Genomic DNA, 144,179 nt, shown 5'->3' with positions numbered 1-144,179 from the left:
ATATGTTGTGCGCCTATTTATATATATGGATGCCGTACGTTTGCTATATTAGATAGTTTGCCGCCTTTTGCGGGGGAGGTCGGGGTGTCCATTGATACACCTAGACATCGTAGAGGACCACATGCCCGAGCGCGTCTCATGACAATTTGGGCATACAGAGTATACCCCCTGACGTCCGCCATGGGCTCCGACACTACCAGCGGGACGATCGAGCTGCCGTTAATGATGATTTTCTGGCTTTCATGGTTGTCCTGCTCCACCGTTGGGAGAACAGGTTGGGCACTTTAGCGGTGGTTGGCCAATTTCATCGACTCCCACTGGATTACATGTGCCGGTATCATCGATCACACGCCGATCGATCGGAACCCGCCTTTACGTTTCGCAAGTGACGTAGGATGCTCGCACTCGCGGGCACGATGAGGCATTGGTAAGTTTATCGTATTTAGATTTATTTAATTGCATTAATTGTTACGTTTTAAAAAATAACTTTTTTTTTTTTTTTACTGTTGAACACAAATGTAGCTGGTGGACGTACAACGATTACGCATATTGGGTTTAGAGTATATGCCTTACCCCCGGCTTGCGGCGTTTGTGGCGGAGATGGTACGGATATCCGAGGATGGTATCTGGCAGGCAGGAGAGATTAGGCGCATGCGGGAGCCCCGTTCCGCAGGGCCGAGGGGAAACGCCCGAGCGCCGCTGGAGGAGGACCTGCGCTCGCCGGCAGCGGAGGTCGTGCGCGCTGTGGGAAGCCGTGCCGCGCAGAGAACGCGCGCGCGCGTGAGACGCGGTGTGCCGCACAGAGGACACGGTGGTGGAGGACACCATCTAGTAGATGAGGCGGATGGCCGATCCCATTCCGTAGGACGTTCCCGTTCTATCCGTTGGTTCCGGGCAGTGGCGGCTGCCTCACCCACGTTTACGCCGCGCTACTCTACTTGCTGAGATACCTGGGTCTTCATCACAGCCGAGCCAGAATGCATATATGGAGGAGCGTGATAACGTCGATTGGGCGGTGTTGCACGCTTCATTAGCTAATGAGCGGCCTGTGAAGAATTTAGAGGGAGCCGTAGACTTCGGAGTTTTGATCCCGGTTTGTATTTAAAATACTTATTTGTTCATTTAAATTACTTATTTTAAATATATATAAGTTACTCATTATTTAGTAATATTTTATAATTTAGGATTCGGCGTTAGGGAGTCCGCCAGAGCCACCCACTCAGGCGTTTTCTCATGGGCCTGCCGAGCCAGCGGTGTCTTCCCATGTGACTGTCGAGCCACAGATAAGCTTTTTATTAAAATTAGTTTTATTCAATATAAGGTTAATATTTAAAATACATATTTGATTAGTTAAAGTACTTATTTTAAATATGTATGTTACTTATTATTTCGTTCTTTTTCATAATTTAGGATTCGGCGCCAGTGGGTCCACAGCAGCGACCCATTCAAGAGCCTTCTTATCAGCCTGCCGAGGTAGAGGTGTCTTCTCATAAGACTATCGAGGCGCAGGTAAAATTTTTACTTAAAATCAATTTTATTCAATATAAGGTAAATATTTATTTAATTTTTATAACCTTTATTTAGACTTCGAACAGCATCTCGTCTATGAGACTACATCATATTTCGCACTAGCCCCATCTCAGATGCCTACAGACCCACCTCAGGAGCATACTCAGGCACCTGTCGATACACAGGTTTGATTATTCAACAAACGCAGAGGACTTCAATTGAATAAATAAGAAATGGTACTAATTATTATATATTTTTCAGGTTCATCCTTCTAAGCGCCGCGTGGCGACTCCGTACGATTTAAAGAGATCGATTTTCCAGACCCGGCTTAGCTCGAGGTTCCTCGATTGTGCTAGCGGGACTAGATCCCAGAAGTTAAGCACATTCTAGTCAAGGGCGCGGCGCAGCCGTGGGAAGAGATGATCATGACTTGAAACGCCGGTTATTAAGAGGAAAAGGGGCGATGGAGACGATGACGAGGGAAGTGGGGATGGTATGATCCTTAGGCCTAGGATAGTCTCAGGCATACCACATGTGGGACCCATCCACAATAGTGTATATACAATAGTGTTGTACAGTTTAAGTAAATATTATATATTTTTTGCGTTTCTATTTATATTTATAAATATTATCTTAGTCTTTATTATTGTTTGTAGTGTCACGTCCTAAATTTATAATTAAAAAAACGTGACACATTCGAAATAGAGTTAAGCATTAATTTAAAAATAACACGAAACCCTAAAACATAAATAACGTAAAGCTAATGACTACAAGTCTTCAAACAAAAAAGGACTTCGAGCACTTTTCAACCACTAACACGATAATCCAAACTTTTGCGTATCCTTGATGTATTGAGCCTACCTTATTAATCGTACAAATATAAGTAGGGTTCTATATAAAATATTAAAATTCCGGAGTCTCAAAGCATGATTAATATACGGCTAAACTTATAAGTAAAAAAGTGTGAAAATGTAATAAGAGGCTGTTTTGGGAAAATGGTGGAGTCCTATAGCGCAGTATTTTACTGCGCTATAGGAGAGAGAGAGTTTGGTTTAGCGCAGTATTTTACTGCACTAAAGCACTTAACGGCTCCGTCAAGATTAAGTGCTTTAGCGTAAAGATAGGTACTTTTGTACCAATTTTTTTTTTTTTTTGGGTATTTTGGTTCACTTTGATTTTTAATGGGTCATTTTGGTTCCTGGACTCAAAAGTTTTACACATTACCAATGTATTTCACATGCATTATACAAAACTAGCAAGTATGTTGCCTTATTTTCTCGGTTATTAATTGTTTTATGATAATAAATCACCTGTTATTATTTTTTAGGTGCCTTGATAGTATAATTGTAATGTCAATACATAGAAGTTTAACTCATGCAGAAATATTAAGCTTCAACTTGATTTTAATTTCGGAGGGGGTTGGTGAACATGAAAATTGAAACTACTGAAGTATATAACCTTACAACTTTAAAAGTTGTGATAAAATAATAAGGACCCCTCTATCTGTAATCAAAGGTCGAACTCTGGAAATTGATTCACCTTTGATAGAAAGCTTTATTCTCATAATGAGATTTTTCTTCGCAAATCCAAATTAACCTGATACAAAGGCAAGTACACTTCTCTTTTCTTTTGTGTGCCTTTTTCTTGTATATTGGTTAGAACGAGAAATTTCATCATGGTGACACATGGATTGTTTGTTTGTAGTTTACTACAATAAAAAGATCCCACTCGTTATGGTTTATTAACTAGTGTCATTCGTGCACATATGCTATGACTATCTTCTGTCATTATTGAAAAGCAGATCTTATTTCTTTTTAAAAATGGTTGAAAAAGAGGAAGGAGAAGACGAAAATTTTGACAAACATTGAAGAATTGTTCTTCAGAATAAGCAAAAGCTAGTCCAAAAACAATTGTTTTTGTTTGTTTTAAAATAAACATTTTTAATTCATTGTCTTCTCATTCCTCCCATAAAGCATTGAGTTTTAAATATTTTTTCAGGTATCTTACAATTATTTTTTTGGTCCAATCGAACTCCTAATCTATAGCAATGCAATGATAGGGTATTGAAGTTGAAACTTACTAGTACTAATATATTTAATTTAATGGAAATGGACTTATTCTTTCATGAGAAGAGTGTCTTGGTCAAAAGTGATCATATTCCTATTGGAATCTTTGTTATGTTGGAGGTGTTTGTTGATCAATTTAAATATGATTTCTTTCGCATTTTGCTCATTCCATTAACTATAGTTGGTTCTCACTTTGGACTATTTTCCTCTCAAGAATTCATCAAAGTACTCAAATATTACCATAAGAGGAATAGAGCGCTTGCAATTAGAAATGGAAAGAGCAAAATTAGACCAAGATAGTACGACAAAATGATTAAAAATGCTATCTTTTTATAAGGTGCAAACTTTGTAACATGGAAAGGAAAATGCTGCAAATTAAGTCTTTCTTTTGTATTTTTAATCAAAGGTCTTGCGTTCGAGTCTTAAAAACTAATAAAAGTTGGTATAGAAAAAAAATTTCCCCTTTAGTAAGGCTTACGCGGCGCGAATCCAAATTAATTTGTGTACCAAAACATATATCGAACATTAGGTTAAAAAAAAAAAAAGTCTCTATTTTGCTCTAAATTCATTACTATAATATTTCACTTGAAAATTCTGTTCAATTACATACATGGTTCTCGAGTTTAAAACTACTCTAGGTTCAGTATAAAAGTTCAAAGACTTATATAATCATGTCTTTTATTGATTCAATTTCTTTCCTTTTTGTAGGTTTCTACGTATCAATTTACGATGCTTCATCTGAAAGAAAAGAATCAAAATTATGTCAGACATTAAAAGAAGAATCGGCATAAAAAGATTCCTAGTGTATCATAAGGTCAAATATCTAAATGATTTAAGGACCAATTAATTGGATATAGTACACTAGCCAATATGATTGCTTTGGAACATTTGAACTTTATATTATACTAAATTATAATCTTGGAGTTCATCTATTCTGACGATAAATTTTTCATACAAAGAAAAATTAATTTGGTAGGAAAAAAGAAGATATTCTATCACACAAATGGAAACCGTAAAAATGAACTGTTAATTCCTAACTAAAATAATAAATAAAGACCAATAATGACAAACACAAAGAGCTATGAAAAAAAAATACTTATCAGATTCGGTCTTTGCAATATCCCATCCTTTTTTCTGATTCTTTGGAGATGCTTCTTGCTTCTTTTTTAGGGTTCACAACTAAATTTTATCTTAATTTCATCCTTGATAGGTGTCAGATCATTTATAAGAATAATTGAGTCACAACTTCTCTTAGACTGATAAGAAATTGAATTAAAGATGGCATCGAACTGTTAGCTAGTCAAAGAAAAGGAGTTTTTGGGCATATTTCTGAATAAAACTCTCATAAACTTTCTAGTAAAGGAGGTAGCTTGTCATTTCATTAATAAAAGATGGTGGCAACTATTAATTAAATAAATAAAGTTGCTTCTAAAAAAGATGCTAATCAAGCTTTGGAAAGTGGTTTTTTCATCTGTGCCTACTTCCTAGAAAAGCATGTCTTTGGCTTAATTATGGAATATATACACACACACACAAATGAATACATTCTTGTTAAAACATAAAACTATTGAGGAATATAGTGAAATATACGAGATCCTTTCTCCATTATTTAGAGGTTTTAGTTTTTGAACTCTAATATAAAAAAATTCTTGGCAAAAAATGTTTCTTCTAATTAGGCGTGGTTTTTTAACTCTTAATAGAGAAATTCTTGCAAAGATGCTTCTTCTAATTAGGCCATCTGCGACACCAATCTGAATTAATTAAATCAGTGAGTTCCAAATATAAGATAATATAACAAATAAAGAATAAATGCTTGTTTCCTTTACTAGTTTTTTTTATTTTTTTTTATTTTTTATTTTTTACTCGCATTTGAGCTGTACATTAAAAAGCATGTCTTTGTCTTGTCAAATACTTCTGAGCAAAGAAAATGTAGTTTACCAAACATATACGTGGATATTGGGGAAACACGCACATTTTTATTTTTGTTTACACATATACTAACAATTTTAAGATATATGGAAGCAGCCTAAAATTATTTTTTTATTATGAGAGAGCAAACTCATAATTATGAGGTGACAACAAATTGTCGATTAAAAGACATTCTGCTGACCACATTTTTATCAAGGGCTCAAATAGTTTAGCAAAAATATATATATATATATATATATATATATAACTCTTGATTTGACAGCACAGAAAGGGGTTGATCAAATATAATTTTATGGGGTTCTTTTTATCTTTTATTAGTACTAATAAATTACATCTCCTAGGCTCTAGGGTTTGAAATTCCTTGACTGAACTTTCTGATAAACTATAAAATAAAAAGGTCCCATGTTCTTCTATAACTTTTTCCTTAAAGAATTTTAAAAAATTGTGCTCTAGTAGTTAAATATTATTATTTGTCGCTAGTACTTTTCTTGTTCAACGCAGAGAATTTATTCAACAAATGGTAAATTAATATTACACTAGTAGTTCATAACTTAATTATAACGGTGAAGAAGCTAATTACAATTGTTTATGCCTAACATGCATCTCTTTTGTTAGGGCAGCATATATAGTACATTTGTGGCATATAGTCAAAAATTAATCAGACCTAAGAGCTATTAGATTGGCTGATTGCTATTTTGTAAATCATTTATTAGCTTGGCTGATTACCATTTTGTAAATCATTAAATTTTGCTTTCTAGATTTAATCCTAGAAAATCTAATTAAGAAAAAAAGCACGTTTTTTACAGTGTTATTTCAAAATATATAGTGCAAAGTTTGCATTTCATTAATTTCATATGTAATTTATTCTAATTAGGTTTGCAGATACGAGCTCTAGGAACAAACAAATTAAAAAAGACAAAAGGAATAAGAAAAAGAAGACAACAAATTAAAATGAGCAATGAAAATTAAAATGTAGACATTTCATTAATGCGATATGGCAAGTTGCCAAGATTTTGAGTACATTGAATATGGACAAGCAGTACAAAGTTACTGCTGGATTTTACAAGTGGTAGTTAGTGTTAACAATTTGACTTGGAGAATTTACAACCAAGCCTGCACATGTAAAAAGGTTCTCCCAAAATTGACGAAATAACAAATATCTTAAAAAATTTAATAAAGATTGACGCTAATTAAGTTCTCGCCTGGTGCCACAAATGAGTAGCGACTAGCGAGTGATGTAGATCGCAGCAGAGCTAGCTTTTCGGTTACGGGTTCAGTTGAATCTAATAGCTTTATGTCAAATCCAGCAATTTTTCTTATAAAATTTATTGAATATGTACAAATTATAATTTAGAACTCAATAACTTAAAAGGATTAAAATCCGAACCTATATAGTTCAAATCCTGACTCCACTTTTGCCGTAGAACTCCACTAACCTAAAATCTTAGATGCACTTTTGCAAGTATAACTCCTTTAGAAAAAGAAAATCAAAAGGTCTTCTAAGTATACGGTTGCTTACTTAATTAATTGGTTTAGGGAAGTTTAATTAGCAAGATTCGCACAACTTGACAGAGATTCCACCTAAATGTATCACTATTTGATTTAATAGAAGCATAGAGCCCACACTAAAAATCTTTAGGGTAGATTGTAATAATGGAACTCAATTCAGTGAACCATAAGTCAATTCTCTCCTGGTTTGATTACATTCAAAAAGTAATCAACGTGTCTCATCAGTTCCTTTAATAGCATTAAGAATCAGAACTGGTAAACTAGTTGTTAGTCATCAGGGGTGGAGCCAAGAGTTTAGGACATGAATCCGGCAAAATCCAATAATTTTAGGTCAAATTATATATTTATGTTAAAAAATTCATTTAATATGTATAAACTATATTTTAAAATCCAGTAACTCAAAGAATTAAAATTTTGAACTCATAAATCTCAAATTCTGACTTCACGTATGATAAGAGCTTCTCTGTGAGAGAGTAATAATTGAGCTTGACAACAACCTTTGAAGTTACAAGAAGACATGACTTATTAAAACACTAGGTAGATATTATTTCCATAGGTTAAAACTTGGGTGAATTCGTTTTTTTTTAATGATCAAGAAATTTATATGGGCCTATCTTGACTTCCAAAATCTATTATTGGGTCATTTGCACGATTATCCTTCAAAGGCACTGGTCTTTAATTTTTATTTTTCGCCTAATATCATGGTTTGGGTTGAGCTCGAATCCCGCCAAAAAACGGAAGACAGTTTTGTGTAGAAGAAAGTTAGAGCTATTCGGCCCAAAGTTAGGCCTCAGGCAGAGTTTTGAATCCAAACATCTGCCTTGCGAAATTCCTTTTTTTTTTTTTTCTTTTTTTTTACTGAGCTGGGGTTCGAACCCAAAACTTTGGGATATTAGGCAAAGGACAAAATTAAAGACCACCAATTTGGGGGGCAAAATTAAAGACCAGTGTTTTTGAAGGGCAATCCGCACAAAAAAATGTTATGTTTTTCCATTTAAATATCAAACTTAATTTGTATGGTCCATAGCTCGAACCGGCATTTACAAACATGGATCGAAAACCTACAAAATTTAGTAATCTGTTACGATAGTAAAAACAACAATACTAGGGCAATTCGCACGATTGCCCCCATCTTAGGGTGGTCTTTAATTTTTGTCCCTTAAATCGATGGTCTTTAATTTTTGCTCTTCGGCATTTCAAGTAATAAAAAAGTGGCCGAAAATACTCTTGACATTCTGGGTTCGACCCCAGCAAAGTAAAAAAAAAAAAAAAAAAAAAAAATCACAAGGCAAGGTTTCATAGAAACTATGCCTATAGGGGTAAAGTTACATGGAAACTATTAGATAACTTAATTTCTACGGAACTATGCTGGAAGACATAGTTTCACCAGCATAGTTCTGTAGAAATTAAGTTATCCTACAAATACATAGAAACTATGTCTTCCAGCATAGTTCTGTGAAATGCCGGACAAGACATAGTTTCTATGTAACGTTTAGGCATAGTTTCTATGAAAGCTTGCAATTTTTTTTTTTTTACGTTGCTGGGGTTTGAACCCATAATCTCTGATTTCGTAGTACCCATTGTGAATAAGGATACTTTAAATTTCATAAATTTTCATTAAACGGTAAGAGTGACAAAATTAAAGACCAACGATTTTGAGGGGGAAAAATCAAAGACCAGTCCATATGAAGGACAATCCGCGCAAAAACTTGACAATACTAGTTTGAAATTTTTTACACTGTCCATCAAAGGAAATAGTATTAAATTCCACCAACTCCTTATAAGCAGTATCGTAACTGTGTCTAGCTAATTCAAGTTGGGTGGCACTTCAAGCTAAACAATAAGCATTCGCCACATCAAATTATTCTTGAAAAAGCAAAGCACAAGGAATATGTGTTAATTGCACAAAAAATTCAAATAATCAGAAGGTTAAATATGCTAGTCGAACAATCTTGTTCATTTAAATTTATAATTTATTTTGTTTTATAAAATAAGTAGATAGTCAAAATCTGTTCATAATGATTATCTTAAAAAAAAATCATTTTTGTTCCATAAGGGGGAAAATTGACCTTTTGCTCAATTGTATTTTCCAAGCAATTGATATACACACACACAAATCGCTGAGTTACTTTAATATAACAAAAATTAATTTTGTAACTTTATATAGTAGACAGCAATCAATTATTCGAATGAGGCAAAAAAATTAATTTTATAACTTTATTATAATGAGTAAAATTAAGTGATCACAGATAACTTATCATATCTTAGTTTTTCTTACGAGAATTCTCTTTGTTTTTTTTTTTTTTTTTTTTTTTTTTGAATAAAGAGAGAAATGAAGTCGAATAGTACATCCCGAAGATCCAAAAAAGATTAGCAACATCAGAAATAAACTTGCTAAGGAAACCGTATGGGTCTGATGGTACAAGTGTAATTATACGTCTAAACTTTTTGATGCAATGATAGAGAGGGAATATTTACGATGTAAATATTTTTTCTTTTGCATCCTTTTCTTTTTTTTAACGGGGTTTCACCCGATGTCTGGTATTCGGGTTGAGTTCCAACTAATTCGGATCGAATTGGAAAGTTCCACTTTGGGGGTAAATTATTTCCTATCAAAGACGACTCCGCTCAATTTCCTGAGTTCGAATCCGAGATATCTAATTAAAAATGGAGGGATACTTACTCCCACCACGACCTTGGCAAACGTCCTTTTCAGGCTGTAACATTTTCTGCTTTTCAATATTCGACCTCAAGTGATGAGAACTTTTTCAGTTTTGAAGATCATGAGATGCTTTAGAAACTTTCTTGTACCAAATGAAGTACAAATATGTCCATTTCTTATCACTTTTCAAACCCTATATAGTCTATTGTCACCTACAAAATTCTTCTTTCAGATAATCCATCAGTTGCCCCTTTTTTCCTAACTTAAAAATGCCTTTCCATGATGTCTAGTTGCAAAGTTTGTGGGTCTTGCTATACTAGTCTTCGCTCTTAATTAAGCTGATAGTTTCCATGAATAGGACTTGTGAAACCAGTTTAAATTCTATGCATCGAAGGTATCATAAAACATATTTATCTGATCAGTAATTTTTATAAGGTAATTATATATAAATATTTAATGCAAAGTGGTACTGTATTAATCATCTTCTAAGCCACCATCACTTTCTTTTGGAAAGAGAATAATGTTGTTTTTATATGACAGGAACCTTATATATATCCATTTGAGTTTGTAACTAGCTAGCAATATTCTCATTTTCGGTAATGCCTAGGAAAGTTTGTCAGCTTATAGGTATGGTTACAACTAAACTTGCCTTTTCAATTCTGGGATTAGACATCATACTTTTGACCTTTCCTTTTTGTTCAGGTTGTTAAGTACCTATTTTTTTAGTCGAGATGCGTGTAAATTGGTCTGATATAATTATTTTCTCTGGTAACTTTCTTTTATTGAGGAAAAAATTCCGTTGGTCGAAATAAAATCCTCTATTGAACTATCATTTCCTCTTTCTTTTTGGTAATGTAATAAAGAAAAACTCTGTTGGTCGAAATAAAATCCTCTATTGAACTATCATTTCCTCTTTCCTTTTGGTAATGTAATTAAAAGAAGGGATATCTACAAGGTATAAAGTGAGATCTTTTCTAACAAGAGTTCTGAAATTTCTTCATTTTCTTTATATTTTGTTAGTAGGAAGTGTTTGAAATGATTACAATTTGAATGTAAACATATTCTTCCATTTAGTGCAAATTTAGGCCTTTGAAAATGAAATAGTAGTAATAAGGACCACCCATTCTTGGAAGTTCCTATAAAAAGAGAACCTTAAATGCTTCATTTTTTCTAGTAAAACCTAGGTCCCTATACAACTAATGAGAACCAGTTTAACATAAATAGTATCTATTATATTATATGTACAAGTCATAATCTGTCCCTATTTCCTTTCTTATTCAAACCCTATGGTCTATGGTCACAAAGTCCCTCTAGCTATTTCCAACTTGTAGAGAAGCCATCAACCACCACCTTTCTATTTTCTTTAAGAAACTTTAATTCCAATGTGCTAGCTAGTTGTGTGCTTGTGGGGTCATTCTTCACGAGGCACAAAAAATCTCAAGTTCTGAGTTTTGAGAACAAAGAACAACTTGGTCAAACGGGCTTTATCTAAGGGTGGATCTAGTACTATAGTTGTGAGTTCATTTGAACCTACAATTTTTAGTTTAGACCTGGCTTTATCTTTGTTAATCCTACTGAAATTGCTAAAAATATTAAACTATGAGCCCGAAAACTCAAACAAGGTGATGCGTCAATAGTTGTAACTAAGTCCTAAACCCATAAAATTGAAATTCCAGATTTGCCTCCGGACGGAGCTAGAGAGCGGGAAGTGATTCATCCGAATCCCTTTGTTGAAAAATCACATAATATATATACAAGGTCAACTTTTATATATAGAGAATAGATAATGAATCCCTTGATGAAAATCCTGCCATTAATTACCCCTTCACTGGTCTATCCGGCACTTATCTGAATTAGTCGCGTCAGTAAGTTTTTAATACAGGCTTCCTGAAGAAAAAAGAGTCTGCTCTTGCTTTAAGCTTTGATTAGAGCTGATATTTTCATTCCCTAACACAAATAAAGGACAATTTTGAACTAACTTCAAGTTGTTGAAAGGAAAATAGGTCTGTCAACAGGCATCAATCACTTTAAGAAATGTATTATTTTGGAGTAATAGCGACCTTTACAAGTACATATTCGGATAACAAGTAATGCAAAGGAGACAGTGACTACTTGGACTGCGTATAGTTTTTACAACCAAACTATCATTTTCAAATAATACTTCGGAATAGAAACTCTATAGCTTTGAACTTGCGTTCCTTTTTTAGTCGCTCCCAATATGCATTATTCATCATTTTTTTGTGCGGATTCCCTCGTCTTTAATTTTTGGCCCCAATTGGTGTTCTTTAAATTTTTGTCCTTTCGCTCTAATACCCTGCTGCTTCCGGCTCGAACTCACCTCGCTTAAAAAAAAAAATCGCAAGGCAAAAAATCCTACCTCAGCAAAGAAGAGTTTGCAAAACTCTACCTCACATGCAAAACTTTGCCTGCAGGGAGAGTTTTGCATTCAGGTATAAGGCAAAACTCTGCCTTAAGGTAGAGTTTTGGCATGCCTGAAGGCAAAACTCTGCCTGAAGGTTTGCATGCAAATCTCTATCTTCAGGCAGAGTTTTGCATGTAAATCTCTGTCTTGTGAATCTAAACTCTACCTTGCAAATTTTTTTTAATTTTTGACTGAGCGGGAGTTCGAACCCGAAACCAAGGGGTTTTAATGAAAGGCAAAAATTAAAGACCAACAATTTAATCGGAAAAAATTAAAGACCACCCAAAATAAGGGCATTCCTGCGAATTGCCCATTATTCATTGACACAAGAACCTAATCATTTTTTTGCGCGATTGTCCTTTCGGGGTGGTCATTAATTTTTGCCCCTCAAATCGGTGGTCACAATATTTGCCCTTCGCTAACACCCACCCGCAGGTCTTGCTCTACCAAAAAAAAAAAAAAAAAAATGCTAGCATGTCGGGATTCTCGTACAAAAATTGTGGATTCGAAAGGCATAAGACTACCCAACTTATGCCTTAAGTCAGAAGTTTGCCTTAATGCAAACTTTTACCCAAAATTAGGTTCAAACCTGCTTTCACGCAGAGGTTTGCAAAATTCTAGCAATATATCTATATTTATTTTATTTTTGCCTTAAGCTGCGTAGTTTGAAACCCAACTTATGCCTTGCGAATATTTTTTAAATTTTTGACTGAGCGGGGGTTCGAACTCGAAAGCAAGGGGCTTTAGCGAAGGGCAAAAATTAAAGAACACTGATTTGAGGAGCAAAAATTAAAGACCACCCCCAGCGAAGGACAATCTTGCAAATTGTACTAGTAGCAACTCTCCTTTTTTCCAATCAATGTCTACCTGCTTTAGGGCCCAATTAATCTACTTCGCACTAGAAAGTCCTATTTTGGAGGGTAAAGCGCTTCATACAAAAGAACCTTATTCTCGGTCGAACTGAACCTTTAAACGACGGGGAGGAATTTATCATCCCACCACAACCTTTGGTGAAAATTTTAATTAATTTAACGGTACAAGTGTCTGTAGGTTTGTGATTTATTTTCTTTCCGTGATCACGATCCTGCTATTAATTTTGATATTCTAATATTGAAGCCTTGCAGTTGTCCTATTCTTTCACGTTTTAGAAACCATACCGTGATTTCACTACATTAAATGAAGTATAAAAAACAAGGCATATGGAGATGCTCGCAAGTCAGTCCGAACACTACCGTTGCGAGGAATGGGGATGTTCTCTCTAAGCACATGACCTTTATGGAACTGATATAGAGAATTCAAATGACCAACCCCAACTAGCTTTGAAAATTTAGAGCAGAATCGAATCCATTTGCTCTAAAATTGAAAACGAGATTTAATCATCACGTCTACCGAAAGCAGAATACAAGAAAAAACCAATAAGTCACTTCTGAATATATTTTTATAAACATTCCCGTTTGCAGGCTTGTTACATTTCTTTTGATATAAGTAAAGGCTTGTTACATTTCTTTTGATAAGTAAAGGCTTTGTTAAATTCATATCCATGTCTCATGTACCTACAATTCTTCCTAAAGTACAACTAAACAAGCAGTTGCATAGCTATTTAGGTGAAGTGGTACACAAATAGATGACAGGTAAATGGAGACATGTATCAACGGATGAATCAACCAAAACGTTTCTTGAATAATGTATGTCTCTTGGTTGGATCTTTAGGCTTGCTTTTAATAAGGCCCTTCTTCCCAGTGCTGCATTACACACAGTTATTTGTTAGTGTCAAATAATTTCACTTTCTAAATGGAAAATTTGCATTTAATAATCTGCATTCATTCAAATGAAAAAAGCTAAAGAGGGATTCAAAGAGTAGTAATCATACTTGTACTCCATATAAACCATTCCTTTAGCTCCTGACATGGCACTCATATTACCCATGTAGCGACGAGCTTTTTGAAGAGCTACGTCATCTGCATCTTCATCTAGCTGCTCCAAACCGACTGCATCATCGCCAGCACTCAGTACCTATAGGTGGAAGTAAAGATCATATGAGTTGGAGAAACATCTTAAAGTAAAGTGCGAAAAAAAAAATCCTTGCCTGATGTATAGAGAGAGGGGAAAAAAAAAAAAAGAGGAAGCAGAAGTACCTTTCCAAGAAGTTGAAGCTGTTCCTCAAGACGATGGTAAGATAACTCAGGCCCAGAATCAGAAGGCGGCAAGCTTGTGATCACCTAATACAAGAACAGGTCAGAAGGGCAATTAGAAGAAAAGGTAGAACTTTAACATATGGGCAGGTTAATGACCCGCCCAAAAGTTACTTGGGCTACAATGGACTAATAATTGGGTCATAACCCAACCCGCCTAATTTTTACTAAGTTTTAGTATCTTTATTTTATCTTTATTTGTTCTTCTTATAATTTGTATAAGTACCTAATTGAACTTTTTCCTTTATTATGGCTATATATAACAAATCAAACAAAGGAAAGGTCTTTTCAAAAATATTTTGACAAGGTTTCTCATGGGTCAATTTGGACTACATATTGGCCCAAATTTTAAATGGATTGAATTGGGCGGGTCAAAGATTGGCAGAGCTATGACCCGCCCAAACTTGAACGAGTTGGGTGGGTCTTGTTTTCATTGGCTAATTTTTCCACCCCTAGGTAGAACAGTATGTATGCTATCAATGGCTTTGCCAAGATGCAGTACCTTAAAGCTATAACCTTGATCGATCAAGAACTGCTGTCTTTTGGTTGAGTAGTACATTTCCTGCATTTGAAAATTGCTAGTAAGGTCATATATTAAAATGTTATTTCTAAATAGCATATAAGAAGATATCAGACATCAAAAGAAACTAGCAAAGAGAAAAGGATTCTGCACCTGGGTATCTGTTGACACAAGGGAGTAAAAGAATGCATTGTACTCCTCTTTACCTCCTGCCATCCTATCTTGATGCCGCCCCTGTCAACCCAACAACGAGTTAAAGACAGCTAGATCAGAAACATACACTAAATATTTGAAGTTATCTCAACTTTTATGTTTAAAACCACGGGAGAAGGTTTTTTCCTTATTCTTTTTTCCTCTTGCATAGAGATGCTTATAGAATAGTCTGTTAGCCAAGTAATTGTTTCAAAATATTCAGCATATTCCTATTTCCTACTTATCAGGAGGAATTCCACCTGAAATAGCTAGTATTACCAAAAGGTTCACTCAATTTTCCACCACTATAGTAGCAGTTCAAAGACTAAGAAGACTTAACATCTTTTCGTCATATATTTAACCTTAGAGAATGCAATGACAACCTTATTTAACCTTAGAGAATGCAATGACAACCTTGTTATTGGTATAAAGGATTTAACCTGGGGTATCACTCGCCAGAGAGATTTATTCAATTATCATGATTTTATTCATTTGAAATACGAATCAAGGGAGGCAATTATGAACGAGAAAACAAACACACCTTGGCCCTGAGAATACGCCCTAGACGTTGAGCTTCTTGTCGTCTTGAACCAGCATGTGACGAAATTTGTATTATAACATTCGCCTCAGGAATATCAATGGAGTTATCACCCACCTGAAAGCAAAAGCAGAGATCACATCATCCACAAAAAGAAAAACTTTGAATGTAACACTTATGAATAGGTAGCTAAAAAACTACTATGTTTTAACTGGAAAGACGCATAAACAAATGAAAATGGCATGACAAATTAGAGAATCATGGTTCAGCACAAGCATAGATGCACACTTTCAAAGATCTTGAAGAAAACACACACATTAAACATGACTCTGTGTGTAAAGAGAAAGATAGTGAGCAATATTTGGCGGCACACAATGGGTCCATAATCAACACATTATCACCAATGCAAGGTACTCAAAAGAACACACTGTGGCACACAACTTTCTACATCCATCCAAATCACCCAGCTAGTGATATTAAGGATCTACTTGAACACAATACCTTGGAAAGGAATATGGTGTTAACTTCCTTGCTAGTTTTAAATGCATCAAGAATTTTTGTTCTCTCAACATGGCTGCATAACAAGAAAAAATTCCCATTAAGACATTTAAATGGAGAAGCAAACAAGAAGGCATCAAATATCTATCTTGCTCGGACTCTTCAAAAATGTTGTCGGTTGGATGTCGGATCGTCCAAAAGCAATGCACTTTGGAGAGCCCGACCAACATAGTCTAAAATAGCAAAGTGACATAAATTATTGAGATAGCATCTTGTGTATACCTGGTAGCACCATAGATCATAGGTTTCCGAAGCTTCATTGCATACTCGGTAAGAGCAAATAGATTGTCGGCGAAGACAATGATCTTGTCCCCACGCTGCTGTTCATGAAAGCGGATAAGAAACTCACAAGCCCTGAACTTATTTGGGTTCATCACATAAAGTGCCTGGAACATCAGATGGATATGAGAGTTAACAAAATATAATAACAATATGCCAAAAGGAAGGGGTGAACACAAAATAATATTACAGAAATGTTGCCTTGCAGAATCAAACAAACATGATTTTAAGAAAGAGAATTTCAAAATCCACATATATCCACATATATGGAACATATTGATAGCCAGAAATTCTAGGTGCCATTCCACAGGCCAAGGACACACTTCGCTCCTCATAGAGATGAACTAATAGATGAAATTGAGCAATTGTGAAGTCATCAAACATTGCATTCTAAGCATTAAGAATGAAACAGTTACAAAAGACAACGTACTTGTCGCTTCTTTGAATTCTCTTTTTTCAAATATTCAGCAAAGAATTCCTTCGTCATAGGACACCACACCTCAGCACACTGTACATTTGCAATAAATCCTCCTTTCACTAAATCCAACCAATTTGCTTCATACAACTTGGGACCAATAAGAAAGTTCAGATCTGTGATCCTCTCGTCTTCTCTGACAAGCGTAGCTGTTAAGAAAGCCAAATAATCCATTAAATTCTGTGAATAAGAAACAAAATTAACATTGCAATTTGCAATAGCTCTTTTTGAAATACGTACCAGTAAGCCCAAGTTTGCAATGTGATTTCGTGATACTAATGACCTTTCGAAACATATGTGCAGGAACCACGTGCACCTACATAAATGCCAAGAAAGAGACCCTGATATTATGCCAGTATAAATTTCACCTTTAATATCTATCTCTAAAGTTGAAATTAACCTTTGGAAATAAATTCTGTGACATGCATTTCCCAAAAGATACTTGTACTGAACCAGAAATTTTAAAAGAAAAATCATCCAATTGCACATAGCACTAGCAGCAACAACATACCCAGTGTAAACCCACAAGTGGGGTCCGGGGAGGTAGAGTGCACGCAGACCTTACCCCTACCTTGGGAGGTAGCACATAGGACTAGCGGAGGGGAAAAAATATATTATAAGCATTCAATACATTAGATGCATCATTTTAAGAATAAATCAATGTTCTCATATGAACAATTACTATTAATTTCCACATTAAAGGAAATGAGTGAGACGAAATTGACCACTACTTATTGGCAACATAGAGTACAAGAATTACACGGAAACGGGAATCAACCAAGAAATACTAAATCGCTAATGCTTTCAAACCTCTGTAAGTAACATACATCATACATCACATAATATATACTCCCTCCGTTTCATTGTGTCTTAGCTTGACTGTGCACGAAACTTAAAAATGTCGAGAAGACTTTTGAATCTTACCGTCTTAAATTAAGGTGCATATAACATATCAATAATACCCCGTGAATCCCGAGTTCTTAACATGCCATGTCATTTCTATAACAGAGTGTCATTAAAGTTAAATGGGGGATATTGGAATTAAAAGCTTACTAAATATAGGAAGGTGGCATTCTTTTTTAAAGAGACTAAAAAGAAAATTAAAACACATAAATTAAAAAAGTAAGAGTTTATGTGTTTGTGTGTGCACGCATCTATCTCTGTGCATATCTGTCTTTATGTATGTATGATTGTATGTTCTTCCATAAACAGCAACATAAATGGATATGAAAGGCACAATTTGAAACATTGCAAGACCAAGCATTTACCTCATCCATGAGGAGTAAACCCCATTCTCTATTTCTTATTTCTTCAATGATCTTCTCAGATTCTTCAGAACGTTTGCCACCAAAAGCAACCATGTTATATGTTGTCACCACCACACCAACATTTCCACGGAATCTTTCTTTGCTGTCAGATGTGAAACGACATATCTGCTCTTCTCGGATAGTAGACCACAACTTAAACTGGAAAGCCCATTGATCCACAGACACAGCATTTGTTGCTAAACAAAGGCAGCTCTTTTTTATTCTGCTTGCCGCAGAAACGCCTACTAAAGACTTCCCGGCACCACAAGGTAGCACAATAATTCCAGATCTTGCTCTTCCTGAAGCATTCATCAAACAATTTAACCACATGCAAGAGCATTATATCTATCAATCAACTACGACTCTGACTAAAGCATTCAACATACAATTTAACCACAACATACAATCTAACTACAACCAGTCAGCTTGTGAATCCCCACACCTGAGTTCAGCATTAATTGGATTCATCATAATTTAACAATTTTAATGTTGGCAGTCCATCTACTACAACCCTCCTCAGTTATGCGAACGTGAGACCATCTATGTTTAGTGAAACTCACATAGACGACGTCTAAACCAAGAATATATACACCTGTCAAAATAAAATAACAATGTTTTCCCTTCTCTTTTACAACTTTTTGTAAACTAGAGTTCTAATGTAAACTAACAGAAACAGGCTAAATAAACAACGACACCTCTATCATCCCTATTTTCGAAATGCGCGCACTGGAACAGAACCAAGATATCCTCTTTGCAAGCGCAAGGATGCACCTTTCTCACATCTTCATATCTTTCCCATTGAGCAATCTTCTATCAATCTCTGTGGTATGACTGTGTTCCTCACTGTTTGAGGGTTAAAGACTTCAATATACTGTGACAATAATCAATGATCCCCCAGAATCCTTTATTTACCTTTTTTTTTTTTACCCTTTTAACAAAAGATACTCACTATATCTCCATATGTCTATGTGAGAGAGAATAGCAGATATCAGCAAACTTGTGTATGTTCTTTTGTCAACTTAAAAAGTCACTTATATAAACTTTTTTTTGGCAATCAGCAAAAGTTAATTATTATTGAAAAGGACAAATTCCAAAAATGTAACAAGTGAAGAGAAACTTAATCATTATATTAAGTTAATACAGAGAAGAATAAGGGAATAGAAAAACACATAAAAAGTTCAGGAAAATTTTTGACCAGGACACCCGACTTTCAAATAGAGAACAAGACAAAAAACAAAGCACCAATCAGAAAAATTAAAGTCGTTTGCTTGGTAAAATTTGGCTTTGTATCCGTACCATTTCCAAACATCTTACTAAGACTCTTCTCTTGATAAGGACGTGGTTGTGCTTGAGGCTTCAACTCCATGTCAAGATCAGGATTAACCTGCAATATTCAGTGGGCATTAAGCAGAAATACTTAGCCATTTGTAGAGCTCATAAATCACATGGTGCAATACTCGTCCCACACCATTTTAGTTACTAGCTCAAGCAACTTATTCATGTCATCCGTACCCACCCAACAACCCAAAAGCCTAGTTGCAAGTATTCCCTCCGTTTCATTTTATTGCAAGTATTCCCTCCGTTTCATTTTATGTAAGGTGGAATAAAATACTAAACTTGCGGTTGAAAAGAGCGAAACATCACATCGAAGTTCAACCATGAATGGTTTAATGAACTTAAACTCTTAAAAGTTGTATCAAACTAGAATTATGTCAAAACATTTTGGAGCATGCCAAAACGGAAAAAGCATAATATAAGTTGGAACTGAGGGAGTAATTGCTTTCTTGAAACATTATAAACCATGTCAACAGTATATACATATTGAATACCAAAGGTGCCCCCCCCCCCCCCCCCAAAAAACACACACACACACACTACGGGAACCCCTACCACCAGTTTCAATTTAGCCAAAATACCAAGTGCTTTTAGCAACTATGAACCTTCCACCACTGCAGGTTCCTCTGTCTAGCATCTCGATTGAAAAACAGAAGTTTATTTAGATATTTTAATTAGTGAATTTTTGTTCTTCTAGGTAAACTAGTTCTCAACTAAGGGAATCTCATTCCTATTTTAACAGTAAGAAAGATTCTCCATCAGCTAAATTATTCACTGTCCACTTGTCCACCCTGATGCAAAATAGAAAAAAGGAAAAAGGAGCAACTCACTGTATCATTCCTGAAGTCATACTCCTCCATCATGGGATAATTCAAAGCATTTGGTAGACACCGCTGCTTCACATTTTCAACCTGTCCATATGCAAATTGGAAAACTGTCATCTTTGAGGTAAAGCCAAAGAAAGTTGTGTATCTGTGTTCACCCCACAAAGATATTCCAACACCAGGAGAAATAGTCTCCATCTAGAGCAAGCATACATATTTTCTCAGCATGACTTTTCTCAAACCACAAGATACAGCAGATAAATGGGCAATTGCAGCTCCCTAAGAAGATATTTGTAGGATACTTAAGTGCAAATATCAAAGTGAAAAATGGCACAGATAAGCAAATTTGATTATCATCTATTAGGTCTACTCTTCAATTAACTGTAATAAGTAGTGGAAATGAGCTGTTGCATTAGATTCTGATCCTAGAAATACAGCTAACCAATTGATTAGTCAAACCACCACTTATTCATATTGCTGGAGAATCAATATCTAACAGCGTCATAATTGGTGTGATCAAGTCATATCCAACAGTGTCAAAATCCCCGCACATCAAATTTTAGTGTAAATCTTAGCTCCAAAATGAGACAGCCACATACTAGGGAAACAGCAAAAGTACGGAGACAAACAACCAAACATCCTTAGCAGGTGAAACAACAAGTCGACAACCATGCTTACATTTGAATTGGTTTATTTGACATAATGAAGATGTTTTTATCAGCAATGAGTAACTTACACATGACCACAAGAAAAGTGGAGACCAAAGAATTAAAAGAACAAGAATAATTTTGGAGAACTGGATATGAAATAATATAATCAGCAATTAGTTTATTTCATGCAAATACTGCAACTTATTACAATAGTATCTGACACCACAGACTCCCAACTCGACATGTAAACGAGGCCTTCTTATTGCAAAGCATTAGATTATTACCTGAGCAGGGTCTATTTCAAATGAATGGGTTTCTTTTTCTTCAGCCGCTGCTGCCAGATCTACTCCGTTTATCAACTCATCATGTCCGCGTTCAATTTCATTCACGGGTTTGCTTACAGTAAACCCATCCTTAACCAAAAAGGACAATAAAATTGCACTTGATAGTTATTGACTAGTAACAGAAATACAAAGCATCAAAACAAAGATATGGGGTCTGATTTTCTTTTTTCATGATTCTGCCTCCCAATTCTAAAACAATGCAGCCAAATTTCTTGATAACCATTACAGACTACAAAACAAAAAACTCAATCACATTGAACACAAACCTCAGACGAAATCCTAGCCTTCCCTATGGCTTCATCCGCGAGCAATTTTTTCAACACCTAGAGATAATCACATCAAATGAATCAATTAAGATAGTCAAGAAAACATCTGAAATTAAAGCATTGTTACTATATAGCTCATTATCTTGCCTCTGGAAATGGAGATTCTATAAAATACCGATTCTTCTTAAGAACAAGCTTCACTTTTCCATAGTTAGCAGTAGAAGCATGAATAAAATCAATCATCTCTTTGGGAAGTTTGGTCTTTGACAATTTGTTCAAAACAGCGATTATAGTTTCAGTCTCAAGACCAACTGACACAGCGGCATACAACGAGTGAGGCGTCAAGTTGTACTCATGCATCGACTCCGGCCTACAAAATAGAAGTAATTCCATTAACCCACTCCAAAACAAACAAAAATATAGATTACAGATTGTCAGACACACAAAAAGGTACCTGCAAACAGGCTCGGCAATGGCAATGAGAAAATCATAGGCTTGCTTATACAATGGAGAGAAGGTCTCAAGGAAAATTCTTCCATCCGCACAAGCCCACAATGGACGATTGGCGTGATCGAGTTTGAGTTCCAGCTTAGTGAAATCCATCTTCTTCCCTTCTCTCTCGCCTAAATATAACATTCATTCAAACTTTTCTACATCAAACGAGTTTAATATCATATAAAAGCATCACCGAACTGTAATTATAAAGTATGGCAATGGTACATACTCCCTCCATTCAATTTGTTTGTCTTAGTTTGACTTGACACGGAGATTAAGAAAGTATGGAAGCTTTTTTTCTTTTTGACAATGGTAAATAGGGTAAGGAAGTAAAGATATGTATAACGTACCAAACTACCCTATAATCTTGCCGTCTTAAAAATGTCATGTGTAGGAAATAGGCATTCTTTTTGAAACAACTAAAAAGGAAAGTAAGACAAAGAAATTGAAACGGAGTGAGTAATACAAACAACTACCAACTACCCTAACCAGTAACCTCCGTAACTTCCTATCTAAGGTCATGTTCTCAGTAAACTGGATCATATAAAAGCATCATGGAGTGTAATTATAAAGTGTGGTTATAGTACATAATAGTTTCTAAATGATCCTTTATATTTTCTTTACACAGAAGTAGAGTAATACCATCATGAAAATCATCACCGCCTTCTTCAGGATAATACTGATCATCATCAGCAGTTGAAGCCCGATACTCCTCCTTCAATCACCACAAAAACAAATAAAAATACAATCTTTATCAATTTCTATTTCAAGAAAACACTAAATAACATATCAAAACTAGCTGGAAAATCAAAGAACCTTTGAATTGAACTTGATCTTCTTGCTTGGTCGACTTTTATCACCTGAATTCAAACACTTATTATTAACAAACTACAAATACAAAGCTATACATATAGTATAAATCAATCAAGAAACCAAGTAACTACCCCTCAAGTTGCTATATAGCAATATAATATTCTACATGGTTAAAATCAAGAAACCAAGTAACCCCATTAAATTTTTCCTAAAAAAAAAAAAAATACTAAACTATTGGGATTTTTTGTTCTTTTTTTTTTTTTTTTTTTTTTGGATGTAAATGATTAAAGTTTAAATCTTTGAATGATAATCAAATTACCGTGCCCGTGATGACCCATTTTATGAGATGAAGCAATCTGTTTATTCGAATCACAAATATGAGTTATGAGTTTCTCTTCTCTTTTCTCTCTTTTGTTGTATTTTATCAGTCTATTATTGGAATGGCGGTTTTTAGGAAAATAGGCAAATACTTTATTATTGTTGCTCAGAAGAAATATTTATTTTCTGGAAATGAGAATTTTAGGGTATTTGTATTTGTAACCTTTTTTATCTCTGATCTGCCTCGTTCTAAAAAGTAAAAAAAAAGAAAAGTTGCATCCCACTGCGGATACTAAGATGTTGTTGGTGTTATTGGAGGTCCCGAACTAAATAACCCAAAAAAAAAGCTGTATTTAACTAAAATATCCAAGAAAAAAAGAGATATAAAAAGCCTTTAACGTCGAAAACCTACTTAACGGAGATGGAATGTCTTCTTCTATTCTTTTTTTCTTTCTTTTCTTTCTTTCTTTCACACTTTTTTACATACTTTTGCATTAATCACGCTTTCAAATCCTTTATTTTATATAGAACTCTATTTATTTTTGTGCGATTAATAAGCTAACACATCAAGATACACAAAACTTCGATTGTCGTTTTAATGGTTGAAAAGTGCCAAGTCATTTTTGTTTGAAGACTTGTTGTCATTAGCTTTAAGTTATTTATGTTTTAGGGTTTCATGTTATTTTTATAAAAATGCGTAACTTTATTTTGACAATTTCACAAATAAATAAATTAACAATAAATAAAAAATTAACAAATTAATAATCCATAATCAATTAACAAAATATTAATTCATAATCAATTATTTCGTGTAATTTTTTTTTTCCGTTATACCCTTCAACACCCAACTAATTGAGTCCGCAACTTAAATAACTTCAAAAGTGGGTTTGGGTACCAAAATAATCCATTAACGAATAACGAACAATAAGCTAAATCCCGAATAACGAATAATAAACTAAATCCCGAATAACGAACGATAAACTAAATCCCTAATAACAAACGATAGTCCCAGTTAGTAAACCTTAGTTTTGGATTGAACATCATTAGGATTAGTTAGTTGACGAAGGATTAGTTAGTTAATATAAAATTTTGTTGTTATTACTTTAACTACATGAGTTAAGAAATTCTACAATATTTTACAAAATAACTAATTAAATCCTCCATAACTTATCCTAGTTAAGTAAGTTCTAATTAGAGAAATATTAATTAAGAATAATGAGGATTTTTTAACTATTTTTACCATTGTTAATATTTGTTAATTATGTCTTCATTGTTTTTCCCATGTTATTTGAATAATCATAACTATCAACCTCCCGCCGAGGTTTGAATTGAGATGTAGACACTTTTAATATTCAAGAACAATAACTACTAATGGTGAAGTGATTTAAAAAAGAAATAAATGAAAATTGCGAAAAAAATAATTAATTTTGTCGAACTTCTAAAGATCGACAAATAAAAAAAAAAAAAAAATTTGGACATCCGAGCGCAACCAACTTATTTTTTTTTTAAAAAATTTACGACATGTAATTTGAGATGGTGGAGTAATAAAGTATTGTTGATTGCGGCAACAAAATAATTAAACCTACCTTATTAATCGACATATTTCTATATAAAATATTTAAGTTTTGGAATCCATGATTAATCGGATTAAAAAAAAAAAAAAAGATCAATAAGAGCATTTTTTTACCATTTTTTTGGGGTTATTTTGGTTCCCTTTTCACCTTTACGGAGAGATTTTTTTAACTATTTTATTTCCACCCCTTAATTGAGATGTTTTTAATATTCAAGAACAATAACTATCTCCCACTTTCTAAAACGACAAATTAATATTTTTAAAACACGATTAATAAGGGTATTTTTTGGAAGAAAAAAAATTCTTAAGAACACATATTCCTCTAATTTCCAAAAAATAATTTCCTTGAAATAGCAAAGATGTCATTTTCCACAAATATTCAAATGAGCAATTTTTTATAGTGAGAAATGAATTAGAGTGAGAAGGGTGATAAATGATGAAACTAACCTTTTGGGTGTAGTCTCCATTTGCTTTGTAAAATGCTCTTCCACGTGAATTAAGCTTTTATTAATTTGATATCTGGTTAGTCAGCTTTGAAAAATGATCCTTCCAAGTTCTACACGAATATTTTTCATATTTGCTCTTGAAAATGTTCAGGGAAATGGATTATTCATCTGTTGTGTACGTTGTATATTTCATTGGGTGTGACTCCTCAACAATCTGATAATCGTACAGTTCCTTTTATTGTGGACGATATGTTTTTTGATATATTGTAAATATAATTGAACTCTCTTGAATATTGAGTTGATCTTTAGGAACCATATGATCACTTCATCTCAAAAAGGAATGGTTAGGGAATGTTTTTCCTCCTCACGCACCAAACATTCGAAAATACTCTAAAAATACTTTCGAAAATGTATTCTAAATATTACTATTTATTCACCTTACCAAACATCAAAAAATATGTAGGAATCACTTATTTTCCATGAAAATATGTTCTATAGAAAACATTTCCCTTCATATCAAACACGCCCTAATGTCAAAACACACTTGCAAATTGTTAAGAATAGAAAGGAAATTCAGTTGATCAAAGTCATTATCCATAAAGAATTATCACCAAACACAAATCCAGATGACCTAACTCTTTAACCACATAATAATGAGAACATCAGATCAGATGCAACGACTGGAGAAATTGTCGCATTTACACAGTAAAATCATTTTTCTGTCCCTTACTTTTTGGTTTAGCACTTTGATCAGTCCTATACAGAGTTTGTTTTTTCTTAAAGAGACACCATGTACAGTCTCAAAATGAAAAGCCAGTAACTTCTTCATCTTCATCCTCATCTATGGCACCTTCATCGTCACTAAAAACCTGGATGTCGTCTTCATCTTCTTCCTCTTCATCCTCGTCATCCATCATATCCTTGTTCTTCCCTTTTCCATCCTTCAAACCAGTGCTCAATACTACAGTCTCTCCTCCAGTTTTCTCGATATCTTTCCTCAGCTTTTCCATATTCTCCCTTCTGCGTTTTTCCTCTAACAATTGCTTCTCCTCCCGTCTCTTGTCCAAGTCAGCCCTGACAGGAAAATTTTGCAACAATAGTTATTAAGCATGTCCAACTATCAGTGATATTTCAAGAGGTATAAATAAACATTAAGTTTCAGTTAGTGTAATACTTGTAAGTTTCCATATACTCTTCAGTGCTGGCATCAATTGTCTTGAAAAAGGCGTCCATCCCAGCACCTGAAACTGCAGAGACCCCGACGGATCTGAGATTCTTGTAGAACTCCTCAAGTGCAAGAGAAAGGCTTCGAGTCAGAGTTGATGTGTAAGTGTTGTCCGCATCTAGTGCCGCGTGAAACACCTCGAAATCTTTCATCCACTGCATTTAAAGTAGTGACATGATAAATCACAGTCCCAGAAGAGCAGCCAATGAAAGTAAAAGCACAAAGAACTGAAGAATCAATCCAATAGTAAGAATTTACTCTACACTCAACCACAAACGCCCCTCCCTCTCTCTTCTGCCCTTCCCCCTTTACATTCACACATGCACATAAACAAACACTGGTATTTTAATTGGTAAAAGACATTATATGAATGTGCAGCAAAATTGCTGCAAGTAGAATATGTGCCTCAAAAGATCAATAACACAATTGCAAAGCAACCATCATAACCAAAGTTTTATACGATGACTCCTTGGTTTAAACTGCTTAGCGAGCAGATACAGCACATAACAGGAATACTATTAAACTGTCACTATAATAGCCTCATGGTTCCAGTACCAATTATTAGAGGTAAAGGGTAATAGCTTCTGATCCACCTTTAAGTTTTTTCTTGAACGTCTTCACTGGTTTATATTAGGTGCACAAATGGAATAATTTCCATAGCAAACTTAACATGACTAATAGTGGAGACAGCCAGTCCTTTCTCTTCCTCACAACTCCCTGCCCTTTTCAAGAAAAAAATTAGAGTAATGTGAGAATTTATTCGGGTACCTCCAAAGCAAATTCATGATTAGCCACATCTGTCTTGTTGAATGCCAATACCAACGGCAACCTTGTTTTGTAGAGGATGCTACAAGCATAGAGCATATTGCTCATAAAGGTAGCTGGACTTGCGGACCGTGGTGTATCAACTACATATGTCACCACAGTGGGAAAAGTAGATGCAAAAGCTTCAGTGATTATTGCACCAGAGGCAGACCAAGTGAATATCTCAATCTGTCCAGGAGTGTCCACAAGAACATAGTCCAACTGGTCTGCTCGTTTTTCAATAACTGATATCACCTGCAAATAGGTAGAAGAGGTTGTTGTCTCAAAAGAGCTAGAGAAAAATAATACATGTAAAGCTTTTCTTCCCTCAAATCCTTGCAAGCTACTCCTCTAATAAATAATGACAACAGAATTGGTGAAAAGAACAAATACTACAAAGCAAAAAGAGAGCAAACATCAGATATAGATATATTGCTTTGACAACTTTTCCACCTCACATTTTCAAAACCAAATTTACTGATTCTTGCAACAGAAAATTTGAAACTTGTGCACTACTTTAAGAAATCGAATTTGATAAATAATACATCCAGACATCATCCAAGTAACAACCACAAGAATTTACAGAGGGCTTAGATGCATAAATGCTGCTTGAGAGATCTAATAGCAGGGAAGACTATGATGCAATGTTTCAGTGAACTTTAGAGAAGCATCTCAATTTCAGAGGTTAAGAGGCAAAACACATCATTCTAATTAGCCAGTACTTATGGACCTTGCACTCGCCATGTATCCACAAGTTTTGAATCAAGGGAGGGAGGGAGAGGGAGAGAAGGGGGGGGGGGGGGATGATGATAACATAACGAATATAAGGAAAAAAAGAAAACCAAAGCCAATTTCAAATTCCATATGAGTAAACAAGAACCTAAAGAAGTATATGACTGAACGTAATGAGATATGATAAGATCTAAATTTGGATTAGACTTCTTAATCCAACAGGTCTAATAATAACTTTTGAAGACTTAAATCCGGATAAGATAAACAATGAAAACCTAAAGAAGTATATGACTGAACGTAATGAGATATGATAAGATCTAAATTTGGATTAGACTTCTTAATCCAACAGGTCTAATAATAACTTTTGAAGACTTAAATCCGGATAAGATAAGTGGATTGGATGAAATTACTTAACCTATTCAATTCACTGCCGTGTTGGAGGAACAATTTTAATGTTGAATTCATATAGTCCCATAAAATAATTGTTGACCGAAATGCAAATCTACTAGAATTTTACGCACTAATATCCTATAGACATTAATTCAGTCTATTTTTCTACCACAGTAAGTGATCAATCCAAAGAGAACACTTTTATACCACAAAAGATGCAAGCGGGAGGAAACTTCAAAACAAGGTTTCTCTAGACCACATAAGTTTAAGAAAAAAACAGAAGGCCAAATAGAATAGATAGCCCCTCAAACTTGGCACATTTTCTCTGTTAGACACCTCGACTTTTATAGTGATCATTTGAACACCTCTTTGGCAGAGGTGTGTCTCGTGCGTGTTTGTAAGACCGTGTGCTTGAGACGCACTCCTGATGAGGTGTCAAATGAACAAATTAACTACTGACATACCTGTGTAACTTATTTTTAAAAATTCAACATGTAATTATATTTAATAAAAAGAAATACAATAAGAAAGGAAATAAAATTCACCTCTTCCCCCCTCCCCCGGTATTTGCTCCGTCTCCTTCCCTATGTTCTGCTTAACCTCTTCCCCTTCCAGAACTCATTTAATTGCAGTGAACTTCTCAAAAGGTTTTGGGTTGTGGCAGTGATTTACTACTTTCTAAATACAGTTTTGAAATTCAAAACGCTAGAAGAACGCTTACCTTCTTCTCCATTTCACTTACAGTAACAAATCTGAGGTTGTTCTCCGAACAAATTGGAAGTTAACAGAATAAAAGTCTTTTTTAATATGAATCGAAGTCATATAATTTGTACCACCATTTACAACTACCTCTGCAACCAAGATGGAATTCACAACCTTAGTACGTGGTTCTTGCTTATTGAAGGCATTCTCAATCTCACACTTATCTACATTTTTAACTGGATTACATTCTTCCATCATATGAGCTAAGGTTTTTTTTTCCTTTCCTTAAATAAGATGGATTCAATTCAGCAACTACAAGTATATGCAGAAAGAAATCTCACAATGATTATATACAACTAGTGTCAGAAACAAAACAAAAGCAGAAAGAATTTGAACTTACAGCTATCAGAACCAAAAGTTTTGAAGAAAAAAAAAAGGGAAAAGGGCCTAGAAGTGAAGTCTCAAATTATTATTTTGGAAACAAAATTTAATTGAATGACGAGACGATGTACTTTTGAATCAGGTAACTCGGATAAAACGATAGAGGATTCGGATCTGGAGAGATGTATTGAATTTGTGTTAACACAGAAATCAACGAAAGTAAGAAGAAAAAAAAAATGTGGGAAGAAAATCCATGTCAGCTCATTTTAAGCCATTACTTAAAATTGAGGAATGAATAAGTTGTATGCCATGTCAGACTTCGCGACATATTCCTGCCTAGTTGAAGTGTCTATATGGTCACTAGCAAAACCAAAGTGTCTGACTTACAATTCGTGCAGCCAAAACAGAAAGAAAAAGTCTCCTCACAGCCTATTCAATAAAACAAATATTCCTGCCTAGTTGAAGTGTCTATATGGTCACTAGCCATGTCACGATCACATCAAACCTTACCTCATCAAACTTTGTGGCAAACAAGTTCAGTGAAGTAAGAATTCCTCCATTTGGCCCAAGATTGAATTGCTTCATGACTTCCTTGTATCGAACAGTGTCTCTAATATCAATATTTGCACCATATGGAAGGGTCAAGACAGCAGGATCAAGGTTCAAAACATAACCCCGCATATTGGACGCCATTGTGTGGCAAACAAGTCGATGCATAAACGTAGTTTTTCCACTACCTGGTCGTCAATCAAAACAAGCACTATATCACGTTTCAAGTAAAAATTAAATAACAACAAACAGCTTGGGACAATGCTAGTATCTTAAAATGATAAACATATGAATCCTTAACGCAAAGAAATGGGTCTTTACCAGCCATCCCAACCACTATGATAATGACAGGCTTTTTCTTGAAAGTGAAGGATGATGATCCCTCAATATTAAGGTTTTGCATCGAGTTAGAGATATCATCCTTCTCCGGAACCTATAACCAGACAATCGAGGAGAAAAAGAAGGAGAATATTAGTTAAGGCTTAGAGTTGTAAAAGTAAACCAAATTGAGAATATTTAAACCAAATTGAGAATATTTACCTTACTGTCAACTTGCATCGAACCCTCAGCCTCTTCCGGTACCTTTGAATCAATCTCCATTCAAGATAACTGCTAAGTCAGTAAAGAAATGTCTCTATCAGCCTTAATGTAAATTAATTACGACCATATCAAGAGTAAAAAGCAAAAAAGGAAGCTAGAAAAAGTAGGAAACAACGCAGAGATGGTGATAATCTATGTTGCTCGGACTCTTCACTTTCGGTGCCGCACCCATGTCGTGTCGACATGGGTGTGGCTGTGGGATCCGTACCCAATTTGGTCAACCAATTTTGGGTACTTTGACCAAAATCGAAGGAGAAATTCCAGACAAATTCAATGATTTATGTAATCAAAACAAAAGCTATGGTGAAATTGAAGAAAATGGAATAACTTGTATATAGAAATTTCTATGTCACTCCTTTTCCTTTTATCTCCTTCCGATTTTCTCCTCAAGTTTTCCACATAATATGTCATAAATTAGGTTTTCTAACTCTATTTTTAGAATTTTGAATTATTTTTTGTTGAATCCCCGCACTAGTATCCGTACCCACGAATCTTAAAATTTAGATCATGACGAATCCGACCTCTAGATCCGTACCCGTATCCGACACCCGCATCCGCACTAGAGTCCGAGCAACATTGGTGATAATAAATGTAGGAGCATCGCAAAGGCCTGCATCAAATTCCATAAGGATTTTGCCAACGGCTAATTATTTTCCAACTACTGCGGATAATACTTTCTCTCTTTTTTTTTTTTTTTTTTTTGCTTAACGAAAAATCTCGAACTAATGATGACTTCAACTTCCACACGGAACATCCTTATATGATCCAAATAGGGTATACATTAGGTCTGTTTGATCTATTTTCGGCTATTATTCGGGGTATTCCTCTTTTCCATTTCTGTACACAAATCAATCTAAAAGAGTTAATACTGCTAATTTTGACACCCTAAAGCAAAATATAAACTCCAATAATGTTTAACACAACAATACTATTCCTTTAATCATTCTAAATAGCTAGATCACTTCCTATAGGTCATAGGTTCGAGCCGTGAAAGCAGCCACTAATGCTTGCATTAGGGTAGTCTATCTACATGTTCACTGGGCTGCCGCCATTTACTTCCTGTGCTGTGTCAAATATACACACATTCTTGTGGCAGTTGAAGCTACAAAGATAACCAGAACAAGATAAAAATTACAGCATTGAAAGTTTAAAAATAGGTAAACATAACCCATGAATGGAAGCTCAGATAATCAGTAGAACACCCATTAATACCCTATTTAAGAGCAAAAATTTCGCCCAAAACCCTTTAAGCCACTACTGAAATTTAAAAGCCAAAAGTGTGTCTTCTCTTTTTTTTTTTTTTTTTTTTTTTTTCTATGTTTACTCAGTACACTAGTGACATTAACTCTGTAGTCCACAAGTTTTAGAAAAATATTCATTACAAAATAGATTTTGTAAGGAAGAATTAAGCAGCAGTAGTTACACTTTTCGAGAAAATCAAGTAGACACGTCGCAGAACCGGAACCGCAAGCAAGCGCGCGCACGGCGGAATGGAAGCAAAGGGAGGAGGGTTTTGCTCTTAAGGGAGAATGACTTTGGAAAGACAAACACGAGACAATACTTATACTTACTTTTAAAGCGAAAAAAAAATGAGAATATAAGTTTGAGCCCAATAAACATTAGGTCATGTTTGGAAACTAAGGTATAATTTTAAAATTGTATAAAGAGAAAAAGTGCAAATATATCCCTCAACTTTGCGAAAGCAATGCTATATATCTCCATCGTTACACAAACAGCACAAATATACATTTTCACCGACAGTAATTTTTAATTAAAATAAAAGTCACTACAGGGATATATTTGGACCTAATTATTTATAATGAGGTGATGACAAGTTGCATGAACAGATTAAATGATCCGGTGATGAGGCGGCATGACTTAAACTAAAAATTAAATAATTTTCTCAAAAATTCTTATTATTCCAAATAACCATAAGTGATCAAATTGTAATTTATTACTTGAGTTTGTATAAAAATAATTATGGGCATCTATGGCAGATTTAATAAGAAGATGAGCGCAAAAAGAAATTTGATCATCCAAGCAATAAATTCAAATTAATAGTTAAATTAAAAAATGCAACAACAAAAAAAATGTGTGAGAAGGTGCAATATACCCCTGAACTTTGTGAAAGGTCCAAATAACCACTGCAGTGGCTTTTATTTTAATTTTAAAAAAATCAACAAAAAGCGTATACTTGCGTCATTTGTGAAACGACGGATATAAATGCACCACTTTTTTAACGAGCATATATTAGCTGTAGAACTTAACCCATTTTTTCATTGAACGAAAGGTACAAAATAAATCAGATTGATAAAAGTACCATGTGAACTCTTCGGTTTTTTCCCTTCCTCGATCCCTATCCCATCTAAATCGCGAAGTTGAAGGGTATATGTGCACCTTTGCCCTTATATAAATTAATACGGCCTATTATTATTTGGTTAAACTGAATATTGTATTAACCAAGTGAGCAGTATTTATAACTAACTCATTGGACTCTAGAGTTAGATCCTAAAAAAATTAACTAAAAGCAACAGTATAAGCTATGGCCTATTAACTATCAGCTAATTCATATGGTACTGCACTTTATAACTAGTGTGATATCCATGTATAAGAAATAAGACCACTATTTAGCTGCGGTCGTTGTTAAGTTAGGCCAAGGCATTGGCTCATTTTGCCTGCTTCTGCCCCCTGATGTCCACTTGTAAAACTATCTCCTTGAATCAGTCCTTGCAGTCCCTTTGCTCTTTGCTTGAATCTTCTATCGTTCCTTTCGATCCACACATGATAGCTGACAGCTGCAGATAAGAAACCAAGCACTAAAGACTTTGATCTAGTAGCATGTATCACTGGTTGATACCCATCGAACCTCAGTTTCTCAGTCCTTAACATGTCGATGAATGCCAAGCCAGGCCAGTAGTGTTTTCCACAGATAGCCAGAGTGCTCACGTTACAAAAAAAAAAAAAAAAGGTGTTCTTCCGATTCTTCTGTCTAAGATGAACATAAGATACATTTTATATCAACCTGAATGCCCCATTTGCATGACCTGTCCACTGTCGACAACCTTTTGTGCAATGCGGCCACATCACAAATTGATGCTTTTGTAGTAATCCAATGGTCAGTGCTAGCTTCTTCCATAGTGCTTTTGGGTATTGAGGAACCATTAATTGCAAGCTAAGCTTTCTTAATACTAAATTTCCCCACCAAAATGAACTTATCAAGCAATGCAGTAATATTTGTCACATCCTCCAGCCACGATCTAGCATAAAAAATCTTCCGTACTAGCCAACCAACCTGTTTTGGAGTACCCATTGTGTTGATGCCCCTAGCCTTTATATAGAAATGGTGAATTAATATGGCCTATTTATTTGCACAAAAATAATTAAAGAGATTGATATTGTTTTATTTTAAATAAAAAATAGATGAATATAAGTAATAAGTTTTAACATGTGATAATTTTTTCTTTTGGCAATTAAACTAAATTATGACGGACTCACAAATCTTTAGTGTTTAGAACTTCATATATACATGTCTAAAGTTAAGATGAACTACTAACTTTCGATATATGCATTTGAAGTTGCCATAAATTTGAACTTCAGACATAAAGTTAAATTTGGTGATTCCTAACCTCGTACATGTATATCTAGGGTTGTTAGTTTTCTCATATGGATGTGCCCATCTTACTTGACCAATAAATCTCACACAAAATTTTTATTTTTTCTTTTCTCTCAAAAAGACCCTAACTTCATGCATGTATATCTAAAGTTGTTAGTTTCCTAATATGAATGTTTTCATCTCACTTGATCGATCAATCAGATACCAATCTTTTATTTTTTTCTCTTAAAAAGAACCATAAATAATATCAAAAATCTTTAAAATATATACGACTAAAGAAACAATAAAATGTTATGACAACATGCTCACAATCAAAACTAGTTTGCAGAAAAGTTAGCAATGAAATATAATTGAACATAGAAATATGACAACATCGTTATGGACGCCACTTACTATACATAAGTGGTTCATTACAGTAGAAATTCTCATAATAAATTCGAAAGGTTGAAGGAAATGGAGAGAGAAGTAGAAGGATAATGAGAAAAATAAGAAAAGAAATTAAGGATGCGATGATAAAGACCAAAAAAAAAAAAAATGGTGAAAAGCTAGTAGCAACATTTTGTTTGAAGTTTGATAATATTAGCTATAAGTTCAAAAGAAAAAAGAGGAGAAAAGTCATCATTTGATCCCCGAACTCGACACGAAAACTTGCTTTAAGAAAAACTTAAGTTCGTATTTATTTACATCCCTTAACAACTTTCAAGTTAATTAAATACCCTCCTTAATTGCCTAGACCGGATGAGATCTAGGTGTTGTTCACCACTCGCCTGATGATTGGTCCACGTCATTAAATATTTTTTTAATTATTTTTATTTAGTTAGTTTTTCTCTTTCTTCTTCATTCTTTCCCTATTTTATTATTTTATTAAAAAAAACCCCATGACCCCTAAACCCCTCTTCTCCTTCTAACCCCCAACCCCCTCTCTCCTCTCCTTCTTCCCCCAAATCGCTGTTGCTATCTTCTTCTTATAACAACTTCTTTCTTCTTCTTTTTTTAATTTTTCTCCTTGAATTTGAAACCCGAATTCTTCAACAACTCTATTGACTCTTTTTATTAGTTTTCTTCATAATTCATAAAACATTTAGAATCAAATTTATGTTTTGTCAGTGGGTCAATTCGTTGTTATGGTGGTTCAAAGGAGAACAACGATGGTGGTGGTTAGGAAGTCGTTCTCCTCCTCCTAAACCCCCCACCTCCTCATGCTCCTATCCCTCTCCTTCTTCCCCAATCCCCATTTGGGGAATCCATAAATCAACAACATCAAACTATACCCAACATCATATACTTCTCTCCAAAACGTCATCTTTTTTCACCCATTATTATTATTATTAGCAACTCCATTTCTTCCATAACCATTTTAGAGGCTCTTCCTCAAAATTAAAGACCATCCCATTTGAAGGACAAACTGTGCAATTTCTTCATTTTTGTCATTCGCCCCCATCCCTCCGCCCCCACTCACCCCTCCTCTCCCTCTCCTTCTTCCCCATCGTTTCAAGCATACCAAAATTCAAGTGAGTTTTTTGCTTTGTGTGCTTTGTATCTTCAAAGGACGAAATTGTAACAAAAAGTGGAGAAATAAGTGATTTAGATAAGTGGGTATTGTTTAAATTAAAAATTTTCGTAAATTGCTTTGAACAACAACAACAACATACCCAAGAGGTATTCTTTCTTAGTGGTAATAAAGTAAAGGTGAAGGAATTGCAAATGACATTAAAATCAATTCTTCAATTAGTTCATTAGTTTCCCCTCTTATATTTGTTCTTCAATGGCATTAACGTTAACTTATTTTGTTCTTCAATGGCATTAATGTTAACTTATTGTATCTGCTCTCTTCAATTTATCTAGAAAAAGAAAGGAAAAAAATTAAAAAACGAAGAAGAAAGAAGATGAGGATAGAGATGTTTTCAAACTTGAGAGATGGGAAGAAGAAATGGATGGCGGCTTTTCATACGGGGGGGGTGGTTGGAAAAAAGAGAAAGGGAAAAGAATAAGAAAGAAAAGGAAAAATTAATTTAAAATGGAAAATAAAATATTAAGAAAATCTTAATATATCATCCAATTAGAAGATGACATATCCACATCGTTATGATCACTTTTAGTGTTATTTTTTTCCTTCCACGCGCTTTTAAGAAATTGCGTACACTTTCTTGCCACGTTATCCGCTAAGGGGGTATTTAATTAACTTGAAAGTTGTTAAGGAGGGTGAATAAATACAACTTAAGTTTAAAATGCTAAACGATTTTAACTTTTTTCTCAAAAAAGATACAGTTGCTTAAATAGCATAGAGAGAAAATCGGTCATTTCATGAATGTTTTATTTAAAGAGAATTAAGATCTATATAATAGGAAAAAACACTATTACAAATGAAGATAATGCTCAAAAGTAGTTAGTGAGAGCTATTTCATCCATATTATAAAGATAGTAGACAAGTTAACGATAATTCATTGATAAAACAAGTAAATTATATCACATTATATGTTTTTTCTCTGGCACATCTTCTTATTAAATAAATCAACAATTATTGGTGTTTGGAGTAGCAAAATGGCGTCATGTAGCCACTTTCAATGGTGCTATTTAAGAAATAGTTATAATTTACAACATATTTAATACTTAACCACTTTATTGTTACGTCTTTTTCATTCTTCGATAACTTAAGAGCAAGAAAATTTCTCGATCTAACTTTACCTGACAATGTGAATGAATTTTACAAAATATATGATTGAGATTAAATTTCACTATCATCATGCTAATAGATCCCAAGGTAGAAGTACAGTCTGCGTACACTCTATCCTTCTCATACCCCCTTGCGAGATTATATTGGGTATGTTCTTGTTGTTGTTATCATCATACTAAAAGAAGAAATAAATAAAATTTAATATCGTGGAGAATGAAAAATAAAACACAAAAAAGAGAGTCTATTATATAATCACCAAAAGTTTTCGATTACTATAACAAAACAAATTTACCAATTGATCCCAAGTGCCACAAGCAAACTTCATGCAAATTGTTGTGTAGTTTAAAATTTAAACCGCGAGTTTGAAGTTTTGAGTCTTTTGACTATTTAAATATGAGATTTCAAGTCTTTTATCCAACACGATAAGGGGTGTTTCGTAGCTAGTTAGAAGACAATTTATTCATGTATTAAATTTTACATAAGTAATAGTATCACGTTTGTTAGCTGGTTAGGAGGTGATTTATTCATGTATAAATTAATACGGTGTTTGGTTAGCAATTTAGAATATACATAATAAATACATGTATAAATTATGCGAAAATCTATATAATATTTTATGCAGGATAAAAGATGAAATAACTAGAATAACTAATCATGTATAAAATAATACATAAATTACTTATAAAATAATATATAAATTTCCTTTATAACTAATCTTTATATTACTAAAAATTGCGTTTATAAAATAATATATAAATTTCCTTTATAACTAATCTTTGTCTTACTAAAAATTGCGTAACTCTAACCAGCTACTACCAAAATAACCCCTTAGGGCTCGTTTGGTATGATGGATAGAGAAAAATAATCACGAGATAAAAATTAAGACTACTTTATCCACGGTTGGAAAAAAAAAAAAAAAACTCGGGATAACTAAAGTTTTTTTTTTTTAAATACACGGTAATATTGATTGTGTTTTAAAGAGCAGTCCTAAAAGTCGCTATTTGTGCATTCCACCTGTGACTCGGGCGTAGAAAATTAACCGGTTTAATTTCGACGACAACCATTCCGTTTCAGTTTTCTCTCTCTCTATAAGCTCTGTTGTCTCCACCGGCACCGTCGGATATCCGATCAAAAGAGAGATGAGCGGTCACGATTCAAAGTACTTCTCCACTACGAAGAAAGGAGAAATCCCTGAACTCAAAGAAGAACTCAATTCTCAGTACAAGGTCACAATAAAAAACAACACTCTCCTCTTTTTAAATTATTAATCGAATTTTCGGTGTTTGTTAGCTTTGCATTGATCTGATTTAATTAAATCTATGATTTTACTTTGTCATTTTAGGTCAGATCTGGTTAAGTTTCGCATTTGATTTGTTGTAGAAGTGTTAATATTCCTTGTTTGTTTTGGTTTGATCTCAGTATTTAAATATATTTGATTTATTGGATGTGAATTTATGCTTATTCAGGGTTTCTGTGTTTAGTTTTGAGGTTCTATTGAAATTTACTGCATTTTCTGCCGGGATGTTTATGAAATTATGGAAGTTATTCGATTTTCATCGAATAGAATAGTTACTGTAATCGAGGAGTCTTGCTTAATGAGAATTTATGTTTACTTTTGAGTTTCTATTGAAATTTACTGCATTTTCCGCGGGATGTTTAGGAAATTGGGGAAGTTACTGGACTAACATCGAATGGAATAGTTACTGAGATCGGGGAGTCATGCTTAATCAGGATTTATGTTTAGTTTCATGAGTTGCTTTGTTGAAGGAGTCTCAATTTGCTTGGTTTGATCTCGATATTCTACTTTGATTTTCCGGATGTGAATTTATGCTTATTAAGGGTTTTTATGTTTAGTTTTGAGGTTCTATTGAAATTTATTGCGTTTTCCGAGTGATGTTTAGGAAATTGGGGAAGTAACTGGACTTTCATTGTATAGAATAGTTACTGAAACCGGGGAGGCATGCTTAATTAGGATATATGTTTAGTTTCACCATTTGATTTGTTGAAGGAGTCTCACAAGTCTCAATTTGCTTGGTTGATCTCGATAAAATTTAGATTTTTGATTTCTGCATTCTCCGTGTGATGCTTATGGAATTGGGGAAGTTGCTGAAATGGTTATTGAATAGAATAGTTAGTGAAATTGGAGAATCATACTTAATCACGGATTTATATTTAGTTTGCAAAATACTTTTACCTGATCAAAAAAAATATCTAGTTTGCCAAATTTCTCGAAGGAGTCTCGCAAGTCTTCATTAGCTTGATTGATCTCATTTGTCAATTATGCTTATGGGTTAGTTTGAAAACACAGTTTCTCGGTGGTGAAATGTTTTTAGAAACTAGATGGTCCGTTTATTTTTGGTGGAATGTTACTTGTCTCTCTATATGAATACCTGTCATTTCTAGAACTGGTTGCTTTTGATCATCATAGACATATGTAGTTGCACATTGTTGCTATTACAATGAACTCAACATTTCAGTCTTAATGTTTACTCAGCCGAATAGTGACATCAATCAATTGAGGCTTTTCATTGTAGCTTTGCCATTCCTTCTTCTTTTTGGAAATTTGGTAGTTGTTTATATATCTGTATGGAATGCAGGACAAGAGAAAAGATGCTGTCAAAAAGGTGATTGCTGCTATGACTGTTGGGAAAGATGTTTCTTCACTCTTCACAGATGTTGTTAATTGCATGCAAACAGAGAACTTGGAGTTAAAGAAGCTTGTATACTTGTATCTTATCAATTATGCTAAAAGCCAACCTGATCTTGCTATTCTTGCCGTAAATACATTTGTGAAGGTATTTCCGTGATGAAACTCATCCTTAATCATTTGTCTTCTATAAATGTTGCGGTTTTATTTTTCTCATTACCTGGTGATTTGTTCTTTGTATGTCTATCTTCACCTTCCCCGGACCCCACTGTGTGGGATTTCACGGGGCATGTTGTTGTTGTTGTATGTCAATCTTCACTTTGTCTACTACAGTAAAAGCTTTAGCTTTCATCATTGATCTAGACTTCTCCACTTGTCTGTCTCATATACCTATGATTGAGAATAGGGAAGCATTAATAAAGCTTTCGATCTATCGTTTGAGTTGTGTAAGGCAATGAGTCTAGAAAGTTCATGATACTCCTTTAGCCGGTCTTCAATGAGAATTGAGATCGGAGGGGCTTCTCAATCTGATTCAATCCTTCTGTATACCCTTTTTGCTTTTCCATAGACCATAAAGTTTTTCGCTCTTCAATTGAGTAGCTCCTCTTCTTTATCGGGAAAAGAATTTTAGTTAGTCCCTCTTCTTTTGTTTGTTTTATTGAGGGTAGTGATGCCTAGTAACTGGACATAGTACACTAACATAGGCATAGACCCAAAGACACGAATGATCTAAAAAAAGAATCAGCAAGATCACCGAGTATTTATGTGATCTGGCTGTACGGACTATGGGATGCATTCGTGTTGACAATATCACCGAGTATTTATGTGATCCCCTCCAATTTAAGATAGATTGAAATAAGGCAGTAAATAAAAAGATATGCTGAATAAGGAATGTGAGCTTCTGTCTTATAATATTTTTTTCCCGTCTTTTTTGATAACAGTAGTGTTCATACCAGTTTGCGCAAAGATAAGCTAATCTACCTGTTAGATAACTCTGACAAGGAAAGTTTAGATGGACCGAAGAATTCACCTAATGCCACATTTGCAAAGATCAGAACTCTGGTCCCCATGTTGTCCCACCAGCTCTTCACACGCTGCGCCACCCCCGGGCTATAACAATTTCTTTTCCTTACTGGAAGGACCTTGTTTTTCCTCCCTCTTTCCAAAAGAATAGTTTTTCTAAAGGGAGTATGACGAATAATGTCTGCAATTGTCTGAATATTAAGGAAGTAATAAAAAAGTATATTACTTTTTTGGCTGGAGCTCTCCAACACGGTGTCCAGTCTGAATTTGACTGCACCGCACAACCTAGTGTCCGCTCTTCCTAGCATATGAGAGGTTAAAAAAATGTGTCTAGTTTAATTAACTTGTTCTTTTGAGTTGTATTTATCCCAGGTGGATTTTGTAAGGATTCAAAAGGCGTTTACAAAGGTCTTCAGCTATTTCTGGTTATCTAAAAAAGGCTTCAGCTACTTCACCCTTGTCTTATGGTTTTGAGTTGAATGTTCAAATTATGTTGCATTTATGTATATATTTAGGGTACAATTTAAATTTTTACCTTTGGTCATCTCCCTCTAGTGGATGGAGCATTGCATGGTAACATTTTGGATTGCAGAAACATAATACGATTTAATCATGCAGATGTTTCTTCTAAATAATTTGAATTGTTATCCTTGCTGGCCTAGCATGTTGCTCTGGATATCTTACTAATGGCGTGATATAATTTTGAACTTTTTGCAGGATTCGCAGGACCCAAATCCTTTAATTCGTGCTTTGGCTGTACGGACTATGGGATGCATTCGTGTTGACAAGATCACCGAGTATTTATGTGATCCCCTCCAACGTTGCCTGAAGGTGAATTCACAAACTTTCTCTTCCTCTGTCTGCTCCTACTTTTGAAGTCGGATCTTCTTGATTGATTGAAGTTGGTCTGGAGCATAACAGTGTTTTTTTTTTTTTTTGAGACTGGTAACATGAAAAGTTTATCAATGTGTTTGGTGTTTTCTAACTAAGCAATGGATATTGCCTGCTCTCTTTCCATCAGGATGATGATCCTTATGTTCGTAAGACAGCAGCTATCTGTGTTGCTAAGCTCTATGACATAAATGCCGAGCTTGTGGAAGATAGGGGTTTTCTGGATGCTCTCAAGGACTTAATATCTGACAACAATCCTATGGTTGTTGCAAATGCTGTTGCGGCTCTTGCAGAAATTCAAGAAAGCAGTAGCAGACCTATCTTTGAGATCACCAGCCACACACTTTCAAAGCTTCTAACTGCTCTGAATGAATGCACTGAGTAAGCCTGTGCAAAACTAATGCTGCTACCTTTTTAAACATAAAATGTTCTAGGGTATGGCATATAATCTAAATTGTGAACATTGTTGTAAATGTTAGTCGGCGTGTCACAGGACATTACATCACTTCATGTTATTGTTTGATTTGCTTTGTTGTCTACTAGATGCTACTTTATGGGTATTACCTCCTCCTATTGCGTTCTTAAATCTTTTTGTTAGAACTTGTTTATGTTTGCTCCTTTGTTTATTAACGAGATAATGATCTCTGGATGTAGGTGGGGTCAAGTTTTTATATTGGATGCTCTTTCCAAGTACAAAGCAGCTGATGCTCGTGAAGCTGAAAACATAGTGGAGCGAGTTACTCCACGATTACAGCATGCAAATTGCGCTGTTGTTCTTTCAGCTGTAAAGGTGGGATTGCTTTCCTTCTTTCTCAGAAGCTTACTTTTTTTCTTTTTAAAAAAAAAACAAATATGCTTCAGCATGATTAGCAATGCCAGAATAAGACATTCCGCTAATAGTCATTTTCCGGTGTTGCAGATGATACTCCAACAGATGGAACTCATCACCAGCACTGATGTAGTTCGGAACCTTTGTAAGAAGATGGCTCCTCCTCTTGTAACGTTGCTTTCAGCAGAGCCTGAAATTCAGTATGTTGCCTTAAGGAACATAAATCTCATCGTACAAAAGCGTCCGACAATCCTTGCACATGAAATCAAGGTACTTTTTCTGGTGTTGCCTAGGCACCTGCAAGATTAGCGGCAAAACTTCAATTTCCTTATCAATTTTGGACCTATCTGTAACTAAAACTGGACTACGAAACTTTGCTTCTAATCTTATCCGTTGTTAGGTATTCTTTTGCAAGTATAATGATCCTATATATGTGAAAATGGAGAAGTTAGAAATCATGATAAAGCTTGCTTCAGACAGAAACATAGACCAGGTAAGTCCTTTCTGCTTTGATCCAGTTTAGTTCCTCTGATGTAGGTTCATGTTTGTTGCCTCATTAAGTGTGTTTTATATGTTTGCAGGTGCTACTGGAATTCAAAGAATATGCTACTGAAGTGGATGTTGACTTTGTCAGAAAAGCTGTCCGTGCTATTGGGCGCTGCGCCATCAAATTAGAGAGGGCTGCTGAGCGCTGTATCAGCGTCTTGCTTGAATTGATTAAGATAAAAGTAAATTATGTTGTTCAAGAAGCTATTATAGTAATCAAGGACATCTTCAGAAGATATCCTAACACGTAAGTTTCTTCGAAGTCTCAAATGCTAAAGTTGAGTTTTTATTTTTTATTTAATTCTTTCATTCTGCCTTTCTTTTTCAGCTACGAGTCCATAATTGCTACTCTCTGTGAGAGTTTAGACACACTGGATGAGCCAGAGGCAAAGGTAACAGAAGATCTTTCCAGAAGTTGGCTCTGGGAAATTATTGGGTCTACAATCTGTTTACAGATTTTGTAACTGCTTCCATCTCTTTGTTGACAGGCATCAATGATCTGGATTATCGGTGAGTATGCTGAAAGAATTGATAATGCAGATGAGCTCCTTGAAAGCTTTTTAGAGAGTTTCCCTGAGGAACCTCCCCAAGTGCAATTGCAGTTGCTGACAGCAACAGTCAAACTCTTCCTCAAGAAGCCAACTGAAGGACCACAACAAATGATCCAGGTATTTCTTGTTGCCATATCATCAAGTTATCTATTCTCTTGTTATATTATGCAATATGTTAATTTGCATTCTGCTTATATCAATAATAGAAAAGAATCCAATCTAGCTTTCTAATCAATTAGTTCTCCAATTTTTACTTCCATTTCACTCATCATTCTTGTTAGACAAAAAACTTCATAAATCATCCTCTGCATGTAGGAACTTTGATATGCTCCCTCAATATAGACAATAATTAAGAGGAATCAATTTCCTTAAAAAAGGATGACATGTTGAGTTTTTTTGAATGTAACGTAATGAGTGAAAAGGGTTATGCATCTTGAAGCAATGTTTTTAAACGTGAAAAGCCCAAAATGTGACAAGATCCATGGGGCTTGAAGAAAAAAAGCGACAAGTGAAGCGCACACTTCTTTTGAAGTAAAGCGCACAAGTTATGGAGAATAAAAAGGTGCCAAACATAAATGGAAATAGCATTATAATAATCAAATTGCTGTTAAAGTAACTAATTTCAACATGCAGTTCCATATTGTCAATATTAATCCAATTTGTGACAGTTGACATTCAAAATTGACTACTGCTTTTCTTTCCGATCACTTTGTGTGTCGTTGTTTGAAGTGCATACTTTTCTGAAGCACATGACTTCACATGATGCAAGAAGCCAAGAATCCCTTGCTTTGCCTCGCTTCATCTCGTCATAGCTTTTTGTAAAACTGCCTTGAAGCTGATATTGATAGTCGTGAAGTACTAAATAGTTAGATTATTTTAATTCAAAAATTTGAGGTTGTGAAGAAAAAGGACTCAACCCCAAAAGCTAGCATGATGTGAGTATTGATGAAGACATGTAAGGCGACAACTCATTCCTTAACCAATGTGGGATACTTAAACAGTCCCTCGCCTTGCACAACCAGGATTAGACACATCTGGACAGTGAACAATATAACATGTGGGCCCAACACTGGGTAAACCAAGAAAAGGGATGTGTCTGGTTATGATACCATAGGAAGAAAATGGACCTTAAGCCTAATTCAACCCAAAAAGCTAGCTCATGAGGCGTTGTCGAGGACATTTGAGGTGCAATAACCTATTCTCGCAACCAATGTGGAACGCTTAATGGAGATCATTGCAATTTAACCAGGATATCGATTTATATTCATTTCTTTTGTTAACTTCATGTTTAAGTTACTTTTACCTAGTCCAAACAGTAACTTGGAAGTTAAACTGGTTTGTTTCTTGCAGCAATCATGGTCATTTCTCTATCTTATAAACAACTGATGCTAAGTATTTATTTATTTTTTATAAAGTTGATACTTAGTACATATGACCTTGCTCAATACTCATAGGTGGTCTTAAATAATGCCACTGTGGAGACTGACAATCCAGACTTGCGAGATCGTGCATACATCTATTGGCGTCTTCTCTCAACTGATCCTGAGGTACGAGCAAGCAGATGCTTAATTCAACTTTTGGCACTTCTCTTTGGGCTGTTTCAAGGACTTTTTTTATGACTTCAGTATGAAAAAGTTCTATCTTCCATTAATAGAAAGACTTGCTGTCGTCGGGGTATAGTTAATATAATTCATAACTATTTCTCCCTTGACTGTTTTTTCACTTTGGTCCTAGATATGTTTCAGTTTGAATAAACGAGCATGTATGTAGTTCTGGGATTACGTTGATCTCTGGATGTCTAGTTATAGCGAACTACTTTGTATATTGCAGGCAGCTAAAGATGTTGTGTTAGCTGAAAAGCCTGTGATTAGTGATGATTCAAACCAACTTGATCCTTCTCTCCTCGACGAACTTCTTTCCAATATTGCTACTTTATCCTCGGTTTATCATAAGCCTCCAGAAGCATTTGTCACTCGTGTGAAGACCGCTCAAAAAACTGAGGAGGAAGAATATTCCGATGCAGGTGAACCGGGCTATTCAGATTCTCCTGCTCGTGTTGCAGAAAGTGGTGCCTCACCGCCAGCTAGTGCAGCTAATGCTCAGCATCCTGCAGCAAGGCAACCAGCTGCACCTGCAGCCCTGCCTGATTTACTCGACCTTGGCATGGATAACAGCAATAGTGCTATTGTGTCAGTTGATGAGCCTGCAACCCCTTCCGGGTATGTATATTTTGCATTAGTACTATAAAGAATGTCCTTGCGATCTCTTTTAAGGTCACAGACATAATGGTTAAAGGCTTCCATTTCTTGCAATACTGAATCTAAAGTTATCTATGCAAAAGGAATTTTGATTTTTTGTCGTTAAAAAGATCTGCTCTCTTTTTTGTTTGACCATTATGTTTTAAATCTTTTGAGATATCTTCGTAAAAACACTTACAGAGCGTTAACTTTTATTGCAGCCCTCCTTTGCCTGTTGTATTGCCAGCCTCTAGTGGTCAAGGTTTACAAATCAGTGCCCAGCTGGTACGGAGAGACGGGCAGGTATTCTACAGCATGATGTTCGAGAACAACTCACAGGTTCCTCTTGATGGCTTCATGATTCAGTTCAATAAAAATACATTTGGTCTTGCTGCCGGTGGACAACTCCAAGTGAGTATTATATTGCCACTTTTGTCTGCAGTCCTTTCACAAAGTATTTATGTTACTATCCAGTGTAAGAGGATTATCTGATTATAGACCCTTCTCTGACTTCTACTTCTCTTTGATTGTTTACTTTGGCGTCTTGTGCTCAATAGGTTCCTCAATTGCTACCTGGGACATCTGCAAGCACTCTCTTACCGATGGTTTTGTTCCAGAATATTGCCCCAGGTCCTCCAAATACCCTTTTACAGGTTGCGGTTAAAAATAATCAGCAGCCAGTATGGTATTTCAATGATAAGATCTATTTCCACGTACTTTTCACGGAGGATGGGAGGATGGAGCGATCCACTTTTCTTGAGGTAACTTATATTGTTGAATTTCTATCTGGATCTATGTTTCCACCGTAGTTTGGGATTCAGGTGTAGAATGATGTATGGATTACCCTCTTACTCAAGTTAATGGACATAATATGTGTGAGCCTCCGCTATGTTTTTTCTGACCTCAGAGGGGTGGATTTTTCATCTCTCACAGGTCCCATCAATTGAAATTGCTTAGGCATTTACTCATTCTTTAGAGCTCCACGTCCATAAATGACTGGGCTCCTCTCAAGTCTACTCCTTTATAAAAATATTTACTGCCTCTTTTCTTTATATTTCATTCTATCTGCATTACTTCATTGAATTGCCGATTGTCTTGGCCACCACTTAAGCTAGTTGAATGCTTAACACCATAATCTGTGCTTCTTTGCTAGACTTGGAAGTCGCTACCTGATTCAAATGAAGTATCGAGGGACTTCCCAGCATCTGTTATAAACAGTGTTGAAACAACCCTTGATCGGCTAGCTGCATCGAACATGTTTTTTATCGCTAAGCGCAAGCATGCTAACCAGGAGGTGTTGTATCTTTCTGCCAAGATTCCTCGAGGAATTCCTTTCTTGATCGAACTAACAGCAGTTATTGGAACCCCTGGTGTCAAGTGTGCCATCAAGACTCCAAGCCCTGAAATGGCTCCTCTCTTCTTTGAAGCCGTCGAGACTTTGCTCAAGAGTTGATAGCTTTGCTTTGCCCTCTCCCTTCTATTTATTTCCCTCTGTGATTTTCATTTGGTTCTCTTTTATTCGGATACACGTCTTATTTTTGTTCTGATTAATTAGCTTGAGTTTCCAGGTCGAACTGTTAATTCATGCGTCATCTTATGGCTCTTGTTATTATAGGGTTTTTGTTGTACGAATCTTTAATTTTTTTCAGCTGTATGGAATGTATCTTAGAAATTTTCTTTTTGTAGCCTCTTTATATTTGTTGACATTGAGGATTGGATTGCTCCCATTTGCCAAATTTATCTGTAGGCCAATTTGAGCAGTATTGTCTTGCTACAACTACCTGGAAGGTTTATGTGGGAACTAATACAACTTGAAAGTTGTAAGTCTTTTTTTTTTGAAAAAATGTTAAACAGAATGATAGAATTCAGATATGTAACAATAACTTCTCTATAAATATTCTGTTTATTTCTCGAGTTATGTTAAGCAGAATAATAGATTTCAGATATGCGACAATAACACTAAAATTTTCTGTTTATTTCTTGACTTAAATTTCGGACGTTCATCTTTTGACAAATACAAATACCAACTACCATAAAAGCAACTATATGGTACATGACATCTTTAACTATCGAAGCATATATTTTGAAGGTCATTCACTGATTCACTCTCGTTTCAATAATGATCACTGGATATGATTCATAAGCATTATTTCATTTTTTTGTCGACTTTGTTTACTCAACTTAATGTGTTTATGGAGATACTCAAAATGCTGCTTGTGTTTTTTGTTTACACATTCCTTAAGAAAATATTAATTAGGAGGGGTGTTTTGACTATTTTATCCTTAACTAGTTTCTCTGCACGTGCACTGCACATGTATGTCAAGTCATGTTGTACACTACTTTGTAAAATAGTATCAATATTATCAAAACAAAACATTGAGTAAATAATATATAAACAAATAAAACACAAATTTCTGTAAATGATCAATATGAATCTTCATATGGTGATTTATTTGTCGAGATTAAAATGATTGGATATCGTTTAAACCTATCAAGATGAACAATTAAATTTTAATAACAATTAAATTTTAATAGAAACTATGTGGAATTTTACTTATTTTAATTTTATAAGACACTGACATATAATGAAGTGTGTCTCACCTAACATATACTTTCTTATAGCTGATATGGGTGTTCAAAGTCGCTCGAATTAAATAAACTTATGTATTGAAAAAGAAAACTATGTATTTTTTATTTTTTTTACTTGTTTGATTTTAAATTTCAAATCATCGACTATATAATATTTATTTGGTTTTACTAAAGAAAGTTGAAATCAACCAAATCAAAAAATTATATGAACATTTTGTTTATCATTTATATAGAATATGTCAATTTTTAATGAAATTTTCTTAATATTTTATTTACAACATCATAATTTCATCACTATAATATAATGGCAATTGCTCCCTTTATCATGCTTCTCTCTTTAAAAAAAATTTTTGAGTGATTTTTGTTTGCTTTGGTAGTTTCTTAGTTTTGATATTTTACGTGACATGTTTAAGATTATAAGATTCAATAATTATTTTGGTTCATTATGTATGTCCGCAGTTTAAGAATAAAACATTGAAAACTCTCCCTTATTTTCTTAATCTCCTTGTCTAGCCAAACTATGACACTTAATTAAGATGGAAGGAGTATTTAGTAATAATATGTTAACTCAAAAACCATCCTAGAACAGTTGTTTTATAATACATAACTAAAGTTAACTAATCATATATTTGAACATTATAATAACATGAATGTAAAATACACGTTAGTATTTTATATGATTTCTTGTTCTGCAATGACGACATCATTGAGGATTGGCCTTGCGCTCTAACCTACTTCAGTGGGTAAAATGCCTCACTTTTGTACTTGGATAGGCAGAATATAAAGAATATTAAAAGATCTTTTGATATTTTTTTTAAAAATAGCTAAAGATCTGAAAAACTATCTTTTCAAAAGACATAATTTTCAGGGGTTTGGCTATGTGACTATTACAATTTGAGCACTTTGAAAATGTACATCTTTGCAAATAATTATGACACACATGCCTATTATCACTTTCTATGTTGACATGATGATCTTGCTGATATAGTCCACTTCTTATGCTAATATCAGCTAGAGGATCCTGAAATATAGGCTCCTTTTTATCCTTCATAAGTGAAAAAGGAAAGATGTTTTCTTTAAAGATTACATCTCTACTTATAAACACTGATTTCAGGTTTAAATCATAAAAGATATATCCTTTTTGAGTTTTTTGAATATCCATGTAACACAGACATCTTAGATCTTGGTTTTAACTTGTCAGTTTCTGTCAATTTTTTTGCAAAGCACAAGCAGCCTATCACTCTTAAATGTGTTAGCAAAGGCTTTCTTTTGTACAATCTCTCATATGGTGTCTGATCATTAAGCACAGAACTAGGAATTCTGTTGATCATATATACAGTAGCTAATGCACAAAATCCCCAAAATTTGATAGGAATTTGAGCTTGAAATCTATAGATCTAGTAACTTTTAAATATGTCTGTGTTTTCTTTCTGCAACCTCATTTTGCTGGGGTGTGTAAGGGCAGGTTTTTTGATGTAAAATGCCCATTTCTTTGAACATAGAGTCACATATTGAGTTGAAAAACTCTGTGCCATTGTTTGATATGATAATTCTCACAGTTTTATCAAACTACATTTTCACAAACATGAAAAATTGTTTTAGTGCAACACACATATTTGATTTTTGTTTTAATAGAAAAATCCAACACATTCTACTGAAATCATTTACTACAGTAAGAAAGTATTTAATGCCATCAAGAGTAGGTGTTTTGTATGGACCCCATAGGTCCACATGAATCAAATCAAAGCAATCAATACTTCTAAGTTCTAATACTGCTAGTAGGTAACTGTAATCTAGTCTGTTTAGCATGTGGATAGACTATACATTGATCTAGATGAGTAGTAATTTGTTGTAAACTAGTTGAACGTAACTTCTTCAATTTTGAGAGGACACATGTCCTAATCTTTGATGCCACAATTCTATGTTTGTGATTTTATATTTTCTTCTTGTCTTGATACATTCTGCACACTTAATGAGGTATTTTACTCAAGCTTCTCAGTTAGCTTGTTTAGAAGCATATACAACCTCCTTGTTCTTTACCAATCTCCTTCACCTTTCTAGTGTAAAGCTCCTGGAAGACACAAAAATGTGGGAAAAAAGTAGCTGAGCATCCCAATTATTTGGTTATCTTGCTCACTGATATTAACTTGTATTTAAACTGAGGAATATGAAAAACATTTGTAATCAGACTTCTAGATGAAATAGCACTAAAGCCTGTATGAGTAACCATTGAAATATTTCCATTTGCAGATAAACTTGTTTAGGATTATCTAGTTTAATGATTGAACCTGCTTTTAGCATAGCAATATTTGACACCATATGATTTGTGGCACCAGTGTCAATTATCCATATCTCATCATTATCAAACACAAAGAGAGCCTTACCTTCAATGTTGACTGCATTGGCTAATCCTGCATCATTTTCAGTTGAATTATGTGCCAGTAATGACAAGATTTGCTTATATGAATCCTTTGTGAAAGTGCAATTTCTCAGTTGTGCAGCCATTAGTTCATTATTCTGCCCCTATGATCCTTCATTAGTACTGGTACTAGGAACATTAGTAGTCAATCCAAAGTTGAAGTTCTGGTCCTGAGAGTTGTTAGAATTCACATCTGATACATTGTAAGCAGCACCTCTGGTGTTATTGTTGTTTCTTGTGCCATGATGCACATAAGGCTTCTTCTTGGACTTGAAGTCTGGTGGATAACCTACCAGCTTGTATCAATTTTCTTTGGTATGACCCTTGCATTTACAGAACTCATAAATGACACCATAGTTAGGATTAAAAGGACTTTTGTTGCTAAATCTTGAACCACTACCAGAAACCTAATTTCCTACAGTCTTTAAGTATATAGCAATAGACTCAAGACTGTAGTCAGAATGACTGATATTCATGCTCAAGCCTCCAGTATTAGCACTAGAAGCCTTTTGTCCTTCATCTCTTATTATCATGGTATAAGCCTGATTGACAGTAGGAAGAGGAGTCATGAGAAGAATCTGACTTCTTGCTTACAAAAATGAGTCATTGAGTCCCATAAAGAACTGAAATAGTTTCAATCTTTGTAGGAAAGCTACAAAACCTCTTGATTGTTCACAGTTACACCCTGATGAAGGAACTAACAACTCAAACTCATCCCACAAATTCTTGAGTCTGGTATAGTAGGTTGATACACTAGCAGTTCCTTGATTAAGCAATGCTATTTCTTTGTGTAGATTAAAGGTCCTAGCCCCATAAACTCTATTGAATCTTTCCTTAAGATCAGACTACACATTAGCAGCTTCTGAAGCACATAGAATACCACCTAACAGATTCTTGTCTACAGAATTCAATAACCAAGAAAATACAATAGCATTTACTCTTTCCCATTGGTACCACATTGATTCAGGATATTTTTCTCTTTTACATTTACCATCTACCAATCCCATCTTATTTCTTCCTAATAAGGCCAATCTCATAGAACTACTCCACACAGTATAATTCTCAGAACCAACCAATTGAAAAATATCTGTTGAACTTAAGAAAAGTGGGTGATTGTAATCAATACCTTGTCCTTGTCCAAGATTTCCATCAATGGAGCTGGTGTTTGAATTCTGTTATATATAAGTTGAATTCTGGTGTATGCCACTGCTATTGACATTAGGAACTTATTGATTTCCTCCCAGATTTCCATTTTGATTTAGATTCCCACTATTGTTAAGATTCTAACTCAGATCAACAACTGCATTTTCTCCATTTGTCCCCATTTTCTATCTTGAGGTGAAGTTAAACCAAGAACTGTCAATCTCACTTTTCTTGTTGCGGAATTACACAAACTGTGTATCTAATCTATTGAATTTGATCGAAGCACTGATACCATGAAACTAATGGTGCAAGAATAAAAAATGAAGTTAAACACAATGTAAACACGAGGAGTTACTGGTTTAGAACCAGTCGAGCAAAGTGAAGGAAAGAAGAAGATGAACAATGTAGAGAGAACATTTCTTGTATATTGTATTGATTTCATTGAGTTACAATGTGATAGAATACACTTTATATAATCTACTAATCTCTCTAAACTAATTAACTAATCGTAACAACTTTTGGAGGGAAACTGTGCATAACTAACTTTTGGAAAGTTAGTTATGCTCTTAACAGCTTTTGTATACCACTTGTATATGAGCTGTACATTTTGTATATTCCTCTATTATTCTACAATTAGTTTTTTTTCTTATTGAACAGCTACTGGTTGTTAGTAGATGGTTTTGCCAATTTGTCTAGTCATGTAATAAGTTACTAAAGAGAAAATTATACCGCTCGTCACAGTTTTTTGAGCACGTAATTAGCATATCTTAAAAAAGTATAGGTTTTTATTACATTTATGACAAATACTCAAAATGTACTTTACCAAATAAGATAGTCATAAAATAAAGTGTATTGGTTGAAGAAGAGAGAGACGTGACGAAAATAGGGTGTGTTAGTTAAAGAAGAGAGAAAAATAAGGAGTGGGGGACTCCCTAATTTAGGGTATAAAAAACGGAAGAATGTCATCTTAATAGTCTTGTTTTGTTTCACGCATTATTTTTCCCTTTCGTTTTGCGAACTGATCTCTCTCCTTCAATGGCCTGCCAATCTCAAAAACCTTAAATTAATATGTAGTATATCATTTCTTTGGATTCATTACACATGACCTCCAATTCAGACGAAGAAGAAAGAGTTCTTGCTCGACTCTTTTCAAAAGAGTATGTTATGATCACAGTAGCCTTTGCATCTGTACTTCTTCTTGCATCATTTTGGGCAGTATGCTATTCTATTAGGCGTACTGCCACTATCAAACGTCTTGTAGTTAGATTTCCTTCTGTACAGTTTATGTCTTTACAAGATGACATTAGGGGCGACTCAATAAAATTGGTGGCCTAAAGCCAAATTTTAACAAGAGATCTCAGGTATATACAATAAAACTAGCTCATGCACGTGCACCTCGTGCGACGCATGTGCATCTCGTGCACCGCACGTGCATTCCATGAGATAAACTTAGTTGGAATATGGCCAATACGATTATCGTGCGTGAAATGTACACATTGTTGTTTTTACCAACCGGTTTCCGGATAGCACTAATTATAATTTTTCATATGCTTCGAACTGTTCAAATCTATTTTAAAGTTTTCTTTTATTTTTGAACTAAAAAATTATTCGTTTTACTTTAAAATACTCATTTTTTTCAAAAACTAACTTATAAACCTATAATAGTGAAAAATGGGGCCCCTAAAATTTTGGAGCCTAAGGCCTTTGCGTTATCAGCTTCACCCTAAAGCGGGCACCGGATGACATACACTTTAGGGACAATACATGCAGTATCTGTTTGAGTGAATTTGAACAGACTGAGCGTGTATGCGTCCTCCTATGTAATCACGCATTTCATCACGATAGTATTCTCACATGGATGAATAGGCAGATGACATGTCTAGATTGTAATTAGGCCAAACACGTATACAACCCCCTAAAGTTGCCACAATTTTCCATCTAGACACTTAAACCAAGACTATAACCTATTAAGCACTCAAACTTGTTAGGGTTTGCCCTGAATTTCCTATTTTATTTGAATTTTGCCATAATTGTGTTTTACTTCAAAAAGGTTTTCTTTGTGAAAAAGGATTCTACCATATCTAACATTTTCTTGTAGGAGAAGTTTTGGACTTCTATAAATAGATCATTTCTTCTCATAAATAATACAATAGCATACACAATGTAGTGTTTAGAGAGTCTTGTTTATGGGGAGATTATTCTCTCCATAATTTTTAATGTTTTCTTTTAAATTAGGTTTTAATACGTAGGTCGCTTGAATTTTCATATCAAATATTATGTTTCTTTTAGTATAGTTTCTTAATCGTCATCAAGGTTTGCAATTGATAGCTTCCCCATGACGCCCTGTTATTTTGATCACAACAAAACTACAATAAAATTGTACCAATTGAACACATAAAATTTAGTCCCAAATAAACATAGGTGTGTGAATCTCACTTGCAGCTTACATGGCAACTCAATGAATAAAAAACATGTGCATCAGAAAAAACAAATACACGTAGCATTTAATACTAATCCTATACAACCATATCTATCTAGCCTTTTACAACTTCTGCCTTCCTCGTTTCTCAGCGTGCTCGGAATCCACCGCTCTCTCTATTTTTTGCTAAGGAAGATACACATTCCTCTTCTTATTTATTATTTGTACTTATCTTTCCTCTTTATTTTATCCTACTGTTTGCTAATTCTTTTAGCTTTTTGAAACACTGCTTTGATTGTTGTTCGCAAATTTGTTATATTACCAAATGCAGTCAAAGTTTGGGATATCAGTTTTTGAGGTCTAATTCTCTCTTGGCACTTTTATCTACTGTTCCATATTTTACATAATAGTGGCGCTAAGCCGTGCTTAGCCCAGGCCCAACACAAAGTTAAAATTTCCTTAATCGTATCGTATTAGTACTGGCATAATTATCGGAAAAGGTAAAAAATGCTCTTAATGTATTAGAAATGGATAAAAAATGCGCTCTTTCCACCTATTTGGATAAAAAATACCCTTAACGTGTTAGAAATTGCTCAAAAATGTCCTCCTTCCACCTATTGTATCAAATTTGCCCCTAACGTTATTTTCAGGCTTAAAGTTGTCCTTTCATTAACAACATTACACAGTTATATGACATTTAATTAAATTTTAATTAAACAAGTCTTTATTTACCGGTCCACGTAAGATTATGACCCAACGTAAAAGGATCCGACCCATCTATGACCTAACTGAACACAAACCCCCTTTTAAATTAACACAATGAAGCAATAAAATTATGTTTTTCCCCTCCCATTTTCAATGAATTTCTGAGACAACAATATATTTAACTTTGAAGCATTCATTATTCATTATTATTTAATTATATTTAGAATATTTCACCTATTTAATTTTTTGGAAAAATAAATAAATACGCCGTTATTTTTCGAGTCCTTTTTTACTTTGGCAAATATTTTTTGGAAAAGTAGAAAACCCAGCGTCATCATTATTTTAGGAGTCCTTTTTAATTTTGACAAATATTTTTTGGAAACTTAAAAAAACAACACCCACCGTTATTTTTGGCAAACTAATAATTGTCATAGGAGTTCTTTTTGGCTTTGGCAAAATAAAACTGCCGACATAATTATATTAAATCTTTCCTTATTTGAAGGAAGTAAGAGTCCCAATATTTGGATTTTAAAATCGACTAAAAATTCCTAACAGTAACTTAATTATATAGCTCAAACACATGACTTATTCTCGCTAGTTGATTCAATTGTTAGAAAACTATAAGAAGAAAACGAAAACAAAGAGGGCTTGAGCCGTGAAAACTGACTTTCCTTAAAGAAGATATTGCCCGCATACAGATTTAGAGAACATACTGACAATCTTCTTCAGAATACAATAAGCCACAAATATAATACTTGCATATTTTTTCTGATTCTTATTTTGTAGAAAACTCGCATTAATTTATAGGGCAAAGTCGGGCCTTTGACATTGAAATACCACATTCATCACTAGATGACATTGAAATACAATCAGACCTCTCTATAATAACGTACGTATAGATATACAAATATCTATAATTAGAATTTTTCGGAACCAATTCTTTATGTTATATTTTACTCCTTCTCTATAACAGCATTTTACCTATAACGGCAACAACCAACTTTATAACAGTACACTCTTTGTAAAATTACCCCTAATATAATAGTAATCTTCTTTTTTTGGTAATATAATAATTAACCATCTTTATAAAAATAGAATATCTATGATTACCAATAATAAGTGTAAAGATATTGAACAAATATTTGATCCTTTAATACACTATTTATGAAAAAGAATATATATATATATATATTCGTCATTAAAATAGTTTCCTTCGTTATGCAATGTATGATTAAGCGTAGAACTGACAATTAAAAATAAAAAATTAGATTTTATGCACCTTTTTTGCATATAACAATGAAATATTATTGAAATGTCAATGTTGTTAAAGGTGTATAACAACCATTCTCTATAACAATCAAAAAAATTTGAACCCAATAATGTTGTTATAGAGAGGTTTGACTGTACCATATTCATAAGGTTAGCAATCCTTGTATATGTACTCCACTCTGTTTGCCGATCAGCTTTATACAATTAAATAAAATATAGCACGCACTCTTCATTTATCAATTCATAACATACACCCTTCTGAATAGCTTATATTGTTGATTTAGTTTTATTTTTCTTTCTAGAAGTTAATTAATTACTTCATATCAATCATCATGGACTGTAAAACAAGTAGATTACGTTTTTCACTTTTTTCCGAAAAATTATTTCACTTTATTTGAAAATTAACATTTGGCCATGAAAATTTCAAATACAATTTGAATCCTACTAAATGCATTATTGCATCTTTTGGTAGGGATCTAGTAGCTCGATTGGTTGAGTTTCACCAACTTTCATGCTTGTTGGTGAAGGTTCGAATCCGTTATGAATGTCCCCCATTTCCCTTTTCCCTACCCCATATGTAATAAAAACAATTTAAAAAAAAAAAAAAAAAGTTGAAAGACACGTGAAACCTTGTTTTCACTTTTTTCATTTTCAATACATTCAAACAATCAAATATTCTTTGCAAAAATTATAACCAAACACAATTCCATCTTCAACTCCAACTTCAGAATTCCAAAATAAATGTGAAAAATATTTGATTTTCATGGCCAAACACCTACTTAATAACAATAACAATTATTCAATGGAGAAGCATGCCATAGATTGTTGCTTTTAGTTTTACATCGTACACTTTTTTCTATTTATTATATATATATATATATATATATATATATATATATAAATAAGAGATCTTCTTTTTGCTTGATATTGGTGCATTCTATACTTGAATGGTGAATTGATTTGTTTTAATGTTTTGGACTCGAGAGGCTTCCATATCGTCTAACTTATTTTTACCAACTTTTTTTGTTGGTAGACTTCTTATTAAAATTAAAGTTTTAACGCTAAATCCATTTAGGAGAAGAAGAAGTTGAACGCTTCCATAGAAAAAGTCATTATTCCATAATTTTCATTATAAACTCTTTAAGAATAGCAATTTGGTAGTATGATCGAAGCAAACAAAAAATTAGTTTGAAGTGTGGTGTTGCAGAAAAAAGGTATTGTTATTTTTGCGATATATTAGGTGAGAATCAAGTACATTCAAATAAATGTGACGAGTAAAAATATACTTTATATTTTTTGACATAGAAAGTAACTATCATCAACTATTAAGTAACCAGTTTAGACTTTTCGGCTCTCTCCAGGTCCCCCATAAAGTACAAAGTGTTGGTCAGGTTGTGGGTAATCTCTTACACGATACAAATTAGGATCGTCAGCATATATAGTCGTCTTATCCACATCTATTGTCTCACCTTTTTCATTTACTACGATAAGTCTCCTACAGTAAGCATCATAATTGGTTCTTCCTATGGGAAAAAAACTTGAGCCCATTGGAGGTTCAGGCACACCTGGTGGGTTGTACGTGACTCCTCCCCACTTGACGTTATCAGCAAAGCTTCTCAAGCTAGTGAAAATGTTTTGAGGCCAAAACCCAACTTGTATATTGCTTTTTCCAAGTATAAGCCACCAATTTCCTTTGACTAGTTCCTTTATTATTCAGAAGGAAATGACTATATTAGTATTTTGAAACCTTTGGAAACATGACAAAAAGTTCTACATAAAGAAATAAAACGTACCCGATCTATGTTCATTCTGAACTCCCATGATATCTTATCTCCACGGCGTGAAACCCCATTGAACGCCATATCAATAGGTATTTTATTGTTTACTTGTACAAATCCCGGACATAATGTGTTGAAACAATGTGTATTACCAGCCTAAGAAACGTAAAGTATGCACAAACTTTTATGCAAGTGACTAACTGGAGGGAATATATATATATGTCATAAAAGCAAAACGGAAGTCACAAGAGTACAGAAGGCAACTAACCTGAAAATGCACAAAAAGTCTAGTTTTAGTATCTTTATATAGAGTCGGATCCACCTGAAATAAGAAATAGGTCTATGATGCTGATTGAATGGGAGCTAACCGGGAGACATTAAAAAATTAAAATTAAAAATAAATAATTAAATTATCAATGAACAAGTTGTTAAACTTACTCTCCAACCAACTTGTAAAATGTCTAATCCTTTTTGAACTTTCATTCGACATCCACTGTGTTGTTGACCATTGACATGAGGATTATATAAACTATGGACATTCCAGCTCCCGCAACTTTCTTATTTGAATTTTTTAGAATTTTAACTATTGCAAGCTGAATATAGGAATGAATTTTTTTGTTAAACTATGATAGGATACATCAAAATTAACCTATTTACATTCTCTTAAAGTAATTTTTGTCCCTTTTTTCCATTTTGAGAACAATGAGTAGAGAAAATGGGAAAAGTAGAGCCCAAGTTATCAGAATTTAATCCTTGCATACGGTAAGAAAAGTGAAACAAACATTCAAAAAGAAACTTTCATTCCAATACCTATTTACTTAACTAATTCTAAATAATATAACCTAAGCTCAAAGAAGCAAAAGAAAATTCGACCATTTGTTATTTAAAAAACATATAAAAATGAAAAACTACTCTTTTTTGAACAATGGTCCTTAATTTGATTGGTCACTGAATTGTGATAAACAAAAAATGATACAAAACTAGAAAATGAAATGATGATAGTCATATCTATATATGTACCTTGTATCTTCCCTTTGACTCACTTTTGTTGTTAGTCTGTGTAGAAGCAATAAAATGTATGAGATTCAATGCCATTGTAGACAAATATTAATTTGTTTACTTGACTAATTTTTTGTTGTTATACATCTAGTGATGCTTAACATACTAGATTTTATATATGAAATCATATCTATATTCAAGGCAGAGCAGTAAACTGGTGTAAGTTATCTTACAGTAGTCAACTCAGACTTATACGTGACACCTTCCGGTGGTGGTATATTTTTTTGTCTAACAAGATCTTTTTTGGTGATTTCTTTAATTGGAACTGTTCTAAAAGGACAACCGTCATCGTTTGACCATATCCTTGATGACCAATTAGTTGTAGTGGTACTTGAATTCTGATATGATCTGACTAAAGTAGGTTTCATCTGTCCATCAAAAACTTAAATTGTATGTCAATAATATAATATATTTGGTACAAAATTAAAAAGTTAAGTGGATAGAGAGTAGACACATGCCTCGGGATGGAAATTGTGATTCTTTAGAGATGAATGATCAAATGCTAGTTGTTTGTAGAAATCCATACAATTATATATATCTCCCAATTTACTCTGTGAACCAAAACTCCATGAGATAAGTAATTTTGGTTGCACCATTGTTAACTAATATGTTAAGTACTTTTTTTATACATAAAAAGTTTTCGAAAAAGGAAAGGAAATGAAATGCCTATAGGTTGCATACCCCAATCTTTCACATAGTTTATCAGTATTTTAATTCAAAGGTCAAGACAGACTTTTACCAACGTTATTGTTATGCCTTTTTTTTTTACTATAAAGGTGAAAATCAGTGACTACATTGGAAGTACTAGCACTAGATGTAGAAGGTTCATTATTAACTTTTTACTACAACACCTATGTTAAAAAATATGGAATTATAAGTTCTCTCTTGCCTTATCTATAGATTGATCTGTCAAGAACGAGCTGACGACTACAAGGGAAGCAGCTGACTGCAGTCCAAGTCAATTAATTAACCAAAAGTTAGTTTAATTATTTTAAAATATTTCACGGACAAAAACTATAGGGTGGAAGGATAATTATTTTGTTACAAGTGATATTAATGCATGAATATAATGATTTCTTGCTCAAATATATACCTTAATTGTTTTTATTGATGGCTTGTTGAGAAGTTTAAGTTGCTCCTCCAACGCTAACTCCTCTAGTTTAGAAAATTTTGTTCTTCCTTGAACTCCATTGTAACTCAGAAGAAAATATAGTACCAATGAAGTTTGTCGAAGAATCCTTAGATACGTAAACATTGCCTGAAAAACATTAGTTTATTTTTAGATACATATACACACACGCGCAACATTATTTGAGCAACAAAATTTATTAACACAACATGAAGGAACCAAACATATTACTAACTTTAAGTGAGTTAACAAAACATGAAAGCACTAAGCAATGGACTTACTTGAGGGTATGAAAGTTAAAGTTTTTGAGCACCTATATAGTATATATCACTATTGCTAGTATGATCAGTAGCAAGTTATATAGAGGATTAGTAGAGGCTTAAACCGACTATCACTCATGCTATTAAATCAATCTTCTGAAGTATGATTAGCATAATCTAAAGAAGATTTTTCTTATGCTAATAAATGTTGATTACTCTATTTCAGGTAAAATCCAAAAGGAAAATTTGACCATATATTACCAATAAAATAAATATAATACTGTGGTTTTTGTGTTAGAGAATTTTTCTTATGCTAATAGATGTCGATTGCTCTATCTCAGGTAAAATCCAAAAGAAAATTTTGACCATATAAACCAATAAAATAAATATAATACTGAGGTTTCTATTAATAATGATTAAATGATCACTTCCCAATAATGTCCAAAAAGAAAATGTCACCGTAGATTACTACCCCCCTGTGTCAAAAACTTTGATAAATTTTATTTGCTCCTTTAACTTTGCTAAGTGAACTTTAGTCAAGATTCATATTCTTAGAACAATGACTCATTTACTTTTAATATTAAGTTTTTTTCTGGGGCAAAAATCACTTTGATTACTTTTTCAAGCTCATAGCTGACAGACAACTTGAAAATTATCGTTTTGAATTTTTTTTTTTTAATAAAATATATTAAGGTTGAGAAGACCATTGAACAATTAAATAAATCTTTAAGCTTTTTTAGTTTTTAGACATTTATAACTATTCAACTACTTAAAGTCGAAGGGGTTTAATTTGTCTTGGTCAGATGATAGTTGTACTCCATCCATTCTAAAATAAATGAATTTTTGAAAGAAAAAAAAATTTAGATTCAAAATAAATGAATTGTTCAAAGCCTAAAGAGATATTATTATTTTTTTCCAAATTACCCTTATCTTAGGTGGGTTTTCCAACTATTTTACATTTTCTGGGAGTACAATATTAAAAAGGGAGTATTTTTTAAGGGATAAATTGCACTAATTGCAAAAGGATAATAAAGACAAATGACTTTTTGATTGATGTAAGAATTAACTTTCTTAAGGGCGTAACACTCCCAAAAATTCATTTATTCTGAACTAGAGTACTTAATTACAAGGATTTAATGGGCCCTTAAAACAAGTACCAAGGAGTTTTAGAAAAGAAATTGAGACTTTCTTTAGCGAATGGAGTAGCCAGTAATCATGCATAGAGATGTGGGTGGGGGGAGTTTAAAGTGTAAGATCATTAAAATGTCAATCAGAATTGTAATTGAATATTGTAGGGAGATTAAGGTGAATGTTTATTGAACTCAAAAGACATTAAATTTGTATAAATAGGCTAGAAAAGTAACAAAAAGAGAGCTTGTACCACGGCACAGGATACCATTCCACCACTAGATCACTGGTGCTTCTTGTTTTAGCACCTTAAAAGAAAAATATTATCATGAATGATGCCGGTGAATGCTTGGTTATATCTTATTTGAGTGCTTATGTTTATCCAAGTGTATGAGCAATTTATCTCTAATAAATAAGACTTGTATAATTTTTTGTATTTTAGTTCAAGAAAAAAAAATCTGTATTAAAAAAAGAATAGTCTCACTGGAAAATATTGCATGAGTAGGTTACCATTTTCATTCGACATGTCGAGGGAATATTGTTTCCCATTCAAATGTTGTTGGGTTGGGTTTTGGGTGGGGGGGGGGGTAGGGAGGGAGGAGCAAAAGTGGACGTTAATCAGGGGAGGATCTACAGTAGCAGGTGTGGGTTCCCGATAGTCCAGTAACTTTTTCCTAGTCCCTATAGTTGTTTTGAAAATTTTTATTAACGTATAACAAGTTTTAAACGGGAACCTAGTGACAAATTGGATGATTAGTTCAACGGCAAAGAAGAAATTAGCTTTGGCGCTTCAACCTAGTCGACTCAAGATCGAGTACACCTAGAGTCAATTTTACTTATTAAACTTATTTTTTTTGTATTCTAATTTACTTTTGTTGGGAACGCACAAATTTAAAATCCAGATCTGCCCTTACTTTGACTCCTCCCACCCCCCATTCATGGGTCTAAATTTAAACAGTAGTATGCAACATCAAATCTTTGAGATGGACTGAAAATGACTTGCTACTTAATCATATTGGATATTTATTTATCGTATTAAAAGGTCTGATAATATATCTTAATGTTACTCCTTTATTTGGTTTTTTAATTTGAAGTTTGGCTGAGCAATCAACTGACACCGTGTTAAATAGGATGTTGGTTTGGTTATGTACTTATGTTTATTAAATATTCATGCCATTACAAAAATCCAAGTGTCTCTTCTCTAACTCCTTTTGGACCATTTTGTAGGTAGTATTTCTACCAATATCTACTTTACTACTTTTTTTACTCTCAAAAAGTAAATGGGGGCAAAGATTTAATGTATTTTTTAAAGGCTGCCAATCATTCAAAGTTTTTTCCCTCTTTAAGTCGAACTTTTGTAAAGAGATGCATAGCAAAAGCCAATTGAAATTTCCCTCTTCACATGAATTGAAATGTATTTGAACATGTAGAATGAGGAAGTAAAAATTCCTCAATATATTAATACTTACTTCTTAATATTATAATGGTGAATTTTATATACATTTTTGGGGAAAATATTGGATTGTACTTTCTGTATATATGTATACAGTCAGATCTTTCTATAATAATCATAATCTATAACAGTATCTTACTATAGCAGTTAAAATTTCTTTGGAATCAACTTTTCATGTTGTATTATGCCTCTCTATAACAATATTCTCCTATAATAATAGTGATCATCATTGTAAGAGTATGTTATTAATGATAACAAACAAAGAAACAAACAACAATAATAATGCCTCAGTCTCAATTGGGATCGCCTATATTATATATATTTAAACATCTTCATTTAAGCTTAACTCGTGTCATCTATGTGGATCCTTTTCTTCCATCGTGTCTTGTTTTTAGCTAAGTCTGCATCGAGTTCAATGATTTTGTAGGTCTTTTGAGACGATTTTCTTCCACATTGATTTTAGACCACTCGATCCCCTTTTAACCCATTTTAGAGGCCGATCCAGGATTCTAATTATACTCTCAAGGTAATATAAAAAATAATCGAACCAATAAAATGAATTTCGAGCTAAATATTCTTGTACATTTAATGTAATTTTTAATATAAACTATGTTCACATGAACTTGTAACTATTACACTAGATTCACCTTTGACATCTTTACTCACCATAATTTCATTTTTACAAACCGATGCATAATCAAATCATCTCAAGCGACCTCTTCAATGCATACTACTCCCCAACTTCTGACGAACACAACTTTTTATTTTATTTGAATTTATATGATGGTACATCCATCTTACAATTCATATTTGTAAAATGCCCATCCTTTAAAATACAACATAATAATATTGAGAAAAAAAAAAAACATAATAGGAACAGAGGGATTAAGCTAATTCCTTTTATGGATTGTGAAACCAAAAAAGTACATTTTTCACCAATTCACGAATGTAGCTCCAATTAGACCCGTACCATATTAAAAACATCATTTAAAAAATCTCACCCATTATAAATTATATATTGTTCCCGTGTAAGTGTCAGAACTTAGAAGTCAAACATCATACAATAATTCATAGACCACAAATTAAACTAGTATACAAAAGTACTACTACACAAAATAAAATCACAAAACGGACATAAAAAAGTCATTGCAGAGCATGTGGGATGTGGTCCCCACTTTTTTCTCCTATGGGTCCCACTTCTCTATAGTGACGTGGGTCCTTATGGGCCCCACCTGAAGTGCGTTATGCTCTCTTCTTTTTAAATTTTATAGTTTCTAAAAATAATCATTTTTGCGCGGATTGTCCTTCAAACGGACTGGTCAATAATTTTTACTCCACGGTCTCTGATTTTTATCCCTACTACTTATTTAATAAAAATATTCAGACATGCGTCGCAGGACATAATTTATATAACATTTTAATCTCCAAAAATTAAATTTTTGCCTCGCTAGATATAAATTCTGTAAGAATTAAGTTATGTGTTATAAGTTTTATAATAGTATTTTCCAGATTATGTTGAGAGTTAAAAATTCTGCCTTGTCTAACATAATTTGTGTTTATGTTATGATACATATGCTGAAGTTAAATGTAAATTATGTAGAGCGAAATTTAAAATTATGCCGTTTTTCAGAGCATGTTGAGTGCTAAAAATTTTATCTTATCGGATATAATTTGTGTGTATGTTAGATACATATGCCTAAATTAAACGTAAATTCTTCCTTGCTAAATCTAAATTATGCCGTGTCAAAAAAGTTGAAAGACAAAAAATTTGAGGGACAAAAATTAAAAATCACTCAGAAATATGGCATTGGTGCCAGTTGCCTAAAAATAATTCGTTGCGCTCCAGCTGCCTCGTAAAAAGAGCGGATTCCAAATCTATATTCAAATTTAATTAATAAAAAGTTTCAAAAATATACATAAGAGTACAAACAGTTATGAATTAAGGTACAAACGATATTTACTTTTCGTTTTGTTAGGATAAGATCCGACAGCTGTATTTTAACTGACACGTGTTCGTTGATCTATGACTCCATTATTTTCCCTCTCTTTTAGTTTTTTGTTTATTTTTGAACCGGCTCAGCTCGGCTTATGAGCTTGCACTATGAAATTACCCTTATGCACTTGAATAATGCGACGTTATTAGGGACTAAATGGGAAAAAAGAGATGATTTGAGGGGTGAATCTTGATCATTGATGTAGTTGTTGGGGATGTACCAGACAAGGTAGTACCAAAGTTGAAAAATAAATAGTGTATTTGGTAGGGAAGTCGTTTGTCTTTGACAAGGTGTTTTTTACTTCTTATTTGACTGGTACTTGCTTTAGATACCGACTAATTTAGATTGATATCGAGATTATTATTTTTTCCGTCTCAATTTATGTGATATTTTTTATTTTTTGAGAGTCAATTCGATTAAACTTTGAAGCTAAATTGAATTAGATTAACTCAATATTTTAACATTAAAATTTATATATTTGAAAACTACATGAAAAATACTATAAGTGTAATTTTTCTCATATCAATTTGGTGAAATATACTATTTTAAAATGTTGGTCAAAGTTCATGCAATTTGAATCTCAAAAAATGAAAAATGCCACATAAATTGAGATAGAGGGAGTATTAACTATGAAGAAGTACTTACCGATCCATTACAACATTTGATGAATTTGCAGCGGTGGAATTGATTATTTGCTGGTAATATGTCCTCTCGTTTAATGAATGTAATACTATTATTTTGATATTATCAATTCTTTAAACTCCACATTATACTACTATAAGTTATGTATGGATGTACATACTATTTAATACAAAATATAGTACTCCATGCAGGGGCGGAGGGAGGAAGGGCCAATGGGGTTCATCCGACCTCTTCGGCAGAAAATTACACTGTACATCCATACAACGTAGAACCCGGATCTATGGTCGCGAGAAAAATTAGATAGTATACCCATAACCACATTCCCGTATATATAGTAGATATTGAATTCCTTTGACTTCTTCGTGTGTTTCTTTTCGTATTTTGATGAACCGATTCTTGATCTGCGGTAAAAAATTATGGTTCGCGGCCACGGCTAACTCCGACGACACCGACCGTATAAGAATAGGCTTATTATTCACGTATAATCGTCACGGACTAACTCGACCCCCGTCTTCAATGTTAGCGACATATAAATAGTTCATTTAGTACTCGTAGTCTCGGTAGATGCGGTCGACCGTCTATTGATATCGCGCTCGGGTTCGGGCATGGGCTTTCGGAAATGTCCATCCCCTCGATGCCTACGATCTAAACAAATGTGGCTTGCCTCGAAGCTAATTAGCTTTATCTATGCCACCCGTTGGATTCTGGCTTTAACCTTGGCTATACTCCCGGCACTCGTATTTTCTTACTTCAAATTTAAGTGATGAATTTAAATAGTTGGGATCTTAGTTACACACGCTTTTTCTTGAAGATATCCATTTCTATACCAAAGAACCACCACGTCCGAATCTATAAGATGTCAACTCTGATTCGATTTCGAGAGGCATGAATAATTTTCAATGTTCTCGCATCTTATCGATCGTTGCTTCGTATGACGACCCGAAAAACTGCGGAGGGTTTAAACTCGTTGAAATCCCGAGGCTCGAGTGCTAGTCGCCTGTCACCGAACCTACACCTTGTGTGCACAGGCGGTGAGTGATTCTGAATAGCATGCGGTCATTTGTTGACCGAGAAGTAACGTTTTAAACCAGAACCTCTTCGTGCTCTTTGCCGTCAATCTTTCGAGGAGAATGTCGAGCCTCGCTATGTCCTAGCTCGGGCGGGGTTCTCGGATGGTACCTTCTCCAGCAGCGCCCAGTATTGTACTGACTCTCTTCTTCTTTCTCGGAGGAATCGCTAAAGTTAAACAAGAAAAGATTAGATAGTTGCATTCTTGACTTGACTCTATCGCACGATCTAAGATGAGAAGGAAGGTCAATAGTTCCTAAATGCCCCGCAACCTCCTGTTTATAAGTGTGGCGCGCTTCGCACTCATAAACAGACTCTACTTGGACACGGCTCGTGAGACACACTAGCCGATCCTGCGATACCACTTTTGTCACAACCGGTAGGGCCACGACGGGTACCGGAGCTAAATACCGAGCACCGCTTCTACTAATCATCATACTTATCCCAATTCATTTATTATTCTCACACTTCTAGTCATAGGGAAAATCATCATCACTTTCACCAACCTATCTAATTTCATATATATATGAGCCTCTCGGGCTATCAAAATAATATGCAAATATACAACGTAGTCATCATGGGACACTTACTACCTACACGTACGTATCTACGAGCCTCTACTAGAGTATTAGACATAAAGACGGGACAGACCCCGTTATGCCCAAAACATATGTACACAAATAATATATCAAATAACGCACTCCCGAATAATGGAGTGCTCACCGTGGTCTGGCCGATCAACACCTATGAATGCGGGCCACCTCCCGCATACGCGCGGGCGTGAACACGGATCGAAAAGGAAAAAAGACGTCAGTACCAGCGTTGTACTGAGTATGTAAGGCATGAATAAAATGAACATAATAGAGAAATCATAAGACCTAAGATGAATATATAACCGGCTTAACTTTTAGGAGTAAACACATCATATGTATATATAACATATCTTATGTACCATCGTCATTTACCCGCGTCCGGGTAACCACCATACGCCGCCCACTAGTGGTGTCATGCCCGGCCCTCTAGGCTAAGCGTAATCATATGCAGCCCGCCTTAGCAGAGACATACCCGACCATCTAGGCTCGATGTAATCGTATGCAGCCCGCCTTAGCGGTGACATGCCCGGCCATCTAGGCACGGTGTAATCGTATCATCTTGAACTCACCATAACTCATCATCATCATACATTTGTCATAGAACATATTTTAGAGCTTAAAGACAATCTTTAACTATATCGGGGTGACATAAAGTCGAGAACCCCCCGATCACATTATGGAGTGATCATATTCATCATATCTCACCTTGAAGGAACTAACATTGTAAGGTGGGTCTAGCAACAATAAATAACATCAAAGAAGCGTATAAGGATCATTAACTTCGCAAGGATATCATATCACAAGCTTTGGAATCTCTAGACTAGACTCATCGTCATCGTTGTCATTTTCATAGCATATCTCTTATCTTTATCTCATGAGCAGTTCTAATAGTCATAGGCTCATAGTTTCCAGAATGTAAGAAAGTCATGGAAAAATAGAGTAAGTCATGTCATAAGAATCATGCCTTAGAAAAAGAAGGGACTAGCCTCACATACCTTTACATCTCTCCAACTTTATCAATTAAACGCTTTTCTCCAAGGTTCACGATTCTTACCTTCAAGAGAATTCGTACTAAGATTAGATAATTGGAACATACTTAGGCTTAAGCTAAAGTTAACGAAAATTGGGCAGCATCTCCTTTGTTTCTACAACTTCCTCCACATGCAATAACAACTCCCAACATCAATAACAACATTCATAATATCATAATCAATAACTTAACTTTGTCGAGTTCGACATTATTCAATTCCCACATTCTACTCACCAAAATGATTCATGACCGTATTTATGGTATAACATCGTATTTGTTCTCATATAATACCTCATTAACGTCATTTGTATCATTTACAACAAGATTTCACTCATAATACCTCAAGAATCATGATCCATATCAACTACTATTCAAGAATACCACTATTCTTATATTTGTAACCCATTTTCTACCCTTTCCATAATCCGAGTCTTTCAAACCTTTAATATTCTTAATAACATGAAATGATCATAAAACTACTTTGATTGTGTAGAAACGGGTTTTAGATGGAAATGCTTCACTTGAAAAAAAACCTAGCTCCACTTCCAAAGAAATTCTTGACTTCTAGCAATCCTAAAGAGCTTCCTTGCACTTGATTTCATTGGATTAATGATGTTGATCTTGGATTTATGTAAATGGAGTGTGGAGAAGGCTCTAAAGGTGTGGAGAGGGTTTTTGGGAGTGTTTGGGGTCTGTTATTGAAGAAAAATGGGAAAAAAACGCAGTGGGCCAAATATATATAACTTGGAACTTTTTCCACCGCGACGACTTACGGTGGACATACGGTCGTATGTCATTTTTTACGGTTCGTATGTCGACCGTATGTTGACGAAAATTTTGCACAACTCTGCGATGTCGACTTACGCCTCTCGGACATGACATACGATCCGTAAGTCACTTTTACGGTCCGTATGTTGGCGTATCTCTCTCACCCGATTAACAAACTTTCATGAAAAGTAATTTCTTCGATTATCTTATCCTCGAAACCTTTTGGGTACATGCTTAATGATTGTCAAAAGTCTTTCTTTAACCTGATAGGGGCATCATAGCCTCTCTGGACTTACATTAGTCTGCTTACGACGTAATCAATGCGGAAATTCTCAAAGTGTAATAGTATCGCTTCATCGAAATCTCTAACTGAACATGTGTATTAAAACTGTGCATCAAGTGATATATTGAGAGAAATGACACCTCTTAACATCGAATTGTTGTATTTCTAACATATATACAGAGCTAACACAGAGGAAAACTAAATAGGAACCTACTTTCAGCCATAACTGTTCAAGTGTCGTGGAGAATCGCCTTTGATCTAGCGCCGACTTCTAACCCTGAAAAGAATGGTAAAAACCCTAGAGCCTTCTAGCGAAAGCCTATCACAATTTTAGAATACTGGACTGATGGAGTCACACACGTATTTATAGGTAGGTTAGGAACTCTTAGGTAAAAACTTTAACCCTAGGGACTTTTTCATAAAATATAGTTGCCCTAGGGACTTTTCCATAAAATATAGTTGCCCTAGAGACTCCTAATAAAACGTTTCCTCCCATCAAGGAAACTTTCGAATATGCATAACTAAAAAAAATTATTTGCCATGTATTATTTAATAATTTGTTACCATAATATGTAGCCACATTAAATGTATCCAAAAGAGACGTTATTCTTACACGAATGCCTCTTGACGCATTAGTTTAGCACTTGGTTTTGCTCTTAGAGGTTGGAGGGTTCGAAACGTAATCTCAATATTTTCTTGAAAATTATAATCTTTATTGTTTAAAATTGTGGTTAAATAGTATTGAACTCAAACCTCGTCTAGTCTTAGCTTAATACTAAGCTAAACCAATGTGAGTAATTTATATTTTTGTCCTTTCTTCTATGAATACCAACACCGCTCGCTACAAACCGCATACTCCATTGGCCCTTATAACATACTTCTATCCTACATAGTGCATCGTCAGCCCATGATTGCACGCAGGGGCGGATCCACCCTTTGCGATAGGGGTGGCATGGCACCCCCTCAATTAATAATTTTTTTATATACTTATGTTGTAATTTGCTTAAATTAGGTTAAATATTTGATCTTGCCACCCTAGTCGTAAATTAGACAAAGGTGTCACGACTGATAGACACAAGTTTGAATCTATCTTGAACATTTTCAAGCTCCCGTTTTCCTTTGCACTTTTTACTTTCTTTGTACCAGTAATTCCCTTTTCGGCCGTCCCAATTTTCTATTTATTTTTTTATTATTTATATTGATTTTCCTCTTTTCTATTATTTTATCTGTGATCTCTAGCGAAAACACACAAATAGAAACTTCAAAATCCCTTAAATTAAATATTTCTCTTAATCTCAAATCTGTGAGTATTTAAATAAAAAAACTTGGGTCTCAATGGGAGGAGTTTTGGATTGAGATCAAAATTCATTTTTTTTTAATGATTTCTTTTGTTTATTATTCCCTCTGTCCATGTTTACTTGTCTATATTTGACCTAGACACTCTTAATAAGCAATAAATAAAATGAGAAATGAATTGGAGTACTTAATAATAAGGATAAAATAGGTATAAAATGATAAATTATGTCTTGGTTTTTCAAACTATACAACTTACAAGTAAAAGTGGACATATATTTATAGTATAATGGACAAATAAAAATGGACGGAGGGAGTGCATTATAAAAATTTATGCTATTCTATAATTGTTAAATTCAATTTAAATCACTTTACTACTTAAATTGTGATGGAAATTTCATAAGCACTGCTTAGAAAAAACATGAAATTTATGATTTATTTTTGAGAACTTTGTAGTTTATCTAATTCTACATTTACTTATGGGGAGTATTTACCTATTGAAGAATTTTTTTTATTATTTTTCTTATTTTGATCGGTGTAATTCCCTTATTGAAGATGTTATTTTACTTGTGCAAATTCATTTTTTAATATACACAAGAGATGCAAGTCCCTTGGTGAAAATGTTGATTTTACTTTTATTGTTAATGGGTGTTTATGAGTGTGATTCATTGTTTAAAATGTTAATTATGTTCATTTCATGATTTTTGAGATGTAATTTTCATATTTACAAATTAAAAAAAAATCCATTAAATTGACCCGAATAAACTAAAAAAAGATGAACCCGATCTAAATATACGTTCCTAACAAGATGTATATTGAAGAAAATTATAACACTCGTCACCTTCAAATCCTAGATCCGCCTCTGATTGCACGTCTAGACCAATATTGCTTGAAAGGCTAAACTCAAAACCATGCTCAAAAGTTAACACAGGAGACTCTTTAGACTGATGCCTCGAGTGCTCAATTAGCACGAAAGTTTTTGTCCTTCCCAAATTTAGCCCTTTAAATACACAACTAATTCGAATGCACACCTACCTATAATTAAAATCTGCTACACAGAAAAGTGACCACCCTGAGGAAGCAGAAGGTATATCACTTAATGTTTACATAGACACCTGTTGGACAGAAAAATTATTGGAGAGAATCATAGAATGTGTAGTTTAGTCGCTTTCAAACAGCCTCGGATTCTCGTTTGTACGTCGCCGGTTCATTGATCAGCAACGCAAGCAGAAAAACTCGGCTCAACACGCAACTGACGCGGCTCTACTAAGCCGCTAACTATTCAAATCGAGTTTTACAATATAAAACAAAACAAAGAGCAATACAATACAATACATTAATACAGTAACATGATAACGAAAAGAAGAAAAGGGATTTAAGGATTAATAGCACTTTTGGTCCTTCAATAATAGTTAAATTTAATTTTAATTCTTGTGATATCTGACTAAACACATATATTCTTTAATTAATTGAATGTACGTTTTTTTAATCTATTTGCTTGTGAATATTCACAAATTTATCCTAATATTAGTTGTTTCACTATTTAATTACATATGTGTTCCGTTAAGCTTGTACCGTACTACCATTACTCCATATTTAACAGCGATATAGTCCTAAAAGTAAATCAAATACAACATACTTCGTATACTCTCTTCGTTTCAATTTATGTGAACCTATTTAATTTGACATGGAGTTTAAGAAAAAAAGAAAGAGTTTTGAAATGTGTAATTCAAAATAAACATTAAATATTCATATGGTTGTAAACTATATCATAAAGTTAATTTTTTTTAAATATATAAAGATGACAATCTTTTTAGTATATAGATTAAAAAGAAAAGTATGCTACATAAATTGGGACAAATAGATTATAGAAAAGGACTAAAAAATTTCATTTCAATTAATTAAAAATTAAATATGCTTCGTCAGATATCGCAAAAATCAAAACTAAAATTATATTTAAAATATAGGGAGTAAAAATGCAAAGTATGGGGAAGAAAGAAGATAAGGAAGAAAAAGGCAAGTGACCGTACAAGAGGGTCTCTTTTTTAGCAGCAGGTTAGTAGTTTCCACTCCAATGGCAGTTGTGAAGCATTTACTCTATCGTACTTTCTCTCTCTACATAACTAATCACTTTCTCTCTCTAGATTACTGCAAAATTCTGTGTTCTATCTGATTGCATTTCACTCCAATCTGACTAACTCGGAATCCATTGTTTTGCTTTTGAGTGACTGCTCTAATTCAACTGAGGTAACGTAAACTGTTAACGGATTTGACGTGTTTGCTTGATTTTTTCTACAGTTTTATTTATGCATTGTGAAAAATACATCTTTTTTTTTTTTTCACTTTGAAATTAACAATTCTGAGCAGTTTTTTGTTCGAATTTAATTTGTTGAATTGATTAAGCATGATTGCTTGTTTAAGTGTCACTTTTTTTGAAGTTTTTACATTGAGAAATTGATTTTTTTCCGTTGTCACATCAAAAATTTTGATTTTCAGTAGTTTCTACTGTTCGGTGTGTTTTACTATTTATGCATTGTGAAAAATACATTTTTTTTTTAAATTGCAATTTGAAATTAGCAATTGGGAGCTCTTCTCTGATTTGCATTTTTTTTTTTCAGTTTGAAATTAACAATTCTGAGCTCTTCTCTAATTTCTATTTTTTCTTATTCGAATCTAATTTGTTAAATAGATTCAGTATGATTGCTTGCTTGAGTGCCTTTTTGATGTTTTTTACATTTAGAAATTGCTCCTTTTTTTTTTTTTTCATTTCGTTTTTGGTTTAACGTGATTGTTTGCTGGAATTCGGTGTTTGATGTTTTATACATTGCGATTTATTTTGTTAAATCAATGATTCTGAGATATTTTTGAGTAGCAATTTTTCTCTTTTCCTTATTTTTTTTCCAATGTTTTTGGTTAAAGTTAATAATTAACTTGATTCATTGCTTGATTTTCACTTTTTGATGTTTTATGCGTTGAGAAAATACAATTTTCGCTCTCAAATAAATAATTCTGAGCTCTTCTCGGCTTTACAGTTTTCTTAATTTGAAATTTCTTTTTTTAAGGATTTTTATTGGTTAAAGTTATTGTTTTTTAATTATTCAAGTGTAAAAAAAAATAAAATCCGAGTTAATTAAAAACTGCAAAATTGCGATTAGCGAGTATTTATTGGTTTAAAGTGCACATTTATAGTCTCATTTATATTCGTTTGCCTTATTTTTGCATTTTAAAAAAAAATATTTTGTGATATATTTAGGCCTTGTTTGGCCATGAAAATTGTGAGTGTTTGAGAAATATAGTTTTTGTTTTCGAAGTGAAAAATGATATTTGGAAATCGGAGTTGTGTTTGGTCATGAATACAAATTGGAGTTGTTTTTGAAATTTTTTGCGAGTGATTTCTAGTGAAAACAACTTTTTGGTGTTTTTCAAATTTCGGAAAATTCCGGGATTTCCCCGAATTTTATGACCAAACATGATTTCCGAAATTCAACAACGAAAAAAAGTAAAGAAATATTTATGGCCAAACAGCTACTTAGTTTATCTAATTTTCATCTTAAGCTAACTATTAAGAGTGTTGTTACTGAAGAATGAATTTGAAGTCTTTAGTTAATAATTTTGATTGAATTGGAGATTTCAAGGTTACTTAATTGCCTTAATTTTAAAATTGGATATGCTTTAGAAATTACATATTTACAACACTTTTTTATTTTTATTTTTTATTGCAGTAGATTTTAGTGGATCATGCATTATTGCATTTATTACTACTCATGCTATATCCGTGACTTGCAGATTTTTAAATTGCTTGTTGGCTCATAGCATTCAACATTCCATTAGAAATTTCGTGTCAGTCTTATCAGATCTTAAAGATCACTCTCTTTTTGTGTCTCTCCCTTTGAGTATATATATGACTGTGTGAAAATGCCTTATTTGGATACTATATAGTCATACTTTGTGGGGATTATTTGGCTACATTTTTGACATTCTTGATAGTTTCTTTTTCAGGATTTTCATTTGAGACTGAGGGTTGTGCTTTTTAGCTTGATTGATTCTGGTTCTTGAAAGTTCAAAGATTCCAGTTTGTCAGTTCCATTTTGAGGTGAATCTTGTTATTAATCCTAGAGATTCTTTAGAAAGGTATCTGAATTGAGATGCTTGGGAGTTAGTTCTGTACTGGAAGTTGGTATACGTGACATAGAAGGTGAATCACGTTATTGGTGCTTTGTTATTTCATCATCTGATTGGAATGAGGAGCAAAGGAGAAAGGATTTGCCGCTATGTAGAATTCCGTAGTTTGGTTACAGAGTATCAGTAGCTAATTTAGTCTGATCTCCATTGCTATCTTCGTTGGGGTCACTGATTAGTTAGTTGTTGAGACGTGCAAAATGCTGGAGACTCAACTATGTCCTGCTCGGGTGTTATCACCTTTCCGTGAAGAGAGTGGTGATGAGGAACTGTCTGTACTTCCAAGGCATACCAAAGTTATTGTGACCGGAAACAACAGAACCAAGAGCGTTTTGCTGGGACTTCAGGGAGTTGTCAAGAAGGCTGTTGGGCTTGGTGGTTGGCATTGGTTGGTGAGTCCTTCATTCTACTTAGATTGTATATTTATATTTTCCTTTTACCCTAAAACAGTCCAAAATGACTCTTCTTCTCTTTTGACTGTTTGACTTGAATTACATAACTGCTGAACTAGCTTCCTGATTAAATTTCTGATTGTAAAGTGAATTTAACTTTACATGATTTATATTTGTTAAGTAGTTAAGCTTTAGACCTTGCTGTCGTGAAATCTTCCACTTATAACATTCTTGTTTTCTTTATCTGTTTTTTGATTCTGTTGTTGTTTGATTATGGAGTCAGTTATTAAACTTCTTTATCTCCAAATTGAAGGTTTTGAAAAATGGGGTTGAAGTCAAACTACAAAGAAATGCATTGAGTGTGCTAGAACCTCCCACGGGAGATGAAGAAGACGATGATTATGACTTTGACAACTCAAGCAGTGGTTCAGACATTGTTGAAAAAGAAACCCATCACTTTGGTTAGTCTCCATTATCTAAACTTTGTTATATTAATTCTTCTAATTTCTAAAGAGGTTTCTTATTTGATTGTAATCCTTGTATTTGGTAGCCACTGGTGTCGAATACAGAAAAGTGAGCAAGCCTAGAGTTCGTTATACAAGGCCATGGGCCTTATCTGGACCACCAAAGACAATGAGCCGTGGCAATTGCAGAGAAGTTGAACCTAACTATTTGCAACCGGTAAGCACATAAAATATATATGTAGTCTCTGTGTTTTTGATCTGGTTTTGTTGATGTGGATGGTTTTGTGAAAGTCACATTATGTGCTTTCTTTCCATGTGATAAAAATCTTTTCGTTGGTATTACAGAAACTCCAATGAAACATTACACAGCCATTCTGTGTCTGGTAGTTTATTCTTTGTAAATTGTGATGGTCTTGCTTGACGGGGGTTTAAAGTGTAATCATGGTGCTTGATGTGATGCCTTTATATTAATCCTGCAAGTGTCTCCAGATAATGTGACATGCTTGTTTTATTAAACTGTTCCATTTTGTACTATCAGAGGTTGAACTTGGCAAAACTAGGAACTGGTTCATTATGGAGGTACTGGCGAAACTTCAACCTTGTGAGTGTCTGTCAGCACGAATCTTTTTTAATGATCAATCTAGCAATATGTCGATTCAAGTTAGTAACACGTTTCGCGTATATGCAGGCACATATTAGCCCTAACCCAACGAAGGAACAACTGCTTAGTACAGTGCAGCAGCACTTCTCGTCACAGGTCTCGTTCTTTCTGTTGCTATGCTTAACTGCATAATCTTTACTTAGCCCCAAGTTTTCCTAACGATTGCTCCGTATCTTAATCCTTGCAGCGTGTCGATGAGGTACAAGTGGTGGTGGAATTTATCCGTGCGGCCAAGCGATTAAGATCAACTGACACACATTGACATTTGTTGATGATGATAGGGGAAAGTGGTGAAGAAGGTCGGATTATTATCTGTAATATAATGCATATATAGAGTAAATATTTATGAACCTCTAACTTAGTTCAGCTAATTATAGACTCTACTAATGGAGACTTGACTGTGGTGGGAGCTTCTTTGTTAGCTACTCCCCCAAATTGTCTCCCGGATCCCTAACCTGGTATTATGCGGCTGTGAGCCGGTTGATATTTATAACCTTCAATTCTGGTGTGATTCTACTTTAGTACTTTTGCATGAGTATGTGTATATTTTTTTTTTTCTTCTTTAGATCACAATATTCTTCTTGACTAGTTAAAGATGTATGATAACATTTCCATTTGTCCAAGCTTTGGTGGATGGACTTATCCAATATATGTGTTGGTGGAGGTAGCAGGTACCTCGTAAAATAATTGAGGTGTACGAAAGTTGACTCAAATACCAAAGTTATAAAAATAAAGATGTACAAATTACAATCTCACCATCCATGTACAAAATGAAGGTTGGGATTCATGGAGGTATATTTTACCGAGTCAAATACGGGAAGTTTCATGCATTTTTAACCCTTGAGATACTTGTCTTTTGACTAAGGTGCGTTTCAATGCAACGACGTCCACAACGTGGATTCATGTATAGTCAATATATTTGAAATTGAAATGTACGTTCTATTTCTATTTAAATTTAACATAAAAAATTAAGTCTTTTTCAAGGCTACTTTCGCGCCTTGATTTTTAGAAAGCTGGTCTTAACGCCCTTACATCATTCAATTTATATTGTAATTATTTTTCTGGCCTATAAGCTATGAGGGGTCATTTGGTATGCAGATTAAATTATCTTGAAATTATAATTTTGAGGCTAATTTATCTTTATCTGAGAGATGGAATAAAATAATCTTAAGGTTAGTGAAATAAGGAGGAGATTCCATCTTTAAGATTGTGCTTAATTTATAACTTCTACAAAATATGATACAAAATTAATATCAAAATTAGTATTGAAATATTTCAGCTTTTATCATGTATCAGACGACCCCTAAGTACGTTGCAAACTTAAAGTAATTTTTTAACATAATCGTTTGTACAGTACGAGAACAACTAATTTATTATGCTACATGTCTTAATCTGGCTAATTTGGTTTAATTAATTCCTTTTCTTTTTTGCTGTAACTGTTGACAGTCTAGAGTAGGAAAAATATCTCAAAGTATAATAGTATTAAATTCATTATTATAATACAAAATTTATGGATATGGAAGCCAGGCTGTAAATAGGTGTCACGAGTCAACTATAAGTTGGCAGATGTAGACCCATTGTGTGGTGCATATTGTTATTAAATATCTACCAACCGAAGAAGTGCTATATGCAACCAAACCTAACATTGGCTTTCAAATTAATATTGATAAAAATTACTCCTATAAGAGATCGAGAAGAGTCCCTTTCTCTTCACGTTATTAAAAGTTGGTACCAAAACAATTCTATTATTGGCCCCTACAAAAGATTTTGTGCAAAAGACTAGGGGTGCTTCTTTGGATTTGCTCTATTATTTCAGTTTTTGTGGACCCACTTTGTTCCCTCCACCCACATAATAGAGGAATTTGAAATGTTAAAAATTCACAAACTAGTTACTTTTACAATTTTTATTTGTAAGTAAGTGACAATCTCAAAATTAATCGGTACCTAAGTTTATGATCAAGTGGTTAATAAATGTTAGAAATTATGAGGTTCTTAAGTTCAAATTCTAGCGAAAAAAAAATATTAGGTAATTGATTTCACTTATTTTAGCCTTGGTGGTTAGAGTCACTTAGTATCTTGCTGGTAGAAAGTAGCAAGTATCTCATGAAATTAGTCAATGTGTGTGCAAGTTAGCCCAGACATTATGGTTATGAAAACAAAATTGCAAAAGTGATTGAAATCTAACCACTTCTTCATCTGAAAATAAAATTTGAATAAAAAAAATACTCCTGCCAAAGGTGGTAGAGGTATGTTTCTTCATTTTTTTTCGTTTTTTTCTCCAGGCCACTCCAAGATGGTGTCTTCGAGTTCTAGTCTTATATGTGGAACTCTGAGAGAAGGGGGTGAACCGCTCCAAACGGAAAACAATAGTGAAGTTCGAACTTGCCCACGCTCATTTAAACTGGCCGAAAAAGTGATCGGAAAGCAAAGTCCTTCCTTCCAATCTAAGCCTGCTGCAGTATCTAACCACCGCTCACCTCGATCAACACAATGTGCTGTATATTTATTTTTCAAGAATTTTACAATTACTGCCTACTTTTTCGATCAACACAATGTGCTGTATATTTATTTTTCAACAATTTTACAATTACTGGCTACTTTTTAATTATAGCTCCGGAAAGTGGACAAACCGCACTATGTTTGCATTGAAAATTTGTGAGGTGGGGGATGTCTTTGCGTTAAATTCTTTCTTTTTGTTGATGACCTTATTTCCTATGTAAGGTCAAACAGCAAGTGAGAGTGTAGATTCGTATTTATTCGTCACTTTCTCCTATTATAGTCTCTGAGTTTCTTACAGAAATTTAGATAGTGAAAGTGCAAAATGCATATTTATTTGTCACTTTCTCTTATAATGGAATCTGAGTCATGATTAATTCGAATGGTAATGTCACGAGTTTAAATTCTGCTTAACTAAAAATATGCCAACTGCCTTTCATTCTCAAATTACTTGAGGCCATTTATTTTACTTCTATAGTAGATAAAATGCTTCCGAGGCAAATTATGAAGTTCGAGTTCATTAGTGTTAGTACAAGTTTTCTATATTTCACACTTATTCTTACACAAATAATAGCGTATTCTTACACAAATAATAGCGTGAAAGGCTCACCCCAAAGAAGAAAATGATGTTTGTTTTGCCAAGTGGATTAATCTCAATTATTCTTTCAAGAATATGAGGCAATAATAGAACAAATGCGTAAGAAGATACTCCATTAATAAGCAATCTCTCCAGCTAATTGTATCCTACCTAATCACCCCAGTCTATTTATACTCATCTATAATTCTCTTGGTTAATTGTCAGTCATCTAATCTTGCTTTGAACAAAATCGAACACTAATAAGATTTGAATTAGCATAAAAAATTCTTGTCAAACTTTGATGTAATGACAACATCAATTAAGCCTTAATCTTTGTTAGTTAGTGTCTTCTTAAAAAGAGCAAAAAATTGACAAATCTAAAGAAAGAACATTGACTGACACCTCGATCAACCTCCACTTTCATTGCATTCTTTTTCTTAGGTAAGTTAGAATCCCAAATTTGTGTTTTACTTATTCTTCATGTAATCCCAAATTTGTGTTTTTACTTATTCTTCATGTCACTTGAGCCTTCAACCTACTAGTCGATAATAGAGTCTAGGAAAATTTTTAGAAACCTCCCCTCATGTTTTGCTTCGTTTCGCTGACCTCCCATCACGTTTGCAATATTACAGCTACCTCCCCTATTTTAACTCTTTTTTGTAACAGTTATTTTATTCTATTTATTTCTAATGAAAAAAAACATATGTGGATTGATTTGCCCTCCTTAAGATTGTGCTCTTTGGATTAATTATTATTTTATCAATTCTCCTTAAAATGTTGTTTCTTAGGAATATTAAAATGGATACTTGGGATGTTCACCCGTTCCCAACGCTTGAGCTTTTCTGTTTCTTAATCAACCATGTTTTAACTTTTTGGGAGAAAATATCTTGCTAAATAATCTGTGATTAACTAAAGAAATATCGAAAAACTCTGAAATTAAATTTTATATATTAAAATATAAATATCTTTGTGCAAGTAAAATCCAACAACACGTGTTGGTAAATTTATGATAAAAAGACGTCTTCAAAATGATGAAGCAGTATAAAGACCTTAACCTCTTAATCACAATTCGTCAAATACCAGTCAATCAGAATATTACTTAATTCCTTGAAGCAAGAACCACTACAGAAAATAAGGTTTACAGTGACGATCCTCTGTGGGGGCTACTTTCCAAAGATAAGTGTTTATGTAGCAGTTGTGAGAAGCGACCTACCTTAAATCAATTTTGTTAACTTTTGTGACGAGCATAGTTGCCACAAATGCTAATTCACCTTTGATGAAGTTGTCACTGAAAATATTATTTCTTGTGGTGAACATGAGGAGCACTTGACATACTAACTTACATTATAAAAGATGTTACCTTTATTTCTTGAAGACAAGCAGTGGAAAAAGAATTATTTTTTTGCAGAAAATATGATGGGAACATTGGAGAGCGTTGAAGAGGAATAGGAAAGAGTGAAGAGCACTTTGTTGTATTTTGTTTTCAGTTTACCGAAAAGGAGATATTAATAAATAGTATCCAAAGGGCATGATCTTAGGGAGGGAAAATCAGTCCACATATGTATTTTTTCATTAGTAATAAATAGAATAAAATAACTGTTACAAAAAAGTTATAATCGGGGAGGTAGCTGCAATATTGCAAACATGAAGGGAGGTCAGTGAAACGAAGCAAAACGTGAGGGGAGGTCTCTGAAATTTTCCTCAGAGTCTATGACTCTTCTTTCTAATATTCCTTGCTTATTAGGGAAAAAAAGTAATACATTTGACTCTATATATCTCCAAAAAAAAACATAACAGAATAACTCCATGGCAATGGATCCTTCATGGGGAACCAAGCATAGCTCAAAATGGGTCTTAGCTTTGAATCATAACAAATATTTGGGCTTATGTAGAATGCTTTATTGGGCTTTATCTAGTTCAACTGTTGGACACACCACGGCTTTGATACCGGTCTTGAAATAAACCAACCCAATTAAACTAAGCCCACCTACTATGTGAAGAAAAAAGAGGTTGATTTACACAAATATCCCTTTTAGTCCTATTTAGATTTGGTTTCTATTTTTAAAAAGTTGTGCAAATATAGCCCTTAGAAAATTATCCTTTTGGAAAAGATTAGACTCGGGTTTAAAGTTTTCTCAACATTACAGACAGAACATTAGGCTGTCGTTTAACATTTACGATACCTACAAAATTTAGATTCTAATCTAACGTTTTTTCACAAGATTTTTAGTTTGCTCAGAAGAGATCTTTAGATCATAGTATAAGAAGGCCACAATATCAAAAAAAAAAAAAAAAAAAAGGTATAAGAGGGCCACAAGTTGCAAGAAAGAAAAAGGTCATTCACTTAACAACTATCGGGAAATGGGTGAAAATTTGTGGAAAAAGAAAATAAAAACTGGTAATACAACTCCATTAGATACATTATTAGTTTGAATAATAACTCATTGACATAATAATTTATTCTAATCATGAAAAAGTAAGGTACGTCATCGGCTTAAAATAATTGTTCTCCACTCTAATACCACAATTCTGTTGGCTGCATTAATTGATTTTATAATTTGTTGATAGGCAAGTTGGTCCAATATACATTATCCTACCTAATTTGGAACTAATATATCTTGATTTCTTTATTAAATGGGTTACATTAAGACTTTTTATGAGCTCAAGTAGGATGTCTTGTTCTGCAAGAACAGAATTTACTTCGAATACGAGATCATCCTTAATTTTGTTGCATAACTTGCTTCAACAATCAATTTATGCTTTACTTAGTCTTAATCTGATAAACACGTGTCGCGTTCAAATATCGAAATACTTTACAAATTTTATACGTAACAAATATACCTAATAGTGCAACTTGAAAAAAAAAATCATTTCATGATTGCACAAATATATTAAAATCTCGTAGCAAGAGTTTAATATGATTAACTTTTAAGCTTTAAGGAAGCAATAGGAAACCACCCTTTTTTCGTTTAAAAAATTATAAAGATCGTAAGACGTTTGTATTTGGCTTTCTATTTAATTATTGTAATGAAGGTCTGAAAAGTTTTTTAGCATATAAATTTGAAAAAGTTATAAGTTCTGACCTGTTACAAAATATCTTATGGTAGTGTTTATATTAATTTTTGTGAGGTCTTACCATTCAATCCGTAGAGGTGGAGCTATAATTTGAACTTATGGTTCTAAATTCTAGGATAGCAATATCAGGTTTTAGTAACTGTATTCTAAAATTAATTTTTGTACATAGCTAATTTTAATACAATATAAAATTTAAACTAAAGTTATTAAGTCCAGTCAAACCCCTACATCGACTTCTGAATTTCATTTTCCTTGAGAAGTAATTTGTTTTGATTCTACGAAAAAAACAAAGTCTCAGTAACAGAAATATAATTGTGTTCTTTCCGAACGAATAAGGTTTTAACTTCTTTGAAAATTCTTTTGTTTTTTTTCCCACGAACTTTCCCTTGATAAGTCAATTATGTAATAGTAATATGTAAACACAAGAAATAAGAATACCACCAATATTATGTTTGGTAAACAAAGCAAGAAACGTGGCTTATCTTAGTGATAAGCTACAATTTAGAAACTTCCACAAAATGTACATTGACAGTGACACACTCAGCCAAGGCATTACGACTTATCTCGTCAAACGCCGCCCACAGCACCAACCCACTACAAGTCATCGGCAAATACAGTAAAAATTACTGTATTTGATGTTTATATTAAATTAATATATATAAGTTTTATATTTTATATATAGGGGCAGAGTCAGGAGTTTCATTAAGCAACATTAAAGTTAACGATGTATAAAGCGAAATAGACTAAGGCTACGATGCATCGATTACAAAGTCATTTGAGGTCCAACTGCGTAAAGTTTGATCATTTATATCATTTTATTTAAGCTCTTTTTAATAGCATACTTGATCCTTCTATTATTGATAAGTTGGAATTCTAGTGATATTTAACTTTGAATTACTTGAAATGTGTACTTTGAGCCCTTTGATCATGAATATAGAAATTGTCATAGTTATTGATCAATTTTATAATTTAATTACTTATGTATTTTGTTAAGCTTATACAGCTAGTCAATACTTGTGGGTAATACACTTCTAAAAATAATCTATACATACAACAATCTCCCACATAAAGAGATAAAATTACACATTTTAATTAATAAAAAGTGAAATAGCTTAATCAAATATCATAAAGAGAAAAGGTAAAATTTATCAATAATTAAGGATAACAAATGCTATTAATAGCATATAGTTACATTTATTGTTTTTAGTCGTGAGTCCAAGGAGTTTCATACCTTCACGCATTAGTCGTTAACCCGTACAATTCCAAAAGAAAGAACAAATCAAAGGCCTTTTCCGATTCCCACATTAATATTAATAATGAATATGTACGACTCCGATCATATTATAATAAATAGCAATAATAAACAAATAACTATACTTCCTCCCTCTCAAATTATTTATCGTGATTATTAAAAATAATTATCTTAAATTATTTATCATTTTAAAAGTTCAAAACACAATTAATTATTTTTTCATTTTACCCTTGTAAGAGTTTTGTTATTAAAGGAGATGACACATAAATATAGTACTCATTTAATAGAGAAAGATTACAACATAGACATAAATAAGAGTAAAGTAGGTCAAATACCCACCCAGTTAATATTCTCTCTGTCTCAATTTATGTGATTTATTTTCATTTTTAGTTTGTCCCAAAAAGAATGATACATTTCTATATTTAGAAATAATTTAGCTTAAAACTTAACCTTTTACCCTTAGGGCTCGTTTGGTTAGAAAACAAGTTATCCCTAGATAAATTGTTATCCCACCCTCAATGTGAGATAAAATAACACTATAATCTTGGGATAAGTTGTCCCGGAATTTTATTCCAATCAAAGTGGGATAAGGCGGCACCAAACTTTTATCTCAGGACTATTTTTGCTTATTCATCATACCAAACGAGCCCTTAATGAAATGATTTATAGTCACACAAATATCTATAACTTATATTAGATCACAAATTTCAAAAGTTCATGAATATTTAAACCACATCACATAAATTTAAACCGGAAGAATAACTCTTAAGATATATATAAAACATAAAAGCGATAAATAATTTGAGACGGATAGAGTAATAAATATACCAATATAGAATATAACATGAATATAGCATGTATATATAGTATAGTAGTGCCTGATATAATTCCAAAATTCAAAGTGGTGGGTGATGTTTTTGTGAATGGAAGTAGTCATCTAACACGCTCTTGCACAAACGAAGCACAAGTGCCTAAACGCCTTTGCCACCCCATCCCCCCCACCCCCAAATACCCCCCACCCCCTAAAACCTTTTTCACCGTTTTTCGACACTTTCTGACTCATCATCACCAATTCTTCAATCACACCCAGGTAACAATTATCTATCTATACGTACACAAATTCCTGTATCTATAGGTTCAGCTTCTGTGATTTTTGCATATAGAACCTGTTTGATGCATAGGAATTGATTTACGGTGAGCTTCTGTAAGTGTTTATTTGTTTGTTTTCAGCTTGAAATTCGACTTGGATTAAATTCAATTAGGGAAGTTGGATTAATTGTTTCATTTCATGTGTTAGGACTGGAAAATAGGGCTTGTTGTGTTAGTTTAATGGCGCGATTAGTAGCTTTACTTTACTGTGTTATAAGGATTAAGGACTTGTAAGTTCAAATTCAATTCATTATCATACTTTGAGTATTCTGTTTATTTTAGACTGAATTTTAGCTGTGTGATCGATCCGCGAGACAGTAGATTTTACTGATGAGCTTTTGACTTGCTGGTTAAGTGAGATTCGTTTCTCATCGTATAGGTAATAAAATGCACCTTTGTTTAATTGTTCTTCTATTGTTGTGAAGAGCTTACGACGGATGTTAAGCTACTGAGTTTCCCTCACAAAAAAAAAATTAATGTCGTCTAGGGTCGAAGGCACCTCAATGGATTAGTATGAACTTGATGAGTAGTGTTCCAGATTGTGGTTTCACTTGATTAATTTTATTTCAGCTATATAGGAAACAGGTGTCGAGGGTCTACTGGAAACAGCCTCTCTACCTCCCAAGGTAGGGGTAAGGTCTGCGTACACTCTAAGATTTCATTGGGTATGTTGTTGTTGTTGTATATGGGAACAAAGTCCAAATTTCTTGGTTTTGGATGCTTAATATCAGTAAGATTGTAACTTATCTTGGAACCTTTCTTTGACCTTGAATCTTGAGGAATTGCTTTCCAGGATCAGTGAACTCTTGTGGAACTAGCTCACGGTAATAAATACACTATTGAACTTGGTCTACAGAAAAAGATTGTTGATGAGATAAACTTAAAATTACATGAAGGGAAGTTGTCTCAAAAATGCTACAACTTCCCACAATCACGCGGACTTAGCTAAGAATCGAACGCAGTATAAGCAATGTAACCATATAGGCGTTTCCAACTTGTTGAGAGTAAGGTTTTATTGCTGTTGTTACACTTGTATTAGATCTGGGTACAGATAAGTGTGGGATTTTGACCCTCTAGTTTTAGAAAACCTCTGATTTGCCTTAAATGACAAGTTGTTTAACAATATTTATGACATGGACTCAAATACAGTGGAAGGGATTTAGCGGATTCTTAATCCTGACTAGTTTGGGATTGAGGCATGGTGGTTGACGGAGAGAGATGTCATTGTTAGGATAATATTGTATCTAGTTTGTAATTATCTGTATTTAGTTTGTATTTACCTCTTAGCTACAGTACTATATAAGTCTATGCAATGTAACTTATATAGTACTGTAGCTAAGAGGTAAATACAAACTAAATACAGATAATTAAAAACTAGATACAATATTATCCTAACAGTCATGACTAACTTGGCACAATCTGTTGTAACTTTTGCTTCTGAATCGAAAGTTAACCTCCTATTTTGAACTGTTTTTCCTTTCATTAGACTGTTCTTTTTTTTCTTTTTTAAATGGTGAGATTTCATTTATAATAGCACTAAGATGGTGCTGGTAATTCTGTACAGCGGAGTAAAAGTATGAAGACAAAAGTATATATCCCTTTCTAACCTTAAGGATTCTAACAGCTCTAGAAGTGATTCTGCTTCATTTACAAGTTCCGTTCTAAACCAAAAATAAAACAAAGAAGAATTGTTGGCCTTTATTCTGGATGGAATTTAATTTATCCTCCAATTACCTCATGTTCCTTTCTGTCCAAACTGGCCACCAGATCCAAGTTGGTACTGTGTTCCACCACTTCGCCCTTCTTCTATGAGCTCCTACTCTGTCCAGCTTCTAAAAGAAGTATTGTGTGGCATGGTCCATTTGATGCCCCAAAAATTCAAAAAAGCTTCCATCGACGTGTTGAGGGCCTTGGTCCATTTATAGTTAGTTAGTTAGGGTTACAACTCCACACTGGCATCTCCATTCTGATCCAATCGGTTACCTGAAAGTGCAGAACACGTGGAAGATGCTTTCATTTTGCTAGGTCACTACAAATGTTATTCAACCATGTGACTTTGATTGTCTTTCACCATCACATAAGAAAAAAAGTTGAGATATAATTTCGTATAATTTTGGTGGTTGTGCTTAGTGATACATATTTCTTTGTCATGATTTGCTGTATGTTCCATAAGTTTCCAAACTGGTCTCGCCTATAAATAGAATGAACTGGTCTCTGCTAGTGAGTAATTTGCGCAAACAATCAGAATTGCAGATTCTAGCTCTCATAGCAGTGCTTTCTCCTGATCATTCTGTTAATGTGCACTGTTAGTGTATGATGCAGTATCCTTCTGCAAGCTATATATCGGTACTTTTATGGTCAATCTAGAGGCCAGGCCTGCTTCTTTTGGTTCTTAAATCTCCTAATAATGATAGTATTATGTTGTAATGGTGCACAGAAAAAAAATGAGCAAGGAGTCAACCCCTTCAGGCGGTTGACCTAGATAAATTATCAGAAATGGGTAATTGTTGCTGTTGCTGTTGTGCTTCAAAAGGAGTGGAATTGAACGGTTCACCCTCATTCTACCGTGTAAGTGATTTGTCCTCATTCCAGGTGCCATTTACCTTCTTTTAATTTCTGATATTCTGATTACAGCATTCTGGTTCAAAGTTCCTTTGAAGATTGAAATTTATTGTTAAGAGGAAAATTTGAGTTCTAGCCCCTTTCTTTCTCTTGTTGTTTTTGCATAAAACCATGCCAACTCATCTTATCAGAACTTTAGTATGCTCCAGAAAATTTTTGATCAGGGAAGAACTAGTAAATGTGTGTACTTAGAGACTCAGTGTCTGAAAGTTGAAAGAATTAGGACACCAACAGATAGTGGCGGATTTCTGTCCAGTGACTGTTTGCTGTCTGGGAAACATTACTCAGCGTTGTATATGTTAATGCTTCATAGGTTGATAAACCTGGCTCCTGAACTCTTTCCTGTGTATGTTGCATGCTGTGACATAATAAAACAACCTTGGGTATAGTTATCCTTATCTTTTTCTTATTTTCAACCTACCATTCTATGCTTTCTATGAGCACTTTCCAGAAAGCATCTTTCGTTTTATATTGCTGTTTTCTTCTTAGTATGTGTGGTTATCAGTTCACTCCGTTAGAAAAACCTTCTCTTTTTTCTCTTTTTGTTTTTATGATTTTGTATAGGGATCAATATGATTTGTTTTGAATAAAATCCGCTATATGGTCCCAAATCCATGCAAATGCTTCATTGCCTTGGATATAGGGTACTTTACAGAGGAGCTGGTCATTATCATAGTGCTTTTTGCAGTCTTTGAAGTCAGGAAAATAAAGGATAAGGTAAAGAGAATTAGACCAGCTTAGTAACCAGGAAAGTAGGAGGATAAAGGGATGATAAATTACACTTTTCAGCATTAGGAACCGAAGTTCGTTGTTATGTTCTGAATGCACTCTAATAATGTAGACCTTTCTTTTGATGGCATTATCTGATCCTTCTGTATTTTGCTGTGACAAATTGGATTTATTTAACTTTTAAAATTTTCTTCAGTATCCTACAGTGCCGGAAGAGCGCGAACCCTTGTCATCTCATCATGTCACAGCTGCAGCATTCTCCTCTGCGGCGCTTTTGGTTGATACAAATCTGGACACCTCAAGTCCTGACACTTACAGACCACCTCCAATGCCGATGCCTTATGAAACATATGCGGGAAGGCCCAGGACTCCACCAGGTAATCCAGATGGCATCAAGAACGAGGCAGCAGTTCAGGAAATAAACATTGAAACTGGTGGAGCACTGAACGTAGCAGATGCTGCTGAAGCTGTGGACAAGGATAAGGAGGAGTCTGAAGGCAACGTGCAAACAGATATCCAGCTTGATACAATAAAGGAAGTGGAAGATGAACTTGAGAAGTCCGAGGAACTCAAAAAACCCAAACTACCTGTATCCTTACCACCGCAAGAAGAATGTCCCATCTGTCTTGAAGGTGAGAAATAGCTTTTAGCGCTGTGGCTCCCAACTCCCCGCTTCTAGCTTCAATTAGAAACTGTACAATGACTGTACTCTTCATTGCAGAATATGATGCTGAGAATCCAAAAATGAGCACAAAATGCGAGCATCATTTTCATCTTTCATGCATTCTTGAATGGATGGAGAGAAGTGACACGTGCCCCGTCTGTGATCAGGTTTGTTTTAAACCATAATAACCTCAACTAGATTGTTGACTGGTAATATGAGCTACTGCTATAATGGCATCATAATTATTGTCCTCTTCTCCTTGGTTGTAGGAAACGGTTTTTAATCCTGCAATTGATGAATAGCAACGAGAATTCTGCCTATAGGCGGGTGGTTGCAGTAGTGACTTTGTTGTATGCCAAGAAGTGTTGTTCAATACTTTTTGTGTCCATGGCAGTTTACAGCTTTAGCCGTTGTTTCTTCACATGTTTCCTTGTGTTTGCTTCAAATCGTTAAGCTTGGATGTGGGAATAATTAGGATAATGATTGAAAAGGTTAACAAAAAAAGAGGATAAAGAGAACATTGGTTTCAATACATCGCATAGGTTCGTTTCCATTGTGAATATCGTTTTTTAATCCACGAAATATAGGTTATTCATCACTTGTATTGCATTTCTGCAGATTTGTTTGTGCTTTTCAATTTCTGTATCTCCTATCCTAGAGACAAGTGTCTTTTCTTTTATCTTTTTCCTTTTTCGGGTCATTTGACTATGAATTGGTAGCTCTATTTTCTATATTTGTAAATATGCAGTATAGGAACAACTCCATTCTTGTGTACAAGACCACACTTAAACATTGAAACTTTGTGCAATTCTGCTGTTTGTTTTACGTAGGTGTATATAAAGCATTCCCAGGGGGTTAGTTTTGTCCTCTTTGTTTCTTCTTCTTTTTCCTGATAATCGAGAATTCGCTGTTTACAGCTTGAGACTCGATGAATAATAATAGTTCCTTCTCTACCCGTTTCCACTTAAATACTAGACTTGGTCTGCATATGTTGTCGAGTTTGAATTGTTCATTGCTGCAAGCCGGTTTAAGACTCTTGCAGTTATAGGACAATACATTAATTGATGCAATTGTTTTATTTTTTCATGTGCAGTATCATTATTTAAGAAAATGGTAATTGGCACTAAACCAGTAATTCGCGACTTTAACTTTTTAAAAATATTGTTGTTACTTTGTAGTTAAGCAAAATATCTGAACATCAAAACGTATTCATCGTTGCTAGAGAATGGATCATAGCTACCTAAACGAATCGTGTAAAAAATACTGAGCACAAGAAAAGGAAGACAATCATATGATGTTTGCATTGAAATTTTACGGAGAAACTAAAATGGAGACTTCTTTTTGAAAGGGAATTGTTGCAAAAGATCTTTAATCATGGCAAACATTACCAGCCAAGTCATAACTATAATGAAAGACGAATTAGACAAAAATCTAATGATGGCTCAACATGTGACATGTCGTGTAATTTGTCATTTAAGAATAGTTCTCAGATAATAATATCGAAATAGGAAAAGTATTCTGAAAGGCTCTTAAAATAAAGAACCACAAAATAAACATGCTAACCAATAGTCTTAGTTGATTGTGCAATTCTTTTGTGAAACATTTGTAAGATTTGGCTAGGGGTTTATTGTGAATGATAAAATTTATCCTACTTTTATTTTGACTTATGAATCCTTTAGAGTACCAAATATGAGATATAAATTTAATTCTGATCTAATTTCCATTATTTCTAAATACGATGTACAATCAAATTTCTAATTTAGGATAAGCATTTTCCTTTTTTGATGATTAAGTGTTTATTACAAGTGTAAATACATACTAAATATCCTAATTTTCACGAAATTGGAATTTCAAATTTTCCATATCATGTTGATAGTTAGGTTAAATATGAAAATTACACAATTCAAGTGTAAATATATATTGGATACTTTAGTTTTGCGGCATTTAGATTTCTAACTTCGTACATCATATGGTAGTTTAGCTTAAATATGAATGTGTAATTACGTAAATATTGTTAAAATTCTTATCGATAGTATAACATACTTTGTTTATTCTAATTTATTTTGCATTTTTCACTTAATGGATAGTGATTTTCAAATCTAAGTACAACAACGTATCCAATGTAATCCACAAGTGGGGTCTGGGGAGGTAGGATGTACCGTGTACGTAGACCTTACCTCTACTTTTATGAGATAGAGAGGCTGTTTCTGATATACTCTCGCAAATAGTCCATATATTATCGCAAATACTAGTCCATATATTACTACTACATGTTTTTCATATGAAAAATGAAGAAAATTTCAACGTTATATAATTAATCAGGGTAAAAATGTGTCAAGCATTTCTCGGAAATAGAATAAAGTTTTTATTTCTTTTAACGACTTTCAAAGTAATATCTTGATCGGTTCCAGTTGTATATTAAATCAACGGAAACGGTTCAAAATGCCCTCTTTCCACTATTAGATCAAAAATGCCCTCAACATTTTTTAATGTATAAAAATGCTCTTTTTTAACAGCTGAATGACTTGGCAATTGATGAGTCATTTAATAAGACAAATGGCTTCATCTTATTAGTCCACATGGATGCTCCATCTACTTACAAATCTCAACACCTTCTACGTATGTTCTCATGTTACTTACGCTTAAATTGGTAAATACATGCCATGTGGGTATATGCAAATTGGATTGATCACTAATATCCATGCCAATGAGTTAAAAAGAGTACGAGTAGTTTATCAGAATTGTTGATTGATTTTGTTACTAAAGGGCCAGGGGTGGCAAATGGGTGGGTTTGATTGGATTTGATTTTGTTAAAAATGGTTTGAACAAAAACGGGTTGGGTTTCAAACCGCTCATATTTCATGTGGGTAAATATGGGTTGGGTGATAAATGGGTGGGTTGGTTATGGGTTAGCCCATATTATACAAGTGTAATATTATTTTAGTAAAATTTACTTGGCATAGCTTCCATTATTACCTATTGACGTAACATAACTAAACTTTTCAATAATTATATTTAGTAGCTAAAGTATAACATATTTAACATATTATTTTACCACTCATCCGATAACTTTCCACACCCCTAAATTTAAGCCAACAAAAACGTCTCTCTCTCCTATCCCACTAACTTCACGCCATTATTCACAATATCCCTAAATTTTCTCCAATTTCAAATCGTTCTACAACTTCCTTTTGTTATCTCTAATTAACTACTCATTAATTTCACTCATGATTCAAATCTAATTCCCAAAAAAGGTAAGATTCTATACTGATTTTTTAATTTTCACCGTGTATTTAACCTATATTTTCGGAGTATTTTTTTTTTTTCGTTTGAATCAGTAATGCAACTCTAAATAATTAATTATCGTGTTTGTTCTTGTTTTTTTTGCTTAGATTCAAATGAAATGGCTAAGAAAGCTTCTACTTTTTAGAACCCGAATTTGATATTCCTAATTTTTCTTTAATTTCTCAACACGAAAATATATGAAAATCGTTAAAAAAGAATTAACGATCCTAGGCGTTTTTGTTGATTCGAAGAGTAAACAACAACAAAAAGTGAAAAAGGTTTCTCAAATGGAGAGAACAAAAAAAAAAAAAAAAGAGGGGTTGCTAATGTTAAAGGAAAAAAATTGCTAAAGCCAAACATAATGGAGGATGATGATGCGAAGAGGTATATTTATCTTATATTTTCATATTTAGTTCATTTTTTTTTCATTACGGATAAATTAACCGGATCTATTTTTATGTGCATTTTAAGTATATTTTCTACGTTATTTTTTTTCACATGTTTCTTCGGTAAGTCGTGTTTATTGTTCTTCACCATAACAAATTTTTAAGATTTTTAAGTATATTCGTGTGTATTTTGTTGACGATTATTACGGATCGTAAGTAAAATTTTTGATCATTTTTTTTCGGGGTGTGTGTATGTGGCGGCCTTTGCTGAATACTTGAGCTCGAGTGAAGTCATCCCAACCGGGATGCAAATTGGCATATGAGATTTTTTTATGCGACTATGCATGGGATAAGTCAAACAACAATGCATCTATAACGAGCAAAGACCAATGTTGATGAAATAGATCTTGAAATCTTTTGTGTTTTTGATTTTCATGTTGAACAATAGCGTAGTTGGTTGCGACTTTTGGACGGACATATCGTTTCATGTGGGGTTAGGGTCAATGTTTTTTAGGATGATTAATGTTGAACACCACCTTATGGTTTTTATATTGTTGTTTCTTTCAAGTATGTTATTTTTTCAATGTATACATTCCATTTTTCATTTTAGCAGAAATGTATTCATTTAACAAAGCAAGATATCTAACGATTAAATACAAATATACATAAAATATATACGAGATATATTTCATAAGTCCATTTTTTAATGTACAAGTGTTATAAAAGTTAAAATTTCATCTAAATACACTTCAAATATATGTAAAAAATATATTAAATATAGATAAAGCATATGAAACTAAAAAAAACAAATATTAAAAAAAAACAAAAAATTAAAGGCGAGTTTAAATGTTACCAAAGGATTATTTGTGGGCGGGGGGGGGGGGGGGGATAATTCCTTCACAAGTTTATGGGGGTGTTTGTCCATTAAAAGTATGCCCCCAAAAGTAAAGGAATCAAAGTTTTTATATCTTTTTATGCCTTGTAAAGATGGCATAAGTATCAATTTTGATAATTCCTTCACAAAGTTATCGCCGGTCCAAGATAAAAATTTGCCCATTAAAAGTATGCCCCCATAAGCATAACTTTGTGAAATGAATTATCAAAGTTATTGGGGGCCAAGAGGCATGAGTATGCAGGTCCCGCATAAAATTTATAATTCCTTAACTAATCATTGAATCTTTTATTTTGGTTAAAAATATGAATGTACTTTTTTGAATTCAAATTTTTTTGAATTTGTGTATAATGAGATATGGGATCAGATATGGAATGGGATGATATTTGCGTGAATGGAACAATAAAAACCGATTTTAATTTAAATTGGAACGATTTTGTTTCCATAAATATAGCAATTTCGGTTAGCGAAACATAAGGCATGGTATGCCGGTCCGAAAAAATTTGTAATTCCTTAACTAATCATTGAATCTTTTATTTTTGGTTAAAAATATGAATGTACTTTTTTGAATTCAAATTTTTTTGAATTTGTGTAAGATATTCGGATATGGAATGAGATGATATTTGCGTGAATCGGGAACAATAAACCCATTTTAATTTAAATTGGAAGTATTTTGTTTCTATAAATATAGCAATTTCGGTTAGCCCAAATCTATATTTCCGCTATATTTGCACTATATTTTAGTATCCACAGTCGAAATACTAAATATAGAGACATCTAGCTACGAATTGTAAATATATAACATGTAGTTATAGGTTGTTAGAATGAGCTAAAAAGTAGCTGTTTATGAAAATTTTACATTATTTTAAGTGTAATGTCTACAAATTTTTTTCTTTTGTCAAGTTAAATTAATTTTTTCATATATTCATAATTGATTTTATGAAATTGAAGTTTCAGGGGGGTGGGGGGTAAATTTTTTTTTTCCCCAATTTTTATAAAAGTAAAATATATGAAATTGATTCTTTTTTTTTTTTTTTTTTTGGGGGGGAGGGGGTGGGGAAGGGGGTTAAACACATTTTTTTTTTCATATAAAAGTAAAATATATGAAATTGAAATTTGAGGGGGAGGGGTGGGGTGGGCGAAGAAGAATTTTTTTTCACTTTTTATAAAAGAAATGTATGAAATAGAAAATGTGGTTGTTGGGGGGGGCAGGACGATGGTGGGGTTAGGGGTCAAAGTGAGATGAAGCAAAAAAAAAATTCTCATTTTTCAAATTTTTATAAAAGTAAAATAAAGCATATGAAATTAAAAAAAAAAAATGTGTTTGTGGGGGGGGGGGGTGTTAAGAAAAAAGTTCTCGTTTTTATATTTTTTAAAGAAGTAAAATAAATCAATAGAAAATATTGGGGGGAGGGGGGAGGGTGGGGCATGGCGGTGTGGGTGGTGGGGTAAGGGTTGAGTGGGAGGTAAGAAAGAAATTTCTCATTTTCAAAATGAGTTGTTATTAGGTGTAGTATATTCTTATATGGATATCTATATTTTACCCATATTTGCCCATATTTTTATGGGTTAAAAGGAGTTATTTAAATATTATATCCACGTTCGAATGTGATGATCTGCTCATTAAAATATGGGTTAAATGGGCTAATTTTCTAAATATGAGCTCAAATTGCCACCCCTATTAAAGGCATTTGCATTTGCACTAGTACTTATGCTAGGCTTTTTGTATACATTTTTTGGTTTCATGGCATGTGGGGTCTATTTATGAGGAAAGAATTATTGTACATGATATTGTCTTCTACAACTTTAATTTCACAATAACATGAGATCCCTGAACCAATTCCATTAGCAAAGGGTCACACTATCCTAAAAACTACATACTTCAAAGCAATCTCCAAAGGCATCTACACGTCAAGCAGGATAATAACTGGAAGAAAGAAGATGAACCATTGAAGTAGGACGAAGAGATGCAAAAATAATCGGCAGTGTATTTTTTAGCATACTCAGTTAGTTATGGGTGTTGGGTTTTTAGAATAGTTGGGTCGGATTCTTTAAAATGGGTCAGAAATCCATGTCATCAATTCCAAGTCATTGCCAAGTCATTTAGTTGTTAGAAAGGACATTTTTAGACCTAAAAAGAACGTTGAGGGTAGTTTTGATCTAATAGGTGGAAGGAGAGCAATTTTGAACCATTTATGATACATTAAGGGCATTTGACATTTTTCGTTAAATCAATTAGCAAATTTTCTTTCACTATATTTTCTTAATGTTTCGCTCCTGAAAAAAATGATAATCAAAACAAGAAAAATAGCGATCAGTAATAATATTTAATTTCAGTAACTTGTGAGGGTACAATTCTTAGAAAATCTTAAATCAAAAGATGTAATCCTCGGATTCTTCTCCCCACGACCGTCAACTCAAGGGCTTTGCCTATTCTTGAATTGATGGATTACTTGTTGTTGGAATTTCACCACGAATGCAAAGCCAAGCTTTGATCACAAACATGGAGGTATGAAAACTTGCGACTCACCACTTGAAAATGAAGACTTCCGGGTATGCGAAGACTTGCGGATCACCACTGGAGAGGAGAGCTTCTCTATATATTTTTCTTGATCTTCGGAAGATTTATGGATCACAACAAGAGATGGAGACTTCGATATGAGGAAGACTTGCGGATTACCACCGGAGTGATGATGTACGCATTTCTCTTATCTTCTGGTTGAGAATCTCTTCTCTCTGATTCTGAATGATCTTAGAGAGTTATGTAACCCCTCAATTTATAGTTGTACAATCTAGATGATCCAATTACATATGGACTCTCTTGCTTGATTTTGATTGGTTTGTGTGAGTCATTAAGTCTACACAACGACTAAGTGATAAAATTGCATTTGATTGGTGGAACCATATCATTCGGACACTTCACAATATTTGATTGGTCCTCTTTGGTCAACTTGACATGCTACATCACTTAAGCACGTGGCATAATTTTATTGGTTCTAGATTTGATTTGGCGTGACATGTTATTTGACACATGGCATGCACCTTGAACTAATGAACTTGGCTCATCATCTGAAGCTCAACTCAATGGGACTAACCCGATAAAATTGGACTCTACTAAGATATTGAACTTAAATAATTTAATCTTGATTTAGGCTTGAAATTTCTTAAATTTAAAAATTTATACAAATTTATCATAATTTTAATTCCAAAAATGCATATGCTACATTCACTATTACTTTTATCCTTTTCTTCTAATTTTACCTTTTTACTATTCCGAAATCATATAATCACAAATTACTTATTTAAGACAAAAAAAAAAAAAAAAAAAAGAGAGAAGTAAATGTAAGGGTAATTTATTGAGATATCCCTTAAAATTGATATTATTAAATAAAATTCTTAACGGGTGGGTTAAAATCTTAAATGACAATAAAGAGATCGAAGAAAGTAATTTATAATAAAATTTTAACTACATAGAAATTATGTCAATTTTATCTTAAAATAATTTAAAACTAATATCCGAATCATGACGAGAATCGCGAGGTTTAACTCTACCCGTTTAACAATTACAAAATCATCCCGATATTTTAATAATCTTATCCCGCATTCAATATGAGATAGTAAATAATAACAAGATTTTCGATCTAAAATTTTATCGATGTTAGCAAATATTCATAATCAAACACTGTATAAATGTAATTCCAAATTTTATATCAGAAGTGTAATCTCGGTAACCAAACAAGCCCAAAAAGTTAATATATTTAGACATCTCTTAAAGCTAATGTTATTAGAATAAATTTGTTAACGAGTGGGTTGAAACTTTAAATGACAATAAAAAGATCGAAGAAAGTAATTTATTGTAATAGTTTATCTACTTAGTAATTAAGAAATCGCTGCCCGAACTATAAGACGAGAATCACGAGGTTTAACTCCTCTTCTTTTAATCTTATCAAAACGAACTACAAAATTATCTCGAGATTGTAATAATAATCTGAGGGTTATCATCCCACGTTCAATATGAGATAGTAAATAATAATTAAATTTTGATCTAAAAGTTTGTCGGTATTCACTAATATTGGAATTATAAGACGAGAGTCACAAGATTTAACTCTCCCTTTTTAACCGATTCGAAATCAAATTACAAAATTATTTAGAGACTATAATAATCCTAAGATTATTTTCCAGCATTCAATATGAGGTAGTCATTAATTTTTTATCGATATTTAAATATTATCAACATCATACTATTAATTCCGGTAACCAAATTGATTAATCCAATGGTAATAATGAAATCTCATATATCACTCTCATTATTAAAATTTTATACCCTATATTCTTCTACCATTTTCTACAATATTTAAATATTATCATTTTCCAACAAAATTAATCCCTTTTAGTTCTACTTTAATTTGTTTTCCATTAATGTTTTAATGCAAATTCACAAAATCTCAGACATCAAAAAAATCCTTTATAAACAACAAGAACTTGACCAAGCAGGCTCTTTAACCTGTTCTTACAACCATAAAAAAGAGTTCTTCTATGAGGATGCAAGCTGCTCCTTTTCTTCATTGTTGTTCAAGCAAAGGAAAAAGGAGAAACATTCAAAAAATAAAAAGGTGGTGGTGGGCTTGAAGGAATTTTATCAAACATCACTTGAAAAGGTAATTCCAATAAACATCCTTTTTCTGTTTTTGTTTTTCTGTTGGTTATTTTTTTTTTTTTTTATATGGAATTAGTCATTTTGATTAATCTAGGTTGTGATTGACAAAATGATCCCATGTGTTTGAGGTAAGATTCAGAATGGTCCTTTAGAAGTTTTTTTTGAGCAATTTTGGTCCTCTAAGTTCTTTAAAATTGAGAATTTTTTCAGACCACTAATTATTTAACAAACTCTAGTTATGAGCCGAGAGTCTATCAGAAACAACCTTTATACCTCCCAAGATAGGGATAAGTCTGCGTACACTCTACCCTCTTCAGATTCCACTTGTTGAGACTACAATAGGTATGTTGTTGTTGTAAAAACGATGAATATTTTTTAATTGTTCTAATTTATATTAAATCACAATATAATTTCCTTTTTAAGTCACTATTACAGGTATGAAGAATATATTCTTTTTCTAATTTTATTTTTACTGCTCCAACAAAAAAATCTACTCATTTAAGGAAGAGATAAGGGTGATTAAAGGGAATTTTTTTTACCAATGTGTTAAAATCTATGAAAAGAGTAGTCTATATTAGTATTTTATCTCTTAGTAATTATGATGTCAATTTTATTTTAAAATAATTAAAAATTTAATATCCGAATTAGAAGACGAGAGTTACGAGGTTTAAGCCTCCTCTTTTAATCTTTCAAAATAGATTACCAAATCATCGAGAGATTATAATAATTCTAGAATTATAGTTCTAGGGTTATTACCTCGCACTGAGAATGAGGTAGCAAATGATAATTTTTTTTAACGAATGTGTTAAAATCTCCAAAAAGAGTAGTTTATAGTAGTATTTTATCTTTTAGTAATTACTACTTATGTCAATTATATTTTAATTACAAAAATATTATAAGACGAGACTTACGAGGTTAATAGCTGAATTATAAAATGTGACTTACGAGGTTAATATCCGAATTATAAGACTAGACTTACGAGGTTTAACTCTCCTCTTATAATCTTTCCAAAACAGGTTACAAAATCATTCAGAGATTAAAATAATCTTACAATTATAGTTCTACGGTTATTATTCCGCATTTAAAATGAGATATGAAATTGCTAATACGATTTCGATCTAAAATTTTAACGGAATTAGCTAAAATTCATAACCTAATACGATATAAATGTAATCCCAAACTTTATATCGGCATCACTATACTAATCCCGATAACCAAATAACCCCATAAAAAACATATTTCCTACTTGATTAATCCAACGGTGATAATCAAATCTCATGATGGGGTTAAGACACAAAAGGATGGACCAAAATATATATTTTTTCAGCATTTCTCATTATAAACAAAACTTTTGTACCCTATATTCTTCTATCATTTTCTACAATATTTAAATGTTAGGGTTCATTTGATATTTAGATAATCACTAGAACTTCCTATAACTATCATTTCCCCCACAACATTAATCCCTTTTCTTTCTTTAAAAATTTGTTTTCTTCCATGAATGTTTTGTGTGCAAATTCACAAAAACTCAAACATCAAAAAACCCAAACACACCTGTCAACTCTATTTCTTTGAGCTGTCAAAAAACCAGGTGATTCTGTTTCATAATAATCTCACTTGGGGTTCTTGTTTTTTCCTCATTTCTCCATTGCTGTTCAAGAAAAAGGGAGTTTTTTTTTTTTGTTTTTGTTTTTATAAAATGAAAAGGTGGTGTTGGGCTTGAAGGAATTATATATAACATCACTTGCAGAGGTAAACAATTCCAATTAACCAAAAAAAAAAAAAAAAAGCTTTTCAGTTTTTATCAAAATTTATTTAGTCTATCATTTTTGTTTTTATGTATGTATATTGAATTAGTCATTTCTTGATTAATGTATGTTGTACTTGAGAACCCTAGAAAAAAGGTACAATCTTTTTGTGTTAATGGAAGCTTGGGTAAATTTAAATGATGAGTTGATAGATTGTATCACTTTTTTCCCCCTGTTTTTACAGCTTTTATAAGTACTCATATAGCCTTTTTTTTTGGGGGGGTGTATGGAATTAGTCATTTCTTGATTAGTTAATATAGGTAAAGATACAATCTTTTTGAGTTAATGGAAGCATGGTTGAGTTTAAATGATGAGTCTCTAGTTTACAAAGGAAATGGTTCTAGTATTAATCTTAAGGTAGAAGGAAATGATAGGTTAAAGAGCTTGTTTGATCAACTTCTTGCTGTTTATCTTAGTGAAGTAAGTGATAAAAAAGGCGTAATAAGGTCTCTTCCGGTTTTGACTAGTAGTGGGCAGCCTTTCGATTTGTTTAAACTCTATTGGATTGTGAGGGAAAAAGGCGGACATGACCTAGTTTCGACCAAGAACTTGTGGGGTTATGTTGCTGGGCATTGTGGATTGGATTTCGGGGCTGTTGCGTTTGTGAAGTTGGTTTATGTTAAGTATTTGAGTGAATTTGATCATTGGTTAATGCGATTACTTAAAGATGGAAACATGGAGAATGGCGAGGGTGGAGTTATTCAGCGATTTGATTTGTTGTCGAACGAGTTGGAGACAAGGTTTAGGAGGTTGTTGTCCCATAAGGGTGAGAAAGAAAAAGATACTAATTTATTCCCCTCAGAGGAATGCGAGGAAGATCTTATTTGTAAGGTCAATAGTCAGGTTGATTTTGAAATGTTTACTGCTGAAAGTGTTAATAAAATCAATGACGATGACAACGTCTTTTTGGTATCTACCAAGGGGGTTGTTGAGAAGGTGCTTTGTAAAGCGCCTGACGAATCAAATAGGCAATATGATGATGACGAAAAATTCTTTGCTCGAGACAGGAAAATTAATACAACATCTACCGGAGAGGTGATTCAGGGAGACGTTGCTAAGATGAATGGCATGGCAGAAAATGAAAACCTTTCTGTTCAAAATGGTTATGATAGTACGGTGGCCTCAGGAAAGAGTGTTATTGAGGATGTAATTGTTTCTCGCAAGAGAAAAAGAGAACCTTCGTGTTTCTCAGGAATGTTGGATTGGCTTAACCACGCTGCAAAACATTCGAATGATCCTGAAATCGGACAAGTTCCCGACTCTTCGAAGTGGACAGGTCATACAACCAACGAGTTCTGGTCCCAGGTCTTGTTGGTTAGGGAAGCGCTGCTGAAGAAAAGTCATAGTGATACGAATGCAGAGGAATCTAACCCTCAGGTATTTATCTGCTTCATCCTTGTTCAATATTATTGCAGTGATTGGCGGATGTTTTGCCTGCCATTGCTTTATCTTCAATGATTTCTTGTAGCACTGTCTAATTGCCTATTACATGCCAGGGACCTTTAAATATGATTTCTTTATATTATTTTCTCAGAAGTAATTTAATGAGAATCATATATATGGCTTCATTTTACTTGTGGTCGACCAATTCTTTGAATCGGTAAATATTATGTTACACATGTTCTATTGAAGACTAGATAGGCGCTGTAGCTTTACTATAAGTCTTTAACCTGAGTCATTTGTCACAAATTAGGCCAAAACGGTAGAGGGGTTCACTGCTTCTTCATTTCTCGTAACAAATTTAGTGTATCACAACTCCAGCGACCAAAATTGATATTTTATTTTCGAAGTTCCACAACTACGTCCCTGTTTCCTAATAAATAATCTATAGGGTTGAGTGTGATTTTTTTTTTTTTTTTTTTGAGAAAGAAGTGAAGTATTTTCTAATCTAATTTTTTTGTTGTTGCTGTGTTTTCCTTTTTCTTTTGGCAAATTGTTGATGTTCCGTTCTGTTTTCTGTTTCTTGATCTTGTGAGTCTTTAGTTTTCAATCGGAAGTACCATTAGTCTTTCATCTATTCCAATGTTACATACTGCTAAAGAAAAAGGTAAATTACTAGATATTTTCCAGGTTAAGAGAGGTCATTTTTGAAATGCACAAATTCCGAATTGAGTTGATCCAGTTACTTTGGTTTTCTGTTTCAAGTTTAACTCTATGGGAGAGGGAAGGAAATGACCAATGAACTTCCCTTACGGCACTATTTCTGTGCTTGCAACTCTAGCAGAACATGATGATACATTTTACTATCTTTGTACTTTTAGGGTGATTTGATTGAAAATGACATTTAACTCAGCATGCTTCCCTGTTATAGAATTTTTTCCCCTCCCTTTCCTGGTTCTCTCTCTCTCTCTCTCTAGTTCTAAAAAAATAGTTACTCCTTTTTTCCCTTTTCTATTTGCTTTTTTTGTTATTTGGGTGGGGAGGTGCTTTGTTGAGAGAGTAAACAGAATGTTCTCGTTTGCAAATTTGGCATGAATTACTATCTTGGGAACACTTTCAGTTTGTCGTCCTCTTCTTTGAGGTGTGTAGGGTATGTAATAAAAGACCGGCATTTCAATCATAACACTTATCTGACTTAAGTTAGCCATGATCAATTATATGCATATATCCGTGTGCGGGTGTTTTTAATTATTATATGGACCCGCCTAAAGTTTCTTGCAACAGCTTTAGAGCTAATACAAAAAAGTTTCTATGAAACAAAACAGTACTGAACAGTTGCTGTATTTCCCAGATAAATCTATAAGAATGGGATATGAATTATAGATGTTAGTTATCCCTCATTGATTGAAGGAATCTGCTGTTTTCACCTCATGGACTAGTTTTTGAGGTTGAGTTATGCTCCAAGGTTCATCTTTTAACATGCTATCAGAACCGGACTCATCCTTGTTCTTGGTTTACCCAATGTTAGGGCCTTCATGCTATACTGTTCATGCACCAGATGTCCAGTCATGGGCATGTGGAGGGGTTCTAAAAGTTCCACATTGGTTGAAGGGATGGTGTGTTGCCTCCTTATATGGTCTTTGACAATCGTCATCTCATAAGCTAGCTTTTGCGGTTGAGTTAAACAATAGTCACATGTCATTGCCTTGTTGAGGTGATGTACAACTATTTGCCAGTTTCTTGATTTTTTTATTCTTGTAAATCTTTCTTCTAGAACATACAGTATAAGGCAGAAATTTGGACTTGTTCTATATGTCTTCTATGACTTCTTATGTATCAATTTATCAAGAGCAAATTTATTATCCATTTTGTCATGATGTAAACCAACAGAAGAAGCCGAGGATGCATCCATCCATGTACGAAGAAGAAAAACTCAACAATCAACCTGCAGAAAAACTAAGATGCAGCAAAAGGGTGGTCTACGCTTCACAAAAACACGTTAATTGTCCATGTTGCAACTCATGTTCGACCTCTCAAAACAAAGAAACTCCTCAGAAGGAAGAAGAAGAAGAAGAGGATACTCAGCCAGATATGACAAGTGTTTTTGAGGTATCAGTAACGGAAAAAACTGAAGATTCTGTTGATCAGCAAACACACCGTGAAGTTCCCGTAGGTCCTCTCTACCAAGCCGAAGTCCCTAAATGGACTGGTGTGATTTCTGAGAGTGATTCTAAGTGGTTAGGCACACGAATGTGGCCTCCGGAAGTGGAAAAAACAAAATCTTTAGTTGAGTTAGATCCTGTTGGAAAGGGAAGAAAAAGTTCATGTGGTTGTCCATTTCCGCAATCTGTTGAATGCATCAGGTTCCATATTGCAGACAAGAGGAGTAAGTTGAAGCTCGAGCTTGGTCGTTTGTTTTTCCGGTGGAGGTTTGACCGGATGGGGGAAGAAGTTGCGCTTTCATGGGCAGATGAAGAGGAAGAAAGATTCAAAAATATGGTAAGGTCAAGTGCTAGTACGTTGAAAAGCAAAAACTGGAAGAACTATAAGAAACTGTTTCCATCCAAAACTAGGAATATGTTGGTTAGTTATTACTTCAATGTATTCCTTATCAAGCGCCGGAGCTATCAAAACCGGGTTACTCCAAAGGACCTCGATAGCGATGATGACGAGATAGATTTTGGATGTGTTGGTAGCAGTTTTGGTGATATTAGATTCCATGCACCAATCTCCAGGTCATCACTAACATGCACCCAGAATGAGGTATGCTCTGATCTGGAGTAAAATGTCATGAACTCTGTAGGTTCTTTTCTGGTTGATACCAAAACAAATATGTTTTCTTAAACTCACCAGGCAGTTATTACAACTTGCTTGACAATTTTGACAGACTAGTTGAGTGCAGTTGATGGCAAGTTGGATAATACTAGTGGTAATTTGATTGTGAAGGCTTCTCTGGTTGAACATTAGATGAGATGATGCAGCAAGGCGAAATACTAGTTAGTAGAAGGCAGTGATGATGTTGTTATGTAAATGCATTATCAAAGTTTAAACAAGTTTTATACAAGGATTCAAAGTTTTCTTTATTGTTGCTTGATGCTTATGTGGAATGTGCGTTCATATAAGATTTTGATAAGGTCAGTTTTGATCATATTCGCCTTTGACTACAAGTAGCACACATGTGCTATAGGTTAAAATGAAAGAATGTTGCTAGCGGAGTTTAGTTATGTCTTATATAAATCTTTAAAGCACTTGTCCTTTCTGTTTGGTGCATCGGAAAATGCATTAATATCTTTCATAAGCTACATGGCTTAAATTATCTAGGACAGTAAACTACATTTCTTTAGGCGCATCTTCACAGATTAACCAACTTTCTTCATGCTAGTGGCCTTCATTATATATCCTCTTCTTTGATAAACTTGACAACAAGTGAGTAATCAATTTTCACTTCTAAATCTTTGTATGCCCTTTCTTTAGCTAATTTAAGGTCTTGTTTGATGCTTCATCGTTCTATAGTGAGACTTGACTTGATGTACGCATCATTTACCTATATATCCTAATATCCATTTTCCGCATTCATCATTAAAGATATCCCTCCAAAAACAACATTTCCAGTGGGCGTCTTGATACTGTCATCAATATTAAGTTTCATCTTCCATGCATAAGGAGGCGACCAAACAATTAATTGGCTTGTTTAGATACAAAGATTTGCAAAGGAAATACTTCATCAATTTTCTTAGCATAATCTCTAATTCACTTACATATAATTTCAATAATTAGGTACTTCTTTCCAATCAAATTTCTATTTCACTTTCTTTTAGAAAGTGGTTCTAAAAGACTATATAACCTTTCTGACTAATTTAAAACATATCACAATGGACGCAAAAGATCCATGCTATATATAACTAGTTCGGATTTGTAGGTTAATAGAAAATATAGATAACTCGTAGTGTAGAAGAGTGTCAATCTATTGAGTATTGGAATGAAATGATTCCAAATAGAATAAACTGAAGAATAATGGTTCATATAGTAGACTTTAACTGCCTGATGGACAATTATCTTTTAAATTCTGGATGACCTTAATTGCACGAGTACATCAAACCTTATGTATGAAACATGTCATTTTTTTAATATATATACTTTTTAACATTATTCATGGTTGAGCTAAGTAAAGATTTAAGAGAACTTCAAATGGTAGAATAAAATACATAATAAGAATTCATATAATCGACTTTAAACTTGCTTGGATTTAGGGGTACTAGTTGCAGCATGACTGATTCGTGTGGTGTTAAAATGACGTTCCAATTAAGTTTGTCAGATATGTAAGGGAAAGGTTATTTTCATTTCCACCTTTTAACTTTTTAAATCTTGTCAAACTTAATCACCTTGACCAAAGAAAAATGATAAGATTACGACATTGATGTAGCTATTTGAGCAAACAATTTTCCACTGTGATGTAGAATTATTTTAATTGACCAGTTCAAAGCACGAGGACTTTGGTTTCCTTGTTCACATACTTTAATGCCACATTATTCGTATTAAAAGAATCCTATTTTAACGTAGTACTCGTGCGTATTTTTTTTTTTTAAAAAAAAAAAGTTTCAAAAGAAAATGTTCGAATGAATTAGAATTTGATAATAAACATGATATAGTGATCAGAAGATGTGAGAGTTTTAAAATGGCATACCAAAGCAAGATAATGCAAAAATAAAAAAATTCTACATATTAATTTTAAAGCAATTGAGATTGACAGGTCATTCAAGGAGAGAGATCAGTGTGCAAAACGAAAGGAAGAAGGAAATATGTGAAACAAAACAAGAGTAATAATTTCAATTTATATTATCTGTAAAACTTCTACACATCCTCCAGTTCTTGAGAAATACATTTGGAAACTTTAATCAGAAGTTTATCAAAATCACGCTTCATTTCTCTCTCAAACGTCTGACTTAATTAATAAACATTTCACTTATGGAAGGGTAAGGATCAATGGCAGATCCAGAATTTTCACTTAGGGAGTTCGAAAAAACAACAAAAGCAAATATAAAAAATAATGTTGTCCCTGGGAATCGAACCTAGGATGCTAGAGACAATTTTGAACACCTTAGACCACTTGAGCTAACACTTTGCATTTGTTCAGGGTATTCAAAAGTGTACATAAACATAGAAAATCTATCCTATATATACACTGTAATCTTGGGTGTTCTAAATCCACCCCTTGTAAGGATAGATTTGAAAAAAGAAGAGTAGCAATTAACTCTCCCCTTTTTTTTACATAACATATTTTGAATCAAAACTGATACTACATGGATGCAATAGAAGGGAATCGTTACAACATTGGCTAACGAGAAAGAAACTCTTTTTAACTCTAAAATAATCTTCGGTGCAATTTCGAGTCTCTTAAGACTCAATACAAAGTAATTAAATTCGATTCCATATCTGTGACCAACGTGCATTGTTTGTGCAGCTATGGCAGAGATGAATATATCATGATTTCTCTGAACAGACAAAATATCCACTAAGTTAAAAATCAGCAACTCAAAAAAGCAACATGTCTCTCAAACTCACAGTTGTCAAGTTAGATATATTCTCGAACAGACACAAATCGATTATGTCACTCTACAAACAGTATCTTAAATTTGAGTTTATACGAATGCTAGAATTGGCATACAATTACATCCTCTCGACAATAAAGAATGAATTAGGTGAACTTTATTACCCTGGTTCAATATACTTCTCCAGGAACACTCGTTATATTGGCAACTTTCGCCCTAAATGGAAAATAGGGACGGGGCATTTGATGCAATAGTGTACCCGATATGCTCGAAAAAAAGATGATTTTTTCTCCTTGCTCACCAAAATTATGGCAGATATGGCCTGTAAAGTTAAGACCTGAAACTTGAGATTAATCTGGATATAAGAAATTAAGAATGAATGAATTCCAAGAGAATGTAAATATACAAGGGATAAGACTTACCACACACCTTTTTAACAATATAGCAGCTCTCATCCAGATGAAAAAAATATTCAGCGAGATGTGTCATTCCTCTTCTGGTTGGAATTCAAGATCTAATTTCCTCTTTAAATGAGATCGGTCAGCGCTGCAGGTAAAAAAACGTTCAGGAGATTTATAGTGATACCACATCAAAGTAGTTACAGGTCCCTACAATGACTAAATAATATTTTCCTGCATATCCAAATTCTTGATAGCAATCATCATACTAATGTTAGCACATTCAGGATATTTCCTCAGAAAACAATACACCAAAATAACATCTGTTTTAGTTCTCGTTTTTTCCGGAGAAAATCTTATTTTCTTGGGATTTTTTTTCCCCCTTTTTTCCTGGTATCGTCTGCACATGTAGTTTTGAATAACAAAGTCCCATTTTTTGTGAACAAAAACCTTGCAGTACAGATTATGCAAACTAAAAACCAAGACGTGCATATGGTTAAACAATCAAAAGGTCCGCTACAAGGCCAAAACAATATCTGCTTCTGTTACCCTTCTTTCTACTGAATGAATAATTTCGCAGCACTGAAGAACAACGAAAGCAAATTTGGAAGTGAAAATGTCCAAACTCTATAGCTCCGCATTAATAATGATATGCATCCCAAACTAATTTCCCTTCATGGATTCTATGACAAACAGCTGGAAGAAATTGCTACAGTCCCTCGTTAGAATGAACTTACAGTAAAACAGAAAAAACATTGATCTATTAATCAATTAAGCTAGTACGTTGCTTCAAGATAATTCAGGGAGAATAAAAAAAGTTTGATCACTTGAGCACAACCAATGTGTGAGTTCAAAGGCAATACATAACCATGTTAGATCAATGGGACAACAATGGTATATAGCCAACAAGAGAGATCAAGAACAAATGTAAGCTATGGTTAGTACGTAGTAGAAGCTATTGCAAGGCGTATCAGCTAATACCTGGTAATGGTCGGTCTAGTAGGTGGTTTCATCCCAAAGACTGAGAAATCCAGTGACATGGGTACCTGTTCACTCCTCTCACCAGCTTGTCGGAATTCATTTCCATGGTCATCCATCTTTTCTGGACGCACATTCGCCTCAAATCCTTCGCGATTTGGCATCACTCTCCTTGACTTTCTTGGCGGAGACAATACCACAGGACCATCATGTGGATTGAGATCTGAAACCCTAGGATTTGCGGGTTCCCGCTTAGGGGGAGGTCTTGGAAGCTGAGCTGGCTCCGTAGGTGGAGGTCCTGACGAGAAGTACCTAAAGAAAGGAAAAGTTCAGTACCCACAGCAACCGCAAGTGTGCAAACTAAACAAGATGAAGAAAAACATACCGATGCTCCAATGCTTGCTCCGCTGAAATTCTAGTTTTTGGGTCGTATGAAAACATCTTTGACAGAAGATCTAGGCAATCTTCAGTAGCCGTTGGAAACAATATTTTGAGTGGCTGTCCAGGGACAAATTGGTACTCAACATAATCCGGCAAGTAGACCATATCATGCCACTGTGAAGGCTTTGGGGTCCCAAAGGCCGCAAAAATCTTCCCCAGCTGATCAATATCACTGTTTCCCTAATATAGTCACAGATTTCAAAACAAATTATTGGCTAAAAGAACAAGGCAGATAGGAGTAGTGAAAGTAGCACATGAAATGTAACACAAGTTCAAATAGTTATCAGGAAATCGGAAGAACTTATCATTGAAAAGGATCATCATAGGAACAAAGAAGGGAAAAAATGTTCAGTCTAGTTCGATAAGTAATTTGCTTTTAACTATGGCTTCATCTTCAAATGCCCTACTGCACATGAAGCTTTCTAGAACAGAACTAAAAGGGACAATTAGTTCACAGCTTTTATTCTTCTAGTGAAACGTCATGTAAATTTAATGAGAACACATAGAGGAAAGACAACATAACTCACAAAATTGCCTAAGTAACGAAAAATAGAGGGTAAGTTCTTCGTATAATAATTACAGAAAAACAGATCATGAATATTTGGATGATATGTCCTCCATAGCAAAACCCACTAACCAAAACAAGTTATAGACCACGTGGATGCATAAATCACATCTAACCTCAAAAAGACATATGCAGCTTCACCCCCATAAAGACCCAACCCCTTATCCTACCAAAAGCATATATACTTCAGCTAAAATGATAAGGAAAATATAAATGACAAGGAAAACTTATGCCTTTGGGACTGATTTCAGGAGTGTGAGGCTCCTTCTTGGCTCTCCATATAACTCCTATTTCTTCTTGGTTCAATAAGATAGTCAAGTCTTCAAAGCCTAACTTGAAACTATATAATCTCATGCAACATTTGAAAAATTGTAGTTGACGATGAAGAAGATTAATCACAAATCACAATCCCTTAAAGTTCAACTGATTAGCGGTCAGGCATTGCACCCCCCCCCCCCCCCTCTCTCTTCTCTTTTTGTGATATTCTTATATGAATATATAACCCAAGATGAAGAAGAAGGGGAAGAATTTTTTTTATTTTTTTATTATTATTATTATTATTATTTTGACAAGTAGAAGAGAGTAGACGTACATGTCTTAAGAGCAAAAGTCTAAAAGATGCATACAAAAAGAGTGTTTATTCCCTGGAAGTGAAGAAAGTTACTAACAAAGGATACAATAGCGAAACAATTAGGACTGTCCGGGTTCAGAAGTTAATATGAAAAACTCTTCCAGAAAAGAGCATCTCCTACATTACACTATACAAAAGATCAAGTAGAATCTGGCAAATTGAGTCATGTAAACTAGTGATAGCAACAACCAATGTCACCTATAAGGACTTGTGAGAAATATAATCATGACATAGACATTCACCTGTAAAAATGGTCGCCGCAGGAGGAGCTCAGCAAAGATACATGCAGCGGCCCAAACATCTACTCCAGGTCCATACTGCTTCGCGCCAAATAATAACTCTGGTGCTCTGTACCACCGGGCAAAAACCTAATAATATCCAACCAGATTAAAAGATAAATTTTGCTTACACTAAGTCTCAAAAAAAAATTTGCTTACACTATTTGCAAAAGTAACAGGTAGAGAGAGTGTGATAAGAAAATGGCAAATATGATTTTACCAGAAACAGCCTCTCTACCATGGTAGAGGTAAGGTCTGCGTACATTCTACCCTCCCCAGACCCCACTTTGTGGGATTTCATTGGGTATGTTGTTGTTGTTGTATGATTTGAAAACTCACCAAAAATGAAATGTTAAAGAAAGAAAGAGTAAAGAGACAGGATCTTTTTTTTTTTTTTTTTTTTTTTTTTTTTGAGGAGGAGGAGAAAGAATAAAGAGACGGGAATTCCTAATATCTGCACTATTTTGACAACATCCTGCTCAAATTTGTATGCATACCACAAAAAGGCCATTCCTAATTCACCAAAAACAAGGTTAAACAATCAACAATTTGCACGTATGTTTTAATGTAGAATGAAATGTATAAACCAATAAGTAAATACCTACAAATTTCCGTGAACAACAGTTACTAACATAAGAATTGAAATTGTGTACTGTTCAACACTAGCTACATAGAAAGATAGGAGTAACTATGTCAACTTTGATCATCATAGATAAAAAAAAGGGTGCAGCATTGGATCACATTTCATTTTTTCCATTACACAATTTGATAGAAGAACAAAAGACCACTCTTATTTGGTAAAGTAGATATCCCTCAAAGAAAGTCTAAATTTCAAAGACAGATATCTCCAAATTTGATTAGAACAGATTAGAACAGTGTGCGAAACTGATAACTTCGCTTCCATAAGGAAAAAATCAAAGGCAATTTTAGTAAGTTGCTCGTTGCAGGTCAGTAGGTAAGGTGCAAGCAAATCAACTAATTTCCCCCTTTTTAGTGAAGATGACGTGTCATGAATTTCCACTAGGAGAACCACAATTTGAAGCCCAAAAAGAACTACGACAAAATAACAAGATAGAAAAGTGATTTTTGACAGGATATATGCTCCAAGAATCGCAAGGTTCACCTTCACAATTGATCATTAAAGTAGAATAGCCCAACATACCTGATGCGTAAATCTTCTATCAGGGCTACCAAATAGACGTGCTAATCCAAAATCAGCAAGTTTAAGCTGCCCATTAGGTCCAATCAGTAAATTGTTCGGTTTCATATCTCTGTCAGGAAGAAACAGCAAAAATTTAAGGAAGCTGAACACAAGTCAGAATCCAGTGAAATTGAGAATATACAAACACATACCTATGCAAGACCCATTTCTTGTGACAAACAGCAAGACCTTTCAATGTCATCTGAATATAAGATTTTATATCAGCAGGTGAGAGAAAGATATTCCTATCACGAATCACGGCCTCAAGATCTGTTTCCATGAACTCAAACACAAGATGCAAGTTTCCTTTGTGAGGGAAGGCATCAATCAATTCAATAATGTTAGGATCCTTCAGCTCTTTCAATAGTTTGATTTCCCTCAGGGCAGTAAAATTCACCCCTTCCTTCTGTTTTCCAAGACGAATTTTCTTGATAGCAACAACCTGGCCGCTCTGCAGAAAACGGAATAAAAGCATACATCAGATAAGTCATTATTTCATGATACAAAATGGAACCAAATGTTTAATCAGTTAATAACTATGCCTCGATCCAAAATCAGTTGGGGTCTACCATATGAGTCCTTTATATCCATTCCACATTATCCAAGCCTGGTTGACTCCAATACTTCTAAATAATTTGTCTTTCAAGGCAATTTACCACTCACTTAAATTAGAGGTTCTCAAAATCTCGCACTAATTCATATAGCCTAGAGAATTATGCCTTGTCGAGATTAGTTAGCAAGTGAGCTCATAAACCACCAGAATCCATCTAAAATTTAGCACTAACAGAATTTTCTTTTTTTCCTTTTTTGTACTCAATTCAAAATCTTACGAAGCTTAACTTGCCATTCTACTTTGCGTGATAAAATGTAAATCAAAACATATTCCAAAAATCATAGACATCAACGGACAGTCAATCAACAACGATTACTCCCAAACTAGTGGGGTTGTAATGGTTTGACTAATTTTAACCTGAACTTCAACCTAAAACAATCCTCCTCCTTTATGGGGACGCGAGAGAACTTCTTCTTCTTTATCACGTTATCTGAACATTCTATGTGAAGCTTGGAGATAGAAATCAACAAGCATGGCATTAATTACAGAAATCCTAGAAATATTGAATCCAAAGATGGCAAATGAAAAACTCACACACACCGACGAGCTAGCACTAAGAGCTTTTTCATTTGAGCAGAGGGTCTATCAGAAACAGCCTCCCTACACCACAAAGGTAGGGGTAAGGTCTGCATACATCCTACCCTCCCCAGACCCCACTTGTGGGACTACACTGGGTATGTTGTTGTTGTTGTTCAATTCATAAACTTACAGAGCTTAATCTTCAATCATTCAACATGACAAAATCAAAATTCAAATAAGCTATCTGAAGCTTGGATAACATGGCATTATACAAACCCTAGAATTACTGAAACCAAAGACAGAAAACGAAAAACAAAAAACGCAACACACCCACGAGCTAGCACTAAGAGCTTTTTCTTTTTAGTGTTAAATTTCAAAAACATACAAACCTTAAATCTCCAACCGTCCAACATAACAAAATCAACATTCAACGAAAAAAACACCACGACTTCATAGAATTAACAATCACACCACGATACACCCACAAACTAGCACTATCACATTTCTCTTTTTGTGTTCAATTCAAAACTTACAAACTTCCAACAATTCAACATAACAAAATCAAAACTCAACCAAAAACACATCACAAATTCACAAAATTAACAGCTTTTTTTCTTTTTCCGTTTAATTCAGTAGCTTCCAAACATTTATCTCCAACAATTCAACATAACAAAATCAAAACTCAACCAAAAACACATCACAAATTCACAAAATTAACAGCTTTTTTTCTTTTTATGCTTAATTCAATAACATACAAACCTTAATCTCCAACTATTCAACATAACAAAATCAAAATTCAACAAAAAAAAAAAAAAAAAAAATCACAAATCCACAGACTTAACCCAATCAAACCTAAATTAAACAAAGCCCTATAATTCACAAAACCAAATTACTCCAAATTAAAAAACGAAAAAAAAAAAAAAAAAAAACCCCACAAAGTAATACCTTCGTATCAATGGCTTTGTAAACAACACCATAAGTACCTTCACCAAGAACTTCACGTTTTAAGTAACGATCTGCTACTTTTTTAGTCAATAAACTGTCTATTTCCGTCATTATTACTGTTAATCTATTCTACTGAGCTAATTAATTGAGTGTGTATATATATTCGACATATACGATGAAACGGGTTTGTTTAATTGCTGTTTTATTGGATTTGGGAAATTGCACACAAGCTGTTTGTGAAAATGTCTCACTGAAGAGTATAATAAAAGGGGGAAAAGCAATTGTAGGAGCGTATAAGTGGTGACTCTTGTTAACGTTAACTTATTTCTTTAATGGAGATTTTTTATTTTTTTTTTCACTTTAATTTAAAACAAAGTGTTATATTACATGAAATTCTCATTCACACCTTCACTCTTTCTTTTTTTTTTTTTTTTTTTTTTGTTTTGTTTCATCTATTAATATATTTTGTCTTACATTAGGTTTTGTTGCCCATTGGTAAAATTTATCAATTTTGGTGCTTACACCAAATAATACTAATTTATCATGGTTAAGTAATTGCAATTATGGTTTGTATAGAAAGAAACGTATCATATAATAATTTATATTTGTTCGAGTGTTCCGGTGAAGAGTATAAAGGGGAGAGGGGGAAAAACAATAAGCGTATAGGTTGTGACTCTGTTAACGTTACCTTATTTCTTTAATGGAGATTTATATTTTACCTTAAATTTAAAACAAGTGTTAAATTACATGAAATTTCCGTCCACACCTTCACTCTATATTTGTTTTTCTTTTTAATGTTTTGTTTCAGATTCTTTTTTATTCTATTAAAATTAATGGATATATTTGTCTTACATTAGGTCTTGTTGCAGGTTGGTGAAAATTTATGTATCTGGTGTTTGCAACAAATTATACTAATTTATTATGGTTAAGTCATTGCGACTATAATTTGTATAGAAAAGAACAACTATAGAAAAAAACGTCTCATGTAATAACTATATTAGTATAAACATTGAATGTAGGTAAATCTTTACATTGGAGGTTGTTGTAATCTAGGTCATAATTTGTATGTTTAAAGAAGTATTAGATCCAAGGGCTTCTAATTTAGAAAAATCCCAAATTACTTTCTAAATGGATTATGTAGATTGAAACTAAAAAGTTCAAATAGACCCACATGAATATAAAAATATCATATATTCCATTCCATTCCAATTAGTTTGTATATTTATAGGATTAGTGATACAGTTGAGAATGATTGAAAAAAAAACCGACATTTGGTTTGGTTTGGTGAATATATTTATAGGATTAGTGATAATTATATAATAATTGATATGTATAATATTAACATATATAATTAAAGATATTTTATACAATTATTAACATAAAATAGATAATTCTTTTAGAGAAAAAACATATCTCTTTTCATGAATGTTCATTCCTCAATATGCAAAGAAAGTTCGCTCAGGCCGAGGAAAAAAACATAAGAAATTTGAAGAATGTAGAGAGAGAATATTTGAATTGTCACGATATAGAAAAACCGAACTAAACCGAACCAAACTAACCAAACCGATTATTTTACTTCATTAAAATTGGTTTGGTTATGGTTTTAACCAATAACCGACCCAAACCGAACTACGACAATTGCAACAATAAAATAGATAATTCTTTTAGAGAAAAAACATCATGAATGTTTGGGCCTACAATTTTAGAACTAAATCTCTTCAAATCTTGCAAGACTCGAACTAAATCTCCAAATCTTGCAAGACTCACTGCAGCAAGTCACATGTCAATTGTCACCTCCAATGGGTCCAGAACCGATATTCCTTAGTGGTGTATGCGAAATGCACGACTCGAGAGAGAAGGGACCTATGGGAAGAGATGAGGGATTGGGATACGAAAATCCAAGGACCCTGGGGGGTGATAGGAGACTTCAATGTCATCCTTGATGCTGAGAAGAAATATGGTGGAAGACCGTATCGAATTGATAAGAGTTTTGACTTCTTGAATTGTGTGGATGATTGTGGGTTAAAGAATGTAGGCTATTATGGAAACAAATACATCTGGAGTGATAATAGAGGCTTCCCAAAAACAATATGGAAACGATTGGATAGACTTCTGATCAACTCAAAATAGGGAGATGACTTTGGGGCGACGGCAGTGGATCATCTAGCAAGAGTGGGATCAGACCATGCACCACTCTTAGTATCCATCAAAACAACAATGGTTGACGCACCAAGATACTTCATATTCCTTGACTCCTGGGTTGAACATGAAGATTTTCACATGATAGTGGAAGAAGCATGGAAGGAGGAAGTTCTTGGAAATCCTATGTGGGTTCTTCACCAAAAGCTAAAGGCAGTATGCAACAAACTGAGCAGCTGGTCGAGGCTAGCATTTGGGGATATCTATAATGAGCCTAAATAGTTGAAGAAGAAGATAGGGAACCTAGAAGAGGCAATGGTACAGAACAACACTCCAGAAAAAAGAATTGAACTGAACAAGATGAAAGCAGAATATCTCCAGTTCTTAAAATTGCAGGATGCAGTCTTGAGACAGAAAGCTAAGGCCAATTGGCTAAAAGATGGAGACAAAAATACAGCTTTCTTCCATAGTGTTATTAAGGGGAGACGGAGCAGGTTGGCAATTAAAAGAATTCAGGATGAAGAGGGACAGTGGAGGGAAGGCAACCAAGATATAGCAAGGTGGCCACTAGCTACTTTCGGAAACTGTTTAGTCACAATGCCAACATTCCAAGCGACAGGGTTCTCGAGTGTGTTCTACCAAAGGTAACAGATGAAGATAATGCAATGCTCACAGCGATGCCTACCATGGACGAGGTCAAGGAAGGGGATTTCTCGATAAACCCAGAAAGTGCACTAGGCCCGGATGGTTTAAATGCTCTATTTTATCAAGCAAGCTGGACAATTATTGCTAAAGAGGTGCATGAGGCAGTGGTGGCCTTTTTCGAAGGGAAAAATATTCCAAAGTTCTTTACTCATACATGTCTAGTAATGATACCAAAGGTGGTGTTATACCCCATTTTAACCGGGTCAAAGCGGAGTACAACATATTGGTGATTCCTGTATTTATTTTATTTAAGGAGTCGCCACCTAATTATTTTAACGGTGAATTAGGACACCTAATATTAACTAAAATGAAGCCAAACTAAACTCTACTTTTAAAGGTCTCACGAACCTAATAAGATTCTGAGTAAGGGTTAAATATCACAATGGAAGGTCTTAGGCATCCATTAGGATCCGCTAAATACGATTACCAACCAAACTTAGATTAATATTAGAAATTAAGAGAAAATATAATAAATTAATACCTTACAAGTAATTTGAGGGAAAATGTATTTTCTAAAAATATAGGTAGTAAAGTAAAGAGCTTTGCAAATAATAGTGTATTTCTAGATTTGAACAAGGAAATAATTATTTTAAAAGAAATTGATTTTTTTTTTTTTTTTTTATAAACCATATATCTTAGCGACACTCGTTTTCAAATAGAAATATCTCGTATGAATTTAAGGGGGTTGTACATAAATAACTGCTTTAAAGAAACTTAAGAGTTTCGGGTTTGAGGTTAGCAATAATCTAACTCATACGTTGAGAAAAAAAATTTTTAAAAAAAAAAAAAACTTGAACCTTTTGTTTTTTTTTTTTTTTTTAAAAGAAGGTTTAATAATTAAAGGATGAAATGCCACTTTTATTTAAAAAGGGAGTTGAGTAAAAAAAACGATAACCTTTAGCTCACAAAAGGGTTGCTCAATTAAATTAAAAAAATGTAAAGTTATCATCCAAAATTTGTTATTAATGCTCAAAGACGTTTCTTTATTTAAATTTCGGTTGATATGACTGAATAAAAATTGCTATTGACCTAAGTATAGTTAAAGATAAACTTCCGTAAGATTAATAATTTGAATCCTCAACCTATGAAAATAGATTAACTTAACGAACTCTTTAAGACGTCATTTCAAAATTTCTTGAACTCTAAATCCATCATCTCTAAACTACCCCATGAGATTAACTATTGAAGTACTCTTAACTTAACAAGACCTATAAGGTCAAATACTCTAGCAAGTCAAAAGATCTATAAAAAATATATAAAGCATAGAATTGATTGACGCAATGGGAGGGAAATTCCGTTGTTTCTTCCCCTCTGTCGTATTCTATTTAGGCGCGTTTTCGAGAGCACGAGAGGTGTCGCTGGAGATGTAAATGCAAGTCTTGGATTTAACGGCGGCAAACATTAATCTCAACGAGATTGCTTGCGGCGGTGAGAGTCTTTTATGAAGACTCCATGTCGCTCCCAAAGTGTACATGCAAAAGAAAAGGATGAAAAGGATTAGGAAATGAAACAGATTTAATAAGGAAAATAATGGATAAAGAGGAATTAAAAAAAAAATGACAAGCCAAGTCCAAATGGATGGATACAACAGCGCATTAACTCAGGATTGCGTCAATATCCCAAATGCAGCAATTAGCATAACTACAAGTAGCAGCAAAACGTCAACCATTTTATCGAGTGTAACGTCTACATAGCGATAATCACATTTTCTTAACATAGTCGTTGGACCACCATACAGGCGCTGTAGCTGTTTACATTATAGCAGCAGCCCAAAAAAAATGACAACAACAGCTAGCTAAAAGTATTGGCCAAAGTGCAGCACTCTGAGGGCCTCAAACTGTATCAAGTACATTTGACACCTCTTTGATTAAGTGGGAACATACAGGCTTAAGCTAGTGGTGGCAGTTGGGATAATTATCAAACTACGAGTCATACAGCTTTATGGAATCTACAAAAACACACAGCTAATGATGCAGACACAGGCATACAACTTTGGTGTACTAACATGCTATTTTCACATGATAAGACTCAGTTTTCTCAAACATCATAAGTAAATGACTCATATTTGCCTTAAGCGGACAATATGCAGTATATATTTAAACAAATTACAGACTTTAAACATACATAAATAGATCAATTTAAACACACAAATCATATTTAACAACCATGGACATCTATTTAATCCCTACAGAACCTTTCACAAGTTGATTCAACTTCAGCCAACCACAGGATAAACCAAAATTTATAAGCCAGTTGGCCTAGAACAATGCAACTGATCATGTATGAAGCATACAGAAGGTTGGTTTAGAACAAAGAGCCTAGCTTTAGGTTAAGGATGATTAAGATTAATCTCATGTGTAGGTAGGCAGTCATCAATCAACTTAGACATAGTCAACAGGCTATAAATTGAACACCCAACAGTATGCATAACTGAGACCAAACATGGTCAACCAATACTGAAGTTCTGATCAAGTACGTGATTGCAGAGATCAGGACCAAACAAGCTACAAATATGGACCTAATACATGTTTGACCCCAGATAAGAACTATGTAAACTATCTAGGCTAACTGATCATAGAAGATTTAAGCATACAAACATGATTAGCAAATCTCTGACCTAAACTGAACATATAGCTAATCAAATAGCAGTGAATGACATATACCTAAAACATGCCACTAACTCAATATTGTATATGAAGAAAAAAAAACTAAGATAGCAGAATCAACCTACACTCATGCTAGATTCAAATAGGCAGGAAACAGAACTTAGGAGAATTACCAAAAAACATTACAACCAACATAACTAGAGATGGTAACAAAACATGAATACCATAAGACTAATAACACAATGAGACTGAACAGAATCGCAAAATTAAAGGAGAAGGAGGGAGAATTACTTTTGTTCAAATAACACATTGCTTGAGAATCCTAAAGGACATGGTCTCTTTTCGTTACACTTCAACACATTCAGCAACATAGCATACGTTATACAGGACTGGTGAAGCAGTTTTCTCATAAAATGTTAACGACACACTACATACAAAACATATTTTCACGAGTTATAAGTATTCCTTAAACCAGTAACGAACAAACACTAACCTATATCCTAATACGGATAGCAACTAACCCATACAGAGGAGTATTTCACTGGAAAGGGCACAAATTTCATGTTTTTATGTAATAGTGAAACAGAGATCTTAAGTCACATTTAAAAAAAAAAGAAAAAAACTGAGTATGCTAACTAAGCACCAACCATTATCAAGAGACGAGTTTAACTTCCTATTAAACTGCATCGGACATAACTTCTTATTTTACGACATCGGGCAAACAAATCTTAACACAGCCTTAACTTGAAACTAAAACACTTTAAACATACAAGTAAAGGATCCAGATTCACATCGAAATCAAAACGAACTAAAAAAAAGTGGAAGGAAGAGATTGCACTGACCTTTCTCGTGTGCAGTGAACGGAGGATTTAGGCCACGGATCCACGCTCGAACGCGACGAACCCGAATCCGCTTGAATCAAACAAGTCTCAAACCAGAAAATAGAGTAATTTCTTGACTATTTTTTTTTTTTGCCTCTTTTTTTTTTTTTTTTTTTTTTTTTTGTAAGGCTGCAGCTACATCTCTTTTTTAGAGATGAGATTATCGTCGTTCGATCCTCTTTTTCTCCCTTTCTTTTTTTTTTTTCTTTTTTCAGGGATCAGATCGTCCTCCTAAATGAATGCTTCAAGCCTTTTTTATAGCTGTAAACTAGGTTTTCTTCGATTTCAAATTTTGGCTCCAAAATGAAAATCAATAGTCGTTGGAGGTCAAAATCCGATCTCTGACGATTGATTTTCTCTCAGAAATTTTGAAGTGCATTTTGTTTTTTTCATTCATGATAGGGGGGGCTTCTGTTTAAAGCAAGAAAAATTCATGAGAATGGAGGAACAAATCTGAGTGTATGGAAAAGAAGGGTTGAAGCTTTACTGATAATGGAAAATAGGGAGAAAGAGTGCTGCGGCTGCTGAAGAGGAAAGAAGGGGTCCAGACCTAGTTGCTTTTTTCCTAGACGCATGGGCCGGGTAAAAAAATTATTGGGCCATATATTGGCCAGATCTCTTTTCTTTTAAAAAGATGCTCAAACGGGCTCAGTTTGGGTGTAAAACATGGGCTGATTTCTTGCAATGGTTGATTTGGGCTGAGACAAACTTAAGGTGAAAGCCACTTTTTATTCAATAACAATATTACCGCGTGCTAAAATATTAGTAAATAAAAATGTATTTATTAGTACTCAAATAAAATTACATGATATCGTAATAGTTGTGCGATAAAATTTATAAAGTTTGAAAGTAAGTAAATGCTATTGTCTAATTGTATAAAATAAATGCGACGCGTTTTACGTAAGACGGTAAAAAAAATGTTAAAAGCGACTATCGCGATTATAATATTAAGTGCTTGCATTATGATGAAAAAATAATAGCAATAATAATAATAATAATAATAACAATAATAATAATATTAAGACGACGATTATAATGATATTAATAATTATAACATTAAGTGCTTGCAGCATAATAAAATAATAATAATATAATAAATATGATAATAATAATAAATATAATATTAATAATAATAAAAATAATGATAATAATAATATTAATAATAATAATGATGATAATAATAATAATAATAATAATAATAATAATAATAATAATAATAACGATAATGGGTGATGACTATAGTTGGACAGTGGAAAACGACCATATTAATAGAAAACAAATAATTGTGGTAAAGTATACATAATTATTCGTAAATAATATTTTTGGGAAAGAGGGCGGGACAAAATCGGGTGTCAACAGGTGGATTTCCCGTAGCATTTGACAGATCTAAGACCAATAAGCTCGTGTAATGTATCTAGCAAGATCTTTGCAAAAATGCTAAATGCAAGGCTGTCAAAGATCCTGCCAAAAGTCGTCTCTATCAACCAGTCAGGATTCGTAAAGGGAAGATTCATCTCAGAAAACATCCAACTTGCCCAGGAAATCATCAAAAACATCAAGAAACCACAGAAAAAAGGGAACGTGGTAATGAAACTAGACATGGCAAAGGCATACGACAGGGTTGCATGGTCGTATCTATACAGATTAATGGAGAGGCTAGGGTTCTCTAAGGAATGGATCAGTCTAATTAAGAGGCACATCTCTAATAATTGGTATTCCTTGATTGTAAATGGACGGAGATATGGGTTCTTCAAGTCGGAGAATGGCCTGAGGCAAGGAGATCCTATTTCTCCCTCTCTATTTGTCCTTAGGGCGGAGTTGCTATCCATTATGCTGAATAACTTGCAAGAAAGAAGAGGATTCACAGGATTCCAAATGTGTAAACAGGGCCCTTTGATAAACCACTTGGCGTTTGCGGATGACCTAATTCTATTTTCCAGGGGCAAGAGAAAGACAATCAACATGATCATGAAAACGCTGGCCGAATATGAAACTGTCACCGGACAAAAGGTGAACAAGGAGAAAAGCTGTGTAATTGTAGCCTCTGGGACACCAGGAAGCAAAATTCGAAGGATACTACGACAAACCATATGCAGCAGAAGAAGTTCCCGGTCAAATATCTGGGGTATCCATTGATTGATGGTAGATATAAGATTTGCCACTTCTCGGAGCTAATCAGCAAGGTGACAAGCAGAGTTAGGGGATGGCAAACGAAATTTCTCTCAACTGGAGGGAAAGCAATTCTTATTAGACATGTACTCCAAGCTATTCCCATACCCTTATTGGCAACAATGAACCCACCTAAATGGGTCATTACCCAGATAGAGAGTTGTCTAACAAATTTCTTTTAGAGAGCCTCAGACGGTAGTGAGAGACATCACTGGATTGCTTGGGAATCTATGTGTTACCCACACCACGAGGGAGGAGCACAATTTAGGAGAATGGAGATATATGTAAAGCGTTCACAGCAAAAACTTGGTGGAACTTGAGAACTGGTCAATCACTATGGAAGGACTTTATACTGGCAAAGTTTTGCAAAAGATCCCATCCAACAGTTACAAAAAGACATGTGAGCAAGTCCCAAACATGGAGAATTTTATGTGACATTAGACATAAGGTGGAGGACCATATCATATGGCAGCCGGGAGAGGGAAACATATATCTATGGTATGATAACTGGACTGGCGAAGACCCCCTGATCAATCTGTTAGAGGAAGAGCTAAACCCAAGGAATGTGCTATTGAATGAAGTTCTCATCAACGGAGAGTGGCGCCTAGAAAGCTTAGGGGCAGATATTCCAATGGAGATTAGAGATACCATTAACTAACAGGTGATTGAATTGGCACCAGGTGTTGCGGACAAAGCTGTGTGGAGAGCTACAGAGTCAGGAAAGTTTTCAATTGGGTTAGCTTGGGAAATTCTCATGCAGAAGAAAACACCAACAGTCCTTGAAAAAACAGTATGGTATAAACAGGTACCGTTCAAGATGGCCTTTATGGCCTGGAGAGCTGTTCATAACAGGGTCCCGACAGATGAGAAGATAGCACGATTTGGAATTAGCATTCAACCCAGATGCTACTGTTGTTCCCCTCCTCTTCTTGAACTGGAGACCAAAGAGCGCCTCTTCTGCTCGGAGGGCTATGGACAAGGTTTGTAGGGGTATTTGGGATTCAGACACCAGGTCTGAACTTGGGGCAGCTGCTGGTAAGGTGGTGGCAACAACGTAGTTGGAATATGGTGGCCTCTTTTATGATTAAAATATTACCCGGGCTGATAATATGGGAATTATGGAGGTCAAGATGTGCAGTGAAATATGGGGCAGAACAACCCTCCACTCGAAGATCAGAGACGCTGGTCCTGAACAATCTAGGAGGACTCACTGGACAGCATTTTGGCAAGATTAAATTACAGGCCTCTTGGGAGCAATTGGTACAAATAGTAGATCAGCAGATACATCGCCAAACATACAAGATGGGAAAGACCACCAACAGGTATGCATAAGCTAAACTCAGATAGCAATTGTAGAGAGGGTAAATGTGGCACTGGAGGAGTTATAAGGGACAACAGTGGTAACATATTGATGACATTCTCAATTTACTTGGGAGATGGGACAAGTAACTGGGCTGAGGGCCCAGCCATGCTACTTGGGTTACAAAAATGCAAGACACTTCAAATACAGGACATAATTGTGGAAGCAGACTCCAAACTATTGACAAAATGCTCAAGAGAAGAGGCAACCACACCATGGAAGATTGCTACGGTGGTGGAAAAAATTAAGAGAATTGCAAAAGCAAGGAGAACAAGATTCCAACATTGTTATTGTGAAGCAAACAAGGTGGCGGATAAACTTGCAGCACTGAGTCACAAACACAAACGAAACCTGGTCTTTACAAGAGAAGACTACTTGCCGAGGGGAGTGCGTGGACTGGTACAGCTTGATAGAATGGGTACTGCATCGCTGAGATTCAGACAACTGAAGCCGTCAGAGATCCAATTTGAGCCACCATAGACATGTATAGATAAGGGCGAATCTAATTTTTTTGTCTTTTCTTTCACACGACTTTACAAGTAAATAGAAGGTACAGCGATTGGAATGCCAATCTCTCAAACATACTAGGGCCTGGCCCTCATTTGTCCTCCTGGCTATTGCCATTTTGAATGAAAGGATGCAGTTTAAACAAAAAACAAAAAAAAACCCGATGATAAACTTTTGCATTTCAAATTCGCACGAATTAAGTAATTCATTTTCTTGTAAGAAATTCAACTTTTTTATGCTCTTAACATCCCATTTTACAACGAAATTGGATTAGAAATAGATCTTCGAATCCAGTAATTCAATGAACGTAATTTTTCAAATTTAAGAACAACCAAACTATCCATATTTTCAGAAAATTAACATTCCCAATGCTTATCTAAACACACAACTTTTAGCTAGATCTTGAAATTAAGCGAAAATCCAACCCAAACGTAGAGTTTAGCCTCTGTTGTAATTTGTACTCTCTCGTCACTTTTACTTATCCACTTTTAACTTAGAACGCCCCTTAAAAATTAATAAACGAATTATATATTTTACGATAAACCATATTAATTGGTGTATCATCCAATTGACTTGGAAAATGATATGAAATTAGTAATTAATGTTAAGAGTAAAATTTTTAAAAAAAGTTTGTCTTTCTCTTGATATGCTAATGCTAACAAGCTAAAACTCTAGAGTTATTTTTAGTATAGTAGACAAGTAAAAGTGAACGGATGGAGTAACTTGTAAGTATGAAGAATGTGCCACATATATGTACTCCCTCTATCCCAAAAAGATTGTTTTACTTTCCTTATTAGTTTGTCTAAAAAAGATTGGCATATTTCTATATTTAAAAATAATTTAACTTTATGAGATAATTTACAGCTACACAAACATCTAAGGCTGGTTTTGAACCACACATTTCAAAAGCTTTCATTTACTTCTTTAACTCCGTGCCAAGTCAAACTATGCAATTTTTTTGAAATGGAGGAAGTATTATTTTTGACGAGTCAAGGATTAACAATTATTGAAAATCGATTTAATAATATTTTAATTAAATTGCTTAAGGAGCAGAGCCATGGAAGTCGGTATGTCCGAGTGGTTAAGGAGACAGACTGGAAATCTGTTGGGCTTCGCCCGCGCAGGTTCAAGTCCTGTGGCCGTCGTTTTTTAATAAACTAGACGGCGTATGCCCATGCGGCGCACGGGCCCAACACTTTGGATTATAGCGTATCTATAAGTTTATAGTTGTGTTTGGGTAGTGATAATATATATATATATTTTATATTGCTAATACACATATATAAGTTTGCACTGTTTTTATGTATATATATATATATATACTATGTTCAAAATACGATTAATATAACATTATAGTTTGTGCTCCGTATCAAAATTTTTATTATATTAGTGTTTGCTACGAATACAAAGTTGACAAAAATTTATTAATACTTTTTAAAAGAGAAGACTTGTTTAAAAGGAAACTATTTTCCTCTCATTGAGATAAAACAATAGCAATATTTAAGCATCAATTGATACTTTGAATTTTAATTCGATTAATTTAAAGGTGTAAAATATTCTATTGTTACTGTATGTAGATTGGACCTAAACAATACTTAATATTTTTTATCAAATTTTGATTTGGATAATTCTAATTCAAATTATTAAATTAATTTTACATGTTTAAAACGAAACAAAGTAGAAATTTGATTTTCTATTTAAACGAAGAACTACTATTTTTTAATTTTTGGTAAATATTCTTGGTTTAGCTCATTTTGCTTATCATGTTGTCTTTTGCACAATTTTTTAAGAAAACATCAATTAGAATTATAATTTGACTAATTTACCTTATTAATTATTTGATCTCCATTTAATATTATTTTTTCTTTTACGACATTAATCTCTTTTCACATTTATTAGAGTAAGGAAAAAAATAAAAAAGTAATTAAATTCTATCTTATTTTAAAATATAAATATTTTAAGTATATTTATTTTAGTAAATATAACAAATAAATGACATGGCGGAATAGCAAATACAACAGTTAAATATCTAGATTAGATCTCAGGCTAATATAAGAAAAGAAAGGAAATTGTATGGTTTGGCTACTTAAACTTTTGAAGAAAAGCAATAATAGGGGGTCCATATTTTTTGTTGTACAATAATTTCATTTGCCTCCACTAATGGGTTGATATGCATGTGGCAATGAATCCACCATTATTGACTTAATGGGAATACTTTGGGAATTACATGAATATTGTTTGATTTTTTAATATAGGGTGCCCTTTTTTTTTTTTTTTTTTTTTTTGTTTTTTTTTAATATGGGGTTTAACTTTTTTTTTTTTTGGTTGATATTGCTTGATTTTTGTAATATGGGGTCCACTTTTTTTTTTTTTACATGAGTTTGGAGATGGTGGGGTCCACTTTTCTTCCCACCTTGTTTTTTTAATATTGTTTGGTGTTTTTAGTATGAGGCCCACCTTATTTGTTTTATATATTGCTTGGTGTTTTTAGTGTGGGGCCCACCTTTTTTTTTTTTTTTTTTTTTTTTTTAGGGTGATGACGAGCATGGGTTTATTGTAGTAAATTTATTTCTCTCTTTTTCCTCTTTTATCAGTTTTCATTTGCGGTTGTTTTGCTATAATTTCACCTGCCACCCTCTATAGTCTTTCCATTTAAAACTTGTTAGGTTATGAATTTGAGTCGTGAACAGGGATGGAGCTACAGTGGTCCAAGGGTGGTAAGATGAACACCCTTCGCCGGAAAATCATATTGTGTACAGTCATTAAATATTGCATTTATTGAATATATAGTAAGGTTTGAACACCCTTGAAACAAGAAAGAGACTTGGCGCGGGTGTTCATTCGCTTGGAAGGTCCCAAGTTTGACCCTTTTTATTACCATTTTGCGTGAAAAATACTTATTTGAAGAACAAAATATAGGGATATTTCCTCTAAACAAAGCAGACCCAAAAGCATTGTTTAAGCCCAACAGAACTAAAACATCAGAGCCCAACTTCCTCTCTCTTAAAAGCTCTGTCCTTGCTTTTTTCTTTTCTTTTTCTCTCTTATTATTAATTGTTTTTCACATTACTAATTATTTTTCAGAATAAAAAATCAAATGAAAAGTAACTCACACGCGTGGCAACTTGTTTTCTTTTACTGTTCAAAAAATTAAACGGGAAGATTTCAATTTGAGTTCTAGAATGTTTTTAGCTACAAAGCTAACCTTCCATGGTATTAGTGGAGAAAAAACCTTCCACGGTGATAGAAAGTCAGAATTGGACCCATTATCTATCTTCTTTGCAAAATAATTAAATACAACCGAAAATGGATTTTCGGTAATATTAATTTGAGAAAAGTTAATTCAACAATAATGGCTCACATTAGGTTTCTAGAAAATCTTTGAGTACCACTAACACATGGTTTGAAATGCAATATGATATTGTTGAATTAAAAAAATTATGCTTTATTATTTGTTTAAGCACGGCTTTTGGTTTGATACGTTTCTATTTTGGTAAGATATGTAAGTTTTATTCTACGGATGATAGGATACTGGTAAATAAATCTCCATTTAAAAAGGAAAAATTGTCCTTGCACCCATTTATTGGATTTTTTTTAATTGGTGCACTCGTTCATGGAAAAAAAAAAAAAAACTATTTGCTTCTTCAAAGTTTGAACACCCTTGACGAAGTCTCTGGCTCCGCCACTGGTCGTGAAGTAAACTATTTTCACTAATGTTTTTGTGAGTATAGGTTGCTTTACATTACGCCTAATTGGGTACCGTACAATCCTTTCACAGACCTTACGAGTTACATGAACACGAGATGTTTCGTGCATCGAGTTGTCCTTTAATAAAAGTTCCATCTATTCAACAAGTTAAGCTTTCTTGCGTTCTAATTGACACCCTTAAATGGAACACATACTCAAAAGTAGGGGTTGTCAATGGTACGGTTACGCGGTTATTTTATAAAATTTATACCATACCAATTTTTCGATTATTTGATTATGTAGAATCAAAATTAGACTTTTCGAAACTGTCCCACATCTCGATTTCTCTTCGGTATCGGTACAGTTCGGTTTTTTTTTTTAGAAAAAGAACATCATATTATAGTCACTAGTAAAAGTTAAGACCCGATGTCATGTATACTTCTATAGGACTTTGGCGAAAACTCTCTAGACATTTTTACTATTTAAAGGGTGATGAACCAAGAAAACATGAAAGACGACAAGAATAAAGATTGATCTCACTATTTTATGATAGTGTAAAACAATGTTAAGCAAAGACAAAAAGTATATTTTAGATCGTACGAGAGACAAAAATCAATCAAGATGCATGAGACTCAAGAATGGAATTTACTAAGATTAAGTATCCAATAAGATAAATTTAAAATCATACGAGAAGATAGATATCTAATACTTTGTAGCTTTCTATCCAAGATCGTTGGAATACCTTGTAACTTACAAGCAAGTTACTACTCGAGATGCTAGAACTAATTTAATTTCAATAAGAGTAGTATAATAGGTTTCAACGTTGGAACTAATTATGTTGCCGGCTTGTAGTCGTTTTCATCATCCCGAACCCAAGGCGAAATTTTTTATCTTGTTATATTTAAATTTAATATATAGAATATATTTTACACATATAAACTTATTCGTACTTTTCGGTTTATTTTTATAAAATCACAAAACAACCTAATTATTCGGTACGGTTATAAATTTATATAAAAACCGTCGGTTTTATTAAAAATACATACAAACCGATTCGTTACAGTACGGTTCGATCGGTTAAGTTGTTTTTTTTTTAAACCATTCACACCCCTACAAAAGTCAGGAACATTAATAACATAAAATTCAGTGTGTTCCAGCAGCTCATCCTTATATCTAGAGATAAATTTCAACAAGTTTATCCTGGTCTGAAACTAAGCTAATGGGCTATGAGCTTAAGATTGTCTAGATCAGAAGAACTTTTTGACCTTTGTAAGGAAAAATAGTCACATTTTCAAAGAGTTTTACTCTAAAAACCTGTGAGCTTTAAAGTTCCTTGATAATAATTATTTTTGAATTACAAAACTTAAAAATGGCTAGGCCGCGGTATTACTACTTGATGACTTGAGTAGTATACAATTGGTCCAATTGATACTAGCCATCAATTAATGATCTGTTACATAAAAACAAAAGGATCAAACCTTAGTTTGCCTTACATTGAAGGTTCCAAAAAATGGTGCGTGAGGAAAGTTTTGCTGGAAAAAAAAAAAGGGAACTCCCAGTCAAAGTAACGGGTATAGACTAGTTATATTAATTTTGTTTCATTAATAACAATAATTGTCTTGTTTTGACAAAGAAACGTGCAGTACGTTTCTTGGTAAAAAAAAATAAAAAAATTGCATGTTAGTTATCAATTTAGATGGCACTATTTCAATTTCGGCATTTTCCACATATTTTTTGACATCATTTTCATTAGTATTAAAACTTATTTATTTTTTATTACAAATTTCAAGAATATAAATTTATGTTTTTTTTATGACAAGGGAACCCGCAGTCGCAACCTTCGGATCGCACAGGTTATACTCCGCTCTTGTGCAATAGCACGCAAACTACACAGGAGAAATAACCGGCTCTTGACAAAGCCCCGTGCGACAAGCTTGACTTGGAAGGCAAATCCCCTGCTGTCATAAGCAGGGGTTTCAAACCTGAGACCTCCATTATAGAAGTCTCATGCTCAACTAACTGAGCCACCCTTGCGGGTAAGAATATTAATCTATGTAATAATTCATTTTTCAAATTATGATGTGATAAAACTTTCTCTCACACTTTGTTTTCCTCCACTTCTACTACTATAATATGATACAAAAGTGATATTTTTTTTAATAAATTACATAATGTTATAAGGGCATTTTTATGTGAATTTGACCATTACAAGAAGGAACTTACTTTTTGAATTTCAACAATTTATTCATATTCATGGGTAGGGGGCTAGGAGGTAGGGTGGAGTGAGAGGTGCATGCGATTTCAAGAGAAGATAAAAAGGAAAATATAAGCATAGAAAGTAGAGCATTTTCAAAGAGATTTCACACCCAACTACTTAACTAATTCCGCATCTTATTCTCATTCTCACCAGCCATTATCCCTTTTATATAGCAACATTTTTTTGTTATCATGATCTTATGCATTTGAATTTATATAATTTCACTCTAACTTTGCGTTGCTATAGATGAAGTGATCCTTAATGTGTGTGTGTCTGTGCCTACTTTTGGATGATTAAAGGTCATCTAGAGAGTTGTTAGAATATGGCTTATAATTCTTTTGTTTGTAATTACTTTTTGCATGTTAGTGGATCTCAATATTTAATATGTTTTGCCATTTTTCTCATTTAGGAATTTAGAACTTCTCATGGGCTTGATATATATTGTGGACACATTTTTATTGATTGCATTTATTCCATAAGTTTTCATTCTCAGCTATTTTTTCTTTTCTTTATAGTTCTAATTTCTTGCCTCCTCCTCTGTAATTCTAAGGTCAAGAAGACAACATGACGATACTTCTCGTATGTCTTAGGGCTGATATGGTGAGAGTTAATAATATTTTTATTTAAGCTTTATTTATTCATTTATTTAATCTGATGTTGTAAATTCCGATGCTTGTGTGAGTTTGCTTATATTAATCATCAAATGCAAGCTCGAATACAGGAGGAGAGTTGCAGAGGCACCGACAACCAACGCAAAACTAGTCATGAATTTTGATGAATTTTGCGATACAGAACGAGTATAAATGGAGTGACTTCCTTTTAGCGAGGATTCATATAGCCTAGCGCAGCTTGTTAATCTTCGATTTGTTTATATTTGTGAAGAGGGAGAAATTAATTAGAGTTTTTGAAGGTGGAGCTCCTTTGAGGTCCAAAAGAGGATCTAAGTGGGAAAATTGAGCTGCTGATCTATGGATCCCTCAGTCCTATCATTGTAATTGGATGATGGGTTTGTGGTTTGCATATATTAGGAGCTTCATTGCCCTTCTTGGATCCTTGTTTGGAATGAAGGGAGCTCTACACTTGATAACAATAATGTTTTTCTTCTTACCACTAAAGTTGCGGTGCTAAGGTTCGAGTATGGAAATTCCGGTAGGAAGCGGGATTTTACATGACACCTATCAGGATTAATAGGGTATTAAAATGGATACCGGACATAAAATGGGAAACTATACTAGTTTTCTCCTTTTTGTTTTTCATTCATGCATCACCTCTATTGCTTGGTTCATTTAATTACTAGTTTGGTTGACTTTGCGTTAATTCCATTTTCCATTCTTGTATAATAATTTCGTGATTTGGTATCTGCTACTGAATATCTTGTCTTGATGCTATTCCTGGGATTATGTAGAAATCCATGCCACCTTCCCATATACTCCCTATTCACTTTTACTTATCTATTTTTGACTTTGCACGCCCATTAAGAATTAATAAATGAAATATATATTTTACCATATTATCCATATTAATTGGTACAACATAGTCTCAATAGAATTGAAAATGAGTAATTAATGTCTGGGTATAAAACATTGAGATGACCTTAATGAATGTTCTATCTATTCAACAAGTTAAGCTTTCTCGTGTTAAATTTAACACCCTTAAATGGAGCAAATACTCAAAAGTCAGGAACAATAAATAAATACATTAATAACAAAACATTCAGCTCATTCTTATATCTAGACATAAATTGCCACGAATTTATCTTAATCTGAAACTAAGCTAATGGGCTAAGAGCCTAAGAGCTTAAAGGGAATGTTTGGATCAGAAGAACTTTTTGGCCTTTGTAAGGTAAAATAGTCACATTTTCAAAGAGTTTTACTTGAAAAAATCTGTGAAAATTAAAATTCTGTGGTAGTAATTATGTTTGAATTACAAAGCTTAAAAATGGCTGGGCTGTGGTATTACTACTTGATGACTTGAGTAGTGTACAATCGGTCCAATTGATACTAGCCATCAATTAATGATCTGTTACATAAAAAACACAAGGATCAAACCTTAGTTTGCCTTACATCGAAGGTTCCAAAAAATGCTGCGGAATTTTTTTTTTGAAAAAAAATAAAAATAAAATAAAGAGCTCCCAGTCAAAGTAACGGGTATAGAATAGTTATATTAATTTTGTTTCATTAATAACAATAATTGACTTGTTTTGACAAAGAAACGTGCACTACGTTTCTTCTTGGTAAAAAATTGCATGTTATTTATCAATTTAGATGGCACTATTTCAATTTCGGCATGTTCCACATATTTTTGACATCATTTTCATTAATATTAAAACTTATTTGATTTTTATTACAAATTTGAAGAATATAAATCCATGTTTTTTTGATGACAAGGGAACCCGCATAATCTATACTTTTTCGGATCTGCTTGCAAGGGTAAACTTTCTTCGCTTCAAGCAATTAATAACAATAATTGTCTTGTTTTGACAAAGAATCGTGCACTACGTTTCTTCTTGGTAAAAAATTGCATGTTAGTTGGCAATTTAGATGGCACTATTTCACTTTCGGCATGTTCCACATATTTTTGACATCATTTTCATTAATATTAAAACTTATTTAATTTTTATTAAAAATTTGAAGAATATAAATCCATGTTTTTTTGATGATAAGGGAACCCACAGCCGCTACCCTTCGAGTGCGCACAGGGTAAACTCCGCTCCTGTGCAATAGCCCGCAAACTACACCGGAAAAATAACCATTTTTTTGCGCGGATTGCCCTTCTTTTGGGGTGGTCTTTAATTTTTTTTCCCCTCAAATTAATTGGTGGTCTTAATATTTGTCCTTCGCTTAACACCCAGAAGTCCTGGGTTCGAACCCAGGCTCAGTAAAAAAAAATAAAAAAAAATCGCAAGGCAAAAGTTGAGATTCTCAAGGCATAACTTTGCCTTAAGACAAACTTTTACTCAAAATTAGGCCTTAAGGCAGAGGTTTGCAAAATTCCAGCAAATTTTTTTCTTTTTTCCTTTTTGCCTTAAGGCAGAATTTGAAACCCAACTAAAACATAAGTTGGGTCCAATCCAACTTATGCCTTGCGAATTTTTTTTAATTTTTTACTGAGCGGGGATTCGAATCCGAAACCATGGGGCTTTTAGCGAAGGGCAAAAATTAAAGACTATTGATTTGAGGGGAAAAAAATTAAAGACCAGCCCCAGGCCCCAACAAAGGGCAATCCTGCAAATTGCCCAAAAATAACCCGCTCTAGGCAAGCCCATGCGACGAGCTCTACCCAGAAGGAAAAATCCCCTGCTATCGTAAGCAAGGGGTTTCGAACCTGAGACCTCCATTATAGAAATCTCATGCTCAACCAACTGAGCCACTCTTACAGGTAAGAATATAAATCTATGTAATAATTCATTTTTAAAATTATGATGTGATCAATCTTTGTCTCACACTAAGTTTTCCTCCACTGCTACTACTATAATACGATACAAAAGTGATTTTTTTTTTTTAATAAATTACATAATGTTATAAGGGCATTTTTATGTGAATTTGACCATTACAAGAAGGAACTTATTTTTTGAATTTTAACAATTTATTCATATTCATGGGTAGGGGAGTAGGATGAAGGGTGGAGTGAGAGGTGCATGTGATTTCAGGAGAAGATAAAAAGGGAATATAACCATAGAAAGACGGAGCATTTTCAAAACGATTTCACACCCAGCTACTCTCTCTTTATATATTCCTTGTCTTATTCTCATTCTCACCAGCCATTTTCACTTGTATATAGCAATAATTTTTTATCATCATGATCTTATGCATTTGAATTCATATAATTTCACTCTGGCTTTGTGTTGCTATAGCTAAAGTGATCTTTAATGTGTGTGTGTCTGTGTCTACTTTTGAATGATTAAATGTCATCTAGAGAGTTTTTAGAATATGGCTTATATTATTTTGGTTGTAATTACTCTTTGCATGTTAGTGGATCTAAATATTTAATATGTTTTGCCATTTTTCTCATTTAGGAATTAAGAACTTCTCATGGGCTTGATATATATTGTGGATACATTTTTATTGATTACATTTGTTCCATAAGTTTTCGTTCTCTTAGCTATTTTTTTCTTTCTTTATAGTTCTAATTTCTTGCCTCCTTCTCTTTAATTCTAAGGTCAAGAAGACAACATGAGGATACTTCTCATCTGTCTTAGGGCTGATATGGTGAGAGTTGAGTATATTTTTATTTATTTATTTATTTATTTATTTATTCTGATGTTGTAAATTCCGATGCTTGTGTGAGTTTGCTTATATTAATTAGCAATTGCAAGCTCGAATACAGGAGGAGAGTTGCAGTAGGCACCGACAACCGACGTAACACCAGTCATGAATTTTTGATGAATTTTGCGATACAGAATGAGCCTAAATAGAGTGACTTCCTTTTAGCGAGAATTCATATCGCCAACCGCAACTTGTTAAGCTCTGATTTGATTATGTTTGTGAAGAGAGAGATTAATTAGGGTTTTGAAGGTGGAGCTCCTTTGACATCCAAAAGAGGATCTAAGGGGGAAGATTGAGCTGCTGATCTATGTTTACACCCAATTTTGTCCCGCCTCTCCTCCAAATGTATATTTACACCCCTCATATTTTGGCATTTTAAAAAATTAATTATTTATATTTTACTATAATTATTAGCTTTTATTAATATCGGCGTTTCATTACTCAATTTTCACCAGTTGTTATTGTTATCACTATTATTATTATTATTTTATCATTATTACCGGTATTATCGTAATCCGCATTATAATCATTTTAGCATTTTACCAGCTTATGCACACACATCGCATTTATTCTCGCGCAATTAAATAATAGTGTTTATTTACTATTTGATTTCAAATATATTATCGCATTATTATATTACGACGTCATTTTATTTTATCTGAATACTAACAAATACATACTTTTATATGAGATAATGTTTTAACACATGTTAGCATATAATTATTAAAATGGGTCTTTTATTTAAAAAACTTAGAAAGCCAAGTCATTCCTTTCATCTAGCCCAATATTTTAATTACCCAGTCCAAATTTGCACCCGACCCGGCGGCCCAATTCTCGTTCAAAACAACAGCTAGGGTTCTTTTTTTCTTCATCTCAGCCGCACACCCCTCCCCTTGCCCTTCTCGTTTCTCTCTCCTTTCTCTTTCGTCTTCAACAGAAATGGCAAAATCACAGAGGTCTTTCACCTATATCAGTCCATGCGTCGTCATTTTGGGGACGAAAATTAATGATTCTGTCTTTCTCCATCCGAATTCAACCTTGGAAAGAGGTTAGAATTTTGTTTGCTTCTTCTTCCTATTCTGTTGGCATCAGAAACGTTTAATGGATTTCGTCCATTTGTGAGATTCGCAATCTTTTTCTGATCAGCTCTGTTGATTTCGCGAGTACAGATTTTTAATGGATTTTGTTTTCTTTCTGGGTGTTCTGATCGGTGACAGTGTCTAACGTTTGAATTGAAAACGCCCCGCCCAATTTTTCGTTTTAGAACCCGAGACAAACCCTAGAAAACCCCTATAAATACTCGCTTCCTAATCTGAGAGAGGGGGTCCTTTTTGGGGTCACAGAATTTCTCATTTGAAATATCCATTTTTAGTAATCGTAATACTTTGATATCAGTTTGAAATATTAGATCTTTTCCTGTGGACTTTCACCCCTTTTGGTATTTGGTTCGTATCCGAGTATATCCCAACTCGGAGTTTGCGGTGTTTCGAGGAATATCGGAGGTTCGAGCCCCACTTCGCTGCACCCGAAGAAGGTAATTTCTCCTCCCAAACCATTGTGCTTACATTCGGGCTTATATGTATGTCTATTTTGTTTGGTGTTTAGATTAGCTTGTTCCAACTTGTTTATGTGCTTATTTTATTTCATGCCTATTATGTGGTTGTTAATATTTGTGATTAATTGTTAAATCAATGGTTAGCTTGGTATTATCAGCAGTTTTAACATTATAAGCCTGCTCTGTTTTAGTTTGATATAGTGACATCTACTTATATGTTAGTCTAGTGGTTATTGTATGATTACTTTAGTGTCGTCCAGTTTTCAGTTTTGGTGTTAGTCTTGATTAATCTTGTCGTGATTAGTCTTTGAGCATGTTATTAGTTAATATGTTCAGGTTTGCTAAAAAATAGATTGTATATTTACATGATTTAATCTTGTGTGGTTCAGCTGATTTGGCAAGGTCATAAGCTTGAGATCTCCTCTCGAATATGATTAGTATTGTACACCCTCCTTGCGTTACTGAAATCTGATAACCTCGACTTATTGGTATACCTTTGAGATGTATTGACTTCTTTTGCGATGAATCAGGTTATTTTGGTTAGAAGTTTAGTGAAGTATAATGGCTTTCCTGAGATATGCTTCAAACGCTTTAGATTTCAACCTTTTCGAGTTGAAACATGTAGCTTAAAAAAATTGAAAGCTAAAATCTGTTTCCCCCACTATTAGTATGCTTCAAAAGGATTTCATGAAATGTTTTGTTGTAATCTCTCCCGCCTTTAGCTACTGATGCTTATTTCTTGGTTGCTGGTGTGTGTGTTTTCTCTTTCTGTAAAAATTAGATATAAGGCTATTTTGTTATTTCTTTCTTCCAGTTTTCAGTCCCTTATTCAAGTTGACATATACCAAATGGAATAAGAAAGTAGATCCTGTCCATGTTTAAGTGTGAAGATACCTTTCTAAAATGAATTGATGGTTTTGCTGGGTGATAAACATTGAAATCTCGGTTTGTATGAGTTACGCCATAACCAATTTCTCGAGGCTAATCTGCTAAGTTGAGGTCAATGTAGTGGTCACATCTAAATAGCTTGAAGAATAGAAGTGTGTCATCTCATTTGAATCAGTTATCCTTCTTGATTTAAATATGTTAGATAACCGAATGCTGAATAGTGAACTGGTTAGCGGCTTATGTTGTTTCCAGAATCTTTCCAGTGAAAATACTCCTCTGTATGTGTTAGCTGCTATCCATATTAGGAGACACATTAGTACTCTTTCTCTGCTTTATAAAAGAATACATACATAGCTTGTGGAAAATGTTTGTATGTAGCATGTTGCTAACACTTCGTATGAGAAAGCTGCCCCACCAGTGGTGTATAATGTACTGTTTGATGAATCTGTCGGAGTATAACAAAGAGACTGTCTCCTTATGGACTCTTAGTAGTTTTTGGGTTTGTTTCATCCCTTCCGAAATTGGGCCTCTGAATAGTATTTTACTTGACCCATTCTGTCTACTTTTGTTTTAATAATTCGTTTGGGCCCTAAATTTGTCCGCATGACTCAGTCGAGGCCTGTTTGTTCTAGATCGTTTATCTTTGCGTGTTTGCTTGATTTTCTTACTTTGCTTAAACGATGAAATTATGTGTTTGTTTAAGTACGCAGACCTATACTAATCTTTTTCTCCTTCTTTTTATGCATGACCACCGCATACGAGTCCGAGCGACTCATCTCCCACCGCATTCGGTGTTGGGCTAAAAGCCCAACACATCCTTCTCGTGTCCAGCCAGTCCGCCGCAAAAAATAGAAATGAAAAATCAGTTGGGCCGAAGCCCAACAGTGGCAGCAGCCGCAACAGCTAAAAATAACTGGGCCAGCCCAACCGCAGCTATGGATCTCAGTGGCCCAAAACGGGCTGGCCCATTTGATATTATTTGGTTCCCTTTTATTTTATTTTTGTGCCTTTATTTTATATGATGCAACTACCCTTTTTACTTTGTTTTGTTTTTCTTAATTTATGATTTCTAGTAATTTAGTGGGACTTAGTCTTAAGAATGGGTAGCAAACTAACAATTAATTCCATAAGTGTCATTTTCTTCCTTTTATATTAGAGTTATTTATAGTAGCTTAATATTTACTTTCAAGATAATTGATTTTTAAATAGCATGTTTGGAATTAAAGGAGCTATGTTTTACTTATTACTATCTTATATATTTCAAAACATCACTAATATGCAAGTATAAACTCAAGTGTATTTTATAAATAACTTTTCAAGTTTGAATCAATCATATATTTTTTAGCTAAGCACAGTTAGTAAAAAAATAATAAAAAGGATAAAGAAGAACCGCATTTTCGTCTACTCATATGCAAACTATCTTTTGCAAGTTTTATTTTAAAATAGCATTAGTATTTAAAATTATATCAACATTTACAAGTTTTATTTTAAATGGCATTTGAAATTCCTTTTTCATGCAAATTATCACATTTTCTATAAATTTCATCCTAAATAGCATTTTATTTAAGCCTTAGCAGTATTTATAAATATTATTTTATTATATTTCTTTCTTCAAAATCTTAGTAATATTATAAGCCATTCTCTTAAAATTTAAGTACCTTATTTAACCTTAATTAATTAACCTAAGTTTGGTCGGATAACCGTAAGTTAACGGATCCTAAAGGATGCCTAACCCCTTCCCTTTAGGATAATATAGAACCCTTACCTAGAATCACACCAAGCGGACTATTAACGGAGGTTAGTTTTACCTTAAGTTAATAATTAGGTGCCCTAATTCACCTTAAAATCAATTAGGTGGCGACTCCTTAAAAATAAAGCAAAATAGGAATCTCCAATATGTCATACTCCTAATTCTGACTCCGGTTAAAATGGGGTGTAACAATCTATAGATCCCTCAGTCCTATCATTGTAATTGGATGATAGGTTTGTGGTTTGCATATATCAGGAGCTTCATTACCCTTCTTGGATCCTTGTTTGGAGTGAAAGGAGCTCTACATTTGATAACAATAGTTGTTTACTTCTTACCAATAAAGTTGTGGTGCTAAGGTTCAAGTATGGAAATGAAAAAAAATTCTGGTAGGCATCAGTTTCACTTTTAACGAGTCTTACATGGCACGTATCTGGATTAATCGGGTATTAAAATGGATGCCAGACATAAGGTAGAAAACTATACTAGTTTATTTTTGTTTGTTTTCCGTTCATGCATCACTTCTATTATTTGGTTCATTTAATTGCCAGTTTCGTTGACTTTGCGTTAATTCCCTTTCCATTCTTGAATAAAAAGATAAAATCTTTTAATATCATGATTTGGTATTTGCTACTGAATATCTTGTCTTGACACTATTTCTGGGATTTTGAAGGAATCCATGTCATCTTCCTATATACTTCCTCTGCTCACTTTTGACTTTACACGCCCCATAAGAATTAATTATGAAATATATATTATATTATAATACCCATACTAATTGGTACGACATAGTCTCAAAAAAACTTGAAAAATGATTTGAAAATGAGTAATTAATGTTAGGGGTAAAACAAGAAAAGTCTCTTGATATGCTAGTATAGTAAACAAGTAAAAGTGGACGAGTGAGTATATACATCATTTAAGTTGGAGTTTAACTAGCATATATTGTAAAGGCTTATTACATCAGTAAATTTCATTTAAATACTTGAACTAGGTACATTTTGTTTCAATGAAGCGCCTGAACACATGCTAAAGTGTTCATATTAGACACTTTCCGTACATTTTTTTTTTTTGCACTTGTTCTCCTACGTCTATTAGGTAATTAAGTTTTTTTTTTTTAGTTAATTTTTTTTTTTTTTGGTAACTGAATGCATTCTATTACCGTTAGCAAATATGTACATGTGTGGTTTGACTTATGAAGTGGACAAGTCCCATCTTCAAGCCAAGAGCAAACTGAGTATTACAAACTACTGATATTTATATTGCTGCACTAAGGGTAGTAATTTAGGGACTGTAACATGCTAGATAATCATGGGTACAGGCTTCCTCGAAAGTGCACTGCTTGAATAATTCTCTTTACCAAGACATCTGGTGTACTCCTCTTTTGCTGAAATATCCTCTGATACCTCTCCAACCACAAATGATACACTACTCCTGCCAATGCCATCCGATATAGATTTGCTGTAGAGCTTCTTCCTTTTACATGTTGGGCAGCCCAATTAACTTCTTCATTCCATCCCATAGCACTCCTTGTAATTCTCTGCCATGTGAGGATCTTATTTCACACATGAGCTGAGTATGGACATGTAAAGAATAAGTGCTGGTGGTTTTCCTCTTCCTGATCACAAAGAGGGCAGGTTAGACTTGTAGTTATTCCCCACTTGTCCAATCTATCCCTAGTATATAACCTCTTTTGGATGGCTAGGTACGTCAAAAAAACCCATTTGGTACTGGCCTGATTGTTGCAAATAATCTTTCTCCACAGAACTTTAGGATAAGTCCCTCTAAGCTGATTGTACATATCTCTGATGGAGAACTGTTCAGTTGTCATGACTGCTTCGGCGCTTACATATGCCTCTTGAAGGTATTTTGCAGCTTGCATAATCCTCTGTATAACCCAAGAAGCTTGCTTTGCTATGACTAGCCAGGGGGCTCTTCCTTTCAAATAATAAGCGTGTACCCACTGAATCCACAACTTATCTTTCTTTTTGCTAAAACACCATAGTTGTTTCAAAATTGCAGCTTTATTCCATATGAAAATATATGTGATGCTCAGCCCTTCTGCTGATTCTGGCCAACACAGTATATCCCACGCCACTAATGCCTTCTTCCTTGCTTCTGTTTCTCCTGTCCAGAGGAATCTTCTGCATATTGTCTCAATTTTCTGAAGAACTTCCTTTGGCAAAGGAAAAACCTGTGCCCAAAATGCTTGTATTGCTGTGAGTACACTCTTTAGCAGCTGTAATCTCCTTGCATAAGATAGAAATTTTGTTGTCCAACTAGTTATTCTACCCAACATCTTATCCAGTAGGGGTTGGCATTGTGATATAGACAATCTCTTAGAGCTTAGGGGAACTCCAAGGTATCTAAAAGGTAATTTTCCAACAGTAAATCCAAGCCTTAGCACGATTTCATTTTGTATTCTCTCTGGTACCCCTCCAAAGTAGATACAGCTTTTAATTTGATTTGCAACCAAGCCAGAAGCAAAAGAGAATTGCTGAAAATACTGATAGAGGAGTGCAGTGGACTTCACATCCCCTTTACAGAAAAGTAACAAATCATCTACAAAACTTAATTGAATAATATTGAGCTTCTTGCATCTTGGATGATATTGGAACTCTGGATTTGTCTTTTAACCTCTTCAAAAGCCTTGTTAAGAATTCCATTACTAATACAAACAAGTAGGGAGAGATTGGATCCCCTTGTGTCACACCCCCTCTTTGCATCAAAAGGCACAGTTAGACTCCCATTGATAAGTATTGAATATGAGACTGTTTTTAGGCATGTCATTATCCAGTTTACAAATATTTCAGGGAAGTTTAGTCCTTGTAGAACTTGCTCCAAGAATGCCCATTCTAGAGAGCCATAAGCCTTTTGCATGTCAATTTTAATCATGCACCTTGGAGATGTCCCCTTCCTACCATGCCCTTTCACAAGTTCATGACTCATGATGACATTATCATTTAGCATCCTCCCAGGTACAAATGCAGTTTGCCTCTTATCCACCAAATACGCCAGTACTGGTTGTAATCTAGAGGTAAGCATTTTAGAAATGATTTTGTACACAGTTGTGCAACAGGACATGGGTCTATAGTCTTTGATAGTGGAGGGGTGTTTCAATTTAGGTATCAGGGTCACTAGAGTGGTGTTCATAGGGGGATATACACTGCTAGTGTCAAAGAAATTAAGAACTGCACTGCTCACATCATCTCCTATAGTTGCCCGGGCCTTTTTGAAAAAATGTGAATTGAAACCATCATTACCTGGTGCTTTCATATCATCAATTCCTTGCAAAGAATTTACCACATCCTCCTTTATGAAAGGCCTGATAAGTTGCAGCTGTTGTTGTCTGTTAAGTCTAGGACTAGTGTTTAGCACAACGGGATCAATTGCTGGGACTGCTATATTAGTAGTACCTAACAGTTGTTTATAGTATCCCATCACCTCCTCTTTAATACCTTCTGAGCTCCTGATTACATTCCCTGCCAGAGAGTTGAGGATTGTAATTTGATTTTGTGATTTCCTCCCCTTCATGCTTGCAAAGAAGTAGCTGGTGTTTGAATACCCTAATTTGAGCCATTTCACCCTGGACTTTTGCTTGTATATGCTTTCTTCAATGCCACTCCATTTCTCTAACTTCCCTCTAATGGTCTTCTCAACTTCAAACATTTCAGTAGTATTTATAGTAGTTCTCATTTGGCTTTGTATGTCCTTCAATTCTCCTCTTAGATTCTTTACCCTTTCTGATACCCCCATAAATTCCTTCTGATTCAGCTCTTTCATCACTTCCTTGACTCTTTTAAGATTTTGCCAAACTGCTCTCATGCCTCCTGTGTGGTCAGTCTAACTGTCCTTTACTTTCTTTTGAAAATCATGATGCTCAGCTAGACAATTGTAGTATCTGAATGGTTTTTTCCCCTCCTCCACTGGTAGTTCAACAGTTATACACAGTGGAGAGTGGTCTGAGAAGGCATTATCCAGTATCTGAACCTGAAGTGGAGGCATATTAGTCATCTAATATGAGTTTACCACAGCTCTATCTATTCTGCTATACACATGGCTATTAGTCCAGGTGTATGTTCTTCCCATAGTCGCAAGCTCTGTCATATTACAATCCTTTATATAATTCTTGAAATCTCTTATTTCATATTCTTGCACGTCACTTCCATTCACCCTATCCTCCTGATACATGACTGTGTTAAAGTCCCCGCGACCAGCCATGGTCCATTAATTTGCCCCTTTATGCTTCTCAGCTTCAGCCATAATGCTTCTCTAGTAGGGACAGTATGTAGCCCATATACCGCAGTGAAATGGAATTCTCTCCCTGTTCTATGGCTACTAACAGTCCCATGTATGAATTGAGGATGTACTTCAAGTAGTGTAAAATGGACAGCATTCGGATCCCATGCTACCCAAATTCTTCCTCTTTCCCCATTGCTAGCATTTGCACACCAGCTCCAGCCTGGTGCAGTCTTATTTAGAACCCCTGCAGCTTTACTTTCTCTAACTCTATGCTCACTAATTACTATAAGTCTAACTTTATTTACCCTTAGAAACTCCTTCATCTCCTTGTGCTTTACCACATTATTGAAACCCCTTACATTCCATGTCACTATCATTTATGGATTATGTATAGGTGGATCACCATCCTGCCTCTCCACTCCTTCTACAGTTCCTTCAACCCTGCTAGATCTTGTTGCTGTGGTAACTGGTAAGTTCTTGCCAGCACCTTGATCAGTTGCATTGGTACCATTAGTCCTTGAACTATGACTATCTGCTTCCTTTTGTTGAACTTGCACCTGATGCCCTTTTTTTTAGCTGATTTGTTACTTACCATTGTCCACCCACTATCAGTTTGAGTTGCTACCAGTTCAACACCATTTTGTTGCCATGGCTTCACTACTCCTTTCATTGTTTCCTCCCTCCTGACAGGCATTTGCGCATTTGATGGTTCAGCTATAGGGTTCCATCTTGCTTTTGTTTGTGATATCTCGGTTTTGGAGGAGGCGCCTCTTTCTTCTCTTGGCCTCCTGTAACTGGAGCTTTTTGCTTAGCCTGACAATTATGTCCTACCTGCAAACAAGTTTGGCAATACACTGGTTTCCAGTAAAACCATATGTGTTGCTCAAATATATTCCCTTTTGGATCTTGAACCTTAATACTATCAGGTAAAGGCCTTGTAATGTCAACTTCAATCAGGATTCGAGCAAAGGTAACACGGCTGTTCTGGGTGGTATAAGCATCTGCAAATAGTGGTTTACCTAAGCTACTCCCTGTTGACACCCAATTTTGTCCCTCCTTTATTTTTATTTACTCGAGCTTCTAAATTTATTGACGAGCTAAGCACTTTGTTTTCACTATTATTCATTTTCACTATTTTACTATAAAAATTACTAGCATTACTTTGTCACGAATTTCAAAAAGGGGTTCGTCATCACTTTATTTTCGTTAAATTAATTATACTTTATCAAGTCCTTTATTTTTCTACATATTAATCATTAATTAACATAGTATATATTGTGCTAGTTGTTAAATTAGAAGCCCAAAATAATTTAAATGAAGAGAAAAGAACCCATATTTTCGGACCAATTTGAAGCCCATTTCAACAGCCCAATCGGACCAGGCCACTACCATTTCAATTCAGACCAGCCCATTTTCCACCCGACCCGACCGGCCCAACCCATTTCCCCTTATTTCCTAAAACCTAACCCTTACTCTTTCTCTTTCTCTTCACCACGCCGCCCCTCTTTCTTTCTCCTTCTCCTCTCCCTTTCATCTCTTTCCCCTTTCACACAAGGTCCATATTTCCAACAACAATGGCAGGTGTTGACCCTCCCTTTTCGTGCAATCCCTTCTGCCTCCCCTTTGTCGTCTTCTTCACGCCTCTCTCTCATCCCCTCAATTTTAGCAAAAACACAGACCTTTTAACCCATCACGGACACACGTCCACACTATTTCCATACAAAGAAAAATGGTCCCTATGTCCGCTCAT

At 34.0% G+C, this 144,179-nt stretch overlaps 8 protein-coding genes and 1 non-coding gene across 17 annotated transcripts; 5 read left to right on the top strand and 4 right to left on the bottom strand.

Moving 5' to 3' along the window:
- Window positions 1–13,514: 13,514 nt before the first annotated feature.
- Window positions 13,515–23,369, bottom strand: LOC132030564 (general transcription and DNA repair factor IIH helicase subunit XPB1). Its single transcript, XM_059420259.1, has 20 exons — window positions 23,205–23,369; window positions 22,889–22,932; window positions 22,715–22,787; window positions 22,032–22,200; window positions 21,725–21,947; window positions 21,578–21,634; window positions 21,252–21,380; window positions 20,324–20,404; window positions 19,455–19,542; window positions 18,120–18,457; window positions 17,092–17,167; window positions 16,807–17,000; window positions 16,320–16,483; window positions 16,041–16,113; window positions 15,543–15,656; window positions 14,963–15,043; window positions 14,792–14,851; window positions 14,233–14,316; window positions 13,968–14,110; window positions 13,515–13,839 (listed from the first exon to the last, which is right to left on the bottom strand). The coding sequence occupies exons 1-20, from the start codon at window positions 23,221–23,223 to the stop codon at window positions 13,758–13,760; spliced, it is 2,292 nt and encodes a 763-aa protein (XP_059276242.1). The 5' UTR covers window positions 23,224–23,369; the 3' UTR covers window positions 13,515–13,757.
- Window positions 23,370–25,773: 2,404 nt separating this feature from the next.
- LOC132030563 (GPN-loop GTPase QQT2) lies at window positions 25,774–32,097 on the bottom strand. Of its 5 annotated transcripts, none has more exons than XM_059420255.1 (7): window positions 32,029–32,097; window positions 30,546–30,614; window positions 30,327–30,438; window positions 29,967–30,193; window positions 27,216–27,506; window positions 26,397–26,602; window positions 25,774–26,296 (listed from the first exon to the last, which is right to left on the bottom strand). In XM_059420255.1, exons 2-7 carry the CDS (start codon window positions 30,603–30,605, stop codon window positions 26,023–26,025), a joined length of 1,170 nt encoding a protein of 389 aa, XP_059276238.1. In that variant the 5' UTR covers window positions 30,606–30,614; window positions 32,029–32,097; the 3' UTR covers window positions 25,774–26,022. The 5 variants fall into 5 exon arrangements, with proteins under 5 accessions (XP_059276238.1, XP_059276241.1, XP_059276237.1 ...); XM_059420258.1 differs by having other exon boundaries at window positions 30,546–30,617; window positions 32,065–32,080; XM_059420254.1 differs by having other exon boundaries at window positions 30,546–30,615; window positions 32,020–32,078.
- A 5,804-nt stretch (window positions 32,098–37,901) lies between these two features.
- LOC132030562 (beta-adaptin-like protein B) lies at window positions 37,902–47,297 on the top strand. The gene is made up of 15 exons (XM_059420253.1): window positions 37,902–38,118; window positions 39,490–39,687; window positions 41,280–41,393; window positions 41,584–41,834; window positions 42,108–42,243; window positions 42,373–42,552; window positions 42,683–42,775; window positions 42,864–43,075; window positions 43,157–43,220; window positions 43,317–43,496; window positions 44,834–44,926; window positions 45,210–45,598; window positions 45,838–46,027; window positions 46,174–46,377; window positions 46,770–47,297. Exons 1-15 carry the CDS (start codon window positions 38,032–38,034, stop codon window positions 47,067–47,069), a joined length of 2,691 nt encoding a protein of 896 aa, XP_059276236.1. The 5' UTR covers window positions 37,902–38,031; the 3' UTR covers window positions 47,070–47,297.
- A 10,150-nt stretch (window positions 47,298–57,447) lies between these two features.
- LOC132069468 (protein neprosin-like) lies at window positions 57,448–58,669 on the bottom strand. Its single transcript, XM_059462812.1, has 4 exons — window positions 58,377–58,669; window positions 58,207–58,260; window positions 57,954–58,094; window positions 57,448–57,864 (listed from the first exon to the last, which is right to left on the bottom strand). Exons 1-4 carry the CDS (start codon window positions 58,419–58,421, stop codon window positions 57,499–57,501), a joined length of 606 nt encoding a protein of 201 aa, XP_059318795.1. The 5' UTR covers window positions 58,422–58,669; the 3' UTR covers window positions 57,448–57,498.
- A 14,067-nt stretch (window positions 58,670–72,736) lies between these two features.
- LOC132030561 (uncharacterized) lies at window positions 72,737–76,863 on the top strand. Its single transcript, XM_059420251.1, has 7 exons — window positions 72,737–72,885; window positions 74,638–75,209; window positions 75,523–75,670; window positions 75,760–75,890; window positions 76,212–76,274; window positions 76,362–76,430; window positions 76,522–76,863. The coding sequence occupies exons 2-7, from the start codon at window positions 75,018–75,020 to the stop codon at window positions 76,594–76,596; spliced, it is 678 nt and encodes a 225-aa protein (XP_059276234.1). The 5' UTR covers window positions 72,737–72,885; window positions 74,638–75,017; the 3' UTR covers window positions 76,597–76,863.
- Window positions 76,864–84,725: 7,862 nt separating this feature from the next.
- Window positions 84,726–89,706, top strand: LOC132030560 (probable E3 ubiquitin-protein ligase RHB1A). Its single transcript, XM_059420250.1, has 5 exons — window positions 84,726–84,824; window positions 87,322–87,451; window positions 88,431–88,866; window positions 88,956–89,065; window positions 89,168–89,706. Exons 2-5 carry the CDS (start codon window positions 87,380–87,382, stop codon window positions 89,198–89,200), a joined length of 651 nt encoding a protein of 216 aa, XP_059276233.1. The 5' UTR covers window positions 84,726–84,824; window positions 87,322–87,379; the 3' UTR covers window positions 89,201–89,706.
- A 10,050-nt stretch (window positions 89,707–99,756) lies between these two features.
- On the top strand, window positions 99,757–104,389 carry LOC132030558 (AT-rich interactive domain-containing protein 2). 2 transcript variants are annotated; one of them, XM_059420249.1, is made up of 3 exons: window positions 99,757–101,303; window positions 103,197–104,069; window positions 104,194–104,389. In XM_059420249.1, exons 1-3 carry the CDS (start codon window positions 100,212–100,214, stop codon window positions 104,200–104,202), a joined length of 1,974 nt encoding a protein of 657 aa, XP_059276232.1. In that variant the 5' UTR covers window positions 99,757–100,211; the 3' UTR covers window positions 104,203–104,389. The 2 variants fall into 2 exon arrangements, with proteins under 2 accessions (XP_059276232.1, XP_059276231.1); XM_059420248.1 differs by having other exon boundaries at window positions 103,197–104,389.
- A 2,332-nt stretch (window positions 104,390–106,721) lies between these two features.
- On the bottom strand, window positions 106,722–113,738 carry LOC132030557 (cyclin-dependent kinase D-3-like). 4 transcript variants are annotated; one of them, XM_059420245.1, is made up of 8 exons: window positions 113,425–113,738; window positions 111,500–111,798; window positions 111,309–111,417; window positions 110,111–110,236; window positions 108,617–108,852; window positions 108,235–108,543; window positions 107,278–107,401; window positions 106,722–107,192 (listed from the first exon to the last, which is right to left on the bottom strand). In XM_059420245.1, the coding sequence occupies exons 1-7, from the start codon at window positions 113,533–113,535 to the stop codon at window positions 107,341–107,343; spliced, it is 1,251 nt and encodes a 416-aa protein (XP_059276228.1). In that variant the 5' UTR covers window positions 113,536–113,738; the 3' UTR covers window positions 106,722–107,192; window positions 107,278–107,340. The 4 variants fall into 4 exon arrangements, with proteins under 4 accessions (XP_059276228.1, XP_059276229.1, XP_059276227.1 ...); XM_059420246.1 differs by having other exon boundaries at window positions 106,722–107,177; XM_059420244.1 differs by having other exon boundaries at window positions 107,285–107,401.
- An 11,116-nt stretch (window positions 113,739–124,854) lies between these two features.
- On the top strand, window positions 124,855–124,936 carry TRNAS-GGA (transfer RNA serine (anticodon GGA)). The gene has a single exon. It is a non-coding gene; the product is annotated as a tRNA-Ser (tRNA).
- Window positions 124,937–144,179: the final 19,243 nt, after the last annotated feature.

This window comes from Lycium ferocissimum, chromosome 9 (assembly GCF_029784015.1).
Source record: "Lycium ferocissimum isolate CSIRO_LF1 chromosome 9, AGI_CSIRO_Lferr_CH_V1, whole genome shotgun sequence".
Taxonomy (NCBI): domain Eukaryota; kingdom Viridiplantae; phylum Streptophyta; class Magnoliopsida; order Solanales; family Solanaceae; genus Lycium; species Lycium ferocissimum.
The sequence above is the reverse complement of the archived record's forward strand: the minus strand, read 5'-3'. Positions and strand labels throughout refer to the sequence as shown.

Coding starts and splice junctions, on each gene's coding strand:
- LOC132030564 (XM_059420259.1), bottom strand. Junction 22,201..22,714: donor CGGTGATGATTTTCATGATG/GTATTACTCTAC, acceptor TGTTATATTTAG/GCGAGAGAGAAGGGAAGAAG. Junction 16,484..16,806: donor AGAATTCAAAGAAGCGACAA/GTACGTTGTCTT, acceptor CTGATGTTCCAG/GCACTTTATGTGATGAACCC.
- LOC132030563 (XM_059420255.1), bottom strand. CDS start 30,605: ATGGAGATTGATTCAAAGGTACCGGAAGAGGCTGAGGGTTCGATGCAA. Junction 27,507..29,966: donor TTGCCACAAAGTTTGATGAG/GTAAGGTTTGAT, acceptor ACCTATTTGCAG/GTGATATCAGTTATTGAAAA. Junction 26,603..27,215: donor ATCATGAATTTGCTTTGGAG/GTACCCGAATAA, acceptor CTTTAAATGCAG/TGGATGAAAGATTTCGAGGT.
- LOC132030562 (XM_059420253.1), top strand. CDS start 38,032: ATGAGCGGTCACGATTCAAAGTACTTCTCCACTACGAAGAAAGGAGAA. Junction 42,244..42,372: donor TTGTTCTTTCAGCTGTAAAG/GTGGGATTGCTT, acceptor CCGGTGTTGCAG/ATGATACTCCAACAGATGGA. Junction 43,076..43,156: donor TTCAGAAGATATCCTAACAC/GTAAGTTTCTTC, acceptor TTTCTTTTTCAG/CTACGAGTCCATAATTGCTA.
- LOC132069468 (XM_059462812.1), bottom strand. CDS start 58,421: ATGAAAGTTCAAAAAGGATTAGACATTTTACAAGTTGGTTGGAGA. Junction 58,261..58,376: donor TTTTACAAGTTGGTTGGAGA/GTAAGTTTAACA, acceptor TTCTTATTTCAG/GTGGATCCGACTCTATATAA. Junction 57,865..57,953: donor TCAGAATGAACATAGATCGG/GTACGTTTTATT, acceptor TGAATAATAAAG/GAACTAGTCAAAGGAAATTG.
- LOC132030561 (XM_059420251.1), top strand. CDS start 75,018: ATGCTGGAGACTCAACTATGTCCTGCTCGGGTGTTATCACCTTTCCGT. Junction 75,671..75,759: donor AAAAGAAACCCATCACTTTG/GTTAGTCTCCAT, acceptor TGTATTTGGTAG/CCACTGGTGTCGAATACAGA. Junction 76,275..76,361: donor ACTGGCGAAACTTCAACCTT/GTGAGTGTCTGT, acceptor GCGTATATGCAG/GCACATATTAGCCCTAACCC.
- LOC132030560 (XM_059420250.1), top strand. CDS start 87,380: ATGGGTAATTGTTGCTGTTGCTGTTGTGCTTCAAAAGGAGTGGAATTG. Junction 87,452..88,430: donor GTTCACCCTCATTCTACCGT/GTAAGTGATTTG, acceptor AATTTTCTTCAG/TATCCTACAGTGCCGGAAGA. Junction 88,867..88,955: donor ATGTCCCATCTGTCTTGAAG/GTGAGAAATAGC, acceptor TCTTCATTGCAG/AATATGATGCTGAGAATCCA.
- LOC132030558 (XM_059420248.1), top strand. CDS start 100,212: ATGGAAGCATGGTTGAGTTTAAATGATGAGTCTCTAGTTTACAAAGGA. Junction 101,304..103,196: donor CAGAGGAATCTAACCCTCAG/GTATTTATCTGC, acceptor GTAAACCAACAG/AAGAAGCCGAGGATGCATCC.
- LOC132030557 (XM_059420245.1), bottom strand. CDS start 113,535: ATGACGGAAATAGACAGTTTATTGACTAAAAAAGTAGCAGATCGTTAC. Junction 110,237..111,308: donor ATAGAAGATTTACGCATCAG/GTATGTTGGGCT, acceptor GGATATTATTAG/GTTTTTGCCCGGTGGTACAG. Junction 108,544..108,616: donor GAGCAAGCATTGGAGCATCG/GTATGTTTTTCT, acceptor TCCTTTCTTTAG/GTACTTCTCGTCAGGACCTC.